Source organism: Micropterus salmoides, unplaced genomic scaffold (genome assembly GCF_014851395.1).
Source record: "Micropterus salmoides isolate LMB-PRFRI ecotype aquatic unplaced genomic scaffold, ASM1485139v1 Ms_hic_scaffold_5, whole genome shotgun sequence".
Lineage (NCBI taxonomy): Eukaryota > Metazoa > Chordata > Actinopteri > Centrarchiformes > Centrarchidae > Micropterus > Micropterus salmoides.
Genome location: NW_024044237.1, coordinates 22,020,127 through 22,130,193, shown reverse-complemented (window position 1 = coordinate 22,130,193; position 110,067 = coordinate 22,020,127). Strand labels below are relative to the sequence as shown.

The window sequence follows — 110,067 nt, the reverse complement described above, 5'->3', positions numbered from 1 at the left end:
TGGGTCAACTACCCTCGAGCCAGGGCTGAGAGAAGCAACCACATGACCCTCTCTCTTCTCAATGGACTACTCCTCCCCTCTACCTGTACATGGCTCGGATCAAGGTGTGGGGGCTGCATATCAAACAGACTGAGGCCTTTGATGTGGATGGAAACACAAACACTGATTTGAGCAGAGTCGTAACAGCTTATTTGTTCCCTTTAGTCATTCATTGAGCTGCTTGTTGAATGTGTATGTCTTCAAAGGACTGCTGCATGCACCAGTGGTACAGTAGCCGAGGAGCCCCTGAGAGCACCCTGGCCTAGTAGGTTGTGGGAAGGCCATCTGGCTTCCTGTTCCTTAGATTTGATATTGATTTATTGGCTGTACATAGGAAGATAAGGGGGCACCAGCTGCCAGAAGTTCTCCTCTGCATCCTCACAGACAATGAGCCTCCTGGTCATCTACATCCTGACTAAATAGCTAATACCTCATTCCAAGTTTTTATAAGGAAAATAGAAATCACACAAAACAATATGACATTTTTGCAAAATTCCAAGTTTTAAAAAAGTCACAGATTTTCTACTGACGTTTGACTGTTTTTAAAAAAGCAACACCAAATGGACAACTCCATTGAAAATGTCGCTGCAAATGAGTAAGAGTAAGTCGAATCCAACAGTTTATGGATCAGCACTTGAAATCACCATAACACAAATTTACTGCTGATTTTACTCTTAACAGACTGTGTTTAAGCACATTTACAGGGCTGAGATAACAGTAGTTTCAGTGTTTGTTGTAATAAAGACGATTCCCTGTAATGAGGTGCAAAATTTAATTTATTATTCCTAACAAACCCTGACAACCTTTCACAGTTTAACCCATCACAGAAACCATTAATTCAAAATTGGGCTCCTATGCATAACAAGTCTATCATTCCTGTGAAGTGAGCCGGGAGCGCGGCAGTTTGGCCTGAGCCTTGTTGGTAGAGGTGTCAACATGGTGCCTCAGTGAATTGTACTTATGCCTGATTTTTCTCACCAATACACCCCCCAAACCCTTAAAAAAAGACACACTCACATACAGACAGACTTCGGTGTCACCCACCCTAGCCTGTTCCCCACCCCCACCCTTTCTTCCCTTTCCCCCTCCCCTGCCAACACAAGCCTGTGATGTGACTGTCTCAGATAATGAGGTGAGAATTTTATTGCACCAGTCTGTAAGGATGACAGCGACCCAGGACTCTGTGCAGCCTCCCTGGTATCGGGCGCCCTCTGCTGACTGCTGTGAGCTCCCATTGGATACACAGACAGATCTGGGGTCCTCCAGCAATGCACTTCAAAGTGGGAGATCAAGGGTTGACTTGCGCATGACATCCAGAGAATGACAATGCCTCAGCCAGCCTACAACTACTGCTATGTGCCAGTCCCAGGGACACAAAGGCACGCAGGCTGCTCCCGCACTACTTTGTTGCATGGAGGAAGTGCTCATTCGGGAGGGGGATATACATACAGGAAGAAAGCAGTGCTCTATGTGTATTCTATACAAATACTGGTGGGTAGAGGCAATGTGAGGGGCAGAGGAAGGACAGCGGAGGAGACAGAGTGGCCACATATTCTTGGTGGTGTCCCATTTGATTGCTGAAGCATTAATTGATAAGATACAGCATGAGTCCACATCACACCACTTATCTTTAAAGAAAGACATCTCATTATCTCTCAAAGCATTTTCAAAGTGGCGCTCTTTTATTGCTCTGAGAGGCAAAACATTTATTCCTACACTGAAATTCTTCTGTTTGAGTATAACTATGAAGACATTTCTTCAATTCAACATCTTCAAAATTGTATTGATTTGCTAGTAGTTTAATATGATTCAAATACCCCTGAACTTCTGAACTTTAAAATAGTAGCCGAGTTGCATGAAAAGTTAATATGAACTACAACTCTAGTGTCTGCACATCTCAGGGCAATAATAAGTTCTACACTTGTTTCTTAACTATTAGTGCAATTTCCTCCAGTAGGCAGCTAGAGGGTGAGTGAGGGATACCTCTTGTGATCAGGCTGTCATTTCCTTTGGTTTGTTCTGTTGTTCCAGAAAGCTTTTGTGAAAGAGCCAAGTGGTCCAGCCGCAGACAGAATGTGGGCTCCTCGCATGCATCTGAGGATGTCAGCCCCGCAGGGTAGGGAGCTGCTCCTGGCAGCCCAAGACCAGGAGAAAACAAACATGGTGCAGAAACAAGACCACGACAACAAATCCCTGCTGATGAATGCAGTTAAATCAGACCTGATTTATCTTCTTAGTACAATGCAAAGAAAATAGGAAAGAAAGAAGGATATTTCCTTTTTTTTTTTGCTTTGAACCAAACTTCCAAACCCAAACCTCTTCCCTCTTTCACTCAGAGGAGGTTGGTTGGAAGTGCACTTCTGTACTGAAATAATGTCATGCAATTTTTGCCAGGACTTTGGTCAAGATGTTACTCTGAAAAGACCATTCTAATGACAAAATTAATTAATTAATACATGGAAATATAAAAAAAATGTATCTGTTACTTTCAGTATTCTCATATTTATGTACTTTTAGTTGAGCAGTTTATAACCCAAATTCTCTATTTGAGTAGAATATGCTGATAGTGTCATCACACCCAGTTGCTAGAAAGACAACTCAAAAAGTTGTAGTATTACAGCACCAATAGAGATAAATTCACCCCGCCAATCCCTCAAAAAGGTGGTTCCCAAAGTGCTCCTCAAGGGCATCCCTCAAGAGGTCAGCTGAAAATATGAGGAATGATTTGATTCAACAACTTAACTGTTTCTTATTTACTGGAATTAAGTCAGTGACAAAAAGAGTTACTGCACTGATCACATTTCACTTCCTCCACTGTTATCTCTGTACCCACAATACAGACACATTTATGCAGTTATGACCTTCAAGACAAATTAGAATAATGTTTCTGGTTTCCATATGGGGCTCCCTGAGTCATCAACTTTCTGAATATAATATAATGTATAATATAATGTAAAAAGTACAATATTTTCTTAAGTTCTTTCTCAAAATGAATGCACTCAACCTGTTTAACATTTATCTAAGGCAATACTATTTATACACAGGGAATACATGTGTTTCAGAGCTGTCACACATTTTTGTATTTATTTATTTATTTACAAGAAGTGGAAAGTAACTAAGGCTGAGAAAAAAACCTGAATGTCTAATAACGTTTTGCAGTTAAACCACTCCAAATCAGAAGTAATTATATTTAACCCCTTCGGACCCAGCACTAGCTACCTTAATAATCTCTCTACTATGCTGGGTGCCCTTTCAGACAATGTTCGTAAAGAAGGCCATAACCTTGGTGTCATTTTCGACTCTGAGCTGTCTTTTGATGCTCAGGTGACCAAAGTGGGGCTGTCCTATTTTGTCCAGCTGAGACCAAGATCAGATCATTCCTCTCCTCTGCTGACTTAGAGGAGGTTATCCATGCCTTCATCTCCTCAAGACTCGATTATTTTAATGCTCTGTACTCTGGTGTTGGGTATTATTAAGAGAAACATTCAGAGACTGCAGCTCATTCAAAATGCTGCAGCCAAGCTTTACACTCGCATTAAGAGGAGTGACCACATCACACCAATCCTTGCTGCCATTCACTTATTAACTGTGAGTCAATTTTCCTACTTTTTTTTAAAGCCCTGAATGGTAAGGCTCTTGCCTATACCTGTGATTTGAGAACTCCGTACCAGCCTGACTGATGCCTTGGATCCACCAGCAGTGCTCTACTAATGGTTCCAAAATCTCTTCTGGTCACTAAAGGTGACCGTGCTTTTGCTGCCCCTTAGATGTGGAATTCCCTGCCTGGAGATCTCAGGCAGGCAAACTCAGTGGCCTCTTTTAAATATCTTCTAAAGTCTCATTTTTATTGTATGGCTTTTTCATAACTGTTGTATTTATTGCTGTTATTGTTATATTATTTATTGTTGAATTTTTATTGTCATTTATATATTCTTGTTTGTTACTACAGTACAACACTTTGTAACTTGATTTTGAAAAGTGCTATACAAATAAAGTTATTATTATTATTATTATTAAGTACATTTAAATAAGTACTGTACTCAAGTACGATATGAGGTAATTGTACTTTACTTGATTATTCCTATTTTATGCCACTTTATACTTGTACTGCACTACATTTAAGAGGTAAACACTGTAATTGTAACTGTATTACATAGTAGTAAACATTTCTAGTTACTTAACAAATTATAATAGAAAATATGTTTTAATAATTATAGATAAACATAACATATAAAAAGTAGACTGACATAAAATGAGCTACACCTCATCCACCGACAGGATTAAAATGCTGCTTACATATTAATGCATCACTAATAATGCAATAATAGTATAATATGATATATACATTAATATAACACTGGATGGGGCCCTTTTGTTTAAGTACTTTTACTTTAATTGTGCTTCATCCTGTGGATACTCTCGCTGTTTGCTGGACCCTACTTGTAAGGCAGTATTTTAACTTAAATAAAGGGTGTTAATATTCATTCACCAGTGTTTATATATATAAGTTTGAAGACACGTCTGGGCCCATGACAATAAACTGTAGTGCACATTAATGAGTTTGAAGGCTTCTCTGAGTTTTAAAACCCGGTCAACGAGCGCCATCTAGTCGTACTGACACGTTACATCAGCTCAACTCCAACACTGTCACATAACACGGCTGGTCAGACCAGGGACGGTTACCTCCCCGGACGCTATATTTAGATGTCTAACCTGCATAAACAAATTGTCATTGTCCATCGGAGAAAACTGAAATAATCGCCGGGACCAGACAATTCAGATGAGAGCCAAATAGTGATGGCCTCCGTTACAAAAGACAACAGGCTGACGAGTTCTCAAAGCTTTATGTGCGTCGGTTTCGCTGGGATTTTCAGTAAAACCGTCACGTCGCCTTTGGAGGTGGTTAAAATAAAGAGTCAGGTGGGCACTTTTCACTGTAAGAGGGGTTTATGGCAAGGTTTTCTTCTCATCTACCAGAATGAAGGACTTCGAGGATTTTGGAAAGGAAATCTGGTGTCATGTCTCCGGTTGTTCCCCTACACCGCTGTTCATCTCACAACATACAAAAAGTAAGTGAAGCGAAATCTAAAGTTGGTGTTTCAGTTTTGTCGCATATCTTATCGAGAAAAAGCTTCTCTTTGGCCCGTTGTTTATGCTAAATTAGCTCGTTAGCTAACAATGAACTTGGTCAGCTGACGTTGACGTAGCAAGTTTGTGTGGTGAACAATGTAAAAGTGTAAAGTTAGACATTATTTTCAGTAGAATAAAACGTGATAATCACAATAATTTTTATTGTTTGTCAAGATAAAATAGCAAAATGGTTCGTTTAAATAGTCTGTTTACTCTCTTCTGTTCGGCTAAAAATGGACTTCCTGTTTTACCGTACGAGGCGCACCTTCCCTTTTCAGCCAATCAGAAGGCTGTATGTCCTCAGTCGATTTTGGAAGTGAGAGGGTTTCTTCGTCCTAACTTTTGTCTCACAGGTCAACCCTGGAGCTGAAACCATTAGTTGATTAGTCAATTAATCAATAACTATTTTAGTTAAGGCAAATAATGATAATTGACACTGTTGACTAATTTGCCGATTTCTCGAAACATACATTAATAGTCTGGATATTGAGTTTAGATCAGTTTACTATCACTATAAGTCAAGCTCCTTGAATAGTAAAAACCATTAAGTGATAATGAAAAGGATTTTTAGTTGCTGTCTTAACATATACATATGTATGTTCATACATAGATTAGGCTATTTATTGTTGATTAATGGTGTTTCACAATCATAGGGAGGAGGAAGTGTTTACCCATAGGAGGAAGTGTTGCCTGTGAGGCTGAGGTGTGAGGGTACACAAATATCGTGTTTGTGGGTTACTGCAGGCATGGCTGATAAATAAAGATGCAGGGCAGCGAGCAGACGTGACAACAGTAATCCAGTGCGCAGTCATAAATACAATATGTACTGTCTATAGACTGGACAGTCAGTATTTCATTTCATTTCATTTATTTATTTAAGGACAGTGCACATTAATAAACATTTCTGTAAATGTGCCAGTGTTAGCCAGCAGGCTAATTTTCAACTGTATGTACCCTCTCATGCTTTAGGTCACGTGTGCATGTAAACACTACCGCATAATGATTGCGCAAACCACTGTCCTGTACTGTACACCCTGTTCTAGGATAAGAAAGCCCTCTATGCTTTTGTCACACACAGGACATGTTATTCATTTGACTGAAATCTGACTTGGAAAAAGACTGAGATTATAATTATTACTGAAACCCTGGGTGTTCTTATATAGGCCTATAATGTTTATTTATTTGCACATATGAAACAACAAAACAGAAAAGAGAAAACAGGGAAATGATGCAGATGACATTAATAAAGAAGGGCTGCAACTAACATTGCTTTTGAGAAACTTTTTTTTTTATTACAAACTAATATGTTGGTACTTAAAATAAATTAAATAATTGATTAATCATTTAGTCTATAAAATACCTCAAAATGATGGTAAGCGTCTATCGCAATTTGATCAAAATCTTAAAATGTTTTGTTCTTCTTCAGTACCTATTCCAAGAATTTAGAATCAATCAATTAATAGATTAGTCAATTGACAGATTATCAATTGCATACAGTTTGGATAGTTGATCAAAATATTCTCAAAATTTTAGGATTTTCTACTTTTCTGTTTTATATCATTGTAAATTAAATGTTGTGTTGGTCAAGTGTTGGTTATTTGAAGACGTCATCTCTTAGACTAAATGGGGACACGCAATCAATCGCAAACATAATCGACAGGTGAAGAGATAATGAAAATAAAAGTTTATTTGAGCCCGAATTCAGTTTATATCAAACAGAATAAAAAAACTGCCAATCCTCACATTTGAGAAGCCTGAACAAGGAAATGTTTGCCTTTTTCCCCCTTTATTAATTATCTTGCATATTAAACTTATATTGAACCAAAATAATAAATTCACAGAGAGGAACTTGCACTTTAAAACCCACATCTGTCAAAAAATGCCATCAAACTGCCAGTAAATGAGATAATCATTCACTTGCTGATCAGTGCAATCTGTATAATTAAGTGTTATTAATTTAGCCTTCCTCTGTGTCCAGGATTGTCCACCTTCACATGGACGAACTGGGCTTCATCTCTCAGTGGAGAGCCATATTAGCTGGTGGACTGGCTGGCGTTGCTGCTGCCCTGGTCACGTACCCTCTGGAGGTGGCAGAAACCAGGCTCATTGTTCAGAACTGCAGAGAGCCCACATACATTGGCGTAATTCACACACTCTCAAAGATCTACAGGAACGAAGGGCTTCTTGCTCTCTACAGGGGCTTTTCCCTCACTTTCTTGGGTGTGTTTGCATATCCATACAAATGAGATAATTTCTTATATGGATGGTGTTAAGCTATCAGACGTTAATGCTGTTAAAATAGCTCTACCTTTCATTCATTACACTGTGAAACATTACATAACAGTAACAGTACTGATATGAGTTGATTGTTTAACTGTAACTTGCAATACACTGCATTTGTCTTCAGGTGCGTTTCCTTTTTCTATCGGATGCTATGCGGTCTACATGAACTTGGACAAGCTCTGGCAGGAGCCACCTTTTCGCTTCACTCCCCTCCAGAACTTCATTAATGGCTGTCTTGCAGCGGGAGTGGCCCAAACCCTCTCCTACCCTTTTGAAACCGTCAAACGGAAGATGCAGGTAATTTACCACCAGAACTTTCCACATGTACGTTATGTTTTGTTTTTTCTTAGGAGAAGGGACACAAAGTTATTTTTAAATTATTAAATGACTGATAGTCCATTTGTCTAAAAGCTGGTCAAATTTGATAGATATCTCAGACCGATGCATCATATTTATGTATTATTACTATTACTTATATCTATTATATATTGTCTGTCATTATTTTACCCAAAATGTTTTGGAAATAATTGTAAACAAGTTTACAGTGTAATAGGTTTTGTTTACTAGCTGTTTTACCACATTTAATCCATAAGGGGGCAGTGGAGGTTCACCAAAATTAAGTTTAGCCTTACTACTACTACTTGGCCTTTGAATTTGGTTTTAGTTTAAATTCTTCAATTAGTTGTACATTTTTGAAATTGACCTTCTGAATAATTTAACCTCTGGCTATTTGTAGGGTCAGGATGTTTTTCCATCATAAAAAATAATGAGGTCATAAGAAAACACACTGATCTACCCCATGTTCACCTTAAATGATGTTTGAGATGCCTGCCGTATGTTAGGAAGGACACATGGGGAACAATGGCACTGCAAAGGACAGAATACTATATCCGGTTTAATCAGCCTATTATTAGCTACCACAAGGTTCAGTAGCAGCTGGGAATGTGAATGTGTCCCGGGTCTGCAGAAGCTATAGATAAGTCCTCTAAAGATACCCAGTAACAATCAGACAGCAGCCAAGCTGAGGCTTATGTACAGTATGTCTCAGTTCATCAAAACATCACAGCCATGTCACCTTAAAATAAAGAATAATGTTAGATCATTATTAAATTTAGGGATTTAGCGATTGTCTCTGTCTGAGTTAAACATTAAAAGTTAGGCAGAGAATGGATGATAGTAAAACAGCTGATGATGTTTGCAGAAGCTTAGGGTAATGGTTTATGCTAAGTATTGTTTATCTCGCTGTGTGGCTTGATGTTTCCTCTACAAAGGAAGCTGTTGAATAGTCTAAAACCCTTATGGCTACATGTTACTTTTGGGAACCTTGAAACTTCTAAAGATACAGTTCCTCTGTCACATGACAGTCAGCCTGCAGAGTTGTCGGTGTGATTAACAAAACAGAAGAGCACACTGTGTGACTGTCTCATACAAGATTCTTGTGAGCTTTCTTTATAACGCTTCTTAAAGCTTCCTTATTCTGTTAACTGGGTTTGCCGCATAAGTTCTCATCTCCTCCAGACCTCAACTTTTCACTTTGCACTCAAAAGGACAACATTGTGTTTATTATAGTCTTGTCTTGTCCCTATATTTAATTTTGTAATAGTGTTGCCACGTGTGTGTGTGTGTATGTGTGTGTGTATATATATATATATATGTGTGTGTGTATATGTGTGTATGTGTATATATATATATATGTGTGTGTGTATGTATATACATACATACATACAGACCCACCGTGACACTTTTATTCACAGATGTTCCTTGTCACTTTTAATCTTTTCTCAGGCGCAGAGTGCCTGCCTGCCGCATTTGGGTGGAGTTGACGTCCATTTCAATGGAATGATTGACTGTTTCAAACAGGTTGTTAGAAACAAGGGCGTCCTCTCGCTGTGGAATGGCCTTACTGCCAACACAATAAAGGTACAGTTTCACTCATAAATTATTCTGTCTTTATCTCTGCCATATTGTACTCTCTATCAATCATATGGTCTACATGTGTAACATATAAGTAAATAGGAACTGAAATAAGTGCACATGCTTAGGAACATGAGTGGCTTTTATAACAGTGACCCATGGCCTACACGAAAGGGAGAGTGAGAACGGGGGAGGAGCATGGAAAGCAATGTTCAGTGTGTAATTCGTAGCAGGACTATCACGAGCAAGGTGAGCAAAGTCTGTCTCTAGAACAGAATGCTCCTCTCTCCTATTTCAGCTGCAAATGTCAATATGCGTTGTTTTATGTATCATGACATAAATGTTGTTTTATTTGTTAGGCCTTTGCATGAGCAGCTGAATGAAAATAAAGCAACTTAGCAAGTTGTAGAGACACACTTTTAATAATACCCAAACCAGGCCACAAGCCCCTCTGTGTGCATTTATGGCTATCCAAGGCTTTTAATCATATGATTGAGGTCACTCAAAGTGTTCCTAGCATCACTAGGAAATACACTAATTTCTATCTCCCAACCTTTTGTCATTTCCTTACAGATTGTTCCCTACTTTGGCCTTCTTTTCAGCTGTTTTGAGATGTGTAAGCAGGTTTTCCTTTACCGCAACGGGTACATCATCTCGCCCCTGAGCTACAAACCTGCACCAGGGGTAGACCAGAGCCTCGGGCCTAACGAGCTGGAGGAGTTGAAGCGCTACTTAAAAAAACGGAACTTTGGGTCAGGGGAGTCGTCTTTTGGAAACCGCTGGTGAAACGGGAGGATGTCTTGTGAGAAATATTGACTGCTTATCACACTTGACCAGCAAAATTACTGATTTTCCGGAGGCTCGTGTCTGTCATAATTACATACCATTGTGTTTCATGTCTTCATATAATGTGACATTTACATTATGTCGGAAACGGTCTACCTCTTAGAATATTATTTTATCTGACAGCATTATTTGCTTATGACTCAGTCGGCCACTGTGTCTTTTCAGGACTGTTTTTAACCAAATCCTAATGTGCCTTGAGTGTTAACTATTTATTTTGGGGCTTGGTTCAGTTATTTTGTCATGAACTTCAAATAGTGCCATAGTTTATTCAAATAGATGCAAATGCTCTTTTACTTTACTTGTGTGATAGCTTATATTTTTAAAGGACAATGAATGTAAAATTCTGAGTTTGAGTAGGCTATGGATAATCATGTTTGTGATGCAAGACATTTGCATACAACATAAAAATGTCTCTGGCCCACTTTTCATTCCTAATGTGTTTTTTCCCTATGTTTTTGTAAATCTTGATTAGATAGATTATATATTTATAATCTCAGTTGACCTTCAGACACATAAATCTACCTCTTCATTGATTAGGCCCAATTTCTGTCATTTTTGACATTTACTTTGGTGAATGACTCCACTTTGCCCCATAGTAAAAATGCAACTGAATGTCTGCCAATAGTGTAACTTCTTTCCAATGAATATTCTTGAGTCTAGTGACAACAGACAGCCTAGGTCTGTTTCTGATAATGGGCAACACTTCAGGTAAGATTTAAATCAGGCTAACTTGGTATTTATAGTTAATAAGGTTGGATCAGGTTGGTCAGCTGATTCAAACATGTCCTCCTCCCTCATTCACCTCTATGCTGTGGGAAACGGCCAAAGGACATAACAGATAGAATGACCTCTATCCACCATAACCTTTAGACGTCAATTGCTTCTAATGTGTCATTTGACATGACCTTGATTGATCCAAAACTTAATTTAACAACATAACAGTATCCCCTGAGCTCTGTGGAGATATGGCTCAATCAGAATATCAAAACAACAAGTCGTAACATGTCAAGTAGTTACACATTGCTGGACAGACAACTGTTGGTCTTACTCAGAGTTACTTGAGTGATGAGGGAGAGTACCAAATCTGAATCAAAGGACATCACCTATCCCGCCCACTTCTTCCACAGCCGGCCAATGAGACGCGAGAGTGGAAGTTCACAGTTTTTCTCGCGTTCAGTCTTCATAAATCCGCTCTCTTCTACATTGGAGTCGGCCATTTCAACTCCACAGGCGACTACCGACTAGTAGCGGGACTGACAACATCTGAAGATGACTGAACAAGCTATTTCCTTCGCCAAGGACTTCCTGGCTGGTGGTATTGCCGCTGCCATCTCCAAAACAGCTGTAGCCCCCATCGAGAGAGTCAAGCTCCTTCTCCAGGTGGGTGTGAACGCTCTTTTTGAGAAAACTTTAATTCGTTATAGTTGTGAATTAGATGCTGCTTGATCGTGTTGTTAATTTACAGCATTTTCTTGCTGATACTCTGGTATTTCTTAGGGATAGAGATGGAGGGTGAATTTAACAAGATGAAACGTGATTTTAATGTAAAGGTGCATATGCTACACTGTTCAAGTTGTAAATCCTCCGTCAGAGACTGGCGCAGATGAAGACTGAGCAGAATCGTGGCGCATCAGACCTGTTACGTAATAAATCGGCCAGCAACCTGCAGTCTCACCAGGCAAAAATGCAGTGCGTTATTACGGGCAGACATGGCCGTTCACTGTGACTGCGGGGTTCAAAAGCTCATCTTCCATGACATGTCTTTAGTATGTCTTTAGTTTGGCTTTGCAACAGACAGCCAAGGTCACAGCAAGGTTTGCGCTATAGTAGGCGGGAGGGAGGGGAGTGAATTGTTGAATGGATGCCAGCAGAGTAGTAATCTGGCACATGGGTGCAAATGTGTCTGTCAGACAGACTCATGAACGGCATTTGTGTCCTCACTGAGTATACAAGTTAGAAGGTTACCAGGTTAAAGGTACCATATAGATGCTCTTTCACATTGGAAAAAAATCCAAAATTGACCTACTTTGCTTCCATCCAACCTTCTTCACTTTACTATCTCTAATGTTTTACCATATCTTGGCTTCAATTACAGGTACAACATGCCAGCAAACAGATTACAGTTGACAAGCAGTACAAGGGCATCATCGACTGCGTCATCCGTATCCCAAAAGAGCAGGGCTTCCTCTCGTACTGGAGAGGGAATCTGGCCAACGTCATCCGATATTTCCCCACTCAGGCCCTCAATTTTGCTTTCAAGGACAAGTACAAGAAAGTTTTCCTCGACGGTGTGGACAAGCGCACACAGTTCTGGAGATACTTTGCAGGTAACCTGGCGTCTGGCGGCGCTGCCGGAGCCACGTCGCTCTGTTTCGTCTACCCCCTCGACTTCGCCAGAACACGTCTGGCCGCTGATGTCGGCAAATCCGGGCAGGCACGTGAGTTCAAAGGCCTGGGAGACTGCTTGGTGAAGATCTTCAAGTCTGATGGCCTCAAGGGTCTGTACCAGGGCTTCAATGTTTCAGTACAGGGCATTATTATCTACAGAGCTGCTTACTTTGGGGTCTATGACACAGCAAAAGGTGAGTTTTCTTTATCAGGCGTGGCAGAGCTTGATGCATCACTTCTCATTAGACTTCCCTCACTTTTAAGACATTAATATTCCTGATTGACATTTCTCTTACAGGCATGCTTCCAGACCCCAAGAACACACACATTTTTGTTAGCTGGATGATCGCTCAGTCTGTGACTGCGGTCGCTGGTCTTGTGTCGTACCCCTTTGACACTGTCCGTCGTCGTATGATGATGCAGTCTGGACGCAAAGGAGGTAATCAACACAATATATCAAAGTGTAACTTTCTGTTTTTGCTTCTGTGTTACCTGAATAAAGGTGTGACCTCTTTTTAAAATTATGTTTTTCCCCACAGCTGACATCATGTACACTGGCACCATTGACTGCTGGAAGAAGATTTTACGTGATGAGGGCTCCAAGGCCTTCTTCAAGGGAGCGTTATCTAATGTGCTCAGAGGCATGGGTGGCGCCTTCGTGCTTGTCTTGTATGATGAACTTAAAAAAGTCATCTAAGTTTTTGTATGTCCACTATTCATGTTGTGAAGTTTAACTGTAACATATCTTGTAAATTTGGAAGGACTTAAATGCTGCGCTATATTTATAGGGACCAACTAGTATTTTCTACTAGTTGTACTGGGGGAATCTGTTATGCACTCTTCTCTTGGCCCATGCTTTTTTGTTTTGCCCCTCAGCAGAATGTCATTCCCTGAACCCAGGAACCTTACTGAAAGAGAAATAAACGCAACCTATTGAGTCTCCTGTCTGGTTTTGAAATGTAATGTCCTATATGAAGGGTACCATTACAGAGTGTCCTGGCAGCTCATGTCCTCAGCCGTCTTGCTTCAGATAGCCGTTGGGCGGCCTCTTGAGTGACAGCTTAGAGCTGCAGAGGTCTCTAAGGTTGTAGTTGGGGTTAAGCCAAAATCAGCTGAGAAAGTTGACCTGCTGCCAATATTTCAACCTAGGCATACTTACAGAAAGGTGATACACAGGAAATCAGGAGCTTACCCAGTGTTATTTTAAATATATTGATAGTTCAGCAGAACATTTTGCACATGTGACTTCCTGCAGAGAAACAACCAGGGTTACCTGTAGGGAGGTGGATTAATCCAACCTTCTAAATATACTTTTATCTCCTGCCAGACCTCATCTGACTCCAACTGGTGTGACTGAGGACTTTAACCTTGAGCTGTTTGACCACTGACACACCTGTTCCAGTTATTTACTATCATTGTCAAGTCAAGTATGTAAAAACGTAATAACATATTGTAGCTTTTCATTAGAGCAAAGAAGCAAAAGGCACAGTTCATGGTTGGATTTTTTTAAGGGTGGTGGTGTGTGTGTATTTTAAGGGGTGTCAGAAATTTGATTTCTCCTGATGCATGATTGTGCCAGCTGTAATGAAGCACATGATTATAGCAGGTTGTAGCCTCACAGGACGTACATTTTGACGTCTCTGACAAGTGTAATATGTATGTAGTGTACTGACCTTTCTGTAATAGCAGATGCTGCATATCCTAATATGGGACATCTTTGGTGAATGTTTTGTTTGTAGCAAACCAATCCTCCACACCAAGCAGTGTTGTGTATGTTTAAACTATTTGGACTCGGACACGTTGATATCCCAGCAATATACTGTCACATTGTATTACGAACTGCGTGCTGACTATGAGGTCACAGGGCCACTTGGTTGCTTTCATCAGTCTTCAGTTGTTTTCATTGAACAATTATGGAGCTGCTGCCCCCTGGGAACATTATCTATCCATTTCAGAATTTATAAAAAAAAATGAAGACACTGTTTCAAGAGACTATTTGACATATGTGGTCCAAAATTCTTATTAGCAATAACTTGGGAAAATGTCTGTCAGTAAGGTTACAGATTAATGGCAGTACAGTCAAGCACTCTATCTGCTGCAGGCTTTTAACATCACAGAAATCCCATGAGCATTCATTCACTGCAGCTGTAATTATTCTTATTGAAAGTGTGACTAGATAATTAAGTCTAAGAGAATAAGTTATATTGAGGTCCAAAATATTAGTCCAGCTTTGAACCATCATTCACTCTTTAAGTTCATCAAAAGTTTAGTACTGTCCCTGGAGATGTCTTTGTCTAGTATTTTCACCACGTGATTCCTCACTTTCAAATGAATGTGTTTTTCTCTCTGTATCTAGTGTGAATTTCTGTTAGATGTACAGCTACAGATGGTGTGCACGTCTAAAGCTAATATCTTAAACACTGAGAAGAATGTGGTCATCCTGTCAACATAAAAAGTACTCTGCTTGGCAAGTTAATGTAGACACAATCACTGTGTCTTGGACACTTAACCCAGACTGATGTTGAATGGAGGACATAGCTTCATTTAGCAACACTATCAGATTACATGACTTACTGAGCTGAGTGTAGTCTAATCTCCCTACAGTGATTCAGAAACTCTTGGGATATATCCGCAGACCCAAGGGAAATCAGTTTTAAGACTGTTTTGACCACTCGATCCACAAAATCTCCTCTCAGCAGGTACCACAGAGTGAATTCTTCATTTAGCAGGTCTTTCCCTGCAGCTGCTGGATTACAACTTTAAAAGGGATTAGTGAATCAGGAGCAATGGGGATCACAGCCATTTACACACAGTCTGTCTGTGTGGCTTTAGATACGCTGTGCCTCATCAGGTTAACAAATAAGACAAATGTAGTCTACAGTCTACTTTCAATATGACATACTGCATTTATTTTGCTAGTAGGATACACTGAAAAAAGTCCTGTACTGAAAACATCACTTACGTAAAAGTACGTAAGTATTATTAGCAAAATGTACTTTAAAGTACCAAAATGCTTTTATATGTAAAAATATTGAGTGCAGAAACAATAGAAAAATGCACCCTGTTAGTTAGGGCAGAACGGTGGTGCGGTGGTTAGCACTGTCGCCTCACAGGAAGATGGTCGTGGGCCCCGGCCTTTCTGTGTGGAGTTTCCCCGTGTCTGCGTGGGTTCTCTCCGGGTGCTCCGGCTTCCTCCCACCATCCAAAGACATGCAGGCTAGGTTGATTGGTTACCCTAAATTGTCCTTAGGTGTGAGTGTGAGCGTGAGCGGTTGTCCGTCTATGTGTGGCCCTGCGATGGACTGGCGACCTGTCCAGGGTGTACCCCGCCTTGCGCCCGCTGTCAGCTGGGATTGCAGCAGGGGTTGTAGCCAATTATGTGGTCTGGTCTCTGCCACACAGTCCACTGGTCGCTACCACTAGGGGCGCTAAAGATACTGGTCGCTGCCACACTGACCACTGGTCGCTACCACTACGGGCGCTAAAGATACTGGTCGCTGCCACACTGACCACTGGTCGCTACCACTAGGGGCGCTAAAGATACTGTTCTCTGCCACACAGACTACTGGTCGCTACCACTAGCGGCGCTAAAGATACTGGTCGCTGCCACACTGACCACTGGTCGCTACCACTAGGGGTGCTAAAGATACTGGTCGCTGCCACACAGACCACTGGTCACTACCACTAGGGGCGCTAAAGATACTGTTCTCTGCCACACAGACTACTGGTCGCTAACACTAGCGGCGCTAAAGATACTGGTCGCTGCCACACCGACCATTGGTCGCTACCACAGTCTCTAAGGGAAGGCTCCTTTCTGTTCCTTGTCACACAAACTGTGGCTGAATTAAAAAAGGTTAGTTTCAAGTTTTTATAAAGTCTATGGTTCCAAAGTATACCTAAAGTGACCTTAGATCATTTAAATTATCTCAACTGGCAGATGATACAATAGAGGAATGGATCAACGCAATTAGATGTGTTGAGGAATTTTCTTGAACAAATCTGTTTATTAGGCTACCACTTAAGGAATGTGAACTATCAGAAGTTAATGGTATCCCTGTGAAGAACCCAGTTACATACCTGGGTGTGATAAGAATGAAAAACTCTGCAATAACCTAAACTTCAGCCCTATGATTAAACAAATAATGAAAAAGGTTCAACATGTGGTGGATGAGGCATCTTTCACTGAATGGTAGAGTTCTACTATCTAATGCTGAGGAAATATCCTAGATCTATGTATCCTTATCACTGGAAATGCCTACTGAAATATACAAAGAATTAGATAAGATCTTATTTAATTTCATTTGGAGGAACAAATGTCATTATTTAGGGAAAGATACCCTATGCAACATAAAAAATTGAGGTCTGGAGGTTTTAAGTTTTGAAACCTTAAACAATACTTTCCAAAGTTAAATGGCGAACTAAGTTGATAAAATGGCCTGGAAATGAATAGATAGTATTTTATTCGCATGGTTGCCATTGTTCAATTCAAAAACACCAAAGTATGAAGAAGACATCGCGAACCAGACTTAATCTTTTAATTTGGCGAGAGAGGGCATGAGACGAGGCTCCACAGTCTTGGGTTGCTGCCACACCGGCCACTGCTGCCACACTGGTTGTTGTGGTCGCTGCCACTAGGGGCGCTAAAGACGGTGGTCGCTGGTCGCTGCCACTAGGGGCGCTGAAGATAGTGGTCGCTGCCACACTGACCACTGGTTGCAGTTGGTTGTATCTACTATGTAATACATCTTTATCATAATTCTTTGTTAAATATACTATGTTATCGATTATGCCTGCTCTTATTGTTGTACTATATATTGCGGTTTGTGTGGTTATAGCCTATCTACAGTAACAAATATATCTAGATCATAATACTTTGTTAAATATAGCCTACTAATTTTTGATTAACTATATTCTTATTGTTAAAATCAGTCTAGCTTGGATTCAACCAACAAGTGTTCACCACACTTTCCTTCACAGGTGACAACACTGGCCTTCTTCTTGTAGGCAAGAACCAAAGATAGAGATTTATTACTGCAGGTTAACCACACAAACTGCAATATAGAGTGCACCAATAAGAATATAGGCATAATCGATAATATTGTAGGCTATATTTATCAAAGTATTGTGATCTAGATAGATGTATTAGCCTACTGTAGATTGGCTACAACCACATAAACTGCAATATACTGTATGCCTACAGTGCATCAATAAGATATAATAGAATATATTTTACAAAGTATTGTGATATAGAAAGATGTACACACACACACACTATAATAACACAGGCCTTGTTATAGGCAAGGACTAAAGATAGATAGATGTAGGCTGTTACTGTAGGTATAACCACACAAACTGCAATATATAGTGCAACAATAAGAATAGGCATAATCCATAATATTTTAACAAAGAATTATGATAAAGATGTATTACAGTAGATATAACCAACTGCAACCAGTGGTCAGTGTGGCAGCGACCACTGTCTTTAGCGCCCCAAGTGGCAGCGACCACACCGACCAGTGTGGCAGCAGTGTGGAGCCTCATCTCATGCCCACAAACACACACACAGCAGTCCACTACTTGCCCCTGATGTCTGCGATATTGCAACAAAGTTTGAGTTTCAATAGCGTGAAAAATGCCACCAAAGACTATTGCTCAAGGAGAGACGCAATTTCACCCTTTATGATATAGGTATAACATTTAAGTGTTATTATTTTACGCACTGATGGCCGCAGGCACACAATAGCAAGCATATTATCATATGTAGCGCTGTACTAATTGGAGGATGCATCAAAAAGCCAATAATGCTAAACAAATAAGCAGCAGTCAATACAGAGTCTAATTCTAGTTTCATGTTCGCTGGTCGCGGCCTCAACCTGATGACTAACCTAAATCAGGTCACTTTAGGTATACTTTGGAACCATAGACTGTATAAAAACTTGAAACTGACCTTTTTAATACAGCCACAGTTTGTGTGACATGGAACAGAAAGGAGCCTTCCCTTAAAGACTGTGGTAACGACCAGTGGTCGGTGTGGCAGCCTGGCAGCAAGGCAGCAACTAGTGGTTCGTGGGACAGCAAGGCAGCGACCAGTGGTCTGTGTGGCAGCGACCAGTATCTTTAGCGCCGCTAGTGGTAGCGACCAGTGGTCTGTGTGGCAGAGAACAGTATCTTTATCGCCGCTAGTGGTAGTGACCAGTGGTCTGTGTGGCAGAGAACAGTATCTTTAGCGCCCCTAGTGGTAGTGACCAGTGGTCTGTGTGGCAGAAACCAGTGGTGGGTGTGGCAGCGACTAGTATCTTTAGCGCCCCTAGTGGTAGTGACCAGTGGTCTGTGTGGCAGAAACCAGTGGTCTGTGTGGCAGCGACTAGTATCTTTAGCTCCCCTAGTGGTAGCGACCAGTGGTCTGTGTGGCAGAAACCAGTGGTCTGTGTGGCAGAGAACAGTATCTTTAGCGCCCCTAGTGGTAGTGACCAGTGGTCAGTGTGGCAGAAACCAGTGGTGGGTGTGGCAGCGACTAGTATCTTTAGCTCCCCTAGTGGTAGCAACCGATGGTCGGTGTGGCAGAAACTAGTATCTTTAGCTCCCCTAGTGGTAGCGACCAGTGGTCGGTGTGGCAGAAACCAGTGGTCGGTGTGGCAGCGACCAGGCCACAGAATTGGCTACAACCCCCTCTCTGGGATTGGCTCCAGCCCCCCCGCGAACCTGTACGCAGGATAAGCGGATGACGATGGATGGATGGATGAACCCTGTTAGTTACGCAATTATATAATAGATAACTTACTAATGTGTACTTTGCTATGGAGCTAGTTTTAACAATTTTATATATTTTTGGTAGTTTAATCTATAACAATGCAACATATTTTATAAGCACATATGTTTTATGTGAAAAATCTTAATTTGTTAAGTACTGTCAAAATAATGTAGGGAAGTAAAAATAAATGCAGTATTTCCCTCAGAATTGAAGTAGGCTATAAAGTAGCATCAAATAAAGTACCTCAAATATTGTTGAGTAAATGTACTGTTAGTTACATTCCACCACTGGTGTGACCTCCTCTTAAAAGGGACTTCATAGTCAGTAGCCACATGAAGGGCCACGGATCACTGAAGCTGTCCTCCTGTCAGGCAGTCTGTTGCGTAATTTCAGCTGTTAGACTGAGTTACATCACCGCTGCACCGGGTCATGACCTCAGTGTTTTAACCTCATGAGGACAAAACCCACAGTGAGATAAATTATGCACTTGAAAGGAAGTGGGGGTTTTGATAATGTCACAAACTGAGGCTGCTGGTGGGCGTGGCAATCTGAGCTCCAGGCTTTCCCACCTGAAACACATCCGCAATCAGCACACCAGGGCCTCTGCCTGCAATCAACACGCCTTTAAGAGATCTGCCAACCTTCCAGTCCCCGCCGGATCGTTGTACCTAACCGTATGGACACGCCAGCCAGTTTGTCTGTCTTAGTTTCAGTATTTTGTCTGAACCTTCGTACCAGTGTTAACTGCTCTCTCTTTGTCTTGACCTCAGGAAACCTGCACATGCACCACGCGGATTCCCTCCTGTGCCCCGGAAATCATCTAAGCTCTGGGACCAGAACCGCAGACCCTCAGAACGACCACCTCACCCAAACCTCTCCCAGGACACCCCTTGTGCTCAATAAACCACTTCTGTGCATTTCTCTAGTCTGCGTTTGAGTTTCTGGCCCCCGGTCCTGACAGATAATCAGTAACATCTACGTTTGTCACAAGTTACTCAGAGTGACAATACAAAGAGTATCTGCTGTTTGTAACATAGCTTTATTAGTGGGCTATACCAACCCATTCTGGTAAATGTTTTTTGTTATAATGTTCACATTTAATAGAAGCTGAAGGAGATTGTGCTCATTAAAGGCCTGTCTTTAGTCTGAATGTTGGAAAGATTTAGAGTTCCATATTTAAAAATAAAATAGCCTGTCTTCAGCAACGCTTAACTGGATGCCCAGTTTTGCTCTGGCAAATCTACTTTATATTTTTCATCAGTATTACATCATCATCAGAGCTTGTATAATTCAGAAGGTCGAAACAAACAATCTGCATGAAAACTGATTTAATGTAATACAATATATGGTATTTATTTAAGTGTGATGGCTGAATATGATTCAATGTGACAATAAAACAGTAATCTGGAGTAGATAAAGTAAAGAACCACACACTTTTAAATCTTTTCCAAACATTATCTTTGTTTTTATTATCTCAATCTGGACAACTTTATGATAAATACTTCCCTTATCAATGGCCAAGCTCTTCCTTATTTTACCTGTTCTTGGTTGTTTAAAAAAATATATTTTTATTGGCTGATAATATGATATCATGATCATAAGCTAAATTTGTAAGTCATGCTAAAAAAAGGAAAACTTATGTATCCATTAACAGTCAATCTCTGTAATCGACAGTGGTGGAAAGTAAGGAAGTACTGTGGCCTACTATAGCACAATGTTGAGGTACTTGTACTTTTTATATTTCTATTTGATGCTGCTTTATACTTCTACTCTACTAAACTTCAGAGGGAAAAATTGTGCTTTTTTACTCCACAACATTTATTTAACAGTTATAGCTATTGGTTAATTTTCAGATTAATTATTGAAACAATTATTAACTAATATTAAGCTTAAAAATTAAACCAGTGGTTCCCATGCCTGGGCTTGAGACCTTTTTATAAAAAACAGTGTCTATGAGTTCAGATGTCAATGAGCTGTTAACACATCCACCAAAGAGATATTTCCCCTCTAAACTTCTTAGATGGTTTCATTTAAATAGCTGTGTGATACCCAAAGATGTCAAATTATCCATTATTCTATAAAAAAAAAAAAAAGGAAAGATCAGAGACGGGATATTTCACTGCGGTTTTACTTTAGGCTACTTTTACTTTTTTGCTTTATAAAAATTTTGAAGTTGATACTTCTGTAATTTAAGTTAAGGAGTATTTTTAAATTCTTGGATTGGTATTTTTATTCAAAGATAGGATCTGAACACTCCCACCACTGGTAATCAAGATAGATAGATCAGAGCTCCTTGCTGTAAGGTAAAGGTGTAACCTGTAGATGGCACCCTGCTATAATCAACAACAGGCACGCGCGGACTACCTGCAGCCAATCACAGCTCTGCTTTACCCAACTTAATAAAGTTTGACTGTTAATAACGTTTGACTGTTGTTTGAGGAAGCCGAGTCTTCTTCTCCTGTGCCAAAGATGTCCGTGAACAGACCTGCTCTGGCTATGTGCAACACACACTGTCTCAAAGTATGAGATACGAGCAAAAAAGAGCCTCTTGTAAGAAAAGAAGATGTATCTGTGGCGCTTCTCCATCGCCATTACTTTTGGCTTGGTGTGGTATTTTTCAGACTGCTGGCGCACAGTGACACAGTACTTGTTATGTTTTCTCTTTTGTTTTTCTACCTCGCTGTTATTTGGAAACAGCATGCGAGAGATCAGCACTCAAACTGAAGAAGAAACGAAGGAAAATCCACTCCAGGTATTAAGTAACTTACATTTTGCATTTATGGATTGAACATGTCTTTTTGCGGGGAAGATTTGGATTTAGGAGCACGGCGGCATGTTTTAATGTGTTCAAATATTGAAAATGTAGTTAGCCTTTCTCCCTCATATGCGTTAATAAGTGAGCTAGGTCTATAAATATTAGAATTGTTAATGTAGCATGTTGTCTGTAAGATCCCAGTCAATGTGTAGGCTTAGTCAGTAATCTAACTTGTTTGCCAGGTTACCCTTGAACACTTGAGTTGTGAAATTAGTTCACACAAAACCCGAGGTGCTTTTTATTGTAGCTACTGAGGTCTGAAAAACATGTTTTCACTCATCACATAGCCACAGTAGTTTACTGTGAGTTCAGCACTAATTGTTTTTCCAGTTTTCATTGTGTTCTTATTAATCTTCTCAGTCCCTTTTTAGTTGACTCATAGTTTTTTGTTTTCCAGGAAACTGTTGAGGAAGAGTCGTTTGGTGACTTGAATGACAGAGAAACCAGGGAGCAGGCTGAACCAGTGGATTCTCAGTATCCACAGGTGAAGAGGTCCCTTCAGCAAGGTGAGGCATGTTTATGTAAAGAACGAAAACATTAACAAACACACCCTCTCTCTGTAGATGGGTTGTAAATGGCTGTGATGAGGAAATAAGATATCTGGTTTTCATGCTTCTAATTTTAGTTGTGTTTGCTTTGCAAACACATTGTTTTTATTATTTTGTACAGCGTTAATGATATTGGTTGGTGTTTAGCTATAATATTGATACCACAGCTCTGAATTTGGGACACTCTGATACTGATTTCTGATATGGCCTAATAATGACTCAAATAGCTGGCTCAGGTATCTGTGACAAGAGGGGGAGATGCAAAGGGAAACCGAAACATTTTGCTAGAAGAGCTCACAGCATTTTGTTTCACAAAGTTAGGATGCAGTGTTTAAGTCAAGCCAGATGTTGCCTTACACATAAAATAATGATTCCCAATGACTTCCTCAGTGAGGAATACAGCTTAGTCATTTTACACTGTTATCTGATTGGTATCGGTGTCAGCCAATTATCCAAAGCCCAGGTAACAGTATCAGGACTGAAAAAATTGCATCCCTACTCTGAATGAGCTCAGTTTCTTTGAGAGTTGCTGTAAACAAGTATTTCATGATTAGTCCTTGAAAGCACTTATTTCATTCTATTCAGTCATATTCAAATGCATGAGCTGGGTTTTTTTCTGCATTTTTGTCTTTCACTAAGCACCTTTCAAATTGTGCATACCACATAAATATCCTTTTTTTTTCTGCAGCTGTAAGTCTGACTTCTCATTTTGTCTATTTAACAAAGAATAAACCTGACAGGAACCCAAAAATACTTGAGAAATGACACAGGCATCTATTAAAAGTTACAAATCTTTAATCAAAATCACTCAAAATATTATAGAATAGTTTTGGTTAAAATGTGTGTAACTATTTATACACAAAAATACCGCAAAGAAAATGTAAACAGTATTTATATGTAAAGTGATTTTATTCCAACTTGTCTTTGTGCCTTCTCATTGAGTTTAAAATATGAAAAATTCATAGTTTAAAAAAAACATTATGGTCTACATCTGCACTTTTAGCTGGTTTTCTCTGCATGATATAAAGTTATGTTGCTGTAAATAAAACATGTGTGTTCCCTGATGAATAGACCAGTCTTCATACCACCATCAACTCCTCGTGTTCAGAGGAAAGTCCTGCCTGCCTGAACAATTTGAATAATAAGCAAAAAATAGAGCTTGAATTTCACCAAACAAGCGTTCAAGTCACTGCAGTGTTTGAGTTTGATGGTCAGGAGGTGAGTGTGGGAGCTTGGTGCTACCGTGATTTTCCTTTGTGACTGCTCCCCTCAGTGTTTGAGCGTGCCTACGCTCAGCTGGTGCTGCCTTGGTACGGTGTCCTTGAGCCATGTGAGAACCAGCCTCTGCACCAGGTGCTCAGCAGGGAGTTTGACTTTGTAATTGACCGGATCATTGAGAGAGCAAAAGACTTTGATGTTTGCCAGGCTGTCGTAGGCTCCATTCGGATTTTGACCCAGCACTTGCACAATGCGAAGCAGTCTGACAGGTGAGACTTTACACATACTTTCAGTTTAATGACTCAGAACTCATGGTGCTTCAGTTACTCTTTGCACTCAGTAATGTGTCTGAACTCTATAAATACCTCCATATTTTAAATAACTTATGAATAATTTACCTTTCTTTTACAAGATCATACCTGCACATCCTAATGGCTCTTCTTATGCTGAATGGTGTTTCAACAGTAGCACATCCCATCAGGTTTATGATTTAGATAAAGCGATTATCCGAGATATGTGCTGATAAACATCTATGATCCAGTATAGTGCTCACTAATGGTTGGAGTCACCTCTATTTTGCTTTCTGTTTCAGAGCTCTCTTGTTCACTTCCAGAGCAGAAGAGATTGCAGTTCTCCGAGAGTTTTCTGAAACTCTGGTATGTAACCTTCTTCCCGAATCTCTCTGGGGACAAGACGTCAGCCGCTGTGCCTTAAATGAGATCGTTGCCTTAAAGGGTAGGAAAGCATTAAATTCTCTCTCCACAGGAATACAGTCTTGTGTAAGGACTAAGCCTCCCATGACTTATTTTACAAGTGTGTGAATTGTGTGTAATCCCTTATTGTCAGTGGCATTGTCGAGTTGAGGACATGCATTTCTGGTTACAAAAAAGGAAAGGGCTTTTCACAGTGATTTGCCAATTCCCTTTAGGTTTTTGTCATTTTTAGTAACAGATAAAATGTTTTGTCTCTTGGGATTGTCTCATGGGAATCTTGCTGTGCTTTACATTTTTGCAATTATACATGTAGGTCAGTTACAATAAGTGCTGTAGTTAAAACATTATCTGCATGTCCAGATTCTCTTCATCTTGGCAGCTAGAAACAGATAATTTCTGACATAATTGTTTAATTCATGGATACATAATTGAGTGTTTGCAATAATTTGGAACAGTGGAAAAATTACAGGGCTGTACTTTTGCACCAAAAATAACAATCCTGATTTTTGCATAAAATTGTGATTGCTCACAATTTTGTGATTGATCATTTGCGCTCGCATATCATCAGTCTTTATTGTATGAGGAAAAAGATTACTTGGCTTCACTTTTTAAAGATTTGTACCACTTATTGTCAACCACACATGACATATGAACTCAAAATAAATGTTTTAAATAGGGTTGAAATGAAATTTAAAGTAACGGCTTTGGGAAATTCGTATTCGCTTTCTTATACGGATTAAGCAAACGAGATACAACAAGTCTTAATTATAAGCTAAGCCAACCAGATGCAGCTAACTCGGGGCAACTTATTTTAGAAAATGTTTAGAAAATACTCTTCCTTTTTAAATATGTTTAATTGTGGAAGCTATTATCACTAACTCCAGCTGTGTTAAAATGACTTAAAAAACAACAATCCAATAATACTGTCAAATGTGAATATTGTGCCTCCTGATTTTTTGTGTATTTATGTCAAGACAGAGTTTGTTGGATTAGTGTATTGGCTGTTTTCCTCAGGTTTGGGCCTGTTGGTGACATGGCTGTCGGACCCCGACAACCTGAACCAGCTGGTGGTGAGCCAGCTTGACAGCGTGACCCCCAAAGGCTCTGTGGATGAGCTGTGTGGATCAGACCCAGATCAAGCCTCGCTGGCTTCACACGAGGGCGAAGGCGAGGCCGAGGGCAGTGAAGTGTGAGTGGCTGTCATCTTCTGCACCCCGCTGACTTGACCTAGTCATAGCAAGCCTCAAAGTAGCAACAGCAGGGGCCACCTCCTGTGTTTGGAATTGGTACTGACCTGGGGGTCTGTGTTTTTTTTAATTCTAGGGGCTTGGAGAGAGCAGGGATTTCAAACGGCACTAGGATCGAGGCCAAAAGTAAAGGTGTGTTTTGTGAGTGAGTTGTTGTAATTGAGAGTCTTTAATTGAGCTCTTTCATACTTAAGGAGTAGTACATGTGATTCTTGAAACTTGATTTTCAGCTTTGAGTGTTAAAACATTTCAGATGAGGGTGACAGAGACCTGAGAAAGGCAGATGGAGTGTTTAGAGAATAGAAGACCACTTACATAACGTATTGTACAACAGTTTGATAAATAGCAATGTGTGGTCAGCTACGTGACTTTTTAATTTTCTATCAGCCTGCCTTTTAGCACATAATTAATCCCCTGATTCTTTTGTTTGTTTGTCCAGACAGCTAATTACACAAACAGCAAGCTGAATGCCAATTCATTTCTGTGCTGTCTTCAAGCAACTCCTATCTCTTTATATTGCAAATAATCCAACAGTAATGATGACTGAATAAGAATTGATTATGCCATGATAAGATAAATCTGTGTATTTTTTTGTTATGATCACATCAAAAATTCAGGAAAAAAAATGCTTTTTTAGTCTGTTGGAAAAATTATTAATTGCCAGGCAGCCACATAGATTATAACATTGAACGTTTGATTACTAATCATGCTTACGTGGCTTACATGCCTGAAGAAGTGTGGATTGTGTGGTGAGTAGTTTTTCTCACTGAATTTCCAACTATAATGATGTGCTAAAAGTGTGTTGTTATGTCAGAAATCAAGGTCAAAGTAGAATGTATTGTTATTCTCTCCACATACAGTACTCAGTATATCAGGCAGGGGAATTGTGTTTCTCAGTACTGTGGTGTACACAATAAAAAAACAAAAAATACTGATGAAATAAGTTTTTGTAATTTTCAGGTAACAAGTTAAAAGAAGGATGGTCAAAATTTGTTGACAAGATGAAGCCCAAGAAGACCAAGAAAAATAAGATAATGAAGAAGGAGCCAACAGGGATGAGGACCATGGCGATCCAGGAAAACCAGGACACCAGGGAGGATCCATTCTCAGCCAGCAGGACTCTGACAGGGTGAGCCTGCTGCAGATAACGCAATATATTAAACCGAGGAGTACAATTTGTGAAACATGACAGATTCATTGTTGCTTTTTGGCCAAACACCATCAGGAGGACAGTGATCTGGATAACTACCTGACAAGCGTCCAAGAGGACATGATGGAATTCAAGCTGTCATACGAGATGTGGCGTGCCGGCCGCTGGGCTGTCAGCATCCCTCATGTGAGTTATAATTATCATTGGCAGTGTGGAATGTCCCGGAGGCTTATCTGTCTGCGGAGGCACTGTAAAAACGTGTCCTTCTATGGTATGTTAATGTTTGTGATGGAGTTTGATTAGGAGTTGACTGTGTTGTAGACCGACTGGGAGGATAAAGAGATAATCTTCACTGTTCACCTGGAGGAGAAGGACAGCCCTGAGAACCTACATTGGGACATCAGGAAGACCTACATGGATGTTGTGTACTTTTGCAACAGATGGCAGGTAAAAGGCAGATGGAAAGCCATCTTTTGTGTTTTTATATATAATTTCTACTTTTAACTGATGTAATCACCTCTGATATGTCTGTCTATTAGGTACAATAAACTCGCAATTGTGTTGTGTAATACTGACAGGTGTTTCTATTATTTTGTCCACCCAGTGAGGGTAAGCAGAACAGAAACACCTCTCTGTATAATGCAAAACAGTTCAGCACCACCACAAACTACATCGTCAAATTATATTTATTGCAGGATTGTTTGTATGTTTACTGTCCAGTAATTAGACTATGTTAGTTATGTTAACTAAGTGGTAAGTCTGCATGCTGTGGGTAAAATCAAACCTAGCTGAAGAAGTTTTTATCCATGAGCTCTAAGACATTCATTAAGAAGGGACTTGCTGTTGACTCAACTTAAAACTTCTTGGTACTTGGTACTTAAACATTTTCTGAGTGGAATTGCTACAACATGCTTTATGGGGCTTGCTTGTGTTTGGCTTTGTATTCCCTGCTGTATTGGTGTGCAGACGACTACAGATTGACTTTTTTATCATTGACTTGATGTCCTGGTTGCAAGCCAGCAAACCAAACCATCATAGTACGCGGAGGAGATTATTCCAGTAAATAAACATCTTTGTAATTATTTTGATAGAACATTTTTAGGGAATAATTACACTCACTGTTTTGGCAAGTGTCTACCAGTTTAGAAAGATGCTTGTCAGGGTGAGTGTGAATTGGAGGGAATGAATGATGAGAAGGCAAGGTGTGTCCTCAGATAAAATCAATTTAAAGACTAGGTTTCACATTTCTCACATGTACATTGAAACCGTTTTTGTTCACTTTAATTATTTTTCCTCTCCATACTGGCCAGAAATACATAAAATTGTAGTGCAATTCCAAAGTATTTGCACTAAAAAGACTGAAGGTGCTCAATTGTTCTATTATCTCATACACTGGAATCAGATTAGGGAGCAAACATCTCAGAACATGAATGAATAGGAGGAACAATTACAGTGACAAAAACAAACAGTTTCAATATGTACATATGGATGCGAGTATATTCTTAAAATCGTAAAAATCCTATCCTTTTAATGTTGGAGGTACTTGTTAAAGGTACTCTGACAGCACTCTGAGGAGTTAGGGTGGAGACAGGGTAGCCAGAGTGAAACTATGTGGGACTAGATAACAGTACAATGAGGCAAAAGTTAGCCACAAACTAGAAGAGCGACTACATGTTTGGAAATACCTTTTGCACACTTCCTGCTCGTGTTCTGTACATGGGGGTGGAAATGTGGTTAATGATGACATGCATGATTTATTTTGTCAAGCTGATTCTGCAAGAAACTTTCACTGTGAAATACTGGAACAGTTGAAAATGCAAATTTCTCTTTAATGAATCAAAATCATGCAGTCCAATGTTAGGAATTTCTATTGAACAATTAAATGGATGGTTTTCCACAAATGGACAGATATCATGATATGTACCGACTAAAAGAGGATTTCTTCCTTTGACTTCAGAGAAAAGACTTGTGTTTTCTGTAAACTCAGCTTGTGGCAGAAGGAAGCATTGTTGTGAAAACATACCACAACGTTTGCTTCACAAGTCTGAAATTCAACATTGTGAACCACAAAATGTTACTGCAATCATATGGTATACAGTTTTAAAACTTGCTAGACAGAGGGGTTGGACCAAACATTGTTCATGGAACTGTTCATAAAAGACATTTATTTTGTCCTCTATCAGGACTCGATCCGGCTGCCCACAATCCTGGTGCCGGAGGAGTCAGAGATCACAGATGAGGTCAAAGAAGAAGCGAAGGGATCATTGGAGAACTTCCTGCAGGTGAGAGACGCCAAAAATACTGTGTTGACAGATGAACACTTGAAAATCATAATGACTCAAAGTGTTATTTTCTTTTACAGGAATTAGTTTCTGATGATCTAATCGGCCGCAGTCAGCCAGTTTTTCAGTTCCTCTGCCCACTTGACAAACTACTGAATGAGGAGGAACATTATGGAGGTGTCTGGGGCCTTCTGAGTGGCTTGGCTTACTTCCTGACTCCAGGTCAAGAGGAAGAAGAGGTAAAGTTTAACAGATTTGCTTTTCTTCAGATAGACATCTTAAAGAATGATTCAGGCTTATTACAACCTGGTGCTTACTTTTGTACTTTTGGCATTCATCATTCCCATAGGTAACAGTAACATTGTACTTGCCAAGTTATAAAGTTGTCTGAGGGGCATTTAGACAAACTTATTTGCAAGAGAGAACATAGCAAATAATAAAAGTATAACTCCAGCTCTGTAGTGTAAACATCCTTCACAGTTTACAGAACCTGGTTCAACTTTGACCTACCTTCCATGGCTGTGCACACATGCAGTTCTCCTGTGCAGAAGGGGATTATTACAGACATCACTAACTTTGTTTTTTTGTTTTTTTTTACTCCAAAGAAAGTAGTTTGTGAATAATTTTGCATAAACTGTTGGCTGCTTGGACTGTTGGACTTTGTTTGAGGAATGTTGCAGCGTAGCCCCGATCTAATCAATTACTTTGTGGTAACTTTATAATAACCAATAAAACAGTGACCCAAACTATGGAAATAAGACTGAAGTTGTAAGAAACTGGGACTGAGACTTTTAGACTTTTAACCGATGCGTGTATGAATTTGTTCATTTGCTGGTGTCTGCCACTCTGTACCTTTTAAAGTCAGGTGCTTCAGATTCAGCTGTCACAACCTGATTATTTTGTTTTACTTTGCAGAACTCTAGTCCTCAGACAGAGGCCCCGAAAGAAATCACAATGACATCTTCACATCCTGAATCCACAACTCTGCCTTTAGAAAACCCTGGTGCCTCTACTGAGAAGGGCAACAATGTTACTGGTACTACAATCCCAACTATTGTTATCTTGGAAGATCATTCTGATTCAGTGCCGCCAGAGGAAGCAGAAACACAAAAGGAGCTGGAGCCTGCAAATAAAAACTGCTCCCCCAACAAAACAGAGGACTCTAGTAATGCCTTAACCTCTCCCTTTAAAATGTTCAAGGGACTGATACAATCCAGGTCACTAGAGTCCTTGCTCTCAACAAGAACCACCAGTGATAAAGACTCACCTGTGTCAGACTCCACAGCGCACTGCAGACAAAATGGAGAGTTTCAGGGGAATAGCACGGAAGGTCCATCGTGGTGTCACTTCAGTGCAAAGTCAAATAAAAAGGACAAAATATGTTTCAAGATGTCAGGTGGAGCAAACAAGACTAAAGGGAAGGACCAGGACACTTTGCCGAGAGGGGAGGACTCCCAGTGTCAGAAGAGCCAAGAGCCACAAAAGCCAGGCCAGCTGGAGGCAACAAAAGCCATATTTGATCTGCTGAAAGAAATTTCTGGTTTGTTCAGTGTTTACAGCATTAAGAGCTTTGAGATCATACCAGTGTTTTGTGTGTTGTAGTCCATTTACTAGAAATAATGTGTCCTTCACTACCAGTGTTTTTATACCATACTGCAGATTTTGAGATTGATTGATTAATTAATTAATTAATTATTAATTAATTAATTAATTAATTAATTTTCAACTAAATCTAGACAGCCAGTTGTGTTCGTTCATTTCAGTTGAGGTCTTTACTAGTGCCAAAATAACGGAGCATTAAAAAGTCAGATCAAGTCATTTTTACCTTTTTTAGTCAACATATTTGCCTGCACAATAACATCCTCTATCTTCAGCCCCATATTTTTGGTAAAGAAAAATACATAACTCTGCAGCTACAGCGCTTTTTACCATTTTTAAAATTCTTTTATGCTTTCACATTTTCTCAGCCATTCTCATCTACACCTATAAACTGTACTGAACACTGGATGTTCAAATCAAGTGGCTGGTGAACATAGTTGAGGATCTAATTAGGAGTTGGTTGTTTCTCTAGTGGCATGTATTAATTACTGCAGCCTTAAGGGTAAATGCAAAGTTTATGCCAAAGCTAAAACATGTAAAAACACTGACATAGTCCCGTTTTTTGAAGATAAACCCAATACTTTCTGTCCTAACAGGGAACTCCATCCTCATAAACATATTTGATGCCATTTTGAAACCCTTTATGCCCATCTTGAAAAAGTAAGTTTGGTTCAGACACCCAACCCCTTATTTATACTGTGACTTGGATTTTTGTCTGTGGGTGACCTTGGTTGTGTTGTATTCTTCTCCAGAAAAGTGAACTCTTTCCTAAACAAGATGAACCCATCAGAAGTGCAGATGGCTACATACATCGATGCTGTGCGTGAAAAACAGTGGCCAGAGATTCAACCAGCTGCACCGCCTCCACCTCGTCCTCCTCGCACAGACGAGGAGAAGAACGAGACCAGGGCCAGAGCGCACAACCTGATGAATGCCAAATGTAGGTTGTCGCCTTTCTGCACTAGTAGGAAACGTAAACGTACATAAAATAAATTTTTATGTTCTCTCTGTAGGTTCAAACTATCTTGTCCTAAAGAAGACAGACGTGGAGTCTGTTTTTAATCTGTTCCAGGACCGTGAAAAAAACAAAATGCTCGTACATGTAAGTATCTCTGCATTTACTTTTCTGTCACTGTCCTTCGTTTATTGTATGTAAGTTTCTCATTTTATTTAATATAGCAAAAAAATCCTGTTCTGATTTTGTTGCTCTATCTTCCATAACAGATGCTCCTGTCATTCCTATTGAGGAAATTGTTTCCCAGTGAGCATTCTCTAAATGTGAGCGCTGCTGCCTTACAGAAAGTGACCAACCTCACTAACTGATCTGTGAACCCTTGATTGTGATTTGGGGGGGGGTTGTTTTTTGACATTTTAGAATATCAAATTATTTATTTATCTCAGACACTCCATTATGTCGTTTTTACGGTGAACATTTTGTGAATTTCCTTTTGGCTTTTATTTTAAATAAATAAATTAAATTTTATTTTGCATAGTGTAGAATTACAGAATTTTAATTTATTACCATTGATAACTTGTTTGAAGTCAGAAATACTTTGTGGGAACAGGCTTTAAAAATTGTATTTTTGTTGTGAAATTTAGAGGTAAAAGTCAAGTTTATTTCATGTTTACAGTTGAAATTTCACCCTTCACATTTTAATGTAAAAGAATAAAAATTTTCTAAAACATTTTGTCACTGTGAGCACTTGTCTATAGTGAATGTTTGTATATTGGTTAATTATCTAACAAAGTACTACTTTATCTATTAAAGGAAACTTAGTGTTAATGTCAATAACTTGAATTTATGCCAAATAAAATATTTTATAAAATATATTTATATTAAATATAGCAGTAAATATAAGATAAATAACCAGCTTATTTGATCCGATGCTAAGTTTGAGTAAAATGTTTCAGATGAGTTAAACATGTTAATCCACCTAGATGAAGTGTGAGATGCATTAAAATAATTACTAAATATACTGCACACACACGCACACACACAGAGTACCACTTCTGGAGATTTTAATAACATTGCACGGGCTTCATCAGAAGATGTTGGCTCAGTTGTCATGGAACTGTAGATCTTTGATTTCATCAGCTGATGAAGACCTCATACTTCCAAATATACACAAAAAGGGTTAAAAACAGCAGTTGGGTTTTCACTGGAAGCCATTGTGAAACAAAACAATATTATTCAATACACACTTAATTTCCCATTGCGAGAAGTATGTCTAAAATAATATTGGACAACAACGTCAATGAAAGTGATGTGACAGAGGAAGCACCACACAGTCATTTATACAGTTAAACTGAAATAAAAAGATTACAGAAATACAAACATCTGTAAACTGGATGAGTTTACAGATGCTTCTGTGACTGAGGACAGCTGCGTACCATCATGCACCAGAGTTATAATGATGACAAACCCTGGTTCACAGCTAAACTCAGACAGCTAAGGTTAAAAAGAGAGAAGCATTTATGAGTGACCAGGGGCAGGTTTAAGCAGTCAAAGTACAGGTTTAGCAAGGTGGTTCAAGATGCTAAGCAGCTGTGCTCAGAGAAAAATCAACATCACTTCTCTACAAACAAATCTGTTTCTGTCTGGAAAAGATTTAGACACATAAACTACAAACCAAAATCCCCCCCTCTCCAAGAACCACTCTCGCCTTGCCAACGAGTTGAACCAGTTTTCCTGTCGAAAGACAATGGGACAGACCTGAGACCACCCCCGTCACCCCACCAATTGGCCCAAGTCCGCCATCTCATCCTCCCCATCCTCAGTGGAAAACAGCTCCACCTCATCTGTCTGTCTCTGTCTCTGTCTCTATCTCTATCTCACCATCTTGGAGAGGGATGTCAACAGACTGCTGGGCTAGACTCTGTCTCACCATCCATCCTGAAGCAGGGTGCTGATCAGCTGTCTCTGGTGTTCAGGGACATCTTTAACACCTCATTAGAGACATGCCATGTGTCGGCCTGCTTCAAAGCCTCCACCATCATCCCTGTCCCCCAAAAACCTAGGACCACAGGACTACATGACTACAGACCCGTTGCCCTGACCTTTATGATTATGAAGTCTTTTGCTCCCTGCAGTTCGCATACAGAGCCAGCAGGTCTGTAGACGACACAGTAAACATGGGCCTTCACTACATTCCCCAGGAAACTGTTTGTAGATTTCATCTCTGCTTTCAACACCATCCCAGCTCTGCTGCAGGACAAGTTCTCCCAGCTAAGCGTGGCTGCAGGTGGATCGCAGACTTCCTGTCCGACAGGATGCAATACGTGAAGCTGGGAAAACATGTCTCTGACTCCAGGACCGGTTCCCCTCAAGGCTACGTTCTTTCCCCTCTGCTGTTCTCCCTGTACACCAACAGCTGCAGCCTCAGCCACCAGCCTGTCAAGCTCCTGAAGTTTGCAGATGACACAACCCTCGCTGGTCTCATCTCTGGTGGGGATGACTCCGCCTACAGGTGGCAGATTGACCATCTGGTGTCCTGGTGCAGCCAGAACATTTTTCCCTTGTCAAATAACCTTTGTATATTTTAGCAATTTTTGGCATAGTTGTACATACACAAATTGTACAGCTTCTCATCTAAGAAAACAGGTCTCTTTACTTTTTCTATATTTATATTTCTACATGTATGTGCACTGTTAAACACCAATTTACCAAGACAAATTCCTTGTATGTGAAAATGTACCTGGCAATAAACGTGATTCTGATTCTGAAACAGATACTGTATCAACGTATGTCTGTTTAGAAACATTCATATGCACCTAGATCTATTCATTGTAAATATTATTCCTATTTTATTTCTTATTTTATTTTTGACTTCAATTCCTTGTGCTGCCATGTCAAGCTGAATTTTCCCATCAGGCGATCAATAAAGGTACATCTTAGCTTAATCTAGAAAAATACACAGAGAAGTAAAAGTGAAAAGAGTTAAATACAACAATTAGTCTATTAACAAACCAGCAGCTGGCGGCAGAATAGGCTAGGAATAATAATAATGTTAAAAACAATACATTTAAAAAAAAAGTTTTGATGATACTCTTTTACTTTTAGTGAAATAAGATTTTGATGCATTATTACTACAGTCAGAGTCAAAGATCTGAGTACTTCTTCCACCGCTGCCATTTACATTTGCCAAATCCATCCCCTGATGAAGATGGAGTGATACAACTGAAAACGCAAAAGCAGCTACTGATGGTGTGGTTATATCTCAACTATTTGAAGGCCTACTTACACACAGTGGACATTAAAAAAAAAAGCCATGTGCCCTGCTCAAGTGTCCCTGAGCAAGAGACTCCAGGTCACTGTTAAAATTATTCTCCTAAGCAGCTACTTCAGCAACAGACAGGTCCTTAATCCCAACATCTGTCAGACTCTTCAACACAGCAGTGACATATTGTAGCGGTCACTATAACATCAGCCAACATTTATCACAGTCACTTTGTTGCACTATTATTTCTGATACACTGTAGTATTATCAGTACTGAATCAGAATCAGAATAAGAATCTGCTTTATTGCCAGGTATGTGAAGAATGGCTCTGGATTGTACATTGCTCACAATGTGCTTACTTATACAATAATACAATAATAAAATAATAAAATCAGACACAGGCTAAAGTATAAAGAACACATATATGCACACTATAAACAAAAACAGTACAGACAGATTGAGACAGTAGAGTAACGAGCAGAGTGCAAAAGATGTAAATTATTTTACCATTATTCTTATTATGTACATGTCGGAGGTGGATGACATATACAGGTGCACATACACATACATGCATACATGTAAACATATACACAGTGTGATGGAGCATAGTGCAAAGGATGCAGGAATAAATAAATATTATGTGCAGATATTACTTGATGTAGGTGGATTTGGTATACAGTATATACAATATACAATATGATATAATAAGTGGTAACCAGTAAACAGGTGGCTGATTAGAGGCAGAGTTACTGGGTTATTGCACAGGAATGCTTCCTGACACTGCGAGTCAGAAGTCAGCTGTTCATCAGAGTGATGGCTTGTGTACTGTATATTCATAGCCATATATAGGATATATAGCCTTTATCATGTTAAACTGCACCGCTGTATATATTTTGTCCTGTGCATTTATATTTATTTCTACATCTGCAACTACCTCCTGCTGTGACCGTTGCAATATATCTAAATATCTAAATATAAATTATATAAATATAAATATAAAATATACACAAAAGGTGTATATATTGTACACATGTGGTGTCCGAACAATAATGCTGCGATGATGTGTTGAGAAGAAACCCGCTTGACACTGTTCTTGATCATAAAAGTTTATTAAATCAAGGAGTTCAGCATCAATTACAAGCTCTGCAGCAGCTTGGAGAGTGACCCAGCCCGATGGCCACTCTGTCTCTCTGTACATCAAACATAGCTTATATAGGATATGTTTAGGTATCTGTTAGGTACCATAGAAGGGTTTGAGTCTGTAAAGTAAAAGGTCAAACCCATAGAAGGGTACAGTACTATTTTGAGGTAACAAAACAAGGGGTTAGAGGTCAAATTCTATAGAAGGGTTCAGTCCCTACATAACCACCAATCACTGCTCTCCCCGTAGAAGGTCACTGACCCTCTGTCCTGCTGCTACAGTGCTATTTTGAACTGTTATGAGTCAAATGCATAAGTATTGGATACTACATATTTAGCATAACTATTCTATTTGTATTTTGTTTATTTATTTTCTTCTGTTGTATGTATCAGGAGCAGCTCTAACAGGTGAATTTCTTCTTTCTTAATAAAGTTTATCTTCTCAGCTTTACTCGCAGATGCTGCAGCTGGTCCTCCACACCAGCAGGTGGCAGCTCTGGGATTAACAGCAGCATACAGCCAGCAATGTGCAGTAATCCAATATGTCTGCGCCCTGAAGGAGGCTGCTCTCGGCGTGAAGGTGCAGGACAAGCGACAGGTATGATACCGCTGACGTTTATATAATTTCTATAGAGTTTACCGGGTTCATCTTTGATGTATTATAAGAGTTTTAAGATGTTTATTGGGGATACTCACGGTGTTAATGGAGGTAACGTGCGTTTAGCTTCTTGCTGTTCAATGTGACTGTGGACACAAAGTGTTGCTGCTGTGCTTCACGTTTTGTGTTTGATTAGTATATTAAAGGTAAATGATGCTGTTCACAAGTTGTATCAGTGTCGTAATTGTTTTTCATCACGGGGTTTGATAAATTAAACGGGTTCCTCGAGGAAAGCTCTGCATCCATGGTGTTCAGACTCAAGCTGGTAGCAAAGTCAAAACTCCCCTTGATGCTGAAACATGTGTTCAGTTTGATTGTTGTCATTCGTTTCATATGATTTATTTATTTATTTATTTTAATGTTAACGTTAAAGTCCCTGAAAACGTATTTTCGTATTTTAATAATCTTTTTCCTATGAGCAAAGATAACCTACATAAGCAAACGATGTTCTGGCAAAGTTTAAACAGTTTTGGTGATTTTACTTGAGGTATTTGTGTTTTTGTTTGTAATTTGTTTATTGGTTTGTAGTGTCTGGGGCTCGGTTGGTTAAAAAAAATAAATAAAAATCTCGTGTGAGTCTGGTGACATTTGTTTGCTTGTGTTGCCAGGCCACTGTCAATCAAATCTGATCAAAGCACAACCACAATCTTGAAGAAGCAGATTACCTGAGATTTGAGTAACTCTTAATAAAAATTAACTAAAGAAACTTTCATTGTTGCTTATTTTATCATGAATATTTAAGGCAGTACTTAATATTTGAAACCAAGATTACAGGGCCTTGGCCCAAAAGACATGGGTCATCTGCTATATTAGTTTATAATTTGTAATTTATGCAATCCCATACTTAAACCCTGAAAAGGTCATAAAGACATGAAAATGACACATTTGAACAAGACCAAAACCTGTTCTGTGAGACTGTAGTTATGATCTATATCTATGTCAGTGGTTCTTCAACTTTTGAGTGCCGATGATTTGGGACCAGTTCAATGGAAGAGGGATTTTCCCCTCAGAATGTTTAGTAGTTGGGTTATGACGAGACACTTAACCCACGAGATGAGATTCGAGATTGGGTTCACGAGATCAAGATGAGATGAGATTTTAAAACTTTGTTTTTTTTAATTAATGCTGAATTATATGAAAATTCTGAGCATTAAACACTTTATTTGCTGCCTTATGATGCATTTTTCTGCACCAGTTTATGGTGATTTTTTTAAATTTATATAAAGAAACACAAAATTCAGGTGGCAGGTGACAGTTCAAACTCTATTGCCTAACTATTACAGAATATAAGTCAGTGCAGCTCTCAGTCATTCTGTGCTGCTTTCAGACCTGTTTCTCCTTTAGATCAACTTTTCTCATGTAATATCCCTGCTGAGTCATGATTTAGTCACCTCAATGATAAATTATTAAATTTTAATTTAGTTATAAACTCCTGGACTTTAATACCTCCTGTGTTTCAGCAGCTCATGTTCAAAACTGTCTGCACATCTGTGTTCTCTGACATGTCCAGAAAAAGGGCAAGAGTATTACCAGAGTAAAGTGATCATTTAATGAGAAGTCTACCAGCCCTTTACTCTGCTGTGCATTACGTTATTGATCCGCTAGTAACGTTATCCCCTTCAGACTGTTTGACCAACGCAGTTTGGGACTGCATGCTGTATGTGTAACAGAAAGTAACTGAAACACTTTTGATCAGGCAGAAATCTCACCACAAATCCACACACGTTAACTTCAGCAGCTCAGATAAAGTGCAGCTCACAGTCCCAAATAGAGCAGGCTGGCTTCAGTTTTTAGATGCTTATGTTGCAAAACTCTAGTCAGCTATGTAACCACTTATCACAGCAGTCTGGACTCACAGCACGAGCGGGTTAGGCCGGTGTCAATCAGCTGGGTTGAGTTGATTAGCTCCACGAATCTTATCAGTTATACATTTGTATTTCACTGCTTGAGAAAATTAATTTGTGGATTGACAGCATGTGAAAAATGTAATTTGCTTGAGTCTCGTGAGACAGCTTTTTACCTGACAAGAAATATCGTCACAATTTAATCTTGCGTGGCACGAGATCTCATCACACCCCTATTTAGTAGTATTTTGCAAATAAAGCTGGGTTACAGTCAGAAAAAATAAATTTATCATGTATTCTTATGTTTTTTTCCTAACTGGGTAATCCTCCCATTCATTGCGGGTTGTGACCCTGAGATTAGAAACCACAAGTGTAGGGCTGAACGATTAATCAAAATATCATTGAAATTGCAATATGGAGGTGCAGTATTTGTTATGATAAAAGAAAACATCTTTGTTTGGTACAGATCCTTGCAAAAATTACACCTTAATCATTTAAATATGTTTTCAAATGAAAATTAGAATAATGAATTAAATTCCCTCTAATATCTCAAATCATATTGCAATATCAGACAAAATAATTGCAATTAGATAGTTTTTCAAAATTGTTCAGCCCGATACTGGTCTATATGGTATATGCCTGAATGGTTTAAATATTTGAGAGAACATCCGGGGCAAAAATAATTCTGCTTATAGTGTTTAAAAAAGCTGAGTCATTGCCTAACTGCAACATCTAATTTTAGCTTCATCCAGATTCCTTGTAGATGGAGTGTTTCAAGTTTGACCGCTGTTAATTCCGGCGTCCATCCCCCAGCTCACTGACCACACTGTTATATATTTATCATACTTCCAATATTCTGAATGTTAGTTCCAGCTGCAGCAGGAGCTCAGACCCAGAGGGGCAGATGGCTCCAGAATTCAGAGGGTTTACTGTCACATCCTGGCTGCAGTCACACTTGGCTTGCAGTTTCTGAGCTATAATTCTTTTTATAATGTCAGAGCCTTGTGTATTCACATGTTGCCTACAGCTTTGTGTTTGTGTTTCATTATATCCCGGGGGTACTTTAACCTGAATGCACACTGACTGATGGGGACTTACGTCATCGTGGGGACAAAAAATTGAGGTCCTCACGGGTAAAGACTGCTTTTTGAGAGTTAAGACTTGGTTTTAGGGTTACAGTTGAGCTAAAGTGAGGGGTTGGGTTAAGCTTAGGCATGTAGTTGCGATGGTTGAGATTAGGGAAAGAGGCTGGGGAATGCATTATGTCAATAACATGTCCCCACGGGGATAGTGGAACAAATGTGTGCATGTGTGTAAAAAATCTCGGCTAAATCTGTGACTGTATTGCTTTTCTTCCTCCACTCATATTGTTTGTTTACATGTTGTTACTGTCTCATGATGTTTCGAACAAAAAAAATATCTTTATGTACCTGCAGGCCATATCAATCATGTATCCAGACTTAAAACTTAACGCATCCTGCTGTGAAGGTAAACATTACAGTTGAGCCTCTAATATAACGTTAACCTGTTTTTTTGACACACCAATCAGTGGTTTTCACGTGCTTTGTGTTCAGATACTAGAGAATAAAAACAACGATGTACCCACAACATATAAACATGCTGCCTGCCTGCAAAATATATCAGAAGATGATCTGAACTGAGTGCTGTTTTCCCTTTTTTATATTTCTCAAGCACCATCTCTGCTGCTGATGCCTCGTTGTTGCTGTTTGTTGCTTTTATAGATTTATTCCAAGTACAGGCAGTTTGTAGCACATTCTGTCTTGCCATTCAGACACGGTGGGGAGAGGGAAATGTAATTCAGGGGAGCCAGTAAAGAAAAGGGCCTCCCTGGGATTTGAATACAGACAAGCAGAGATAATGCATGCATGGAGATTCGACTAGGAGTCATCGCTATTCAAGTACAAGGTCTTCGTTTGAACTCAGACTGCAGTGATGGGCATGTATGTGATGCTTCAGTGGTCAACTTTTCTCACGACAGCATTAAAACAGGACAGAGTAGCATTAATTGTCTTATTTTTGCTTGGTGACTGCTTAACAAGAGAAAGACAAGTGAAGTGATATAATACACCGTGTGGCCACAAATATACGGGCATACCAAACATTGATTGTTGCTGATTATCTCATTTCTTTTCATCCCTTGTGGCTGCAGGGATTTGTTCCCATTCATCCACTAGAGCACTAGTGAGGTCTGTTGGGCGATAAAGCCTGGCTCACAGTTGGCGCTTGAGTTCATACTATAAGTGTTGGATGGGGATGAGGTCAGGGCTCTTTGCAAGAAAACCATTCTGTATGGACCTGGCAGGAAAGGGCCATATATATATATATATATATTAGTGTGTGTGTGTGTGTGTGTGTGTGTATATGTTACATGAGGCACAAAGAACGGCAGATAGCAGTCTGTTGATGGTTTTGGGTGTGACGACTGAAATAAGTGATATATAAGTAAGAAAAAGTGATATGAACAAACAGAGAAATGTATCTTTTTAGATAAACAGATGTTGACAAAGTTTGACTTTAGGGACCTAGTTGAAAAAAGGTAATAAATTGCAATTTATCTCAATATATTTAAAATTGCAATAAAATCAAACCGCAACATCGTGATAATATCGTATTGTGGAGCCTCTGGTGATTCCCACCCCTAGTAATGATAGACAAAGCCAAACCAATATGTCTGTTATTTGATCAGAGATAAGTATCTTTGTTTTTTTCTCTGTTTGCACTCATATGGTTACAGTCACGACTTTCCAAAATGAATATCCAAAGATTGAACCAGCTGCTAAGTAACTAGTAATTGCATTGCAGAAATTCCAAAGATAGGATTGACGTTGTTTAGTAACAGATTCATTGTTGCCTGGTTTGTCTACCAGAGAGTTCTGACCCAGTGTATTTCTGCACATTAAAATGTGCTGTTTAGTATATAATTTGGTCACAATTCTTAATAAATAAAACATAATTTTAAAAACAATCCTTTGGGTTTATTTGCTTAAGTTAAAAACACAGCCTCAGGTAATATTAGACAACAATAATGGCAGATAGTTCTCAGTTGAGTGTCTAGCTTGTGAAGATTAAAAAAAAAAAAAAAAAAAGGCATTGTATGGTGATGTTTTGGATTGTAAAACATGCTGAAAACATTCCCCCTGTCTGTCTGCATAGTAAGAACATCAGCTAAAGATATTTCAAAATGCATTTTTCCAAGCAAATTGCACACTAGAAATTTGATACAAAGCAGTTCTTGCCACTTGGTAATTATTTTGTAGTTTAAAACGAATGCGATCTTGCGTTACATCAGAGTAGTTGATCCTAAAATGTGTTTATTTCTGAATGTGTGGAAGTGAAGAGTTGTTTATTTCTGAAGCGTGCAGATTAGCCAAGAGCTCGGAGAGATGAGACCTCCAGGTTTACATTTCGGTTAAATCAGGTCCTGCAAGTTCCCTCTTTTCAGTCTTGTGGGATCATTCAGACTCTTCTTGAGTTCTTCGTTTTATTTGACTGGCCTTTAGCACTTGGCATTCAGCAATCAATAGCTCCAGGGCTGGAGTTTGATGGGATGAATACTAATGTAGTGGAACAGCGATGGCATATGACTGGCTCTCTATAACTTTATATGTGACGTTATCTCTTAATCTTATCCAGAGTGTCTCTTGTGGCTCACTGAATGATCACAGCCCAGTACATTTGTTCTGTTCAGGTCACTGCATTAGGCTCATTGATTACAGTTAATCTGTATCTCCTAATTCATAATGTGGTGCCATCTAAACAAATACTGCATCGAAGAGTTCCCCGCTGCCAATGCAAGTCCTTCCTGTGCCGTTAACAGAGGTTTGGGTATCTTATGCATTCAAGGACATCATAGATTTATTGTGGCTTTAATGGTATTTAAACATTTCTGCAAAGATTGGCAGAAACTAGGAATATTATAATTTTAATATGCCTGTGCTCTTGTTCTGTTAGTATCCAGGGACTTCAGCGTGTCTCCAGGGCCTTTCTTCCTGTTTATTTTAAACTTGTCTGGGTCATGTAGTGGTGATATAGGCCATCGCAGTAGTTACACACATGTGCCCGCTATCTTATTTTGATTTAATCTTTCAGCTAAATGTCTTACTTCATATGTAAAGGTGAATGCCACCACTAGATGGACTGCCACACTAAGAGTTGAAGAAAACCAGTTGTCAGAGCTGGTTTTTGTGTGGCTGGAAGATAAGAATGAATTTGTTCCCTTAGTCAAAGAAAACTAATCACAGTTTCTGTTTGGCAAAGGGCTCTTGACAGTTTTTATCTGTTTAAAGAGACGGAAACAGAATGGGTTTTACTATTAAGACTGAGTTATGAGACTGGAATAATAATACATATACTCCTATCAGAGCATCACAAAATTAGACCCTTGGGGCAAGAAATGTGTATCAAGTAATAGATCACACACATTTCAAACCTAGTGTAGAAGCTTTCTTGTGTAAATGTATTATATCAACTAAAATCATCCTTATTAAGGCTGTAAATGCCATGTTATCGCAACACGTGGGGAACAAAAGGACGCTAACAAAGGAGTGCTGCATCTGTTCAAAAATGGTGGATGACATGGATAAAATCCTATTTCACAGGGCGTCGTGGTGGAATAGTGGTTAGAATGGATACCATTATATTGTGACTGGAAAATGATTTTGGAGATAAACCTTTTGTTGTGTTATTCCCATTCTCTCCCATTATTTCTTGTCATTTCACTACTGTCCCCCTTTGAATAATGACAGAAGTACCTTCATCTCTGTATATGCTTGATTTTATTTGCAACATTGCCCATGAAGCCCTAATACACCCAGAAATAATGGGATAAATGGTAAGACACATTCCCTGATGGTAGACAAATCCTCTCATTGTATATATCGTCACAGCCATGCTAGCAGCTCAGTAAGGCTGTACAGCACAGCGGTGCTTTGACCAAAAGGCTCACAGACATGCTCACAGTGACAATGCTAAAATGCTGATGTTTGGCATGTATACAATAAAGTTCACAATCATAGATTAGCATATTAGCACGCTAACATTTGCTAATTAACACTAAATACAAAGTATGACTGAGGCTAATCGGAATGTCAGCAGGTATTTAGTCATAAATTTAAAGTATTGTGGGAGTGTTCAGTGGCCTTTAAGACATTTCACTCAAAACTGCAAATGTCAACCTCATGGTGGCGCTACAGGAAAAAAATAGAGGCTTGCCGAAGTCATTAAGACTCATTGTCTGCCAAACATGAATGTCTGTACACAATTTTGTGACAACCCATCAAGTAGATGTTGAGACATTTAACAAGATGAGTGAATGTTTTGACCTGCTTGTGGCGCTGTGGGAAGACTCAAAAGATCACCAGTGTTAGTAGGATTCATCCTCTTGGCACCATAAATATTTAGTAGTCCAATAGTTGTTATTGATTTTTCTGTCAGGACCAAAGTGGTGGACCGACCAACCAACATCACCATGCTGCTAGCGTGGCTTAAAATTATACGTACAAAATAGTTACAAGTAGGGTGATAAGCTTATGTCCAAGTTTCCCACATGAAGTATCCAGTACCTATGTTAGTATTAAACACAAGTCAGCAATACTAGATCTAGTCTGGTGTAGCACGAGTCCCCCCCAATCCTGCAAAGATGGTTTAGGATGGATATAAGGAATAGATGTAGAGAAACATAAACGAACCACATAAAGGTTAACACATTTTATAGGTTAACAAATTTACACTCAAATTAATCTTTATCAGTTCCTTTTGATAAGATATTAATCTTTGATTCTTTATTTCATGTGGCAACACAGAATCTGCGTTATCAGAAAGTATTTGACTTAATTTTCTTCACTTGTTCATTTCTAATTATTTCGCCGAGAAATGAAGATGAAAAGGCAGATAAAGCGTAATAAAGGTTATTGAACCGGACTTGATTCTGTGTTGTTGCAGGTATAAAGCCTGATCCCACTGAGAAATCAATTAGTATTCAGCTTTTATTTCACCTGACTGCAGTAAAAAGATATAAAGAGGGGGAAAAAAAGACACGCTTTCCTCTAGGCTGATACAATGTCAGTATCATTTATAGTGAGGAAGGTCTGGGACTTTCAAACTAAAGTGATCTTTTGGACCATTTCTTCCATTTTTCAGAAATGTCATTTTGTAGAAGATCAATATCTGTAACCTTGACTTGTAACAGATTTAGAACATTCATTGGTGTTGGCTACTGTTTGGCTTTTTTCCTTAATGAAGACTAAAGAGAACCTAATAGCCTAAACAACAAACAGCGGTGGGCTTCACTAGTACAATTAAACCCACATTTTTGATAGCAAGCTGATTAATCTCTTTAATCAAAGTCAGCTTTATCCTTGAAAGTGCAGTCAGTTTTAATTATGCTGAAACACGCCACAGAAGCTGTTGTTACTTTAGAAATTTTAGGCTTGTTATAATGAATAAGTGATGAAAATATAATGAGTTTATAATTTCAGGGTATCTTTTCACAACAGTTTGTTACGGCTGTATGTTTCCCTGTTCTGTGTCCATGTTCTGTTCTGTTCTGCTCCGGAAGTGCTCCAGCTAATTGCTGAACGAGGTCCACCTGGCCTTGGAAGGCGGTCTTTAAAAGCTCCTGTGCAAGCGTCAGAAGAGAGGCTTTTTGATTTGGGACTGCTGGTCTTGCTGCCTCTCAGCCTGGGCATTTTGTGTTACATTCTTATGTTTTTGGTGTTCTTAAGTTATTGTCTTGTTAAGTTAATAAATTCCACTGATTTGGTTGTTTTTAAAGGTGATTATCTGTGTTAAGTTTGTGTCAGTGTTGGAGTGTTGTTCGCCCCATGTAGCCACCAAACGGTGGGGCGTAACAAGTTTATGTAGCCGTGCACATTATCATCAGGTGGAATTTTTCTACTGCTTTTCTCTTGTGTGCTCAGTTTTATTGACATGTTTACTTCCGTCAAAGATACAGTGTTTCCAACTCAAGTAGGTTTTCTTGACAGGCTGCAGGGGAGCTTGAAGAAATTCCACATTTTCTAGACAGATAAGGGAGTTTGGATTTTCATGGTGATCGGCGATTTGTTATCCAAAGCTACATGAGTTGATAATTTGATGAGAGACTTCAAATTCATGAAGGACAAGAAATGCATTTATCTTCAAATTTCAGGAATAGGAATGACTTTGTTGGGTGCAACAACAATTTGGAGAAAACGGTCCAACGTGTGTGGTGTTTTCTACTCAATTATAGCACACCTCACCTTCCTATATTAGGTGGTAATTTAAATGCTGGCTTTGTGGCATGCCATTTATCAAGCATGCTTTAACAAAGTGCTTTTACGCTGCAACTCTACATGGCCTGAACAAATTGCTCTTTCTGTGTACTCCTTGTTATCGACGACGCTGTTGCCAGTAATTGCAGTATGGAATATAATATTCAGCCTAAAGAGCTGCTCAAAATTGTCTGTTCCTTTCAAATTACTGCAGCTTTGATTTGATTATTCACAGCCAAACATTAGGCCCAGCTCTGATTGAGGCTTATTGTACTGCTGCGAACCATGTTTCCTGCCGCTGCACAGCTAATGCTGCTTTATTCCTTGAATCTAATGTATATTCAGCTGCGTGAAACGTACTGTCAGTGCAGTTGTGATGCCTTATATAGGTCAATTCTTCTTCAGCGTTAACTGCTTAGCCTTGTGATGAGTGATTTCATTTTGTGAGGGAAATGCGGTTTTATTATTCATACTCCAACAGAGATTGGAGTTGCGGTGCATTAAAGCATTACGTTGTCATTTCCCCACTCTCGAAACTGTTATTCCCTTTGCCCCAAATTGGAATTAAAAGCCAATGTCTGATGCCGGCCATAATTGTTTTTCTCTCGCTGTCACAAAACTCCAGTTAAGCCTCGTCTCTCTGGACGTACAGTATGTCATTTTATTAGTTGAGATGTTTTGTGGTGCATTTGTCCCCTTCAAACTGCTTAGTAATATTTCTGCAGCTTGCCAGTGAAGGATTCATGAGTCTTTCTGTCACTGTTTGACAACAGAAGTGGGTTTTCTCCATTCAGATTTAATGCATAGGCCTACTGCTCTCTGCATTTTCTGACTCCAAAATTGATCTAAACTGTAACATGATTTTTCCAAATTGAGGAACACAGTATGTGAGTGGCATGAAATTGACCTCTGAAAGAGAGCTATTGAGGGAATTCAAACTAAATGAATTCTATTTGGCACTCTTTCTGCAGTATGCATATGACCTTAATGCCCTTACAGATATTGCGTATGGTGGTTGCACTTTAACGGCTGCTGAATAATCAGCAGCCCAGATAGAATCACAACTTTTCTTGGGAACACTTTCTCCCTGTTTGTTGCTCTAAAGCAGCATGAGGTCCCATATATCTTTTTGGTACTGTCTCCTCTGTTGATCTAATTGGATACCCTCTGTTGCCTACAATGAATCATTGCTGGACCTCTTCTCTCCCCCTCAAGTACTTATTTTTATTGAATGCAGGGTTCCCCTGAATCGCAAGGCTCAACCTTAAAACTTGTATTTGTCCCTTGGCTTCAGGCATTGATCTTTTTCTTTTTTTTTTTTTTTTTACAGCCGTGTCAGTATCGCTTTTATTCCAGCAGAGGATTATAGGCCTGCTTTTATGTGTTCTGCCTCCCCAGAGAAAGGCCAGGAGTTCAGGCCATTCTCCACACTCCACTAATTGACTCCTAATTTGGCAAATGCATTTTATGGTGGAATGTAAAGCCGACCCCTCTTTACGTTTGTATATAGGGATGACACTTCCTGTCCTCCTCCATGTATCAGTATTGTTACGTATCCCTCTGCTGCCCTTGACACTTGACCTCTACTGATGCAGAGAAAGCTGTGCTGCAGCACAGGGAGTTTAGTGGTGACACATCGGAAACAGGTGAGGCGATGGAGGCCTTTTGGCATGCACACCATGATTTTTTGGGGAGAGAAGTTTAAATCCTGCCAGTTCTCAGACTCTTCAACATGGCAGGCGTCTCTCTGCTGATCCACACTGCAAACACCTCCAGGAAAGTGGCTCTCACTGAGCCGATCGAAGGCAAAGATTTTTTTAATTACTCGCCCGCTGCGGAATGGAAAGGCACGGGCTTTGCCTGTGGGTATCTGTATCGATTTGAGTGTATGATGTTTTAATGAACCCGGCTCGTAAATTATTTGTTGCAGTTGTGTGTTCTTTAAAGGCTAATTTGTTTGTTTGTCTTCTGTGTTTTCAGTGGATGGATTCTCAGTTGACTTGGAGGCAGATTTAAGGCTTTCCAGACAGATCAGGATGTCAAAGATCTCCAAGGCAGCAAAGGCTGTGAAGAAATTGGATGCAGGCAATGTAATCCGGGCCATAGTGAGGTCAGGACAAGCAGCCCCAGGACCCCCACTAGGCCCCATCCTGGGACAGGTAAATTTACTTACGATTCCACTTCTTGTTCCATCTGTTCGCTCCAAGTAATCAAGAGTATTAACTTAATTGCAGTAGCAGGGCTTTATTTTATCAACCGACATTCTGCACATAGCTCTCATTAACCGTGAGACAATCTGATCCTTGTGACCCTATGTGATGCTTTGCCAATCACATAGTTGCCTCTCTCTGCCCTCAGTCCCCTCATCGTACATCCCCACTGGCACCTCCATCTCCTCCCTTAGCCCTATTCATATTCCCATTCTTATTCTAGTCGCACAGCTGCTTTGTGCAGGTGGACGCCACACTCTGCCCTCAGTCTGCAACTATTTTCTCAGTTTCCAGGCCGAAGATACTAACACCTCCATCCACAGCAGCTGTACATGTACATTAGCCTCACTCACACTTTACGAGCCAGTTGATGAAATGGGATTGAGCCTGTGAAGGTTTGTCTTAAATTCTTGTGTACTTCTCTCTGCTTCAATTGCTCCACAGAGACAGCTGTACTTGTCTTGTTTTTTTTATTGCTCAGGGATGCACCACCTCTTTTTGTTTTGTTTTGTTTTTTACCACTGGTGCCAATTCCAACTAGAAGAATTCATGTTTTAGCTGGTACAACAATAAAATTAAGTCAGCGGTCGTCAAGCGTTGAGCTGTGAATAAAGACAGTTTGGAGTGAGTGGACAAGAATAACTGAGGCTGAAACTGTTAAATGCTGATGCTCTGTTCATTAACCTCATCTTTCTTTCTGATCACACAAAATTATTGTTTTAAATCTTGTAATATTTACATTTTATTTTACATCAAAACGGTACAGTCTGCTCCTGCTTTAATGGCACATTCAGCTATTTAAGTTTGATTGTCCTTTGTAAGATTGAATGAAAGCAACCCTGTGGCTCGTTCTGTACATTCAAATGAGATCCAGTTAGCCTCTTTAATGGAAAGTGCTCATCAGCCTTGGAGGATGTTGCACACTTGGAAACCAGATCAATTCTCACAGTTCATCCATCTCTATACCTTAATGACGGCACCCAGAGAGGAGAATGTAAAGTGAACAAAACTGGCAGAAAAGAGCTACACGTGATTAAAAATATCAGGAAAAGGCAAATGTTGCAATGTCAGAAAGGAGTTAAATGATGTGAAAATATTATTTCTCTTATGTGACATCGACAGTAACAGTGCCATTACTTTGCGGTTCTGTTCAAAGTGATATACTCTGCTGTCACCAGCTACCCAATATAAACTAAAACATTAAATCTGTTCACTGGAAACCTGAACTCCCTGTCAGACTGGGATTTAGTGCTCAAAATTAGTGTAGTTTTAAGTAATTTTAAACACATTTCTCTACTGTTTCACCGTTACTTCCTCTATGTTGCTCTACACATCTACTTGATATAATTTCCACCTATGATTTTCACATATTGGGGCTGCAATAAATAAACAGTTTCTTTAAATGAATTTGCTGATTATTTTCTCAATTGATATTTTGGTCTAGAAAAGTTTGGAAAATAGAAATCACAATTTCCCAGCGTGACATTTTGAAATTACCTTTTTTGCCTTACCAGCAGCCCAGAACCCAAAAATATTCAGTTTAGAATGAGATCAAAAAGTGAAAGCAGTAATCTGAGAAGCTGGAACATCACGTTTGGTGTTTTTCTTGCTTGAAAAATGACAAACCATATATGTAGTTTTTCAATGAAATCACTTATTAATAAATAAAATTTTCACTGCCTTATTGTCAATAGGCTCTAACCTCACTTAGAAATGAAGCACACGCCTGTTTTCTCTGTTGCTTGCATCAGCCACTATTCTGCTTTTAATGTGAGGACCCCGGGTGGGGATGTAGCCCTGTGTGCACTCTCTCCGACTACAGCGACAACACTGCAGCTAACGAAATGCAATCAACAAAACACAGTAACACCACAAAACAAAAGGCTCCCAGCACAACAGACTCTGCACGTAAGGATAAAAACAACAATAAAGGTTTATGTGATGAAGGCTGTCAGACCAAACAAGATTCAGATCATGTCGGTGCCACAATGTCACAGAGAGAGTCACGTTAGCTAGCCGGCTAACGCCGAGCAGTTGCTAATGTTGTCCTGTGCAAAGTTGTATTGCTTTCCACAGTACTTCAACACTTAACTTGACTCATGTTACTATCCTGTGTACCACTGGTATTATGTCAAAGTGTTGATTTAGCTTGCAAGAAAGGATGTAACGGTAAAAAGCAAATGTAAATTTGTTAGCCAGCCTATAGTGATTAGGGGTGGGGGAAAAAATCGATACAGCATAGTATCGTGATATTTGCCATGGCAATACTGTATCGATACTGTATCGATTTTATTATATAAATTGCAGATTTTTAACTTTTTGGTACTAGAATAATAAAATCTTTTTTATTCCACTAGAAAACTTAACAGGACCATATAGAGGACTGAAAGTGATATGAACAAACAGAGAAATGTATCTTTTTAGATAAACAGATGTTGACAAAGTTTGACTTTAGGGATCTAATTGGAAGTTGGAAAAATCGAATCACAACATAAATATCGTGATAATATCGTATTGTGGGGCCTCTGGTGATTCCCGCCCCTAATAGTGATGCGATGCAGGGCAGCCAGCTAATGCTAATTAGCTCAGACCTGCCGCTGTTTGCTTCATAATGTTCAATTTAGATTTATTGGTGTTTTACCGATACTCTGATACACAGCTTCTCCACCTCTCAGTTGCTGTAATTAACATGACTCACATAATATTCAGTAGGATCCTTACAACAAACGTTTCCTGTAACAAGCATGGATTAGTTCAACCTCAAGCTGATAAAAATATTACTGTAATGTTGCAGTGTGAGTTTGCTTAAGTTTCCAGCATGTTGTGTGAAGCTGTCTCCCTACCTGTCTATAGCCGCTTTCACTCTGCCTCTTTTTTCTGGGAGTATTTTGCCAATATGCGGCTCGCTGCGCTGAGTGAAAGGCACGGAGCCTGCGTTGATCTGCCCCTGAGCTGGGAACATTGAAGTAACAGAACCTGAACATGTCTGGAGAAAAGTCACAGCTGGCATGCCGGTGTTTCCGCGTTTATTGTTGTATCTCTGTATGAAAGCGGTTGAGTTTCGGGTTATGCGCACTCATGAATTCAAGCGAGCACGCATAGGAGCACACGCCTGGTTGCAATCTTGGAACCGCACCGCTAGTGGCCGCTGAAAACTCCTGAATTCCCCTTTAATCAAATAATAGTTGCCACTATCTGAAAATAATCTTTCCACCTCAATTTCAAATAACTCCATCCAATGATTTGTTGCTTTTTTTAGTAGTAAGTAATTAATCATTTTAATCATTAAGCAATTCAACCTCTTCCAGCTCTGTCCTTCTTTCCCTCCAAATGCTGAATCATTTCTAAAGGTAATGTCTGTGCCGTGGCTGTCGCTGTGTTAATACAAAAGATGTCTGATTTCAGCAAAAAAACTCAAAACCCACTGTACACTGCCTTCCCACCACTAAATGGCAGACAGACACAGTTAGCGACGAGCTGGTGAGCACAGTGGAGCATTTAGCCACTGAAGAGCCAGATATTTTTCTCAGGAGTTGCTGGAGGCCAAAAACGGAGCTAGTGAATATTCGATTTAAATTCCACGGGTGGCCAAAAACATGGCTCCTAATGTTGCTCTGTAACTGCTGAAATGTTTAAATAAGAAACAGTGTGCTAATAAGTTTGCTTTATCAACTGAAAAGGTGACAATGTGTCAGGTGTTGTGTTTGCAGCTTATTTTCGCTGCTCCCAAGTGGGGAAAAATCTATTAATTAATTATGTTTACAGTATTAACAATTGTTCCCAATAATCTTGCACACACACAGCAAGTGATCAAAACCTTTGGACTGGTGTTTGACAATTAATTCACTGTTGAAGGAGTAATGCAGTGAGTGGTACAGTAATGATTCCTACAGTTGGGAAACATCCAGACATTTTTATCCAATAACAAAGAGGAGGATCTATGCTTTAATCTCATCCCATTCCAGCCTATTTTATTCCTACTAAAAAATACAGCAGCCAGGATTTAACTGCTGCCAAGTGAAGAGAACGTAATAACCCAATTTTACCGTCTGTGCACTGTTTACCAGTTAGATGTATAATTGATTTTAAGATTTTTACTGATCACATTTAAGGCTCAGCTAAATCTTCCTCCCTCTCTACTCAGCTACACTGGAGACCTCCGAGTTTCCTCTGAGCCGAAGCTGAGAATTCAGAAACTCACTGTCAGTGTCATGACTGAAAAAATACTTTTTTTCTTGTTGCTTAATTTTGCATAACAGAAATGTTTGTACACTTTGTATGAAAAAAACATGTTTTTTTAAAAAGCAGAATTGCATTACTTAACAGACAGGGTGCATATTTTTAATGAAAGCTTCTGATAGGTATGCATATAAACTCCAAACAGCAATCTTTTTTTTTTTAACCCTCCTTGTCTCTCACATCATATAACACAGTCACATGACTGTTGATATGTCAGCATCAGTAAGGTATTTTTGGGTGTTCTCACCCCAAAAAACACTGTTTCCTGTCCCAAAGTTGCTATGGTTAGAATTTGATCATTTTTGAAGAATCTGAAATGTGTGACAACTCGAGATAACAAACAAACTAAGAATAGTGGTTTCTTTACCAACATGTATACAGTGTTGTCTTTACTGCCCGTCTTTGTTATCATTTTATTTGAACACTTGTCTCTGTGCCCTGTCCACATATTCTGTTTCAGCCAGAAGCTTGTTGAATTATGTATGTATGACTCTACTGAAATTTTTTTTCCTTTTAACCGCTACATTTTATTTATTTTTTTAACTACACTTGTACTTGATTTCATGAACTAAGCGTAGGAGCGACATAAGTGCAATGTATTATCAATTGATTATTTTTTGGTTGATCAATTTATCATTTAGACTGTAAAATGTAAGATAATTGTGACAAATTGCCCAAGGTGACATCTTCACATTGCATTTTCTGTCAAACCGACCGACAGATTTAATTTCAGTGGTGGAAAGTAGCCAAGTACATCCACTCCAGTACTTGAGGTACTATATTTCTGCAATTCCATTTTGTACTACTTTATACTTCTACTCCACTACTCCTCTGTTGCTAGGTCAAGCTGTCACATTTGGTTCAGTACAAAACTGGCCTACACAAGCACTCTACACAAAGTTAATAGCTCAGCAGCCCATAATTAACAACCTAGTTATCAGATTATGACTGTAACTGCCGTCTTTCAATAGACATTTAACGAGGAAGCATATTGTGAATCATAGCGGTGCGGTCAGTCACTGGTAAGTGGCGCTCCACTGCTGAGATCTACTGATTCTGTCTGAGACAATGGGGATTCAGTTTAGTCAGTTCACTTTAAACGTTTGTTGGTAAAGATTTGTTTGTAGATTTATTGAGCAAAACACCTTCTTACGTTTGAGAAGCTGGAACCACAAACTGTTATTTTAGGTTTAACAAATAGCTTTGACAATTAAGCTGTAACCAAATTAATTAGCGATTAATTTTCTGTCAATCAGCTAACTGACTGACTAAATGTTTCAACCCAAGTTCTTTATTTACTTTCATCTGAGCATCAGGTAAATTGACCAGTGCTTATCTCCTGTTTTATTCTGATGGCATCCCAACATCAGTAAGCTATTAGTATGCGTTTGTCTCCAGTATTGCATTGCATATCATAGAGTCTCTGAGTCTTTTGCATCATTTCTTTCTCATAGGATATACTTTGAAGTTCTCTCCAAAAGCGTTGGTACTCATCGTGTGTGCTATGATGAATGATTTAGACATCTGTCTGTTAAATGTGGCTCCTTCTGCCAGACAAGGTGGGTGTGAGCTTGTAGGCATACTGTAGCTGTCGCCGTGTCAGGGGTAATGAGGTGAGATGGGTTGTAACCAAGTGCTCAACCAAGCAAAACAAAGCCATGTGTTTATCTAAAGGTGCCTCCTCTTGGACTGTTTGGGATGTCATTGTTGTCGGGGCGGCATGTTGTGTGCGTTTGTCTCTCTCGGCTCTCGTGCTCCATCAAGCTCATGGTGTGTGTAGCGGTAAATAAATGGCAGTCGGCCGTCGCTCTGCTTTAGGCTGTGCCCCGGCCCTTTAATCTTAACCAGTGTCTCCTCGGTTTTTTCCCTCATCTCTGGCTAACCACCCTAGACAGGGGAAGTGCAGAGAGGTAGGCTGCCTGTCGGCTGCGGGGCAAATTTAAACAAACGAGCGAAATAAAAGAAGGAATGGGAGACAAAAAAGGGAAACTGACAGCTTTGGTACAAGAGAATAATTACAAGCCAGAATGAAATTAGCTCAGGCGAATAGAGGGGAGAGCACCAAAGAGAGTGGCAAAAGAAGAAAGAGCGCCCCGTGCTCTTTTTTTTTTTTTTCTGAGGAGCAGGTTCTGAGAGTCGGTGGGAGCTGAGGGAAAATGCTGAGCATTGTATCTAGAGCTTAACAGGTGTAACAAATTCTAGGAGGTAGTCATTTGCCGAGGCTGCTGCCTATGCAGTCACTCCTTTTAGTATAATAGAAATATGAGAAGTTGCCCAAGAGGGAGTGCATCCAGAATGTGTGTGTTTGAAATGTAGAGTGAGCAGGGAGGAGGAGATGAAAGAAACAGGGTAGGCGAGAGTTGGATGCAGTCTACTACACTGGTTATCCTGTTTTTAGTTTTTTTTTTCCCCTTAAAAGTCTCTCTGAATAGGGGAGAAATTCCCCACTGAAACTTAAATTCCTTTTTGTGGCTGAGTGTGTACATTAGTCTCAATACATCCTGAAAATATAGCCTGTAAATCAAGCATAAAGCAGTGAGAATAAGCGCTTGCATTTTGACAAATAGCCCCAATTTCAATTAATAGGACCATTAAAGCTCAGAGGAGAGGTTGACGACGTGTGCATTCAGTCGCTGTGAGCAAACGAGACAGTTCACTCTGGAAAAAAAAAAAACATCACACACACAACAACTCTTGACATGCACACCCCATCACATCAAGAAGTCTCTCTCTTTCAGCATTAAAGGCAGACAACACGACAGCACACTCAAGGATTACGGCGAGAGGTTCTGAACTGATGGGGCCGCTGGCATAATTGTGATAAATGACGGCCTTTTGTCAGGGTGCCGCTCCACGAAGCAAAGAGCAAGCTTTTCTAGTGTGTGTGTTGGGGGGGGGGGGGGGATCACAAGTATTAGTATGAAAAAATATAAAAACATGTAATTTTTTGTGACTGAAGAAAGCGAGCTGATTGACTTTAATATAGTGGAGGTTTTTAAAGAATGAGGCAGTTATTTATCCCTGAGGTTTCTTGGCCTTGAATAATTTGGACTGACTCCTCCAGTTCTTTCCTTTATGTGGGTGACAGGCTCCCAATAATGCTCCTACATAATAGCCAATGAACCATCAACACTGGGCGAGTGTGAAACACTTTATTAGTTTGCAATCTGTCCTGGAGGTGTAGCTGACAACAGCTGTGGAATAACTTCACAGTGTACACATGGTAATATGTCCAAGTTCCATATGGTACACATAACGTGTACGACTCAGAGGCTCGTAGCTCTGCGAGGAAACAAGGCACTTGTACTGTACATCCTCTACACCTGCTGCTCTGACCCATAATCCCATGATGCCGAAATAGTACAACGCCAAAATCTTGTTTCAACAAATTAATCCATCCATAATTCAAACGGAAAGTGAAAACAGGATTTGAGGGTTGGGCAGGCAGCTAGACAGTTTTTTTTTTTTTTGTGTGTGTGTGTGTGTGTGCGTGTGACTCACAGAGACTTTGAGACAGGTACAGACAACAGCAAAACATGAATTTTGAAAGTGTAGTGAAACTGTAAAGGGATTACTTACATTGGTATTCTGTCTTTATAAACAATGTACTAAAATAGACCTGCACTGTAGTTTGTGTTGCAATAGGATTAAGATGATGCAAAATGCCCATCTTGAAGCCCTGCCATTGAAAGATTTTATTCATGGAAACGACATCTTTCATAAATAGTTGGCATCTTGAGTTATGCACATTTTGTTGTCTGGAAGTTTTAACAGTAAAAGTGGTCCTAAAACACACACGTGTGTGTGTGTGTGTGTGTGTGTGTGTGTATATATGTATGTGTGTGTGTGTGTGTGTGTGTGTAATATAAATAAAAAATGTGTGAGGAAAATAAGTATTTGAACACCCTGCTATTTTGCAAGTTCTCCCACTTAGAAATCATGGAGGGGTCTGAAATTGTCATCGTAGGTGCATGTCCACTGTGAGAGACATAATCTAAAAAAATAAAAAAATCCAGAAATCACAATGTATGATTTTTTTAATTATTTGTATGATACAGCTGCAAATAAGTATTTGAACACCTGTCTATCAGCTAGAATTCTGACTCTCAAAGACCTGTTAGTCTGCCTTCAAAATGTCCACCTCCACTCCATTTATTATCCTAAATTAGATGCACCTGTTTGAGGTCGTTAGCTGCATAAAGACACCTGTCCACCCCATACAATCAGTAAGAATCCAACTACTAACATGGCCACGACCAAAGAGCTGTCCAAAGACACTACAGACAAAATTGTACACCTCCACAAGGCTGGAAAGGGCTACGGGGAAATTGCCAAGCAGCTTGGTGAAAAAAGGTCCACTGTTGGAGCAAACATTAGAAAATGGAAGAAGCTAAACACGACTGTCAATCTCCCTCAGACTGGGGCTCCATGCAAGATCTCACCTCGTGGGGTCTCAATGATCCTAAGAAAGGTGAGAAATCAGCCCAGAACTACACGGGAGGAGCTGGTCAATGACCTGAAAAGAGCTGGGACCACCGTTTCCAAGGTTACTGTTGGTAATACACTAAGACGTCATGGTTTGAAATCATGCGTGGCACTGAAGGTTCCCCTGCTTAAACCAGCACATGTCCAGGCCCGTCTTCAGTTTGCCAGTGACCATTTGGATGATCCAGAGGAGTCATGGGAGAAAGTCATGTGGTCAGATGAGATCAAAATAGAACTTTTGGTCATAATTCCACTAACCGTGTTTGGAGGAAGAAGAATGATGAGTACCATCCCAAGAACACCATCCCTACTGTGAAGCATGGGGGTGGTAGCATCATGCTTTGGGGCTGTTTTTCTGCACATGGGACAGGGCGACTGCACTGTATTAAGGAGAGGATGACCGGGGCCATGTATTGCAAGATTTTGGGGAACAACCTCCTTCCCTCAGTTAGAGCATTAAAGATGGGTCGAGGCTGGGTCTTCCAACATGACAATGACCTGAAGCACACAGCCAGGATAACCAAGGAGTGGCTCTGTAAGAAGCATATCAAGGTTCTGGCGTGGCCTAGCCAGTCTCCAGACCTAAACCCAATAGAGAATCTTTGGAGGGAGCTCAAACTCCGTGTTTCTCAGCAACAGCCCAGAAACCTGACTGATCTAGAGAAGATCTGTGTGGAGGAGTGGGCCAAAATCCCTCCTGCAGTGTGCAAACCTGGTGGAAAAACTACAGGAAACGTTTGTAATTGCAAACAAAGGCTACTGTACCAAATATTAACATTGATTTTCTCAGGTGTTCAAATACTTATTTGCAGCTGTATCATACAAATAAATAGTTAAAAAATCATACATTGTGATTTCTGGATTTTTTTTTTTTTTTTTAGATTATGTCTCTCACAGTGGACATGCACCTACGATGACAATTTCAGACCCCTCCATGATTTCTAAGTGGGAGAACTTGCAAAATAGCAGGGTGTTCAAATACTTATTTTCCTCACTGTATGTATATGTATGTGTGTGTGTGTTATCTCCAGCTGATGAAGACAAAACACAGTTGGCAAGGATGTTTGACCACGAGGCCCATGAGTCTGCAGGTTTTCACTCCAACCAAACACCACAATGACTGATTACACTGATTTCCTGCTAGACAACTAATAAGTGATATCAGCTGGTGTTCCCTTAGTCCACGGGGTTGGAAGATGAATCTGGAAGGTCAGGACATTAAACAATAGAATATGATCAAAAAACATTTGCTACACATGTCTATTATTTCTGACTCTTCTTTAACCTTTGCTTTTAAAAAAGAAAAGCTGGATAGCTTTGCGTAGTCGAGCCTCTGAAACCTATTCAAATAAGAAAGAGAGCATCACTTGGGGTCGGGAGCAGACTTTGATTTAAAGGCTCACAAGCCCAAAAGATTTGGTTCCATTGGGTTAGACATTGAAATATTGGAGCACTGTGGAGAGTGAGTTTTACTGGTGGATGCCTTTTCAATCGTGTCTCTGTGGTACTGAAGGGAAAAAATAAATCATCACTCCTCTGTATTACTTACTTATTACTTTTCTCTTTGCAAGTTCTCTGTAAGTGACAGAGAAAATGTACACTAAAGGTCACAGTCTGTCTTTTGGCATCTTAAGGCAGAAGAGCGTTGATCAAATTTTTCCCTGAAACGACATGTGCTTAACTCAAATAAGGAAACCACAGATAATCCCAAACAGATAATGTACATGGAGTAGCAAGAAATCACAATTAAAACTGTTTATGAAGAAAACCTCAAGCCATCTGGATGCATCAAATTCAGCTAATCTGAGGCAGTTTGGGCAGTTGTGCCCAGATTAAAGAAGGGAATAAACACTACTAGACCTCAACGTACATTTCTGGAATATCCTTTACAGTCCGATAAATGTGGTCACAGTGTTTAGTTTAAAAATACACGCCCACAAATGCATTTTGAGTTATTCTTAGCACAACAAGATGTGCAGAAAGCCAAGCTTGCCAAATGCATTTCCACCGCTCTGCATTATACCCATCACTGCTGTACTGAAAGTTATCTGTTTGGATGTGATACTGGCTTGGCTGGTCTGAGTTTTGGGTGTGGGCGTGCGTACATGCTTTTGTGCATGCGTGCGTGTTCAGAGAGACTCTAGAGTTCATGGGAGATGAAAGAGGGCCCTAAGGGTGTGTCTGTGGGCTCCAGGCTGACGTGGGAGAGAGTGTGGCTTTGGGAGCGAGACAGTGTGTGATAATGAGAGGGAGGAGCTTTCCCCTGGGTCTGTCCCTCTCCCTGCCCTGAGCTCTGGCTTGGCAGGGTTGAGTCTCCTGGTTCTATTCCAGCCACAGTCCCCGCTCCCGCAGCACCGTGCTCCTGCTTGTGTCTCTCCCAGGCTGAGCTCAGCTTCACTGCCAGAGCCAGCAGGTTCTTTCCCAGGAACACAGTGGACACACGAGGGTCCCTGTACCACAGCATGCCTGTGCCCCTCAGAGCCAGTGTGAAGATATTGATAGTCACCAAGCTGAGCCAAGGGTACAAAGCCTCCTTACGGGGCCCCCTCTGTCCTGGCAGGCCGGTGGCCCCCAGCTCTGTGAGGGCCACACAGGGCAGCAGCAGCAGGAGAGCGTAGCAGTAAAAGAAGACTAGGCCCTCGGCCCACATGGGCAGCCTCTGCTCAACCACCCCTCCACTTCCTGCTGCAGCCCCTCCTTGGGCTTCCCACAGCCCCGCCTGCAGGTCCAGCACATCCAGCAGGTCCACCACCACCCACAGGAGCCGGCCACGCACCTCCTGCTTCCTGCGCTGCGGGGACATGTGGTCAGCTCCCGTCAGGATAAGAAACAGGGAGGGCAGGCAGATGGACAGCAGCAGCGTCAGGGTCTTCCTTGCCAGCGGATCGGGCGGCCGGCGCTCCTGCCTGTAGTTATGACAGACGAAAAAGAGCTTGAGCTGGAGCAGGGACAGGAACAGGAACCAGAGGGCGTTGGCAAAACCACGACGCGGCGACCGCGCCTCTGACACCACGCCGGCCGACACGAAGCGCAGTGCGAGCAGGAAGCCCACATCACCTAGCAACACTGTCACACACTGCCACACGCTGGGTCCTGGAAGACCACGAGCCCCCAGCATGCTCTGCTCCAGCAGGTAGAGGTCCACCACTGCCATCGTGCTCACTGTGACCAGGGTTGATACGCACACCTGGGGCGTGGGTACCATGCCTGAAAGAGAGACGCACACATGCACAGTGGTAAATCTGTTACATCGACAGAATTCAAACTCTGCTCACGTTGCATTACGCGGTGCCATCTGTCCCCATTAACTACCAGATATGCAAGATAAGAAAACATTCTTGTTTTTTTCCCAGCATTATTCAAACTAAATGTTAAATAGTTTGATGTTTGTTGCTATGGTTAAAGACATTGGCTGCCTAGTAAGCACTAAGCGTCCTTCATCTTTGGCCAGAGCTACATCTACCCTGGCTGCTCTAGCAGAAGCCTGTTAAATTGTTTTTTTTACTCTGCAGCTCTTTGAATTAAATAGTTTCCATAAAGGTCCCAACATTGCTTCTTTTTGATTTTGAGATTTTCCCCAAGTTACTTTTTTCTGTGTATTGTTGCTGTTTCTGTTCTTTTTTTGTTCTCTTATTCATTATTAATTAATTGTGTTCAGGCGCAGCTAGGTGCCCTGTCAAAGCCTTTTCTCTGCCTCTATAGTCTGCCATGTTTATTCTCATACTGTGCTGCAGTCTTTAATCATTGCAAAGTCCCCTCTCATTTCAGATGAATATTGATAACTTGCTATTTGTTTAGAGATGCGTTTGACTGTCTTTGTGTACTCTGGGTGAGTGCATGCAGGCAATGCTAATCTGGCTGAATTTTTTTGTTGCAGCTCATATCTCAGCCACGGACAGTATAAACCCCAGTATTGACATAGCCTGAGAAATGACCATTGCCTTTACAGTGTAATCGAACTGACCTCTCTTTATCGTATTTAGCTGTAAAAGCACAGCACAGACCAGTGGACTGTCAGTTATCTTCTCAGCACCACTCGGGAGTGTCAACCCCTCAACAGGATCAATGACATTATAATATAAAAATCATTACCAGCTCAGATGTGTCGTAATGGCAACAGTTGAGCGTGATCGAGCGAGAGATTGTCAGCATGATTGCGGTCTCTGAGAAAAGTCTGCCAGTGGAAAGTGTGTATTGATATCTTTCCGATGGAAGACGCATCACTTCCCTCACTGTAAGACTAACAGGAGCTCTGCCACCTCCTCGGTGCTGTCTGAATCATTGAAGAGGGCTGAGGAACTCCACTGGGTAAAAAAGGGGGCTTGAGATTGTGTGTGTATGTGGAGAGGGAGAATGAGCATATGACTGCAAGTGAAAGATTAATAGGCCTCTTGGCTGTCTACATGCCTAATAAACTGTTACTGCATGATGGTAATAGTTCATAAATAAGCTCAGGGGGGGAAGAGGTGAAAGTGATGAAGAGGAAAAGACTCAAATGCAGATAGAAAGTGACTTCCACCCACTTATATGAAGACATGCATTTGATGAGCCAGCTTGGCCTGAATGAATCCAAGTGTATTCATCACCTCCAGTATTGAAATATCACAGACATTTGGAGTTTGTTCTGAAACCGATGAATCAAAGAGATGAGGAAAGGAACGATCTCAACTGATTAATCCGCTCGGAGGCATGGTGGGAGGACAGGCGTGGATCATGCCAGCATTCGTAATATCTGATTGTCTATGAAGCCTTTTGTCTCACCGCATACTGCAACATGATTATTATTCTCCTGAAATTGAATGAATTTCACCAAGCCACAGATTGAGAGGATATTGAAATTCAAATTTGTTTTATTCTTTCTCTGGGAATAAACCCAATCTACAGGCGCAGGGTGGGGATGGAGAAGTTTACAGCCACTGTTGCGGCTGGCTTTTTCTCGAGGTCGTGCCTCTTAAGTTATTCCACCTGCGCCTTAAATTTCACCCTGGAAATCTCCCTGTCAGCCTGTGTTTTGTGTTTTGACTCCCTGTCAACGCTGTGTAATTTATTCTGTCCTGAGTGAGGGACCGGGATGACAGCCCGTGTGTCCACTCAGCTCATCAATAATGACCAAATTCATCATTCCCCTGCCGGGAAGTGACACTGCTGTTGACAAGGTGAGGTAGCCTATTTTGCTGTAAGCATGAGTAATGGCATGTAATAGTGTGTAGGTGAAAGATTTGTTCATTTTTTTTTCTCCTCCAGCCTTAAGTGTGTGTTGTTTTGTTCTGAAAATCCATTTTTGTCCCACCTTTTGTCTTTAAGCTTATATGGTGTGACACTAGTGCACAAGACTCTCCCTCCATCTGCGCTTGTATCTAAGTAATCATCCAAAAAGCTCTCATTCTTTGCAACAGGGATAGAGATAAAGCAAAGGGGTGGAGGCAGAGCAGTTGCCACTTGCATTTGTTTTCTATTATTATTGGGTGTTATCCAAATGGACAGAAATCCATGTAGAGCAAACATTAATTTGTCTACACCCCAAGTTTATCTCCACAAATACGCCCCATAAAGCTCCAAATTACATCAAAGACTAGAATCCCTCACAAGTTATAACAGGTGCCCCTGGAGCACCAAGGGCATCAGGACAACATCTCTGCCATTATGTGCAAAGTAATTAATTAATATAGAGCCAGCCAGTGTGCAATCCCTGATAATGCCTTGCTGAATAAATCCGCTCTCCAGACTTAAAGCCATATGCACAAAACATCTGTTGATTTGTCAGGTATTGCCTGAGGGGCTTGTTGTTTTGCATTTTTTTTTTTTACAGAGTTATCAGGTTTTGTTTTTCTTTTGGAAAAATGTGCCGTTATCATTAGCTGCCCCAGCATGCAATGCTGTTGTGTGTTTGCTGATCCTTTGGGCAATTTAAAAATCTATTAAACCGCTTCTCTGCAACACCTGTTTCATAACTGCCCTATTAACAGCAGGTATTGTGGGTTTATCCGTGCACGGCTGGTAGTAAATTGAAGCTTTAGTTACCCAAACCATTCGTCTTGCACTTGGGCTCGATCCTCCTGGCTTGATTTACAGCAAGTAATGTGTTTTCCCCCACTAGTAGAAGCGCTGTCGGTGACCAATAAAGTCTCTCTTTATTGTCGTTGATGAGCCGGGCTCGGTGATAAAGTCTTTCTTACAGTCCGGGTGTTTGTTCACAGTCAGGCTCCAGGAGAGGGCTCGTCTCAAGGCTGTAAGAGGGGGAAGTCATCGCCACTGCCACACCAAGCAGACCCTAGTTTGTAGGAACAAAAAATAGGCTACTTATCAAGGTTTCCCCCTCCGTGCAGATCTGGCGTGGCCGATATCCCCCGCGGCTCCGTGGTTATTGTAGAGGCTCGATCTGAATCTGGATCTGTCACTGCAGTGTCGGGCTTCTGCTGGTTTCCCGGTTTATCTTTTGACACAGCAGCGGGGGCAGAGAGCCGTGTGTGGGGGGGCGGGGGGGGCTGCTGCTGCTGCTGCTCGCTCGAGCTCCGGCTGTGCGGAGCGGCTGGGGGAAGTCGTCCAGAAGTGGAGCAGCAAGGATCAGCGGCGAACCGCTAAAGTGTAAACCGCATACAGATCAAGCCGAGAAGATGGCTCTTGAGAGAGCGACAGAGAGAGAGAGGGAGAGAGAGAGAGCCGTTCAACACCGAGAGGATAGGAGGACGAAGAGAAACTCACTCAACGCTGTCCGAGTTTGGCTGTGGTGTTCATTTGTAAGCATGTTACGTGCTCCAGTCCAGACCACCCACCCTCCTCAGCTTCTCCTCCAGCATCAGCTGTGGAAGTTTTTTAGCTGGAAGATGCTATGAATATTTCAAAGCACCCAGTTACAGTATACTCATTGGTTATGGTAATGGTGATGATGCCACTTGCAGAAGATTAGTTGCATTGTTTGGGAGCAGGCTGATACCTTATTTACCCTTCCTGGCTTGAAGTCAGAGCGGAGGAAGTGGAGCGAAAGATGCTTGTAGCCTGTAGACACATTTAGAGCTCTGAAGGCAGATGTTACAACTTTAATTAGTCCTCCTCCTGTCTGCTTACTGTCTTAGTCACACAAGGAAATCATCCCTCTGTTGTAGATTAACTCATTACAGCCGGCTTACTGAATACTTAAACACAAGGATTGGGAATTTCTGAGGCAGATCTTTGCAAAAATAAAACCTTTTATAAAAAGAAGGCTGGCTGATTTCCTCGTTCAAAATTTATTTTGGTCGACCATAGATGTTATTTTAAGGAATTTCCTTGCGTCACCTTGTCCTCAAGGTCCTGCTCCTTCAAGTGTATCTGTAGGCATTCCAGTCTGCACCTTTAGCAAAGGCTCAACCTCCCTCGTTTCTTTGGCTTTCAGTGTGCCGGGTTCATTTTAGAGTGAGAGGTTTAATCAGACTTGTGAGAAAGGGGATGGAGAGTCATCTTTCTTGTCAGATTCAGCTCTGCGCTCTGCTGGCTTCCAAGAGAAGAGAGATTTTTCCATTTTCCTTACTTCAGCTTGTGGTTTTTTTATTTCTCTTCACCCCTCTTCTTCTTTCTCCTGGCTGTCTGTCACCCCTCTCCACATGTTTATCCCATTCTCTCCTCCATCCTGCTACTATCCTCATTTTCTTTTTCTTTTTTTTTGTTCTTGTTCCCTGTGGGTGTGGTTGAAGGTCATTCTGCACGCTGGCTCACTTTCAGAGAGGGGGCGGGGGGGGGGGTGAGGCAGGAAAAAGGACAGGGCGAACAGTGAGAATAGCAGAGGAGGGCGAGGGGCAGCCAGGCGGGCAAGCTGTCCACAGTACTGTGCAGTCATCACTTCTTGCTTCAGACATGATTGGGGAAGTTTGGTAGGACACATGGGGTTGCAGACTGTCCAAGAATGCTGAAGAGTTCAACAGTGAGCACTGCTCCGCATAGAACCCGAGGCTGAAGTCCACAAACATGGCAAACATGGAGGACTCAGTGTAATTACCGAGGCATGAACCGAAAGGGTATCTCACAGATTTAGCTTTGCACTACATCGTACTGATGATGGAAAGGTTGAAAAAAAAATGAAAGGATCAAAATCAGAACTGCAGAACCAGTGATATTGTCTTTTTTTTTATTCCATAAATTCTTCTTCCTTGTCGAAACATTACCCACAGTGCAACCTGACCACACAACAGTTCAGTCTGAGATTTGGGTGTAGTATGCTAGTAGCGACTAATGCAGCCTTGAGCCTCAAGCAGAGATGAGGAGCAGCTACACATGTCTGGTAAGCTACTTTCTAACTCCATAATTTTCAAACTTGTAGTCTTTAGGCCCAACAGACGCTAACTCAAGTGACATCACTTAAGGCAGTTCATCAGATTTTACACAGCTCCCTCTGGAGCCACAAAAGGCTTTGTACAAGTTTTCTGTATTATTTTTTTTATTTTTTTACATATGCCTGTGAACAGACTTGTGTAAAATCGGTGGAGTTCCCCTTGTAAAAGAAAAACACCTTTTAGTATGCAAATTTCACTTTTATCTCCACGAGTACTCCACAAACACAACACAAGGTTTGTTAAAACATTGCTATCAGTTGTTGCAGTCTGACTTTATTCCATCCCTTGACTCTCTCTCTTTGTGTTTCTCTCCTCCACTTGTCAGCGTATGTTGTGATTGTTCAGTCATCTCCAGCGTGGAGCCTCAGCTGCCTGCGGTTCAGGCTTCTGTGTTTCTGCAGCAGCCTCCACACGTGATTAATCATGTGAAGTGGTAAAAAGCACAACACTGTCAAGACTGTGAGGGGGACCTAATGGAGTTGAAAATGGGATGTTTTGTCGTGATGCAATCCATTTTGTTCCACCTTCGCCCGCTTGCTTGCTTTCACCATGCACTCAAACAGCAAATTCTTCTTCTTCTTCTTGTGCCAGGTACCAAAAGTGAAAGCTGTGTCTATTTTCAGCAAAGGTCCAGACAGAAACAACACTGCTGAGAAGTTTTGGTTGTTATAAAGATGAGTCCCTGAATTTGGTCCGCTCCGTCAGTTAAGCGCGTTTGAGCAGCGCTCCTCAGCTCTTTTATACAAGGCTGTATATTGGCCTCAGCACAGTTCACTGGAGACTGGGGGATGAAAATCGTTTTCATTTTCCACTTTTAAGACTAATCCACTGATTCCAGGGTAGAAAATCAAGTAAAATGCATGTCCAGCATGAACTCAATTTATTTTGTGCTGTTTGCTGCGTCTGTTAGACCTAAACTGACCTGCTGCTCAGCCTCTCACTCTGTTACCCCTTCTGCAGCTGAGGGTTCAACATGAAACCTAATCAGCTGTATGACGCCAGACTGGGGCTGAATGTGATAAAATGCCAACAGCGGAGCAGATTAAATGAACAAGGTAATGAAGGTAATGAATGAGAGTGTTACACACTGAAGAGTTTAATTAACCTCGCCTCCCACCAGCCTCTCTCCACTGTAACACCTTTGTCACTGTATCGCAGCCCTCAGCTGTGTCGACCGCCCTGGGCAATTTATGTGGCCTTGTGTGCCAGTGGCAATTAATCCCCCCTCTTGCCCCAAGGCCTTATCCTGCGTCTGTGTCCTTTATCTCCATGTTTGCCACGCATCCATAAGCACAATACTTTACTTGACCTACTCTCCATCTCTTCCTTCCCCTCCTCCTCCACTCCCTTTCTCTTCCTCTCTCCCTCATTTCTACATTTCCCCCCTCTCAGATGCAGACACCTGCGACCACACACAGTGAACGCTTGCTCACCGTCAGCAGTCCCTGGCAGCTTAATATGCACACACATCCACTCTTGAACGGATAGTCTTGTCAGATTGAAATGAGGCAGAAGTATTCATACATAAACATACACACTCACCCATATTCATGAGGACCTCCCACGGCCTTGGCTTTACTTTTCTCCTCTCCCGTTGTTCAGCTCGGGCGAACAAACCCGCTCTCATTGTTCAAATATTGACCGCGATCGCTGGCCACAATCTGACAACTTTAACACACCTCAGCTGTCTCTCTTTCCCATTTCTGTCTCTCCTCCCCCGCCATCCACACACACACCATCCTGCCACACCAGTGCTACATCTTGTTAAAAAGAGTTAGTGAAGCTGAAAGGCCAATCACATTAACAGGGAGGGAGTGTCAAAAAAGACTGCAGAGAATATGGTGGAAGGGTCAAATCAAATGGACACTTCTCAGATTTTAATTGCAAATGCCTAATTGCTACCATAATTATGAGTAATAAGACTGTCCCGCGCAGATCTTGAATGGATCACACAACAATTAACTCACCAGTGCCGCTGCTGGATTTGACGACGGGAAATGTCTTCGTAGATTAGCGTTTAATCCCGATGCCCAGGATCTCAGAAGTCTTTTGAAGATGTGCTACTGAATGTCCTTGTCCGCAGCCGGCGTGGAAGGCCTCGCCTTGGGTGATGGGCTTCAGCCATTTTATACTGGAGAGCACCCGGCTCTAATCAGTCATGGTGGAAGAGAGGGGATTTATCCAGCAGTTCGGACTCGAGGATGATTAGATGCTCAGATGCAGCGAACGGGGTTAGCGATTTGGCCAGGGCATGAATGTTACTGTTCTAGTTCTCTCTCTCTCTCCCTCTCTGATAAATGTCATGTGAAGTTGGAGGGGCCAACCTTGAAACTTGCTTTCATGGCATGCCAGCCCTCTGCCACTTTTAAAGACCGTGATTGCAATTACCAACACGGTTCAATCGCGGTAATTACTGCAGTTAAACTATTAAATAGCCTGAGGCCAAAATAAAACTTGCTCACACTCTCATCTGAGATGCCTGGACTCTTGTGGAACAGTTTAATTAAATGATTACCTGTCTCTGGTGTATACTTAATTGTGTACAGAGCTCAGGGCAAAGTGTTTGCTATCTCCAAGTGGGTCGTGTCTCTAGTCCTCAGGCCAGTCTTTCTCTTATTTGCCCTATTTTTTTTCTCCATGTTTGTTCAAGCTCTTTTTAGCAGCGAAGGACTGCCTTGTCAGGGAGGACATGCAAAGTCTTTGCCTCTGTCTATCTTTAGAACAGTCGCTCCTCTGTATGCATAATGTCTCGCACGTTTTTGAAGCATCGGGCATTATCTCTGGCTGGTCAGGGAGTCCCTTTCACGGCATTGTGTGGCTTGAAAGGGCCATCTGAGTCATTGGGAGAGATCATTTTCCGACACGGGCTAAACAGAAGGGAAAGGAACGGGAGCCGAATGTGTGAGGCAGAGCCCGAGGGTTTGCTTTGACTCATACCCAACATCACAGCCTTTATACTAATCCATATTTAATTAGACTTTCTTTCAGTGCGCCCTCCCTGCTTGTTTACCCTAGCTGTGTTGTTTTATGGGATGAGGAGGGAGGGAAGGGCATGGGTAGAAGGTAGTGAAGATGACATGGGATTACTATTAATAAGCACGGGAGGGAAGGTAGAGCCTAGTGAGGGCTCTGGGGACCTAGCTGTGTTTCATTTCATTAATAGGATATTGTAATTCAAAAAACACCCATCAGCTCTGGAACAATAACCTGCCTCGACTCATGTGATGTGTTGAAATTTCAATCGGTTTGTTATTATGTTAGCAGATTCACAGAAACGCTGGTGAGTAATAAGTTATGTTTTAGACACTAATGAAGGGATGGAGTTCTGTAGATGGAGTGGCTGATTAGCATTCATCAGGTGCTTTTGAAGCCTTTAGTGGAAATGATGTTCACAGAACTTTCTGCTCCGTTAAGTTCAAATAAATGTCTTCCGCGTCTTGTCATTGGAGAATGTCTCAGGATGACTGACTTTTCATCAGATCCATTATTAGATTCTGAAAGCTTTGCTCTGCTCTGTCGTGGAGCAATAGAAGCTTGCAAGTCCATTAAACTGTATAAAAAAACCTATTTTCCCTTCCCCTCATTTCTGAAATGAACATTTCAATCAGTGTGTTGCCTTTGGGAAGGATGGCGGGTGAAGGTCAGTATAAATTTCAGCAGGAATAATTAGATTCTTTATTAGTCTTTGCCACTGAATTCCGCTCCAAAGAGGAATGGTGCAAAGGAGCAGCGTTGGCCGGGTGTTGACTTAATGTCACCCATCCATTTTGCTTTCGCTCTGGTTGGCCTCGCAGGAGCTGGAAAATGGGAGGCTCATTCATCACTGGTTTTCTCTGGCTCCGGGCACCAACATGTATTCAGTCATAGCTCGAGTGACATGCACAGACACACACACTCTGGAACAACAGAGGGTTGCGCGCACACACACACACACACACACACACACACACACACACACACACACACACACACACACACACACACAGATGCATCTCAGTGTGAATATAACAAGAATAACTAGTATGAAGTGTAAAAATGTCTCAAGATGTTATGGCACAAAAACACTCAGACCTGTCACATGTATTAACCGCCACACTCCCATTCCCTGAACCATTCGTGTGTGCAGATATAGTCAGACCTCTGACGCTGTGTGATTGATTGACTGACAGCAGCCCAGGCATCTGTATTCTGGCAGCACAGTGTGACACGAGTGACGTTCAGCTGAATGTTTGCGAGCTCTCACTTCTCATACATTTTGAAGCGATCCTCCATCATTTTCCCATGTTTATTTCCCTCTTATCCCATCCAGAGAGGAATCCCCATTGGCCAGTTCTGCAAGGACTTCAATGAGAAAACCAAGGAGCTGAAGGAGGGCATCCCTCTCCCAATCAAGATCCACGTGAAGGTGCGTCTTTGAGGCTCGTTGCAGGTCTCTCTAACCCAGCCCTGACCCTTTACACTTAGTACCCCTCCCTCCCACGATTGTGGTTAATTCCACTAGCTGCATAACATTATCAGAGCACTTCCATTATTCATACTCTACCACTGAAGTAAGCCTTTCCATTTGCATTCATTAATGGAGCAATACCCAGAGGAACTTGGAGTCAAGAAGCATTAAGTGCATGCAAGAAATGGGAATTACTCAGAAAAGAGGTGTTATGAGCGTGTAGTTTTCATTTTACACAACCATGTATTGTCTGACTTGCCACACCCTCCTCCCACCTCTTTGTATGTTGTTTGAAATCAGGAGTTGCGTCCTTTTAACAGTGTTGTAATGAGGTTTGTGATGTCAGGAGGGGGGAAGCCTAATCCTTTTAAAAGGCGTGAATTTATTTTGACATGCAATATCCAGCAACAGCTCTGCCATCACATCTGGGGCCTCGCTGCTGCCCGTCATTGCCATCTGCTGGTGTTTTTTAGTGTTGTGCTTGTTCTGTATACACTGTTCTGTGTCTACTTTGTAATGTTAAGTGTGTGCATGCAACATGTTTCAACCTCTGAAATGAATGTTTCTCAGCTCAACTTTCCCCTCAGACTTGTCGGCAGCTTTGAGCTGTGCCTTTTATCTCACTTTAAATGTTGACATTTTGGGAAATCCAGGGATTTGCTATCTGGCAGAGAATTAGTTGAAAAGGTTGATACAACACTTGTGTTTGTGTGTTAACTAAAAGAGCTTGAGCCAGGAATTAGCTGAACATAAAGACTAGAAACAGCGAGCCTGTCTCTGTCCAAAGTTTAAAAAAAAAATCATCCTTCCAGCACGAAGGTGTGTATCTCATTTGTTTAATCCATATGCAAACAGACATGTAACAAGATTAAGAGTGTACAGCCATGCCAGCGGGCGGCTGTACTTGCCTCACAGTGGTGCTTTCAGCTAAATGCTAACGTCAGCGTGCTAACATGCTGATTTTTAATTAGCACTAAACATAAAGTACAGCTCAGGTTGACGGGAATCACATTAGGTGTTCGATCATAAACCAAATATTAAACAAATTAAAATTTTGACCTGATGATGGATGATGAAAAGTCAAGGGATCACCAATTTTATTTCAGTTCATCCTGAATGAATGTCTGAACCTAATTTAATGGAAATCCAACAGATATTTAATCTGAAACAAAGTGGTGAACCGAAAGACTTACATTGTCATCCATAGCGTGGCTAAAAAGTTGTGGTTTTACACGGGATTAGTTGCTGCTATTTCTTGCCAAACAGTTGCTAGGTGCAGAGACCTCCTGGTGTCTTATGGTTACACAAGAATCCAGGCAACAAGTTATACTAGTGTACAGATTAGGGCTGGGACGATTCACTCATCGATAACGAAAATACTTTAATTTGCATAATGTGGTTGGCGCGTCGCAATAAAGCAGTAAGGTCAGGCTGCAGCCTGTCCCTGTAGCACTTGCCCCCTGGTTTACAGGCCACACCTGCACCCTGGACAAAATAACAAAATAGTTGAAAAGTTTCAGTCTGGTTTTAGGAAGTACCACAGCACTGAGACTGCCCTGCTTAAAGTCACCAATGACCTTTTAATGTCTGCTGATGAAGGCATGTGCTCAGTCCTGGTACTCCTGGACCTGGCGCTGCTTTTGACACCATTGATCACAACATCATGTTAGACAGACAGACTGAGGCACTGGGTGGGGATCTCTGGTACTGCCCTAGAATGGTTTTCATCCTACCTGTCAAATCGGAAGTTTTGCGTGTCTGTAAACAACTATGTCTCCTCGTTCTGTCCAGTTAAATATGGTGTGCCTCAGGGGTCGGTCTTAGGACCCATTTTGTTTTCCTTGTACCTGCTTCCCCTTGGATATATTATCCATACACATGGCATTTCTTTTCATATTTATGCTGATGACACACAAATATACTTGCCCGTCAGATCCACAGACCCTGGAATGCTGAGTTCACTTAACAACTGCCTTTGTGAAGTTAAAAAATGGATGTCAAATAACAGAAACAAAACAGAAATCCTGGTCATTGGGTCCCAGCAGATGGCAAATCAAATACTGCCATCTGCTGGTTCCCTAGTAAATCACATTAAGCCTGTGGCAAAGAACCTTGGTGTTTGGTTTGATAGTAATTTAAATTTCAAGCAGCACACCACAAAGCTTGTTCAATCATGTTTTTATCAACTTAGAAATATAGCTAAAATTCGATCTATGTTAACTTTTAAGGACACCGAGACCATTTTACACGCCTTCATCTCATCATGCCTGGATTATTGCAACAGCCTTTTCACCTGTTTAACCCAAAAATCTATTTATCGACTCCAGACTGTCCAGAACTCAGCTGCCAGGCTTTTAACCAGAAGAAATATGACCACATTACTCCTATTTTAGCTTCATTACACTGGCTCCTAGTATGTTTTAAAATTGACTTTAAAATTCTATTGATCACTTTTAAAGCTCTTCATGGCCTCTTGCCTTGTTATATTTCTGACCTTTTAGTCCCATACACACCAGCACGTACCTTGAGATCCTCGGGCAGAGGTCTGCTGTCTGTTCCAGAGTCTCGACTGAAAACTAAAGGGGACAGAGCGTTTGCTGTCAGGGCTCCGAGGCTCTGGAACAGCCTGCCCGAGGAAATCAGGTTGGTTGAGTCAGTGAACTCTTTTAAGTCCCTTCTTAAAACATACTTTTATAGGAGAGCCTTTCCCGATCTTATTTGACTTTATTTTATCCCTTTTATTTTATTGTATTTTACTAATTTTATATTTATCTGTATTTTAGTCTTTTCAATGTTTTCATGCTTTTATCTTGTATTGTTTTTGTATTATTGTCTTTACACTTGTTAAAGCACTTTGTAACTTGTTTTTGAAAAGTGCTCTACAAATAAAGATTATTATTATTATTATTATTATTTAAGTGCTGCACCTGATCAAAGCAGGGATTTCCTCGGAGAACAAGCTGCAGCTAACAAACCTGGCCTTCGCCTATCTAAAGTTTGGTATTTTAGAACAGAGACCCAGCTGTGTGGTGCTCTGTAAGGTCTGCAAATTGGAAATGACTTATCACAGAGGTACAATTTCCTGGAGCGCTTTGTCAAGATGGCAGAGGCAGCACCGCAAGTCCTGTTTACTTTTTGTCTCCATACAAGCACATTGTATTAGGATTATCAACACGAGGAACGTTTCACTTGTTTTGTTTGCCCCACACTGATGCAAAAATAGGTTATTATCTTACTGCATATTACTCCAGTGATGAAAGAAATTTCTTCTTCTTCGTCTACGTCTTCAAATGTTTTAATAATAATAAAATCATAATAGATCCGTGATGTGGAAATTAGACTGAATTTAATTTATCATTATTTAAATTTGCATTATTGATGAGACAAGTTTTTGATATTTATATTAGATAAATGAATTCCAATCTTAATTGAGTAATAAAAAAATAGAACAATACATTAGAACAATAAATTAGTCCTTAGATTAACTACAGCTAATAAAAAAATTATCATTAAATGATAAAAGCTAATTAATGAATTTTAGAGGTTCAAGTAGCTAGATTTTGTTTAATTTTGGACAGAGCAGGCTAGCTGCTTCTGTTTCCAGTCTTTATGATAAGCTAAGTTAATCACCTCATCTATCTCTTGATATCAAGCTATTGCTCAAACACTTTTTTCACGGCCTTTATAACACTGTCACGCCCCGTCTTTGTGTTTTTTTCGCGTTTTCATTTTGTAAGAAAAAGCCAGGCGCAGTAAATGTTTGTGTTTCATCTTATGAAATGTAGGAGGAAACAACAGCAGCTCATTGAACCTTTGCAACCAACAGCTTTTCCGTAGATAGAGAAAAATTCTGTTCCCACTGTCGAAAGGTCACAACTGTTAGATAACACGACTCTGATGACAAATCACCTGCTCTGTGGTATCTTCTCAGCTCAGCCTACAGTTTATTGTCCTGTGTTTTTTTTTGTTTGTTTGTTTGTTTTTTACGTGACAGATAACAGATGATCCAAAGAAAACTTTCCACGTATGATTTATTGATTGGATCTATATGTCAGATTTTATAAAGACCTTGGGGCCAGGGAATAATTCTGAATTAAAAGAAAAGGATCAGAATAACTCAGTGAGGCTGAAGAGATTATTTTTATTTTGGTCTTGAGAGGACAGAAAGAGCGAGTGGATGAGAGCAGATGAGTACAGCAGCAGATGAAGATGCAAGGGGTAGACGTATTATGTAACACTTAATGCAAACAGTTTAGGTTATTTCAATGTTTTTCTCTTCTTTAAAACTGCACTAATTATCAGAATTACCTACACTTCTCCTCAGCTCTGCAGAGATTTTTAGCCTCTTTCAGCTCATTGTCTTAGTTTTACAACTCACAATTATAATGTTTTGATTTACTCTCAAAACTCTCATCAGCATTGTTCCCAGCTGCAGCAGTAAAACACACTGTACACTACCTGCTCAGCACAATATAGCACACAGACACAGTTAGCGACTAGCTGGTGAAAGGAGAGTGAGTATTGGACTTCATCAGGTGTCCTGAAACTAGACACTAAATTAATGATAATATTGCTCAATTAAAGGGGCTATACAGGGGTTGGACAATGAAACTGAAACACCTGGTTTTAGACCACAATAATTTATTAGTATGGTGTAGGGCCTCCTTTTGCGGCCAATACAGCGTCAATTCGTCTTGGGAATGACATATACAAGTCCTGCACAGTGGTCAGAGGGATTTTAAGCCATTCTTCTTGCAGGATAGTGGCCAGGTCACGACGTGATGCTGGTGGAGGAAAATGTTTCTTGACTCGCTCCTCCAAAACACCCCAAAGTGGCTCAATAATATTTAGATCTGGTGACTGTGCAGGCCATGGGAGATGTTCAACTTCACTTTCATGTTCATCAAACCAATCTTTCACCAGTCTTGCTGTGTGTATTGGTGCATTGTCATCCTGATACACAGCACCTCCTTCAGGATACAATGTTTGAACCATTGGATGAACATGGTCCTCCAGAATGGTTCGGTAGTCCTTGGCAGTGACGCGCCCATCTAGCACAAGTATGGGGCCAAGGGAATGCCATGATATGGCAGCCCAAACCATCACTGATCCACCCCCATGCTTCACTCTGGGCATGCAACAGTCTGGGTGGTACGCTTCTTTGGGGCTTCTCCACACCGTAACTCTCCCGGATGTGGGGAAAACAGTAAAGGGCGGACTCATCAGAGAACAATACATGTTTCACATTGTCCACATCCCAAGATTTGCGCTCCTTGCACCATTGAAACCGACGTTTGGCATTGGCACGAGGGACCAAAGGTTTGGCTATAGCAGCCCGGCCGTGTATATTGACCCTGTGGAGCTCCCGACGGACAGTTTTGGTGGAAACAGGAGAGTTGAGGTGCACATTTAATTCTGCCGTGATTTGGGCAGCCGTGGTTTTATGTTTTTTGGATACAATCCGGGTTAGCACCCGAACATCCCTTTCAGACAGCTTCCTCTTGCGTCCACAGTTAATCCTGTTGGATGTGGTTCGTCCTTCTTGGTGGTATGCTGACATTACCCTGGATACTGTGGCTCTTGATACATCACAAAGACTTGCTGTCTTGGTCACAGATGCGCCAGCAAGACGTGCACCAACAATTTGTCCTCTTTTGAACTCTGGTATGTCACCCATAATGTTGTGTGCATTGCAATATTTTGAGCAAAACTCTGCTCTTACCCTGCTAATTGGACCTTCACAGTCTGCTCTTATTGGTTCAATGTGCAATTAATGAAGATTGGCCACCAGGCTGGTCCAATTTAGCCATGAAACCTCCCACACTAAAATGAGAGGCGTCTCAGTTTCATTGTCCAACCCCTATATGTAGTCTTAACGATGTAACACAGTTTCTATTTTATTTTTTTTATAAATCAAATTTTCACTGCTTTGTCAATGGGCTGTAGCCTCAAAACAATCGCGATCAGGATAAGCGGTACCACGAAGCTGGTTATCAACTCGGTAACTCAACCCAGGGTTGCCCAATCCAGCTGTGAGCGCGTTCACATAAAAGAGGCGGTGTTAGCAGCAGATGACCAATAGACTTGAACAAGTCCAACATAGCCTACGTTCATATTAAAATTTAGTATTTCAATAGCCCTACCAAACTGCTCATAATATTCAGCCTCACATAAGAAAAATAAAACCCATTTATTTTAACATCTGCGACAGGCTGGGGAGCAAATAAAAAATATTAAACACATTTCAAAGAAGTTAGTAGGCTTACTGTAAAAACCTGTAGGCCTACAATATCACTATAGACAAGAGTGTCTCATCACCACAGCAAACATAAAGCAGCCTATAAAACAGTCTGTGGGATTTCCTACAGATGGTGATTTTCCAAGATAGCTGATTGGTCAGTTGGCGGCGTTTTCATAGAGTTGATCTCTTATCTGGAACATAACCTGCTCCGGAGCAGGTTAGCCGTTCAGCATAAGTTACCATGGAGATCTACCCCAGTAAGAAGTTGAACCACCGTCGTGGCACTAACAACCCAGGGTTCACCCCGAAGTTTCCTCAATAAGCTCAAATCCTGCTTCATGGTACAGGCACTGGGTCGGGATATAGCCCTGTGCGCTAACACCACAAAACAGGCTTCCAGCACAACACCAACTCCAACATAAACTCCATGTAAGGATAAAAACAACAATAAAGGTTTATGTGATGAAGCCCAATGCAGAGTGATTTGTTTACTAACCTATAGTGATGTCAGGCAGGGCAGCCAGCTAACGCTACATTAGCTCGGACCTGCCACTGTTTGCTTCGTAACATTCAATATAGATTTATTGTGGTTTTACCAATACTCAGGTATACCGCTTCTCTACCTTTCAGTCGCTGTAACTAACATGACCCACATAATATTCAATAGGCTCCTGCAACAAAACAGCGACAACACAGAGGAAGACCCATCCACTAACTTTACAGTAAAGTTACTTACTGCGGTCTAACTGTTATAAAGTGTGGACAAAATCTCGTTATAATATTCAGCTCACTAACAGTTTCATTATCATCCAGTACATTTAGCTGTGTTGACATTTCTGAGCCTCCGGTGAAAGATTTACAGATAGTAATGTTGTTACTGAAAAGCAGTAGGCGAGCTAACGATGTAGCACAGTAGATGTAACGAGCATGGATTAGCTCAACCTCAAGCTGATAAAATATTACTGTAACGTTGCAGTGGGACTTTACCTGAGTTTCTAGCATGTTGTGTGAAGCTGTCTCCCTGTCCGTCTATAGCCGCTGTCACTGCCTTTTTCCTTGGAGTATTGTGCAGTTTGCTGCGCTGAATGAGCTGGGAACATTGAAGTAACAGAGCCTGAACATGTCTGCATTTATGGACCCTTCGCTAAGCCATGCCTCGAACACGCGGCTGGCCAATGACAGCGCAGTATAGGACTCGCTCTAACTGAGGTCCAACACTTTCGTGGTTGCCCTCCATTGACTAATGCAAAAGGAGTCGTTTTCTACCTCTCTTCTGGCGTATTTTTCCAAGATATGGTCAAAAGCTGTTCCTGGGGCACTTATACTTATAGCACGTAATAATTACTTTCGCCGCCCAGAGACGTTGATAGAAGTACGATTTATTCTCTTTCCAAAACCTAATACAAATCCAGAAAAATGTAGGCTGTGGATTGTTCCTAATGTTTGTTAGTTAGTTAACGCTAGCTAACTTCCTACTGAATGTAACGTTATAAAACCCTACTGTTCTGCTTTTTAATGACTGTAATAGTGAATAGAGACCTATCCAGCTGTACAGGAACAATGTCGATCCTTAATATTGTAGTCAGGTGATACTGTGGTTCACTTTGACTCTTTGATCGGTAGGCTTTAGCTTGTATCATTATTTTTTTTTCACATCATTTTGAGTCAGTTTGACAGCCTGAATATAATCTTCAAATGCACAATGCAACTGTCTGCTTCTTTCTGAGATCGTTTTTTCCAAAAATTAGACAATATTTCTCCGGGGAGTGCAGTAAAAGACAGTGGCAGCGCCGTGATAAAAGTCTGTTAGTTCCCGACAGTTTGTCTGACTTAGCAACAGTAACTAAGGGGGGGCGTGGCTTAGCGAAGGATCAATTGTGGGATCTCTTTATGAAAGCGGTTGTGGTTCAGATTATGCTTTCTCATGAGTTCAAGCGAGCACATGTACGAGCACACGCCTGGTTGCAATCTTAAAGATGCACCACAAGTGGCCACTGAAAACTCCATAATGCCCCTTTAATGCAGGTTTAAATTATAGTCTCATATGAATAAAAACCGTTACGAGAAAATGCAAAGTGATAAACTTTTTTGTTTAGAGATGGGGAAAGTAACCGACATATCTAATATTCTTGATTTAAATATACAGGTTCTTCATAGTATACTTTTAGTTTCTGTAACAGTAACTATTGCACTGAACACACAGTAAGCAATTAGCCCCAAGGTAAGAAAAAAAACGAATGAAGCACTACTTGAATCGGAGAGGGATGAAAGAAATATCAGGTACTCCTGACTCACTGGTTTCATAAATACTGTAGATGAGAGAATGCTTGCCCCCTAAAACTCGTTCATCTTAGCTTTAATCATGTATCCTCAATTTGAGGGTCTTTTAACTTTTTTCAGTTTAACATAGCATTGTGCCTTGAAGCTTGAATAGTAGATTGACGCTACAGTTTGTAGAACTAGTTTTGAACTTGAATTACAACCTGCTGAAAATGTTTCAAAACGCAGGGAAACTAAATTACTCATGTCTGTGCTCTTCCTTAGTAAAATATTTATCACATTAAAACATGATTAAAATGTGCTTTATTCATTTCAGTTATTATCATGTCATAAACTGAAACATTGAATTTTTTGTCAGGGCCGTAGTTACTATTGAGGACACCAAGGACTCATTTTCAGTATTGTTTCTGGGAATATTGAGGTTTAATCACTTTTGCATTTACACAGAAATAACACATGGTGCATTCTGAAGGCTAATTCTGTTGCTTTCTTTTTTGAAATTTTAGCCTTCTTGCCTTCATTTTCAGATAAGACAGATGAAAAGAAACAGGATATGAGGGACTGAGAGAGATGACAACATACAGCTGCTTTCTACATTATAGTTGGTGTGGGGGGTATAAAATAAATGAATACGGTCATACAACTAAAATCAAATGTGTCTAGTATTTCTCCACCAGAAGACCAACTGCACTTGGGTCACTGTTTCAAAGCAGCCTTAAACAAAACATTTTACCTACAAATCATGTTTGTAGGTAAAATTGTCGAATTGATTGTCCAGTTACAGCGAAGTAACCTTTACCAGTCACAGCAGGCCTGTCAAGCTATGGATTCCTCCATATGATGACGTGGTGTATATGGGGCTGTAAGAGCGATAATCAGCATTTAATCAGTTTAAAATTAAAAACACGGGGAAAATTGTACGGAAATCACTTAACATTGCGTTTGTATAATCTAACGTAAGCTGCCTAGTTTACTACCTACAGTGGTAGCCTGAGTCAGCTTTTCTTCCAGGGCCATGACATTATTTTGTGGCATTATAATAAATAACAGGCTGATATTGCATTTATCTTCATCCTATGCATAGACTAATGTAGGACTAACTAGCTCTACACTGCAGTTTTCTACATAGATCATCAGCTGGTGAGGAAAAATGCAGCTTTAGCCTCAGTCTTCAATCATATCATTTAGCCATCAAGTGCGTTTGTAAGACCTCTTTTCCAAGACTCTAGTTTCAAAAAGTCAGCTAGAAACATTAAAAAGTGGGCCACAGGCTTTTTCAAAGTCATAGAGCTAGCTAACTTTATCTTAATTAGCTAAAAGATAGAAACCGACGGCCAACAGCTAGAAATGATGAGCCTGCTTTTATCTACCACTTTCTGAAATCAAGGGCCCATTGTTCCAGAAATTAAAATGAATTTAAATCACAATCTGCCATCGTTATCATTGTGAACCGCATGTGTGCAAAAGGAACATTTAGCATGTGTAGCAACAGCAACTAAGGACCATTAATTTAAATTAGTGAATAAATGTGAAAAAAATTATGTTTTATAGACTTCTGGTGTCTAAGCATATATTTCTTAGGGGTGGTGGTGTTGCGCTGAGGGAATTATGTGCTCGGCATTTATAAAATCCTGGCTGTAGCCAGTTTCTGAATCAGATTATTGTTCCATGAAAATTTCATGTTCACATTCCCGCCTTTGATCACAGGTTTTAATTTGAATACTTCTGTCTCCTCAGCCTGACAGAACCTATGACATAAAGATCGGCCAGCCCACTGTGTCTTACTTCCTCAAGCAAGCAGCGGGCATTGCAAAAGGGGCCGGCAAGACAGGTGAGATGTGCTGCTGCACAGATGTATCTGCTCTCACTCCAGTTTTCACCCACTGAGCCCATCCTGTAACGAACACACATCTCTCCCTGGGCTCAGTTTTGAGCTTTGCTGTGATTGATGTTATATTCATGACATGCGTAAGAACTACAGCAGAGGAAAGAAGTGGCAAAGCTGGTGTGTTAGGAGAATTATGTAATTCCACCTTTCATGCTCCAAGTTCCAGCCTGGTACCACCCCTTTACCATCTCTGACACACACACACACACACACATGCTGCACCCACCTTGTCCTGTTTTGTACATTTATAGAATGAATTTATTTACAATTTGAAATCTCTTTTATGTGTGTGAAGGCCACGAGACAGCGGGTATGGTGTCTGTAAGGGCAGTATATGAGATTGCCCAGGTGAAAGTCCAGGATGAGTGCTTCAAAATGAGGAACGCCTCCCTTGAGACCGTCGTCAAATGCATCATCGGCTCGGCCCATTCGCTTGGCATCAAGGTTGTCAACGAGTAAGTCCTGAGTCTGTGCTCGGTGCACTTAAAGTTTCATCATATTGACCTGAGATAACATAAACCAGACCTGTGTGCACACAAGCAGTGCTGTCAGAAGTGCAGTGCTGGTCGTGTCCTTTTATATAATTCATTAAATGTTCTTTAAATGAACTAGGACACACGTTGTCACAAATGTAAATCTTCACACACATTCCTGCAGAGTGGCAAAAAAGCAGCAACTGAAGGATCCTGGTGTCATCTGCAGATGCTGCAATACCTGCTAACGGCCACTAGAGGTCAGATAAGAAAACAGTAAAGTGACCACAGCGGCCGCAATAACATACCTACAGTAGCTTCAGTATCAGATGCAAATCAATGAAATGACCCTGCAGCAAAGATTGTTGTAAAGTCAAAAGTTGGGATACTTTTGAGGAGCGGAGTGGTTTGTAAAGAACCTCTTGTCCTTTTTAATATTGAGTATCTTTCCATACCAAGTCACACTTAATATTTATCTTTGTTAGATGTATGTTAATTTCTTCCTATGTTATAGAGCTTCACAGTGCATATTTAGGCTACAGTGAGCAATTAGAAAAGAAATTTTAGTGTTTCAGAGCAGCCTTGAAAACTTAAACAGGTGTTTAGGATTTTAAAAAAGTAATTCATCCATGAGTATATTCATTGGACAGCCAATTTCTCTATTAATCTTTGTAGTTTCAATGCAGTACCTTGCCATACTAATACTTAACATCATTATACAGTATGGAACTTATTGTACTAATGTACCTAATATTATCTGTAGTCCTCGTTTAGTTTTCATTTTTGCGACTGATGTGTTTTGGCTGCTGTAATGATGTAATTTGCCACTTGGTTTAATAAGATACTCTGCATTATACAACACAGTATGGTGTACTGTATTACAGCTGTACCATAAGCTACAGCTTTAACCACAGACAGATGAATGTTCACTTATTGTTTGTAGCCCCTCTCTCCTTATACAAAATAACATGAATAACAACATGAGCACTTGACAATAACAAGCAGTCCAGTACAACAACAGTAGTCTGCAGTCTCAAAAATAGAGTTAAATCAACAACTCTGTCTGAGCATCCTGCTGCACCTTTGTTCCCCACCTCTCTGCCATGTTTCTTGTCTGTACCTATACTGTGAACTATCCCATAAAGGCATAAATGCCAAAAAAACACTAACTTCCTGATTCACATAAAGTTAAACAGGTATGCAGTGTGTTCACACTGGTGAAGTGACAGTATACTCCAAGAAGTCAGTATGCATAATAAAAAGAATAAATTAATAAACATTTTTCAGTGTATTGTTGATGGACTCCACCACAATGGAAGGAGCTGCAGCACAAAAATGAAACAAATTGTAGATGATGTTAAAACAGCTTCATGAACACTCCAGATAAAAACTTACCCCCCTTTTTAAATTATTTATTTGTTGCTGTTATTTTGTAAGATATATAAAACAATATATAGACACAGTATGTAGTATGTTCTGTATACTGTCAGTGTGGTGTATTGAATTGGGACACAAACATTGAATGCTATAAGCAAGCACAATCCTGATTTTGTGTCAGAATACTTTAGATTTTACAGATTTGACATCCCACCCTCCACCCCAACCAACTTTCTTGCTTACCACCTGTCCACCTGTGTTAACGATATTTATCATTTATTACGTGCATAGCAGTTATTTTACCACAAACTGTTTAAGTTCTGTATTCTTGCACAAACTAATTCCCTCAAATTGCCACATCTATTTCTACTTCAGTTAATGCCATTGTTCTTTTCCCAAAATACTTCTCTCCCCATTACTGAAAACCTTACCATTTTTTGCTGCTGCAAAGCATTATGATTTATTGAGAGTTCTGTCCGTGAAAAAATTGGTATCTCTTCCTCTTTTACAATGGATTTCTCGCTGGGTGGTTGTTGAACACTGCTGCACTGTGGTGAGTCGAAAGAAGAGATTGCTGCTTGGTTCTCGATGACTGATGCCAAAAACAATGTGTAAATTTAATGTCGCAGATAGCTTAAGGAGTTGATGCTATTAAATATCATCATCTCTGCTGAAAGCATCTTGATTTGGTGTTTATCATACGCATATGCAGTGCAGTTGTGTTAAATATCAAATCAACAAACCACAAAATGACGCAGCGATGCAAAGAAACCCCATTTTTAACATTATGTCTGTGTAGTTTTTACTGTTTTTTGATTTTGTAACATTAAGTCTGTGTTTGGGGTAACTGTATATTATTTTTCCTTCTTTTTCTCCCTCCTCCTCTTCAGTCTCTCAGCTGATGAGTACAAAATCTTCTTGGAGCAGAGAGAGGAGAAGTTGAAAGCTGATGCAGCTGCAGCCGCAGCTGCTGCAGCTGAAGCTTTGTCGGGCAAAAAGAAATGAAGACCTGTAGTATCCATTATTACCCCCCATTACTGTTTTTATTGACTCTATTCATGAGCCACATTTATACCAAAACACTGTTAATGTTGTGTGTCCAATATTAATAAACAGTTATGTGATATGTGTTTCTTCTCATTTCTCCTTATTCACATTTGATATTAAGACACATCTTTACTGCAGATTGTTTGGTTTCAGTATTTTAGAATGATATAAGAGCTTTTTACTTCCCTTAATTTTTGGCAACAAAAACATCCACTTCAATTTTGAAAATATTTGCAACCCTGAGTGTTTCATTTCCTCTGAGCTGAGCTAATGAATATATAATTGCTTTGTCTTGGAAGGATTTGTACATGCAGTCTCTTTGATGTTGTTATCTATTATTAACACTTCTGGGAGGGATTTGGCTTTTTGTCAGGTTGTGCAGATTGTTTTATGTACATTTCACCATCAATCTGTGATCTGAAGGGTTCATCACATGAATTATTGCAAAAATCAGATGGTGCGATAACTCTATTATTGCTTATTGACTTTAGCTGGAATTATAATGACATGATTAGATTTACATTTATGCAAGAACATAAATGATTGTCATGTTATATGCAAAAATCTGAGAAGCCTCCAAGTAAGCCATGTACCAATACTTTACTAAAGTTTTGCTTTACACTTTGTAATGTAATGCATAAAGATAGTGCTGAAACAATGAATTAATAACTCTATAGACTGAAATCATTGTCAGCCATTTTTAGAACCAGTTAAGTATTTTATCAAAAATGGAAATGCAAAAATACCACAAATAACTGTTTACAGCTTCTCAAATGTGAAAATGTGCTGTTTTTCTGTTTAATATCATTTAAGTTTTGGATTTGGGACAAAACAAGAAATTTGGAGATTTCACTTTGGACTGTGAGATCTTTTGTTGGGCATTTTCCCTATTTTGTCACATTTAAATAAAGAAATTAATGGAAAAATCAGAAAGGTAATTGACTGAAGAATGATAATCATTAGTTGTACCCCTAAATGCAACACAGTTAATTGCCTTTAATATCGGTTTAATTATTTCTGTAACTGCTGAAATTGTTGCTTCTGTCCTTACTGGTGTTGAAGAAATCCCTTCCTAAAGTGATTGTGGTGGGGGACACTGTCCTTGTTCTGTGCAAACTTCTGAAATTCGTCTGAAACTGAGTATCATCGAACATTACAGCCTGTGGCACATGACATGGAGGAGGTTGTCCATTAATCACAAACTTGGTAGTTTAATTCCAAGCTCCTCCTGTCCGAAGATGGTCATGAGCTTGTTGCCATCAGTTTCTGTGTGAATGGGTGAACAAGTGGCACATTTGGGTAAAAGTGTTACATTAATGCAGCCATTTGTTGAGTGCAAATTTCCGTCTTTTGTGGAATTATTCCTCCTCCACAGCTCAGAAAATAAACACTGTCTGGGGAAATACAAAGAGAGAATTTATTTTCAGCAACCAATAACTCTTAACAGTAAGCATCTGAGTATTGTTTTAGGTCACTTTTAACCTGTGTGTGTATATATATATATATATATGTGTGTGTGTGTGTATATGCACACATATATTTATATATACACATATATACACATATATAAACCAACATGAAGACCAGAGAGCTGTCTATGGGAGAAAAGCAAGCCATTGTCAAGCTGAGAAAAGAAGGAAGATCAACCAGAGCCATTGGACAAACATTGGGCATAGCAAGTACAACAATTTGGACTGTCCTGAAAAAGAAAGAAACTACTGGTGTACTGAGCAACAGACGTTGAACAGGTCAGCCAAGGAAAACAACAGTAGTTGATGACAGAAATATCGTGAGAGCTGTGAAGAAAACCCCCAAAACATCACCGACCTCCACAGTGCAGGGTTGAAGGTATCACAATCCACTGTTTGAAGAAGACTCAGAGAGCAGATATATAGAGGCCACACCACAAGATACAAACCACTCATCAGCAGTAAGAATCGGAAGGCCAGATTGAAATTTGCAAGAAGTACAGAGATGAGCCGCAAAAGTTCTTCAACACAATCTTATGGACTGATGAGACCAACATTAATCTCTACCGAAGTGATGGAAAGGCCAAAGTGTGGAGAAAGAAAGGAACCGCTTATGATCCGAAGCATACAAGCTCATCTGTGAAGCATGGTGGAGGTGATGTCATGACTGCTTCTGCAACAGGCTCATTAATATTTATTGATGATGTAGTTATGATCTTCAATCGTAGGTCAGGCGCCCTTATGTTGAGTGATTCTGTACCGTAAGGGCTTGTTGTTATTGGGGCTTGGGACCCAATCTCTGAGTGTGGGTATGATGATGACATCTCCCCGATGACTTGTCGTCCTGGTTTCCTCTTGCCGTAGCATATTTGTTGTACCTCATCAATCTCTAGTTGTGATAGGAGCTGCCGTTTGCGGATATTAGAACACTGTGCTAGGAGTTGTTTCTTTGTCAGTGTTGATGATGGGTTTTGAAGCATCCATATATCCCATAGTCTCTGCATATAACCCCTCTCACCGAGATTGCTTGTATAGTAGCATTGCATCACATTCATATTTTCTGCTCTAGTCCATGAATGTCTTGTTCCAGTAGCCCACTTGTCATCAGGTTGCCCTGGTTCCCTAACACCTGACGCGGACCTTGTTGACCCGGGCGACCTCCGAGCCGGTATGGCTCTTGTATTTGCAGTGTGTATGTGTATAAATATGTGTGTGTGTGTGTGTGTATATATATATATATATATATATATATATATATTGCACATTGTGGCCACCCTAAGCCACACATGTGCAATACCCATGCTGTCTGAGAAGTGCTCACTAGAACAGATTTTGACAGATTTGTGAACAAAATGTGAGAGAAATAGAATGTATATTTATTGAATAGTGTGATGTTATTTGGACCAGCGAACATGAAATCTAAACTGTCCTTAGAACTGGCGTGTGAAAAGCCTTTTCCTAACATGGCTTTTCACATAATGCTCCTCTCTGGCGATGTACTCATCTTTGCCAGGAGAGAGCAGCAGTCAGCTGTGCAGTGCTTCCACTGCTCATCTGCACTCCATCACAGACACTGCAGCAGCGAGGAACAAAATGTTCACTGGCAGAAAAACAGTACAATGTTTCTGGCTTTGTCTCATTATATATAATAATTTCAGTATTATCTATTATGTGGCACTGGTGATGAGATCTGGCAGAAAATATATTATATTAGGCCTCACAATGGGTTATCTATGTATTTTTCTCTGATTTTGTTAATGTTCACCTTTCCATCCTGTGGCGACAGAGCATCAGTTTGTCCCACATCCCTCTTTACTGTACCTCTAATTTTAGCCTCTCCTCAGTCTTTCTTTGTCTCCCCCCTCTCTCCAGCCCTCCCCTCTCTGATCCTTCTGAATGGAGGCTGAGAATAGATGGGGGGCTGTTTCAATCTGGGCTCTTGAGCAGGAATGCCTATATATGGAGTCTTACGCCACGGCGAGTGCTGATGGAGTCGCAGGTTCGTCGAGTGGGCTACTGTGATTTGTAAAGGGGGGGGTTTATATGCCTAATATATGTGTGTGTGTGTGTGTGTGTGTGCACATCATCATAAGTGGGAGGCCAACTGTGTGTGCCTGTGTGCACATCCTCGCACGCAAAAACCTCGATGCCAAGTGTGCGTCAGTCTGAGTCAGATAGTGTCTCATTCTGTCTCGTCATGTGTGTGCGTCAGTGCTGTTGCTGAGCGAAACTCGCTCCAGGGGAAGAAATGGAGGAGAGTGTATGGGAGGGAGAGGAAAAGAGGCCGGGTTGGTGGGATGATGCTAATGATGATGATGAGGCTGAGGGAGGAACAAGGGGCTTGACTATGACGACACAAGTGCATCAGTCGCATTAAGTGCACTTTAATATAAATGCATTTGTATGACAATCAAATACACTTATAAGCATCACAATAGAACACTGGTCCACAATGTCCATTCTGCAGTAAGTAAGATGTTTAGAATATATTCCATCTTAGGCAATAAAAATCTCTTTCTTATATATATACAGACCAATAACTGTTTCATACAAATGTACAAATGTGTACAACCATTCTGAAAAGAACATATGCCTATATCCACAGACATAATGCATATGCAATAACATCTTTTTCAAATATCACACATACAATATAGTAATTTTACACGTGTATATTAACTTAGCCTTTAATAGCTAGAACGTAGGAATCAATCCTTTACTTGACCGTAGACAACTCTACGTGAGCGTGTCGACACCATGGGAATAGTACCATTCTCAACCCGTGTCGCTTAGTAACTGAATAGAAATAGCACCCCATCCCTATTTTCATTTTTTAAAACAAAACTTTGTATTCTAACCCCTCTCAAAAAAGAAGAATCGCTCATTCACATAGTCAATTGTGCCTCACTACACCGCACTCCAGTGGAGCAACGATGTAAATGTCCATGTTGAATGGACATAATAAAGAGTTCAGAGTTCAGCAGGTCAGGGCCGTTTCAGGCACACAGGAGCCGCTATAAGCTGCCAGCATTGCAAATATTGATGCTGCAACAATATCCAGCCGACTGCCCTCAAGCCAGGAGGGGACCTGAAGAGCCCACATTCAGAGTCTAATGTACAGTACAACGTAGCAGTGGATTTTTGGCATGATCAGAGCTCCGGCAAACTTCCAGACAATTTCTTGTTTGGTGTTACATCTCGTAAAAGCAATGGATACCTTCAACATTCTTGAGATCTTCACATGCCAGGATCTCTTTGCATGTTTTAGTTTTTTTGTTTGCACATCACATTGATACACAAGATTTTAGATGGAGAGATAAAATATGAAATGTCAAAGGTCTGAAGCCGCAAACTCAAAGCTCAAAGTATCCCAGGTTTAAAGTTGACAACTATTTTTGCGTTTTGATGTTGCCTTTAAGGCTGTGACGAAGAGTGCTATCAAATCAGAGCTGTACTGGCTCTGAAGACTGGATAGAGGAGTTGTTTGCAATTGGATGTACATTTAGTGGTCATCCTAAGGATGAAAGAAATTTGTAAACATTTGACTTCCGATACATTTGAGATTTGGGTTTGCGTTGCTGCATGTCAGGCAAAAGTGCTTTAATTCATCTCCATATTGAAATGGAAAGAAATGTTTTTTGTTTTTCTTTGTTCACAACAGATTTTCACTACGAGTGAATACAAATGCGCGTCTGGAAGTTAAACAGCGCTTACAAGTTCAGAGATGTTTCTCTGTCTGATCATATCTGAAGCTCGTGTTACAGAGAAGCAGAAAGACACCACATGGACTCAAAACCCAGTCAGTTATGAGTCCATGTGGTTGCACCATCATGTAAATGTTGCACCAGTTTGTAGTAGTATACAGATTAATGACTGAACAAAAATATAAGCCAATCTTTGTTCTTAGGAGACATGTAGGAGTTAAAGTCCTTAAGTTGTATATACATTATGTATATTTATACACTTAATTATTTTTTACTTTTCAGTAAAAGGGGCTCCACAAAATATGACAATATGCCATACTTAATGAAGTAAGTCACAGACTTATTTTAGAACGGAGGAACACTTCCACTCCCATCTGCAAGACAAAAAAAATGGAAAAGAGAGAAAGAGGAAGTTAGTGATGTATTTTCAGAAATGCTTTTTCATCTCATGTAACAAGACAAAAGTAAAAAAATAGAGAAAAGAGACAGATTGTTACCTTTGTGGAAGCACTGTGGCGGTGGATGACATTGGAGTTGATACAACTCAGGTTGTTGCCCTAAGCCAGGGGCGATCGAGGCACCTGCCCCAAACATGGGTTCCAGGACGGCCAGTTCCTCCAGGAGGGACTGAGTGCAAGACACAGCGGGCGTGGGCGAGGCGATGGGCGTGGAGGTGGCAGGGCTGGGGGAGGCAGTGAGGATGAGGGGAGGGGAAGCTGGGATAGAGGAGCAAGAGGACACAGGAGATGACACCACCTCGATCTCCATTGCTTCCTCCGCTAGCCCCTCCCCTTCCGCCTTTGCCCCGGCCTCAGCAGCCACAGTCGCCCCGCACCCAGCCATGGAGTTACATTGCGCCGATTGGACGCTACAGAAGTGGCTCACTCCCTCAAACTGGGAGGGTTGGCGCCAGTACACTGGGGTTTGAGGAGAGTTTGGGCTGGAGGGATCGGGCATAGGAGAGGGGGAGGGGGAGGAGAGGTCGGTGGACTGAGGAGGAGCAAAGTCATCTTGGAGGAGGGTTTCTAGGATGCTCTCTTCAAACAGAGAGTCATCCTCATCGAAGAAGATGGGAATGTCCAGACCTCTCCACGCTTTGATGGGATAAAACTCCCTAAGCATGTGGACCGAATCAACATCAGCAGTTTCTATGGTGGGAGACAGGAAGGGGGAGGGAGGGCAGGATGAGGGTGACATGGAGGGAGGAGAGAGTTTGGACAAGAGTGGATCCAGGTAGAATCCCTCTGCCAGTGAGCTGATATGTTGAGCTAAGAGGGAGATTTCTGCCCTCTCCTTCTCCCTCTCTCTCTCCAGGGAGAAGAAGGAGAGGCAGGGCTGTTTACCGGGTGATGCCTCAGGGGTAAGGAGGCCCTCAGGGGGACACTGCAGGGGCCCCAGTGGAACATCTACATACAGTGGACCCCGAACCTCGGGCAGGGTCATCACTGTGCAATCACCGTCTCCAGGGCTGTCAGGCGTAGGGGGCAGTTTCTCATAAAGGGAGCCACTGCAGGGATCAGTGAAGAGGAAGTCACTGGATAGAGTAGGTAGTGTGAGGGGGAGCTTGGTAGACAGGGTGGTGGGGGGAGCGGGGCTGGAGGCGGTAGTTGGTGGGGCTGAGGAGGAAGCTGAAGGGGCAATTGAGGTGGTGGCGCTGGCTGTTGTAGCAGAGGGCGGTGGAGTGGTAGTGCCAGTGGGGTCGAAGCTGAAGAGGGGTTCACCGAATGGGAAGCTGGCCCCACCAATCTGGGGAGTGTAGGGTGGTGTGCACACAAACTCTTTACTCTGCTGAGCTTGTGGGGTGGGGACAGGGGGGAGAGGCAGGGGGAGAGCTGGCAGTGGAGGGTCGAGCTGGAAGGAGGGCGGTAGGAGAATGTTCTGGGTTAAAAAGTCTAAGTCTGCTACTGTTTCAACAGTGACTGGAGTAGGGGAGGAGGCAGCTGATGGGCTTTCAGTAGGATGTTGCTGAAAGAAGCTTTCTTCTTCCAATGAGGAGATACTAGAGCGCGGGTCGCCCTCCAGCTGCATAGCCTCAGCAGCAGAACTCCCTGGGTCATCAGAGGAGCCCACACTGCAGCCAGCTGTGCTGAAATCGAAGGACTGGGCGGACAGGCCACTGCTGCCTGGGGTGAAGACCTGGTCTGGGCTGGACAGTGTCTCTGGAGACTGGAGGCTCATACCCTCCTGCTGAGAAGTACCAGCACTCAGAACCAGGGTCAGCTGGGTCTGCTCTGAGCTGAGCTGCTGACGCACTGACCAGGCCTCCGAGTCACTGAGATGAAAGAAAAGAGCAGAGGAGTTAGGATGGTGTTTGTGTCTGTATTATTCAGTCTTTTGTCTCCAAATTGATGAGTGTAGTTTTGAAAAAAGGATGTAAATACCTGATGATGTAGTTGTTGCTGCTGATGGGGATTTCTCCGGGCTGCAGTTGAAGCACCATGTAGAGCCAAAGCCAGGACTGGTCCTGAGATTGCACACGCACCACCATTTCAGCTCTGCCCTCTCCTCCTTCTCTCACTGTTGAACAACAGTCATAGCACAAGTTGGCATTGAATTGTAATCCTATTACTCATCATAGTGTTTTCACTGTGTGGATGTGCCAGTGGGCACATTGTGTGTGTGACTGTGTGGGCTTGGATGGTTGTAACTGGTAGGTATGTGAGAAGAGTACACTTACATAGGCTGCGGTGTTGAGCGGAGGCATGTGACAGATCCTGTGGGTGGAGGAGGCTGTACCAGGAGCGAGAGCGTAAAGCTGTCACATCAAAGCCCAGATAGGCGCTCACACTGCGGGAAAGAGTGGGTGGTGATACATTAGGACGGTAATGTTTTGCTCCTTTAAGTCATCACTCATAAACAGATTAAGAACTAGTGCATATTAAAGCAACAGGTGGAAGTGAGGTGCTGTTTATGTGAACTCACCTGTCTTGGGCAGTCTGCAGCCTCATGTCCCGGCCATGCTGGGAGTGGAAGCAGGCCAGGAACAAGTTGGTCTCAGCCAGGGGAGGGGCAGAGGTTGACTCCCTCTCTGCCCCGGGACTGGAGCGGGTCGGGTGGGGCTCCAGAGGGGAGCAGAAACACACCCAGACTGGGTTGGAGGTCCAGTAGGACCCGGTGGCAGGAGAGGTGGCCGGGGGGGAAAGGCAGCGAGCCCGGATCAGAACCAGCTTGTTCCCAGCACTCTGCCTCCGCACGGACTTGGAGGTGTTGAAACGGCAGCGGAAGAGATGGTCTGTGGAGGACAAGATGAGAGGAGGTTTATTAATAAAAATCACTTTCGGTCAGTCTGCGTTAGCTGGAGAAAAAAAATCTAACTTAATGTAGATGTTTTGTCTTACCCATCTCAACCGACGTCGAGGTTGACAGGTTGGTCCTCATGATAAGGTGGTCTGAGGCGTCGATGATATCATACACACTGTCTCCCTGTGCCACAAGATCCACCTGGAAAAATTAAAAACACAAACATTATTCATGAAGCCCTAAAGTAGAGTTTGACCATACATTTACCAAACTGCGAATGCATCAGTTGTGTGTAGACTCACCATGGAGTGTCCGAGGTGCTCGGAGACGCTGTCTGACAGGTACAGGAGCTTCCCTTCCCCAGTCACCAGCATCAGAAATCCCGGCAGCGCCTGCATCAACTCCGACAGCTCGTGGAAAGACAGAAACCTTTGGCTCTCCTCAAGACTTCCCACTTCTAGACGAAAAATAATTGTGGAAAGGGAAAGAGCAGAAAGGAGCTGTTAGTAAACGTGAACCTGATAAAAAAGAATGAACATATCTGATCTCAGCAGTGGAGAAAACGCTGTGGCCGCAGTGTGTTTCAGCACCATGGACAGCGGTGCGGCTGCACTTATGGCGCTCAAGCATTTCAGCACCACGGACAAACTGCAATTTAAAGGCTTTTATCAGCTTCTATGTGATTATCTCCGATCAATTGATCACCCACAGCTGTGCAGTTTTTCCGAAAATTAGATATCGGTCTATATCAAGACAGTTGCCTGCGGTGCCACTAAAACACTTGTTGATTCCACCACTGTGAGAGGCTGCAGTCTGTCTATGCAGCAGAGCTACATGAGATTCATCAACAGGTCTCTTTTTATTGAGAGTAAATTAATTCTTACCTTGAGTGAAGAAGACTGATTTCCTGGTGTACATGCAGGCAAGTGACATGATGTGCAGGTATGAGAGCCGCGCTTTATCTGCATCAGTTATCGGCAATAAGTCCTTCAGGTTCCGGATCTCAGCGTTGATCTGGTCCCGTCGAGCCTTGGATGCTCCCTTGGTTGAGCGGTACATTGTGGCCGGTAGTTGAGGAAAACTATCGAAATTCCTCCAGTTGTGAGTTGGAGAGTTGTGTCCGGAGCGTTGTTTAAGGCCGTGACTCGGCTGAAGTCGGGGTGCCCTGTCTCCGAGGTGCGTTAAGAGACAGGTTGTAAGTGTGGAAAAGCGGTGAGGTGTGTTATTGGACTTTCATCTCAGCAATATTGTTGTTGTTTTTTCCAGAGCAAGGTTTAAAAACCTTCTCCTATCCTGTCTCCGTCTGCTTTAGCTCCGCCACTGCGTCCAGCTCGGATGCTGGATGTCTGTCCCCCCTTTCAGAGTGCAGGTGAATCGGCGGCCGTGGTAGCCGTCTCTCGCACAGAAGTCCGGAACCCGTAAATCTGGTTGAGGGACTCTGCTTGCAAGTCTCTTATATAGCCTGGGACTCCGCCGGAGTAGGGGGGCTCCCAACGCACCAACACCAACGTAAAACGGAGGGAGGGGGGTGGAGAAGAAGGGGGGGCCGAGAGGGATTGATGTATCTCATATCAGTGTTAGCATTGGTGGAACTCTCCCCCTCCCTCTCCCGTGCCCTCTCCTTTCGGTGACTCTTCATCGACGTCAGTTCTTCCCTCTACTCGGTGATGACGTCCGGCTGAAATCGGGAGCTCCGGCGACGCAAAAAGCCCGATTTGGACAAAACCGAGTAAGGGGCGGAGCAACCGTAAAACGTAAACGGAGTCACCGGACTCCGGTGTATTTGGAGGGGGATGAGGGGGGTGCAGGGGTGGGGGGGGACGACTGGGTTGCATACGAAATAGGTTTCTGTGTTTATGTGTCTGGCACCGGAGGTATGGACTGTTTGCCCCAGACCTGTCAGTAAACACCGCAGGTGCTTGTTAGGTGCGATAATTCATTTTGACCACATCTTTACTGTCAACACGTTAAATATGTGAGATTGATGCTGTTTGCTGCTCAGCTGTGCCGCAGAGACGAAGACAACAGTCACTGAGCTGCTGTTTACAGGAGGCGGACATGGATGCCGAGGCTGGCTCGTACCGCTCCGCCGTCGCCTTTTATGAATGGACATCATTCCCGGGCAGCTGTAAACAGGAATGAATGCAGAAACGTACACCTCATTTGCCGACAGCCTCCAATTGTTAGACATGAATTTTGCGTATAATCTATGCCATCAAGGCAATTTCGTATTTTCTTGTTGTTAAGAGGAAATCTTTGGGGTTTTGTGAACATGTTTTCTAAATATAGCTAGACGATATGATATATGTATTTTTTATTCTATGTGTACTGCTTAAGCAACTTCAAATATTCCCATTGCCTAGTGATGGACAATAACTTTTTTCCGATTTTGATATAACAATATACAGGCGAGAATAGACCAATTCTGAGTGAATATGCTTTTGTGTGTATATATATATATACTCTCTTATAATTAAACTGTTTAACAAATGACTGTAGGCTATGTGTGAGGCAGGGTCGGCGCTTTGTTCACAATTTTTTTTTTAAACTTACAAGGATGGTCTTCAAAAGCTCACTGAAAAGTTAAGCAATTTTAAAGAATGACATTCATGAATAATTTGAGGCGCGCAAACAGCAACCGGTATTGCGCAACCTATAAAACCGGCAGCCAGACTCACGTGAGGCAAGCTGCGCTGTATGTAAAAATAGATCTCTCTGGTGACCGACACAAGGACCCGCGAGGCGCGCCCCCGCATCCAGCCCTGATCGTCCTATTTACAGAGGGGAGATTTCACTTCTAGCCCCCAAAATAAATCTGTAGTATGTGCTTCACATGTGGAGCCGAGCACACACACACCAACTTGTTTCCATCCTTTAAGGAGACATTGCATTGACTTACATTAATTCCCTGGCGACATAAGGTTATAACCACTAAGTGTCTAATCCCAGCCATAACCCAAACATAGCCTACCCATAAACCGAGCCCTAAAATGTGATAATTTACGTTATGGGGACCTGTATTATGAGTTCTAACAGATGTCCCCACAACATGAGTAATGCACATTTTCACACACACACACGCCCGCGCGAATCAAAAAAGATTTTAGATCACCTTGTGACTGCAAATGAAGTCCTGCAACTGAAAGGAAAAAAATGTGCCGGAACATTTTCTCCATTTAGTTTTCAAAGGAACATATTTGCTACCATCCCAAACCCCTCCTGTCTCTTCACACAAAACCCGAAAATAATGAAAAACGTGTTCGTAATTTGTCTGAATGAAACATGTGAGCGCGAGTGTGTGTACGTGTATATATGTGCGCGCGCGCACTAGTAGGATACATTATCTACTTCAACTAGATGAATGAAGACGAATGAAAAGTCAACAGGACATGGCCCATTTGTTAAAAAAATATTGATTAATTTGGCTCACACTATCTGTCAATATGCAGAGCTCACTGATGAATCATCCTGCTTCTTGTTGGGGACTTCAGCTCTTCAGTCCGTCTGTGAGGCTGATGCTGCTTTGAGGTCTGTTTTGCCTCATATTTCTTCGGTTTTCTTACTGGATGACTCAGCCATCTCTGCTTCCTCCTCTATAGTTGTATTTCCATCACCGTGTGGTAATGACCCAAAGGTACCGGATTGTTACCAGATGATCAGAGAAGAATGTTGGATTTGCATCTAGGGGTACGGATGAATTTACTATTATTTATTTCTAGTCCTCACTTTTATTCTTTAAATTTGCTTCACTCAAGGCCTTCAATCCATAGAAATCATTGATATGAGTTTGTCATCTCTGCTGCACATCACATGGGGCAAGCAGCGCCACTAGAGCAGAAATACATCACACACCAGTCTGTTACTAAAGTGGGGAGCCCAACATATCAGGACAGTGACATCAGTTTTCCTTTTGGCTATTCTGGATGCAGTGTCACACTCATTAGTGCAGCTCACTCGAGAAGACATAATTGTGCAGAGGTTGCGCAGATCTTTTGTGATTTTTAAACCGACCCTGTAAGGCCTGAAGTTGAGTCATGCTCTTTGTTGCAGGTGCATCTAATTACCTTTCGCTTGGTTTGATGTGGCCATGTTGCATGAGTTCCGTGTCAAAGATCACCCAGCTATTATTCCTCCTTCGGGACGTGATGAATGAATGACTGAAGTGCAGTGTTATGGTGCCAAGGGTGAGCGCCCTAAGGTGAGGATGGCCGAAGGGCAAAACTGGAAAAGTGAGAGTGTAATTGTGAGATATTATAAGTTCATATGGCTCTATCTGCCTTCAGGACAATTTTAAGATTTAAAGTATCTGGTTGAATTCTGTTAAAAAAGACAGACTATATATATATATATATATTATTATAGTAATTCTTCATAAATTACATTAATTCTACATTAGAGTTGAATGTATTGATTGATCCATTAGTCAGTCAACCAAAAATTCATTAGCGGTCATTTTGATAATCGTCTGAATCATTCTCTCTTGCAAACATGACAATCTTCCTCTGGCTCTGGCTTTACTTACGTGATAATGAACTGAAAGCGGTTAGGGTGAAGACAGTTTATCAGAGAAAACAAGCAAATTATAAGCAATCTTGGACTCCTAATAGTGATGAACACTGTTAAGCTTAAACACTACATTTGTTAGTTTAGTTTAGGTTTAGTTTATCTTTATTATCCTACTTGGGGGACATTGTTATGCAACCAGGCTTTAACTGAAACTTAAGACAACACAACAATAAGTCAAATACCTGGTTCAGGAAAACGGATATTCATACCAATTACAAATGAGCAAAATGTACAGAAAATGCAAATGTGCAAATGTTTAGAGTGCAATATACCACATGATGTGTCAATCAATGTGACAACCAACTAATGACGCCGACACTCCGTACACACCAACTTTGACAGCTTAGTCAAAGTCAGCAGCGCCACAAGGACAAATCTGGAACATTTTGTAACTGGTCAGAGGTGGCAATGTGCTCTCATTGCCACTGCACATTTGTGAATGTTTGCAGTGGCAAATTATTAATCCCATCTAAAATTTGTAAGTGCTGTCTGACCATAAGCATAACTGTATTTTGTTAGCAGCGTCTAGTTGCCTTGTTGGGAAGGGGTTAAACATAAATCCATCCATCGTCAACCGCTTGTCCTGGTACAGGGTCGCGGGGGCTGCTGACATCGGGCGAAAGGCGGGGTGAACACATAGACAAACAACCACTCATACTCATATCCACACCTAAGGACAATTTTGGAGACACTAACCGGAGGAAGTCGGAACACCCGGAGAGAACCCACTCGGACACGGGGAGAACATGCAAACTCCACACAGAAAGGCCGGGGCCGACCTTCTTGCTGTGAGGCGACAGTGCTAACCACTGCACAACCTTAAACATAAGTATTACAGTATATTCCTTTAAAAGAAGATATCAAGTCTTTTGATGGTTGTTGAATGCAGCACTACTGCCAGACATTTGACACAATTTGCACTTGTTTCCTTTCATGTTACATTGCTTTTCAGCAAGTGCAGTGTGGTAATTTCCCTTTTGTTTCAGTTTTCTTCTTTCGCAGGTTTTTTTCTTGCAAGTTCAGGAAACATGATTACATATGCTATAGCTGTGACTGTCTCAGTCCTTAGTCATACAGTCTGATTTCATATTTTATTGGTTTTGTTGTTGCATGTATGTATGTACTGGGCAGGTATTGATGTTGAATTAGATTTTATACTTTCTAATGTTTCTACTGTAAAGACTGTTTATCGTATCCAGGGGCGGATTGGCCACCTGGCAATTCTGGCATATGCCAGAGGGGCGGACTATTTGTTTTGGGGAGGGCCGGTCAGATTGATATTAAATCAGTGTTTCCCACACATCAGCTTTACTTGGGCGGCCGTTGAGGTACATTAAAGGCCGGTAAAGCAACAGTGAACTCTTTGGTGCAGGTGCAACTGGGTACAATGTTGGTTTCGGTTTCGATTGGCTTCTTCATTAACTATCCTCCTCCGCGCACCCGCGGGGGAAAACGGTATCGCGGGTGAAAATCGCGAGTGCTGTGCCATTTCGGCCACTTCATAAAACAGCCCACTGCTCATAGAGAAAGTCAACAGGGTCGACAAATACAGGAAGAGAGAAAGAAAGAGGTAGGGCAAGCCGCTGTGTTTGCAGCAGAGGTGTATGTTCCTTGCTTGTGTGGAAATGAAGGCAAGGAGAGCAGAATTCAGTAGGCTAGTGAGTAATGTTTTTATTCATGTGTATTCCAATGTTGAGAGCAGTGTGTGAGAAAACATTTTTCTGCAATGTTTAAATCGGCTACTGTGTTCATGGACGTTGCTGGAATATAAATAAAGACATTTACTCCATAAATTGGTGCAGAAAATGTCTCCAGAATGCAGGAAATTAAGAGTTTAATGCTCAAAATCTTCTGGGGGAGGACCCCCAGATCCCCCACTCATACATTTTATCTTTGAATATTTCTTCAAAATAGTGTTAAAATATCTTCTCGTCTTATTCTCATGACAGAAGTCTTTCATCACACCCCTAATCTCAGACCTTATGTCACCAACTCTTTAGAAGACAAAGCCCTTGCTATTACAGTAGGCCTACTGCTTATATTATCTCACCATCTGTACACAAATGTAGCCTAAGTAGTGAATGAGTGTTCGTGGGGATGCGTGGTAAGGTGGGCTGGCGTGACTACAGTGCCAGGGCTGAATTCTTGTCCCAGTCTGCCCCTGATCGTATCGACGCACACCACTTCTGTATGTCAGCGCTTCATTGAGTAAAACACCAAACACTCAGGAATGACCTCATACTGCATTATAGCATTTCCTTCCCCCTGATTTCTCTTATTTACACAATCTTCCGACCTTCATTAGTACTTTGGCTGAAAAAGTACCCAAAGTATTGGTTTCTTCAGCTGCTACAAGTAAACAGATTGTACTCACCAAGTTGTCCTCTGTGTTGTAACATAGCAAATATGGTCCTCTGCGTCATGGTTTCATCAGCAATCCTAAAATTCAAGAATCTTCACCATAACTACTCCAGCATTCTTGTTTCTTGTAAAAAAAAAAAAAAAAAACGAAAACAAATAACATCAAATTGATTGTCTGCTGCATCATTAACTAGCTCATAGGTCTGTTACCTCATGTTGACCATTGTTGGAGTAATAAATGACAGACAATAATCTTTAACTACAGAAAAGTCTTATTTTAGATGACTGACTACAAAATTACTTTCATCCTATGTTTGACCTTGTAGTCGGTCGCCATCAACCACAAATTAATTTGATAGTGAATTATTTAGATTCCAACTCTCTTTATACTTACAGTACCATGCCTGCAATTGTACATGATATTTTTAAATTTACAAAACCACATAATCATTATTACTGACCATTTACCAAATCTTTTTTTTCTGATTTATAAATGTCTTTGTCCCCTAACTTTCAGACTCTTAATCATACTGTATGTGCTGGGTGATGGTGTTCTTGCTTTCCCACTGTGTTGCTCTCAAATGATTTTTCAGCTCTTGATTTATACACATACGTATTTCTAATGGGCATTAAAGCTGAAAAAAAAATATTGTTCACTTTATGTAAGAAATCTCTGCACACCATTACCAAATCCAAATGAATTAACACTTACCTTTATTTGATTCATTTTGGTATTGGACACAATCCTAGTGCCAGGAAGATTACCATTCCAGCCTGGTTCTGTTATGGTCCAGTTCTGACCTTTATGAAGTAATTAAAATAAAATAAAAAACCTTCATAGGTCATGACCACTGTGGAGTTTACAGGCTGTTGAATAAAAAGTACAACTTTATTTGAATAGCACTTCTCAAAACAAGGGCTACAAAGTGCTTCACAGATACAAAAAAAGACAATAAGCATTTGAATGAATATTTGAATCAAACACAAGCAAAAATTAAGATGAACAAGAACATATCGGGGCAAGGAAACATCTATAAAAAATAATAAATAGATTTTTAGATGAGACCAGTCAACAATATTTGCTGTTCTGACCCCAAGAAGAAGGCTGTAACCTGGGAGTCCGCTCAGAAAAAACTTGCTCAGTCTTCAACTTTGAACCTTTGTTCTGATTACCTGAGAGGCCCTGACCTGTATGGGATTAGAAACTCACTGATACAAAGTGAAACCACATTGTGTTGCTGTTAAACATGAGTACAATCAATTTTCAATCCTAAATATTTCAGGAAGCCATGTAGCCATGTAGCCATGTAACCGAACCACATGATGTGGGAACTCATCATTTGTGAAATGTCTCAATATTGGATTGACTACCATGAAATTTGGTATAGAAATTTATGTCTTCCTCGAGATGAATTGCAGTAACTTTGGTGATCTTGTGAGTTTTCATCTTGCACCATCATCAGGACAAACTTTACATTTTACAATACTTTACAAAAAAATACTCGCAAATGGCATTGCTTCCCATCAGCCTCAGCTGTAGGCTACTTTATGTTTAGTGCTTATTATCAAATGTTAGCATGCTAACGCGCTAAACAATGCTGTCAGCATTTATTTTAAAAGATGATTCCCTGTTGTTTCAAACTCTGAGTCTGCTGCTGCACATGTGAATCTCATTTTCTCTGGATTTGTGACTAAGCACACATCACTTTCTTCAAGATGTAGTGTTTTCAAAGATTGCCCTTAAAAACAGCGCTGACAGACTTTCTCTGGACAAAAATAGCACACATCTTTATGCAGGAGCTCCCAGAGCAAAAACACTCAAAGTTGTTTTTTTCCACCCAGCAGTCTCGTAGGTACATAAGCTGTCCCGGTGTCCCACACGCTCTCTTGTCTCAGGCGCTGCTATTGTTGCAGTTGTCATGATAATCCCTGCCATTATGAGACAGGGTTGTGTTGGTATCATAGGTGGGTGGCAGAGAGGAACATGGCATGGTGAAGAGCAAGGGGTCGGAGGGATGAGTGCCTCGTCTCCCTGACAGCAAATGTACTCAAATGAATCCAATTAGTGGGCCGTCTTTGTGCCAGAAACTCCTGTTTGTCTCAATATTCATGTGTAGGCTCATTAACTCTTATAACCCTCTTTACTCTTCACACATCCAGACACATTAAATCGGGCACTCATTGAGTCACTCACTTATTTTTTTATTCAATAACTCCCTTGCTTTGTCATTTGCTCACTATTTAATATTTTCAATCATTCACTCATTCATAGGGGCTTGTCTGGTACATTTTGAAAGGGCAAGGAGGCTGTCTGGTTTGGTTATTTTCAAATGCAAATTATTAATCTTATTAATCTTTTCTGACAGAAAGAGTGTAGTTAATCTATTGCATTAGCGTGGTGAGCTAACAAGAAACTAACAGTCTACAGCCATGCTAACGTCTCTGTAAAGCTACTTTGCTAACATGCTCACAATCACAATGCTAACATGCTGATATTAAGAAGATGTTATTTTTACCATGTTCACAATCTTAGCGTGTTAGCATGCGAACATTTGCTTATTAGCACTAAAGTTTAGCTGAGGATCATGGGAATGTCATTAGTGTTGCAGGTATTTAGTTAGACGAAACAAAACAAAATGGTGGGCTGACCGACCAACACTCCAACCCCAATACAAACCCATTCACTCACTGATTCACTCGCTCACACCTTCACTTTCACTCAGATTCACTTGCTTACTCAATCAATCACTTTAGCTCTTTCACTCACTCACTGACACTTGTCACACATTCACTCTTACGCTTGCTCACTCACTCAATATCTCACGCAGTCACTTCCTCTGTCATCCTTACATTTACTTTTTCACCCACTCATTAATTCACTCGCTTGCATTACTTCACTTGCGTACATTATTTTATCTCTCTTATCCTCACATTCACTGTTACTCAATAAAACACATTTTGCATGTGATGCACTTGTGTTGCAAAATGGTAAATGAATGAGACAAAAGTTAAATACAACTACAACACAGCTGTCATCTTTTACACACAACAACTCATAATTCTGCACACTTGTTTCTGATAATGTGATCAAACCAATATGTGGTCAAGTCCCTGGCCAGCGTAGTGGAAATGTCACACTTTGACTAAGCTATAAGTAAGGGGCAGGTTCTCTACTTCCACTCAACCTTGGGGCCATATAACACTGAACATTGTTTCTGGGTGGTGTTTGGGATTTTGTGTTTGAGCGTGAGCAGCAAGATCATCAGCAGGCAGTACATCCTGTCTATGGGACAATGTCAGCTTTCACTGTAGTTTTCCTGCTAAGCAAGTGGTTCAACATCAACCAGCAACCAGTGATTTATAAATGTTTACCTTCAACCATAGAGCCCATTCTTCAGTCCAATAAAGGAATTTTTCTCGTCCTGGTGGTGGAAGGTCTATGATCAAATTTCATTTACTAGGGAAAATCTCTTACAGTCCTGTGGTGAGATGGGTGTGGAGTGTTGTTACAGTAAGGCAGCATCCAGCACACCCGAGGGTTTTCCTCCTTTGCTTGGCAAAAAAAGGAACATGCAACGGCATGTGATGTGAATGATGTCCTCTGGCCGGACCCAGAACAATGAATCTCTCACTGTCTTTGATTTTGCGGCTGCTCAACATTTTTGAATGTAATAAGCTTTTTATTTAGAGTTTTCTTTGTTCTTTGGGCTTACAGTATTGTATTTTTATGGAAGTGCTGAATATACAGATATTCAATACTGTATAACTTGCAGTACTTACAGTATACCATATATTTACTGTACTAAGTAGTGATTACTATACTTTTAAATTGGAAAATGTGTTTCCTATACGCAAAAAACATTTTCTGTACTACATGCCCTGGACACTGTATTCTCAATTTTCTGATGTAGTGTCTAAAGAATGTTCTGTAGTGTTTTACATATTGACTGGCTGTATTATGTTTTGAAAGCAGTGTTTGATTTTGAGCATAGATCACATGGTTTTGAGGAGGCGATTGTTTGATTTTGCCAGAGGAGTCAGAGGTTTTGTGAATATAGTTTAAACATTAGGTTTTGTGTTTAAAGTTTCGAGAAAATGGATGACGGCTTCAAGAAATGTGTCTTAGCAATTGTGAAAAACTGTAATTGCTACCTTCACACATTCACATAGATTTCTCACACCATCACCCTTTTTCTCTGCTATCCTCACATTCACTGATTTACTCACTCTCTCATCTGTGCATTTACTTGCTATTCATTCACCCAGATTTGTTCACTCACCCACATGCTCTCCCTCTCACTGTCATTTGATAACTTATTCAAGCACATTTTACTCACGCACTTAAATTTTGCTCTGTGGTTCAGTCGCTCACCCACATCTGCCTAGATGGATCACACAATCACTCAGTTTCTCATTCATTCACCCAGATTCATTCACTCACCGATTACTTTGCTCAACCTCTCAAATTCACTCGTTCAGTCACATTTCACTTGCTTATGCACTCAGTTATTCACACAATTACACACTCATTCACCAACACTTACTCTCTGTCATTTTCTTTCACACACACACTTAGCAGATGTACAAAGCACAGGAGTATTCTGGATCTTTCTGTACACACATACACACGTACACATTTTTCAGTAGCAGTCGCCAACAGGTGTGACTTTCACAGCTTCAGTCGTTGGCACACTGAAACTGCGAATGAGGGATGAGCAGCATGTTCCTCCACAACCTTAGTCATCACATCACAGGGAACAGAGAGGATAGATCATCAGTCTGTGCAACAGCATACACATCATAGTGTGGGTTATGAAGGTTTATTACAGATAAAATGTTTTTGCAGATGATGAGAGACAGATTGTGTTTATCTCTAATCTAAATGGGGGCTGTAAATGAGTGAATTATCTTTGGACCACTTCAGGTTGAAGGGTGCAGGAGATGAGGAGGTAAAAAAGGCTGAGGGGGGTAATTTGAGGGTAAACAAAAAGTGTGGTTCTCTTGCCAGAGGTGAAGGATACTTGTCCTTTTTTCCCCTCTAAGACTGTCTTTTCTTTTTTCTGTTTATTTTTACACACAGAGAGTCATGGTCTGCGCTCTGCTTCTTGAAAGGAAGGAGCTAATCTGTCGCCTAGCAACACCTCCCACTCCTGCATCGAAGCGGGAGCGAGCGAGAGAGAGAGAGGATGTGGAGTAAAGAGCAAAAAAAAAAAGATTGAAATTTAGGGACGTGGGGAGGTAGAAAGGGACAACTGGGGAGCTGAAAGATGGACATTAGTGTGTAAAATCTGAATAATCGCGTACTAAAAGAGATGATCACATACATGTACAGATATACACACGAACACTTGCTTTACATTTCTACACAATCTGATCTGTAGTTTGTATCTTGAATCGGTGGCTTCAAATTAGCTTCAGCCAGACGTCTGAAATACTGCTCACTGCATCTGTTGCAGTGTTTCTCCCGTAATTATGTTTATCTGGGATAAAGAAACTAACACAAAAATTAGATTTCAAGACAAGGATCCATACACAAAATTAGGATTTGTTTTTATAAAAATGGAAATCTCCTTACTAATGTAGAAGATAGCCTACGCCACAAGGATTAATTCATGTCATGATACAGTCTGCTGCACTGACAGTGAATGGAAACTGTACTATACTTCTTAGATTAATATCTAGATTTTTTTTGCCATTTTGGTTTTTAATGGGGATATGCTGTTATATGTTATAAGTTTTAACCACTTGATTTTTATGTATAATTTTTTTTTTTTTAAATCTAATCAAATATCAGTATCAATACTACATAATTAACTACAGTGTGCAACACACATAAGGACTGACTGAAAGTTCATGTATGTATGTACCATGAAAAATCATTCAAGTGTTATTTTCCTTCTCTGTTTTTTTGTTTGTTTTTATTTTTGGTTGGGGGGTGGGGAGGGCGGGGTATTTTGTCTTTATTTCTTGTAGTTCAAAGCAGAGAAGTGGACAGGAAAAGAGAGATTTGGGGATGACATGGAACAGAGATCCAGTTGCAGTTACATGGTACACGTCTTGGACCCTTGGCCACCATGACGTCCCAGCTTTTCTGTCTTTTTCCATATGTCCAAAATTATTATGACAGGATCTGTTTGGCAATGAGAACTATTTTTTTAAAACATATGCTTAAACAGCAGGTGGACCTCTGAGTGCTCCCCCAACACTCTGGAGACATCTGTGTTAGGTCAATTTGTAACTCTCGGTCAGTGGTTCGCAACCTTTTTGACTTGTAACCCCTTAAAATGATGAAATCTCTTCGAGCAACCAGTTCAACCAAAGAGGGAGTTTTCCCTTTATTTTGGTCCTGAAGTATCCTGTAATTTATAATAAAAAAGGCAAAGACTAAAGGAAATCATGAAAAAAATAAGCATAACTTTGTACATCAGGAATTTTTTTTAAATTGCTTTCCTTCCCTTGCGACCCCTGTAATTTATCATCATATCAGTGATCACTTGTGAGGTTCCCAACCTGCTCTGAATCTTAAGGCTTAACAATGCATGCTGGGACAGTCTCCTCATGACCCAGGAACAAAATAAGAGGTGTAGAAAATGTAAGATTCACTAGTTTGGGCCTCAAATTATGTTTCTAAATATATCAGGAGCACCACAAAGACTCAGAAAATAACATTTTAATGGCAACTATGAACAAATGTTCCCATGTGTAATCATAATGTCTACCATTTTTTTTGAGCTATTTTAACGTGCATGTTATCTGCTGCTCAGCTCACACACACAAACACTGTCACTCTGTCTGATTTGAAGTCAGCTCCGTCAACAGACAGACGCAACCTGTGAATATGAAACCATACAAACACCCACACACACAGCTCTATCCACACTCCTGCTCCTCACCTCCCACCTTTATCAATCACTTCTCTTGGTTTGGCTTTGTAAGCCAGTAGCCTTGTACCTTTTCTCTTCGTTTTTCAATATCCAGTTTATTTTTAGCAGCCAGGGCACAGAACAGGGGGCAGAAGTTTTTCACTAGAGCTCTTTAGTTGTGTTCCATGTTCTCTGTCTCCCCAAGGTCCCTGGATTATACTTAGACTCACAAGAGAACATGGGGACAATAACTCTGTAAATAGGCAAGATATTTCTATTGAGGATGGAGTCTGCCATGAGAGGCTTTATTATACTGCATGTGACTGAGTGTGTGTCTTTGCTCAAGGTTATTACATTTAACATGCAGTTTTTAAAAATACGCATCATGCTCAACTTTAAATACAAGAAAAGCCTGTGAACAGTCCTGATTAATTTTGGAATGTATTTATTTCACATTTAATATTTATAATTAAATAATTGTATATGCAATTTGTATTCTTATTATCAAGTAATTTGTACCAAAATGTCTTTTTATGTTTGCTGTGGACACACAAAGATACTTTTTCTCCCAGAGTACTGTACCGTGACATACCAGCACAGATGCCGACTCTTTCTCGCCACAGCAAGTTGGTGCTGATGCGGGGTTGCCATGGTGACATGATGTAGATGTGTTACATCATGAGAGACCTCCTAGAAGCAGATCATTCATTGAGAGTCCCTCTCCACCTTTTCTCTCCCTGTTTCTCTCCGTGTGTCTCGATTAACTCGCAACCTCATTTTCATGAAAAAGGTCAAGCACAGATCAAATCGGGCAAAAGACAAAGGCGGTGGACCTGATATATGGATGCATTTACATGTGGCGTTAGCTCAAGTGCTAATTTTAATGTATATCATGCAGACATATGTTCCAGATAGAGCAGAGAGTTGCATAACAAAAGCAGTGAGTGGGTTGATAAGAGTGAGGGAGGAACAGATGTGCTGAATGGGCTTCATATCAGCCAATAAACCACATTTGTACATCGTTCTTTTCTTCGACTTGGACCATTTGTACTCTTTTCCTTCACTGTCCTTGCTCAAAATACATCTCTATTGACACAACGTTTTGATACTGATCACGTGACAGCCCTCACATAACTACCATTACAGTTTCCTTGAATTTGTTCTCCCCTTCTGTGCTGTCTATTGTCCCAAACAATTTACTGATTCATTCATTCTGGGCTGATTTCTGAATGGAAGGGGTCAATTACTTGTTAGCTGTGGTTTGTTCGTTTCTTCTCATTGAGGCCTGTTTTCTATCTATAGAGCTCCAAAAATACATTAAAACACAAACAAGACCTGTATGTATCAACAAGCTGGAAAACAGGTAACAGGTTATAGACAAGCCTTTTTCCAGGAGCCTTTTGTTGGATACAATTGGTTTGTTAATAAAACGCTAAATTAGAAATGCCTATAATAAGCAGGTTGTAAAGACCTTAACCAAATATAACATTAAAATGCTTTCCTAAAAGAGTAATACAAATGCTATTTTAGAATATATGAGAATACAACTCTGACAAATATGCAAAAAATACTATGTATATTTAAAAATTGCTGGTCATACTTAAATTTTCTTTTTTTCTGACCTTATTAAAGCCAAACAGTATTGAAGTGGTAACTCTTCCCTGTGCCACTAACTAAGCTTACATGTTTGATGAAGGTTACCAAAAAATAGAAATGGAATTATCACACCAAAATAGGGAAATATTCCTTTTATAGGGATATATGTGCCTAAACAAACAAATTTCCTTTGTTTGTCAAAAGCCATTACATAGTGACATCCGCATGTTTGGGGTCAGTTAAACCTCAGGTCAAACTTTTAACAAAAGTTATAAAACGCCAGTAAAACAGATCCTAATAGACATATTTGAGATTTGGGAGGAGTAGTAATGTAAAAAAAGTCAAAACATGTTTTACAGCTGGGACACACACAGAAGTAATGTGTCATTTTCTGAAACTGAAACATGTCATCACTTCAAAATCCCGTTTAATCTGGAGTCCAGGTTCATTTCACTTTTTATACATTGATTTTGTCCTTGCTTAGCACATTTTAAACCCCATGCATGCTTCTTTTTTCACTAACCCAGCAATAAGTCTGACTTTCCCTTTAGTCCATTTGGCAGTGTAAATCTGCCAGGTACAGAAGTGCCAATAGAAATTTATAAATCTTTAGTGATAATCACTCAAAATATTAGTATAGAACAGTTCCAGGTTGAAAAAAATATTGTTTCACTATTTATTCACATAAATACAAAACAGAATGATTTAAGAAATAAATCTAGTTTGGCCCTACATGATATATGACTAAAGTTGTTTTTGTAAATAAAACATGCTCCTAATATTCACCAGTGAATACACAGGGTTTTAATTAATAAGCAACAGTCATGAAGTATCAAGCAAATAAAATCATGTTAAGTATGTGTGAAATAGTACTCGGTGTCTCCAGAAACCTAAAACAAGATTATTGTTTATAATATTTAATATTATAATAATTTGAATGCAGGACTTTTGTATATAGTTGTATTGTTACTTTTACTCTTCAGAATGACTCTTTATGAAGATGTGACCTACCTTTGGGGCAAGTATCTGTGTTCTGCAGACTGCCTGGTGAATCCGTAGTGAGCTGTTTTGTCTAAAAAAAAATGCCTCAGCATTTGTTGTCCTGCTACACGTCACAGCCCAAATATCTGTTTCACAATCAGTTTGTGTTTTGTGATTCACAACATTCCTCTCCGGCTCTTGCTCCCTGTCATTGACATACCTTTAAGTTTTTCACTTCTGTTATTTTTCTCAGGGCTGAATATCTTTTCAGCATAGGTCCCGTTTGCCGCTATACACCCACACACCCATAGCAACACGTCGTTTCTTGGTAACCACATTTACGCAGTGAATAAAGAAAATGAAGGTGGAGTAGGCCTGTATAAGGTCTAGCTTAGAGCCTTATATAAATCCAAGGCTCTCCTGTAATCCAGTGTCTCAAGTTTTGTTTGTTTGAATGACAAAGATAAATAAAGATGTCATTCAAGTGCTTTTTCGGGGGCCTCTGTTAATCTGAAAATAGAGAACAGAGTACAAGCTGTATGTGCAATCATCCTCTCATGCACTTGCACAGTCATATTTTAATTACATTGTTGTTAATCACTGTGACCAAATATCCTGCTCGCTGCAATACCCTGCACTAAATTCCCAGGGTGATGACAGGAGATTACACTGACCTGAGGTAATGAACATGCCTAGCAATTGAACTTGTAATTGGAGCAGACTGATAAGCTAATTTATTCCTGAGAAATGACTCTTGTTGTATTACAGGGGGTCAATTTAGAGAACATATATTGCATGTAAGCTCCTGTATGATGTATGTGTAGGTCACTTCTGGTTTGACAAATGTTCATATTAAAAATTTAATTAAAAAAAGAAAACCCCACAGGATTTATTTCTAACTGATAGAAAAATCCAATCAAAACTTATTATATATGGAAATATGTTCATGCTGTCAAACAGTCAAACATTTGAGTCCTTTAAATGTCAATGAAGTATGAAGCCTGAAATATCTCAACAACGACTGGATTAACATGACATTTTGTACAGACATTCATGGTCCCCAGAGGATAAATCGTAATGACTTTGACTTTCTCCTGACTTTTCATGTAGTGCCGCTATCAAGTCAAAGTTTTAGTGTGTCCAATACTTTGGTTTATGACCAAATACTGCAAAACAACATTCCTGTCAATCTCAGTTGTACATTGTGTTTAGCACTAACACGCTAAGCTAAGATACTGAACATGGTAAATATTACACCTGCGTAGCACAAGTGTGTCCACATTGTCATTGTGAGCATGTTAGCATGCTGTTGTTAGTATTTATCTGTGCATAGCCTCACAGAGCTGATAACTTGACTGTAGACTTTTAGTCTTGTTTAATAATTTGCCCTTCACAAGACCTGTTTATAAAAGGAGAAGAGGTTATACTGTAGTTTAGCCTAATACTGTAGGTTTAAACAGTAGTAACTAAGTATATACAATATAACTCCCTCATTGGTTTCTCCTATCCACTTAACACCAACCTGCTGTATTCCAAATGTGTTCATTTCAACTGATTTTGAAATGTGTGTATTAATACAATTAATTATATAAAAGTGGATATAGTTGCAGTCATTTTAAAATGTCTTTCTTCAGTGGGTTTGGTCAAGTTTGCAATCGAACCACTACCACTTGGAGAGGCAGACACTGGATGTTTAACCTCAAACTTCTATCTATTTTGACTCTCAGGTTGTGTGCAGTCACTCTTTAGTAGCTAGGTCGTTTATTGCTTATTGGGACAATAAATATACTAAAGAACAACAACAACAACAATGTTCAATCTAATTTGTTGATTTTCAAAAATTCTACTTTTCAAAATAACTGGTCTACTCTGTTGTCCTTCCAATTACCCCCTCTGGCAACAGCAGAGGTACTTTGTGGTACAAGTAGGTTAACCCTTGTTGGGAATCACTCTCCAAGAGGATTTCAAGACGATAAGTGCAAATATTAGTAACCCTAAGACGGCCTCAAAAATTAAATTTACGCCAATATAGTGTTTTTATTCAAGGCAGACTGTCTGTATGTTTCATTTTGTTTCAGAGAGAGAAGTTGGAGTCTACCTTTTCCTACTCTCCCCTGTTTGTATGTAACAGTTTTTCTATATTTCTTAATGTTTCAATGGAAAAACAAAGTTTGGACACATTAACACACATGCAACACAAATTTTCTGTCTGTAAATGCAAGTAGGCATTGAATACAAAC

At 40.7% G+C, this 110,067-nt stretch overlaps 6 protein-coding genes across 7 annotated transcripts; 4 read left to right on the top strand and 2 right to left on the bottom strand.

Moving 5' to 3' along the window:
* Positions 1-4,674: 4,674 nt before the first annotated feature.
* On the top strand, positions 4,675-10,745 carry slc25a43 (solute carrier family 25 member 43). Its single transcript, XM_038699462.1, has 5 exons — positions 4,675-5,108; positions 7,148-7,389; positions 7,577-7,749; positions 9,238-9,372; positions 9,940-10,745. The coding sequence occupies exons 1-5, from the start codon at positions 4,837-4,839 to the stop codon at positions 10,150-10,152; spliced, it is 1,035 nt and encodes a 344-aa protein (XP_038555390.1). The 5' UTR covers positions 4,675-4,836; the 3' UTR covers positions 10,153-10,745.
* Positions 10,746-11,360: 615 nt separating this feature from the next.
* On the top strand, positions 11,361-13,542 carry slc25a5 (solute carrier family 25 member 5). Its single transcript, XM_038699463.1, has 4 exons — positions 11,361-11,592; positions 12,308-12,794; positions 12,899-13,039; positions 13,140-13,542. Exons 1-4 carry the CDS (start codon positions 11,482-11,484, stop codon positions 13,295-13,297), a joined length of 897 nt encoding a protein of 298 aa, XP_038555391.1. The 5' UTR covers positions 11,361-11,481; the 3' UTR covers positions 13,298-13,542.
* A 13,454-nt stretch (positions 13,543-26,996) lies between these two features.
* On the top strand, positions 26,997-32,608 carry si:rp71-46j2.7. The gene is made up of 10 exons (XM_038699991.1): positions 26,997-27,021; positions 27,118-27,228; positions 27,364-27,489; positions 29,226-29,324; positions 29,405-29,563; positions 30,240-30,864; positions 31,520-31,583; positions 31,676-31,863; positions 31,937-32,025; positions 32,148-32,608. Exons 2-10 carry the CDS (start codon positions 27,163-27,165, stop codon positions 32,244-32,246), a joined length of 1,515 nt encoding a protein of 504 aa, XP_038555919.1. The 5' UTR covers positions 26,997-27,021; positions 27,118-27,162; the 3' UTR covers positions 32,247-32,608.
* Positions 32,609-36,783: 4,175 nt separating this feature from the next.
* On the top strand, positions 36,784-83,129 carry mrpl11 (mitochondrial ribosomal protein L11). Of its 2 annotated transcripts, XM_038699726.1 has the most exons (6): positions 36,784-36,879; positions 48,035-48,213; positions 69,604-69,699; positions 80,000-80,093; positions 80,446-80,605; positions 82,891-83,129. In XM_038699726.1, the coding sequence occupies exons 1-6, from the start codon at positions 36,807-36,809 to the stop codon at positions 83,003-83,005; spliced, it is 717 nt and encodes a 238-aa protein (XP_038555654.1). In that variant the 5' UTR covers positions 36,784-36,806; the 3' UTR covers positions 83,006-83,129. The 2 variants fall into 2 exon arrangements, with proteins under 2 accessions (XP_038555654.1, XP_038555655.1); XM_038699727.1 differs by lacking the exon at positions 69,604-69,699.
* On the bottom strand, positions 58,530-64,093 carry tmem265 (transmembrane protein 265). The gene is made up of 2 exons (XM_038699725.1): positions 63,010-64,093; positions 58,530-60,195 (listed from the first exon to the last, which is right to left on the bottom strand). Exon 2 carries the CDS (start codon positions 60,191-60,193, stop codon positions 59,129-59,131), a length of 1,065 nt encoding a protein of 354 aa, XP_038555653.1. The 5' UTR covers positions 60,194-60,195; positions 63,010-64,093; the 3' UTR covers positions 58,530-59,128.
* A 3,759-nt stretch (positions 83,130-86,888) lies between the features above and the next one.
* npas4a (neuronal PAS domain protein 4a) lies at positions 86,889-92,870 on the bottom strand. The gene is made up of 8 exons (XM_038698731.1): positions 92,345-92,870; positions 91,763-91,917; positions 91,559-91,661; positions 91,143-91,452; positions 90,898-91,007; positions 90,602-90,737; positions 88,718-90,492; positions 86,889-88,594 (listed from the first exon to the last, which is right to left on the bottom strand). Exons 1-8 carry the CDS (start codon positions 92,517-92,519, stop codon positions 88,566-88,568), a joined length of 2,793 nt encoding a protein of 930 aa, XP_038554659.1. The 5' UTR covers positions 92,520-92,870; the 3' UTR covers positions 86,889-88,565.
* Between the last annotated feature and the right edge of the window lie 17,197 nt (positions 92,871-110,067).

What these genes read in the sequence shown, in the direction of transcription:
- slc25a43 (XM_038699462.1), top strand. Translation starts at nt 4,837, where the DNA reads ATGGCCTCCGTTACAAAAGACAACAGGCTGACGAGTTCTCAAAGCTTT. An exon ending in CATCTCACAACATACAAAAA is followed by an intron (nt 5,109 to 7,147) that starts GTAAGTGAAGCG and finishes CTCTGTGTCCAG; the next exon opens with GATTGTCCACCTTCACATGG. An exon ending in CTTTTCCCTCACTTTCTTGG is followed by an intron (nt 7,390 to 7,576) that starts GTGTGTTTGCAT and finishes ATTTGTCTTCAG; the next exon opens with GTGCGTTTCCTTTTTCTATC.
- slc25a5 (XM_038699463.1), top strand. Translation starts at nt 11,482, where the DNA reads ATGACTGAACAAGCTATTTCCTTCGCCAAGGACTTCCTGGCTGGTGGT. An exon ending in GAGTCAAGCTCCTTCTCCAG is followed by an intron (nt 11,593 to 12,307) that starts GTGGGTGTGAAC and finishes CTTCAATTACAG; the next exon opens with GTACAACATGCCAGCAAACA. An exon ending in GGTCTATGACACAGCAAAAG is followed by an intron (nt 12,795 to 12,898) that starts GTGAGTTTTCTT and finishes TTTCTCTTACAG; the next exon opens with GCATGCTTCCAGACCCCAAG.
- si:rp71-46j2.7 (XM_038699991.1), top strand. Translation starts at nt 27,163, where the DNA reads ATGATGGAATTCAAGCTGTCATACGAGATGTGGCGTGCCGGCCGCTGG. An exon ending in ACTTTTGCAACAGATGGCAG is followed by an intron (nt 27,490 to 29,225) that starts GTAAAAGGCAGA and finishes GTCCTCTATCAG; the next exon opens with GACTCGATCCGGCTGCCCAC. An exon ending in CATTGGAGAACTTCCTGCAG is followed by an intron (nt 29,325 to 29,404) that starts GTGAGAGACGCC and finishes TTTCTTTTACAG; the next exon opens with GAATTAGTTTCTGATGATCT.
- mrpl11 (XM_038699726.1), top strand. Translation starts at nt 36,807, where the DNA reads ATGTGCAGTAATCCAATATGTCTGCGCCCTGAAGGAGGCTGCTCTCGG. An exon ending in AGGTGCAGGACAAGCGACAG is followed by an intron (nt 36,880 to 48,034) that starts GTATGATACCGC and finishes CTGTGTTTTCAG; the next exon opens with TGGATGGATTCTCAGTTGAC. An exon ending in AAAAGGGGCCGGCAAGACAG is followed by an intron (nt 80,094 to 80,445) that starts GTGAGATGTGCT and finishes ATGTGTGTGAAG; the next exon opens with GCCACGAGACAGCGGGTATG.
- tmem265 (XM_038699725.1), bottom strand. Translation starts at nt 60,193, where the DNA reads ATGGTACCCACGCCCCAGGTGTGCGTATCAACCCTGGTCACAGTGAGC.
- npas4a (XM_038698731.1), bottom strand. Translation starts at nt 92,519, where the DNA reads ATGTACCGCTCAACCAAGGGAGCATCCAAGGCTCGACGGGACCAGATC. An exon ending in ATCAGTCTTCTTCACTCAAG is followed by an intron (nt 91,918 to 92,344) that starts GTAAGAATTAAT and finishes TTTTTCGTCTAG; the next exon opens with AAGTGGGAAGTCTTGAGGAG. An exon ending in AGCAACAACTACATCATCAG is followed by an intron (nt 90,493 to 90,601) that starts GTATTTACATCC and finishes CTTTCATCTCAG; the next exon opens with TGACTCGGAGGCCTGGTCAG.